The sequence below is a fragment of the Urocitellus parryii genome, chromosome 3 (genome assembly GCF_045843805.1).
Source record: "Urocitellus parryii isolate mUroPar1 chromosome 3, mUroPar1.hap1, whole genome shotgun sequence".
Taxonomy (NCBI): domain Eukaryota; kingdom Metazoa; phylum Chordata; class Mammalia; order Rodentia; family Sciuridae; genus Urocitellus; species Urocitellus parryii.
In genome coordinates this window covers 194,256,037-194,359,650 of record NC_135533.1, presented here as the reverse complement: position 1 = coordinate 194,359,650, position 103,614 = coordinate 194,256,037, and the positions used below count along the sequence as shown (strand labels likewise).

Genomic DNA, 103,614 nt, shown 5'->3' with positions numbered 1-103,614 from the left:
CTAGATGGTGTGGGGGGTAGGGTGGGCAATCTCTGTGGGATAGAGGTAGAGCAAGGGTGAGGCTGACTGTGCCTCTGTATCAACCAATCCTTCTGCCTCGACATCTGTCCGTGTACTGGGTTCCTAGCTCAAACGCAAGGTGAGAATAGGCACTTCATGCAGGGGCAGAATGTAGCGGAATGATGAGAACTTCTCCCATTTGTCCCATGACACAGAGCTTTCTCACTTGTTTTCCTTTGATATTTCCAAATCTCAGTCCTCATCCTGGAGAATGCCTTCCTAGGGGTTCCAGTCTATCTGATCTCTGAGATAAGCCCCATACCTTAGGTCATTGTCCCAACAGCCCTGGGTGAATCTTCCTTCCACAGCCAGCATGGGGCCAGTCCAGGTGGGGCCAGCACTTCTCATTCATTAGCCAGACTGGAAAGCCCTGGAGTCAGGCCCTGACACCATCTTTCCCTGGGCAAGGAAGTTCCCAAGGTCAGTACCTGAGTCATCTCCTCCACTCTTGCCCAGTTTGTTGGAAGATTATGAACTTGTAAGGAGTAGCTCTGATCTAATTCCTAAGGAGCTTCTGAGGAGGAGGAGGATAGAAAAGCCTATCTGTTCTCATGGAGCCAGGATAGTGAGACCCTGGGATCTCACACATTACTCTTACCATACAGGTGTCTTAGTGTAACATTGACAAATAAATGCCAAAATTCTATGAAATTAGATATCATTAATAAATTATCTCTCCCACAAATCTGACGTTTTTCTGATACACTAAATAGTATCAAACATGTCAGCAAGGGTCTCCCTATGTGCAAAGACAGGTAAGTAATGCTAGAACTTGTGATGGTACATGCAGATACCTGTGAACTCTGGGATTCTCATTTCTTTGGTCACTGATTACTAGCTATGTGAAATTCTCATCTCATCTTCATCTTTCAATGGCTTATATATTTCCACCACTATGAGACCAAGCCCCCCCTTATCCTATGATATTCCCCACCCCTGACATGGGAATGCTGCTCATAATTTACCAGAGCATATGAGCCTGTGGTGTGAGGGATTGTACATGGTGAGTGTGAAGGAGCTCAGGACTGGATTAGGCCCCCAGAACATGGGCAGAAAACTCAGTCTCATGAAAGCAAGCCCCAAACCCAGCAACAAGTGTAAAAACCTGGGAATCCTGCTAAAGTCTTGGTGGAAGCAAACACTAAATCAATTCACAGCAAGGTTGCCACAACAGCGCAAACCTCATGGGGTTTTCTAGGGAAGACAAACTTCAATGAAAAGAAACTTGTAAGTAAAAATTACTGAGCATGTGAAGAAACAAAAGGATATAAGTGCAGAATCAATAAATGGAGGGTTGCCATCAATGAATAAGTAGCGATTGAGCTCCCTAAAGAGTACACGGCGTGGGTTCAGAATGTTCAGAGATGAAAAAATGCAATTCCTCAGACACAAACTTAAAAACTGACAGCTATAAATAGAAATGAACAATATAGTGACTGAAGTGGAAAGCAACAAAGAAGTGAAATTAGAATAGACACAATGATTGTTTAAATATCCTTTGTGGATTGATTTTTTTTATCATGAAATATCTCTGTTTCTATTAATGCTTTTTGCCATAAACACTCTTTTACTTGATACTCTTTCACACCCATCTTTTAAACTTTTAAATTAAAGAATAATATACAAATAAATGCGTGGATCATCTTGTGTATGGTTTTGAGTTATCACAAAGTTCATGCCTATATCAGATCTATCACTTATAACAAAAGACAGAAAATTACCAGCCTCTCGAAGTCCACCCTTCCTCTTCCAGTCACAGGCCCAATTCTTTAGAGATATTTATTCACCCCTGACAACATATGTTACTTTTGCTCATATTTGAACTTTGTAAGAGAGGTCTTGTGTATGGCTTCTTCCACTCAAAGACTCATCCATGTTGTCACATGCAGTAATTTGTTTCTATGTTGTGCCATGTTCCATCACATGAATGAATCACAGTTTATTCATAAACAAGTTTGGGTTGTTCCCAAAGGGTGAAAATGAGCTATGATGAATAATCCCTTCTATGAACCTTCCTTTATCTAGATTCTTGACCTGGGAGCAAGATTCCTGGGTCAGAATACTTCAACCTTGATATGCCAAGCCATTGTCCAAAGTAGTATTTCAATTTAGACTTACAAAAAAGCAGCATAGAAGAATCTCTGTGAGTTGTATCTTGGATAACACTTTTCTTATTTTACACAATCTGTGGCTGAGTATATTTGGGGGATTTAAATTTGTTTTTCCCCAATTCCTAAGGAGGTCGAGCACAGAGTTTGGATATAATTTAGGTGTGATAACCAAAGTTTCCTGTGTTGGAAGCTTGGTGGAACCTTTAAAAGGTGGGACCTTGTGGAAGGTCCTTAAGTCATTAAAGATGTACCCTTAGAAGGGATTAAAGTTGCTGCGCCCCTCCCCTGACTCAGGCAATGGCAAGGCCCTACTGAGGTGGATGGCCCAAGGCGTCCATCCTCTGGAGGAGAGCAGTATGTTTCTGGGAATGGGCTGATTTGTTTTTGTATTCCTTTAATAAGTTTAGTTGCGATTTCTCATATGACCATTAAGTATGAAGGAAAAATCATGACTTTCCCAATGAATGCAACTACTTCTAAAGCATAGATCTGTTTGCTCTAAATGCAATGATTCAGCTGTGGAGTGTAAATTGTTAATGTCTAATGAAAAACTCCCTGTATTCCTGTCAAGGAAGTTTTTGAGAAATTAAAATCTAGAGAAGAAAAATTAATGTTAAGAAGACAGATTAGTGCTTAGTACTGGGCAACTTGTTCTTGTTCCTGTGCACAATGGTTTGTGCTCTTACCTTTGTTTGATTAAAAGTAATAACAAGTCAACCACTTGCGTAACCATGGCACCGGTTCCAGTCAGTGAGTCAAGAAAGAATAGTCAAGGTATAGGCCAATAGCTTGGGACATTTGTAACTATTATTAAAAGTTAACTAAGCAGAAACAGCTCAAAGCAAAACTCGAACTGAAAGTACAAATGCTTGCTTATGCATAAGCCAAGATACATTCTTCTATTCTAATTGTAGCTAGGTAATATTTTGTTTCTTTGAATAATGATTCCTGTTTTGTAACCACAAAATACTGTGAGCCTGCCAAAATGAAAAGTATATATGATCAACTTCACAAGTAAAGATTGGGATCAACACCTTCACTTTGGTGTCTGTGTTGTTTCTCCACCCCCTCTTTTGCCGACTCCTCACCATCCGTTCGTCTCCTGAGACCCCCTGTTGGAGCTGGTCTCCGACATCTGGCGCCCCCCCCCCCCTGAACAGGGACTATTGGTAATCCGTAAGTCTGATGCATTCATTTCATTGAGAAATTTTCGGGTGAGGATAGGATCTTACCTAGGGTACTGCAGACCCCTTAGCAAGGTGCTAAGTAAGTGAAGGGTAAGTAATCAGAGAACTTATTTTGAGAAGTCATGGGCCATAGAGAGTCTAAAGAAAGAGGACTCTTTATTGATATAGCTAAGCATATGCTCCATAAATGGGGCATTTCAGTTTCTTCTAAGCAGTTAAGACATTTTTTTTTTCATTTTATCCAAGAATGCTCTCCTTGGTTCCCTGAGGAAGGAACCTTAAATTTAGAAACATGGAAAAAACTAGGTAAAGAGATGAAGGTTTATTATGATCATCATGGGCCAGAAAAGATTCCTGTCGATGCTTTTGCATTATGGAATGTTTTTAAAGATGCTTTGGATCCGACCCATGAGGCAGTTTGTTTGGCTCGTCAAGTGACTGAGTCTGAACAAACCCCCTTAATTGGGGCTGCTGCTACATCTAGATTTTATAAAACTACATCCCCTCAAAAACAATCTCAATCTGATGATGAACAAGGGGATGAAGAGGAGGACGTACAACTTTCTCCTCAAGATCAGGAGGACTTAGAGGAGGCTGCAGCTCGATATCATATCTCTGATTGGCCACCCAATTTGTTAGTTTCTGTGTCTCCAGAGCCTCCTTAGAGCTTTAAATAAAACTAGGGAAACTATGGGAGCCTTACACCTGGGTCTCCCATCTCCTACTGCTGTACCTAAAGATCGTAACATAGTGGTGATAGACTTATAAGATTGCTTCTTTACAGTTCCTTTATCCAAACAGGATTGTAAAGGTTTTGCTTTTAGTCTGCTTTCCCCAAATTTACAAAGACCTTATCAAAGATTTCAATGGAAAGTTTTGCCTCAGGGAATGAAAAATAGCCCCCACCTTATGTCAAAAGTTTGTTGATGCAGCCTTAGTCTCCACGAGAAATAAGTTTCCATCTGGATATATAATTCATTATATGGATGATATTTTATTAGCTCATGCTGATTATTTGGTACTCCAGCAAATACTTAATTTTATGATTACAAGTTTACAAGACTAGGGATTAAAAATTGCTCCTGATAAAATTCAAACTCAGGCTCCTTTTTCTTACCTAGGAAAATTAATTAATTCCAACAATATAACTTCTCAAAAAATACAGATTAGGGTTGATTCTTTACGTACTTTAAATGATTTTCAAAAACTTCTTGGGGATATTAATTGGATTAGACCTTACTTAAAATTAACCACTGCTGACCTTAAACCTTTATTTAAAATTTTACAGGGAGATTCAAATCCAAATTCACCTAGACAATTATCTCCTGAGGAAAGAAGGCTCTATTTAAGGTGGAGAAGACTATTTCAGATCATTATTTACAACAAATAGACTATAATAAGCCCTGGATGTTAATAATCTTACAGACTTCACACTCCTACTGGATGCCTATGGCAGAATGATCCTTTAGAATGGATTCATTTGCCTTCTACTCCAAAAAAGATTAATATTTCATATCCCACCCAGGTGTCATCATTAATTTGTAAAGGTAGACTTCGAAGTAGAGAGCTCTTTGGACGGGATCCATCCTCCATTATTATTCCATATAAAAAGGAACAATTAGATTTCTTATTAAATGTTAATGATGAATGGCCTATAGCATTACAGGGATTCTATGGAGAAATAGTATTTCATTTGCCTAACCACCCATTACTACATTTTATGACTAAGGTAAATACTATTTTTCCTAAAAATTTTCTCATGTGCCCCTCGATCAGGCTTCTCTAATTTTTACACATGGATCCTCTAATGGAATAGCTGTTACTATTATAGATGACCAAGAGCCAATAGTCCAACAAACAACTGAAACCTCTGCTCAAAGGACGGAATTAATTGCTATTATAACTGCTTTTGAAAAGGTTACACAGCCTTTTAATCTTTATACTGATTCCCAATATATAGTTAATCTCTTTCCAGCCATAGAAACATCTTCTTTGTCCTCTCATTCATCAATTGTTAATATATTACAAAAGTTACAAAAGCTAATATTACAGAGATCCTATAAATTTTTTATTGGACATATTAGAGGACATTCTAACTTACCTGGACCTTTAGTGGCAGGAAATGCTAAAGCTGATTTATTAACTAGGACTGTTTATAACGTTATTGAACAAGCTACTAAAGATCATCAATTACATCATCAAAATTCTGCTGCTCTTAGAGCACAGTTTCATATAACTAAAGAACAAGCTAGACAAATTGTTAAACAATGTCAAATCTGTCCTACTCACTTTCCTTCTCCACAGATGGGTGTCAACCCTAGGGGTTTATTACCCAACAAGTTGTGGCAGATGGATGTTACTCATATTCAAGAGTTTGGAAAGTTATCTTTTGTTCATGTTTGTGTGGGTACTTTCTCACATGTTATTTTTGTTACAGCCCGTACTGGAGAAGCTTATAAGGATATTGCCCAACATCTTTTTGCCTCCTTTGCATATATGGGATTACCTCTTCATATTAAGACAGACAATGCTCCTGCTTATATTTCAAAAACCTTTAAACACCTGTGTCAGACACTTAACATAGTTCATTCCACAGGCATCCCCTATAACCCACAAGGACAAGCCATAGTGGAAAGAGCTCATCAGACCTTAAAATCTCAAATTAATAAATTAAAAGGGGGGGAACTACATTATAGCTCTCCTCATCAAATTCTTCAACATGCTGTATTTGTCATTAATCATTTAAATGTAAATGATTCTAAATTAACTCCAATGCAATGTCATTGGTCTGAGCAAACAGTAACTCAAAAACCTTTAGTTAAATGGAAAGATCTTCTTACTGGACTGTGGAAAGGACCTGATATTCTCTTAACATCAGGGAGAGGATATGCTTGTGTGTTTCCACAGGACGCCACTTCACCTTTGTGGATTCCAGATCAACTCATCAGACATTATGACTCACCCATATTGCAGGTGGAGGTTCCTCCCCAAGCCATACCCAAGGATGCCATCGACCCAGGATGAAGAACTTGCCGAGGACATGACTAATCTTCACCTTCATTCCCCTCGACAGGCACGAACAACATTGACATCAAAATTACCTTCCTGGGGTCAAATAAAACATCTGACCAGTCAGGCACAAAACTTGGTTGTTAGCCAAGGTGCCTCTGCCTCTCCTGAAAAAGTGTTTCTTGCTATGCTAGCACTCTTATCCTGTCAGGTATCACTGATTTCTGCTAATCAATCTTATTGGGCTTATTTTCCTGATCCTCCTCTTTTAAGAGTTACTGATTGGGGAAAACTTAATATTAAGGTGTTGACTGATAATCCTAATTTGTTAGGAGGGATTTCTGATTCCCTTATTCCTCATAAGATGTCCTATAATATTAATTTCAAGGGTTTAATAGAAGAGACTCCTATTTGCTTTGCTACTGATAATAAATTCATCCCTCAAGGATGTATGCCTATTAATTATAGACAATATTTTACTGATTGCCCTCCTGGCTTCCCAGACATGGATAATAAAAAGAGGAGCCTTTGGCTCCTCGAAATGGTTTCTTTAGGATATTATATAGTTAATGAAACCTATGTTAATAAGACATTACCTGAAGCCATTGATCCATGTGGATTAAAGAATAACAAAAAAGATTTTTATTGGCATAATATGATTGATCCTTGGGAAGAATTTCCTCATTGGTTTCAATGCGGATTTATGCAAAGGGCACAAGTCTTTCAGCCTAAGTCTTCAGATGTTAAGATCTATGATTGGTCTGCTTCTGCCCCTCATTTTGATTATAAAAAATATTTTAAGACTAAGTCTCAAAAATTTAATCATACTGAAGGAATGTATACAAGTTCTCCTATTCATAGATGGTTCTCACCTGGTTGGGTCACTCCCATATTTCAGAGTGAGCTCCCTAATGGAAAGGTCTCATACTTCCCAGATCTCTTTAGATTAATTGCAGCTACTAATATGGTTCTTTTAACCAGACCTGGTAAAACTCCAGAACCTTTCAATATTCGTGCTTGCATTAATGCTCCTCATGCTATTTTAGTAGGTAATAATAATACCTTGACAATTAATCATAATAATAGTGTTTATTCTATTTCCTGTGATCAATGTATGTTAACTAATTGTATACAAGCTAATCTTCCGAAAAACTACACTACTTTTATAATTATACATCAGCCTTCCTATGTAATGATTCCTGTCCTTCTTAATGATGATTGGTATGATGATGAAGGGTCACAAATTCTTAAAAAATTTAATGAATTAATTAGACCTAAGCGATTTGTTGCAGCATTAATTTTAGGAATTACAGCATTAATAGGAATTATTACTTCTTTAGCTTTATCTACTACAGCTTTAGTTAAAGAAATTCATACTGCTCATCATGTTAATGATTTATCTCATAATGTTTCATTAGCATTGGCTATTCAAGAAAAAATAGATAAGAAATTGGAGGCCTGAATTAATGCCTTAGAGGAAGCTTTATTATATGTAGGGAACCAGATTCAAAATATAAAAACTCAAATGACAACCAAATGTCATGCTAATTTCAAATGGATCTGTGTTACTCCCTTAAAATATAATCAAACTAAATATGGATGGAATCAAGTACAAACTCATTTATTAGGGATGTGGAATAAAACTGAAATAGGCCCCAATATACAAGATTTACAACAACAAGTAAAATATATAAGTAAGGCTTATTTATCTACTGACTCTACAGCTGACCTTGCAGCAGACTTATACAAAAATGTACAAAAAAACTATTTCCAATAGTACTTGGTGGTCATATATGATTAATATTGGTTTTGGCTTTTTATTCATTGTTCTTGTTTGTCTCATTCTTCCAGTCCTCTTCAGACTTGTCTGGAAATCAATCAGAAGCATCTCCGTCCAAATCGAACACCTCAAATTAAAAAATAAAAAAGGGGGAAATGCTGCGCCCCTCCCCTGACTCAGGCAATGGCAAGGCCCTACTGAGGTGGATGGCCCAAGGCGTCCATCCTCTGGAGGAGAGCAGTATGTTTCTGGGAATGGGCTGATTTGTTTTTGTATTCCTTTAATAAGTTTAGTTGCGATTTCTCATATGACCATTAAGTATGAAGGAAAAATCATGACTTTCCCAATGAATGCAACTACTTCTAAAGCATAGATCTGTTTGCTCTAAATGCAATGATTCAGCTGTGGAGTGTAAATTGTTAATGTCTAATGAAAAACTCCCTGTATTCCTGTCAAGGAAGTTTTTGAGAAATTAAAATCTAGAGAAGAAAAATTAATGTTAAGAAGACAGATTAGTGCTTAGTACTGGGCAACATGTTCTTGTTCCTGTGCACAATGGTTTGTGCTCTTACTTTTGTTTGATTAAAAGTAATAACAAGCCAACCACTTGCGTAACCATGGCACCGGTTCCAGTCAGTGAGTCAAGAAAGAATAGTCAAGGTATAGGCCAATAGCTTGGGACATTTGTAACTATTATTAAAAGTTAACTAAGCAGAAACAGCTCAAAGCAAAACTCGAACTGAAAGTACAAATGCTTGCTTATGCATAAGCCAAGATACATTCTTCTATTCTAATTGTAGCTAGGTAATATTTTGTTTCTTTGAATAATGATTCCTGTTTTGTAACCACAAAGTACTGTGAGCCTGCCAAAATGAAAAGTATATATGATCAACTTCACAAGTAAAGATTGGGAGCTGGTCTCCGACATAAAGTATTTCTTATGGGATTATGAGTTGGTTCTCCAGAGAAAATTATTATAAAAGGAGCAAACTTGGCCACACCCAGTTCTCTCTTGCTTCCTGTCTGGTAATATGATCATTTGTCCTACATCTGTTCCCACCATTGCTATTTCCATGGTGTGACACAACTGAGAGAAGAATCCTCATCAGAGCCTGTGCTCTGCCATTTGCACTTTTAGCCTCCAAGACACTGGACTAAATAAACCTCTTTTCCTCAAAAATTGTCTTTCTCAGGTATTTTGTTACATGAAGGAAAACTGACTAATACAAGAATTTTTTTCATAAATTTATTGGCCACTTGGTTTTCTTGTTTTGTAAAGTATCTGTTTACATCTTTCATCCATTTTTACATTGGGTGGTCTGTCCTTGTTGTTTTTTTTTTTTTTTTTTGTCAATGAAACTTTATTTATGCAGTACTGAGAATCGAACCCACCACCTTACACATTCTATGCAAGTGCTCTACCACTGAGTTACAACCCCAGCCCCCCCATTCTTGTTCTTCAGAGATTCTCAGGAGTACCAGATATTCCTGTCATGGGCCCATTGTCACATGTTATGTTACAAAAACATCTCCTCCTTAGATTGGCCTTAATTCTGTTTATTTTTATTTTCATTTTTTTTCTACTCATAACATTTGTGTATACACATACCTGATTTTTCAAGGATTGATTGTTGGAAAGACAGCCTTTTCCCACTGTTCTCAGTGCTATCATAAATCAAGTGACTGGACAAATAGGTTTGATTCTGAGTTTTTCATTTTGCTTCATTGATATGTTTGATATTTACTAAGCAACACCACATTTTTTAAGTACTATTTTGTGTTAAAGTCTTGATATCCAGTAGAGGAAGTATTTCCACATTGTTTTTCTTTAAGAGGGTTCTGTTCTTTCTATGTTTCCATACAAATCTCAGAGTCAGTTTGATAAGTTCCATGACAAAAATGAAGGAAAAAAAGCTTGCTGATATTTTAATCAGGATTATGGTGAGTCTATTCACCAATTTACAATATCAAGTCTTCCAGCTTAAGAACATGCTAGATTATCTCTACATTTATTTAGATCTATGAAGTTCTTCAATAAAGTTTTAGTTTATATAGTTTTCTCCTTAGAAGACTTGTTCATTTTTAAAATTTATTCCTGGCAACTGATTTTTTAAAAAATAATCAATGCCCAGGAATTATAAATGATGATTTTATGGTTTTTTTTCTTAATTTCATTTTCCACTAGTTGCTAATAGTGAAAAGTGCAATTGATTTTGTTATATGTTGATTTTCTACCCACAACCTTATCAAATACTATCTTGCTTCCTGATGTTCAAGTCTTCAGATTATTTCTCTTGCCCAATGGCACAAGCTGGTTCCTCCAGAACAGCACAGAAAAGTATCCATGCAAGCAGGCATCTTGCATGACCTCTGGTTTAAAGGGAAAGCAGTTACCATTTCAACCCTGATATGATTTTTGTGGTTTGTGTAGCTAAGGAAGTGCTTTGCTATTTCTAATTTTGCATGAGTTTTTTTTTTTTAAATTTTCTCCTTTGCATCTTAAATTGTCATATATTGTTCCTTCGGAAGGGGGCCTCTTCCATTGCAGGGGATGATCCGAGTAGCTGAAGGCCTGAGGTACTAGCTCATCCTCTTCCAGTTTTTACCAGACTGCCTTAACCTATGGCCTCATCAAAACTCCTGCCCAGCAGACCTGCTCATAAGTCAGGAGCCATGTTTATTTCCACATCTGGAGACAAGGCAGAGAGGTGGGCAGAGCCTCAGATCTGGCAAAGTAATACTTGTTCTTGCACTAAGAGCCTTGGCCTTCAAGTCACAAGGTGTGGGCCTCCTAGCCCAGCACATCTTCACCCTCAGGGTGAATGGTATACCTTATTGCTGAAATGTGCTCTGGCTCTAAAACATGAACTGCATAATAAGCATTAATGAGCCATCCTCTGCGCACACCACCATGTGCAATCTGCCTGAAGGGGAGATTATCTCCCATTGTCCAAAGCTGCCTGGGTGCTTTTCTGCTGAATGACAATGGACCATGACACAGAGGGAGGGATCCCAAGACCTTAGAGTGGAGTTCTAAACTCTGACCTCCTAATCCAGCAGGCAGAAGGTGTTACCTTTTGGTGCTAAATTGGCCTCTCATAGGTAAATGCTAATCCAATTAGCACCCCTGTCCCAAGGCCATTCTTCACCCTACATCCATATTGAATAATGGGGCCTGAGTACAAGAGAGCCCCACATAGACCCTTTACATAGAATTATATGAGTGTCCTGCAGAATGCTCTGCCCAAGAACTTAACTGCTCTAGATCTCACTGTCTTACCAAACCTGCTCTTTGTTTATCATAGAGCATACAATAAGACCAGGGATTCTGAGAGTGAGGTCATCGACACACTGCCACAAAATGTGTCTCTGGGAAGGCAGGGTTATGTGAGATGTCGTGGTAACAGAAAAGGCATTCTGCAATACCACTAACTGGTAGTGCTGGTAAAAATGGTGCAGCCAGGGGAGGCAAATGCATGCCCAAAATATGTGTCTATTCCTGCAAAGGCAAACAATTTCCCCAAGAAACTGAAAGGGGATCAAGAACCATGAGTCTGTGTCCAGTGGAAATGGTACCATTTCTAAGCTCAGCACAGCCTGTGAACCAGACAGTTGGACACATAACAGCAAGGGTTTTGGGTAAAACAAATGTCTATTACATAAAAAGGATAGTTGCAAATTAAATGACCTCGGCTTCCATTTTAAGAGAAAGAGAGTAGCTGGAGCTCAAAGTAAGTAAAAGAAAAGAATAACAACCAAAGAGGAAATAAATGAAATAGTAAACAAAAATAAAATAGAGAAAATTTAGTGAAACCCAAATATGGTTCTTCTAAAAATATAATCTATAACACTGTTAAACCTCTAGCCTGACTGATCAGGAAGAAAGAAAGAGAAGACACAAATGACCAATATCAGAAATGAGAGAGGTGGCATCACTCCAGCTGGGCTGTACACATGGTAAATAGGTAAATGGGATTATTGTGAATGACTATATGGCTATAAATGTAACAACTGAGATGAATAAATGTCTTGCAGAACACAACTGTCAAAGCCGTTTTGAGAAGAAATAGGCAACTTATAAATCTACATTTTTTTATTTTTTATTAGCTGCTCAAAACAATACAATGATCTTACATATCATACATTTGATTCAAAAATTCTCATTTTTCCACGTGTACAGATTGCAGGATCACATTGGTTATACATCCATGTGTATACATACAGCAATCCTAGTGTCAGTTGTATTCTGCTGCCCTCCCTATCTCCCCTCCCCTCCCCTCCCATAACTATTCTCTACCCATTCTACTGTGACACTTATCTCTCTCTCTCTCTTTTTCTCTTCCCTTCCCCCTCACACCATCGTATATGTACTTTGTGAACCCATGAGGTTCTCCTTCTGTCTTCTATGCAATTCCCCTTCTCCCTCCCTTTCCCTCCAGTGACTCAAAATAGAGTAGGAAGGAAGAGCATGAGAAGAAGATTACCACGAAACAAGAAGAACCTACATTTATTTTAAAAAGGGTTTGTAATTAAAAAGAAAAAGGTTACAAAGAAAAAGGTACAGTAGCCATATAAGGGTGGTGGGGATAAGCTCATGCTATGATATCAGGTGAGGCTCTTACCTGGACACCATGCATGTTTTGTAAATGGTCCTGTGGAGCTGGCACTAGAGTGCCTGAGGAATGACCAATTGATGTCCCTAGGTTGTGCTATCCACCTTATCTGCCTAATGATTAACTCTCCTTCATCACAAATATTCTTGGATGAGCACTTACACAGGACATGATTATGGTCACACTCTGCAGAGTCTATCCATAGATAGATATCTTTCCCCTTGGCGTCTTGTCACCAATCTTCCAGTCTGCTCTTTGCAAATCCCTGACCAGCTGGCCCACCTATTAGCCACTGCCCTCAATCAGGACCTCTGATCTCATGCTGGTCCCTCCCAAGGCCCAAGCCCAGGAGCAAACCAGAGGGCAAGGGAAGCCTGTGGCTATCTTCCTTGAAGGTCAGTAACTTGGGGGTACAGAGCCCACTAGAGTTCAAGGAGAGGAGATGTGGAGAAGAAAGACAATATTAGCACATGAGCCCACCATGTAGTTTAAAATAAACAGGGAATTTGCTATCTCATGTAACTGAAAATCTCAGCAGTGAGGCTAGAAGCGGCAGCTCACATTCATTTCTCCTGCTTGCTTTTACTTTTTAAATATGGCTACTGGGAAATTTAAAATCACATGTGTGGCTCAGATGCCATGTCTGTTGACTAGAGCTCCACTAGAAAGTGGTAATTCTTGGAGTCGATGAGGCTGGCACTCTGAACACACTTCATTTCCACTTACGGTGAGAACTAAAGCAGCCTATCTACACCAGAGAGCACAGGAGACTTCCCTCATGGGTCCTCGGGCTCCACCTTCCCTTGGCCCTCAGGGGCAGGTCATGGCAAGTGGTATTGATGCATGTGTCCTTGGGTTAAGGGCATCTGGGATGGACCCAGTGGGGTTTGCTCAGGGAAAGAGGAAATTCAGAAACAGCAGTCCCTCCTGCTAGTCAACATCACTTCCTTGCTCATTTTTTGTTTGCACAACTGCCTGAAGCAGAAAGTACCACCATGCTTTTCCACTTCCTTAATCCTCCTTGCATGCAGCCACCCAGCTAGCCTCTCTGTGCTGAGGTTCAACAACTCTGAGCTGCCAGCCTCAGTCCAGGGCCCTGTTGCAGCCTGAATTCCTGATCATCGCTGCCAAACTCTGAGGGTCCTATCCCACCAGTCTCTTCTCTTCTCCAGATGTGCCTCTTGTTTTCCCATTCACTTAAATTATTCCCTTTCTGCTTGAATCTCCTTCTCCCCTCCTTGTCCACCCTGCCCATTCCACCATCTTTTAGAGCCCACCTCAGGGCCATCTGCCTCCAGAGGCCCTTTCCAGGCATGTGGCCTACAGAGGCCTGTCCTCGGGACTTGTAGGACTTGCTGCCTGGGGCATGAGCAATACAACTGCCGCCAGGGCTCTGCTGTCTTCCTCCTTGAGTCACTCAGGTTCCTGCTTTGTGTCTTGATTCTCCCACTGAGTCTTAATTTCCTTGAGGACAAAGCCATGCTTGGTTTTCCTTCATTTCTGTCTTGGTTTAGACCAATACAGTAAGCAGCTCCTCCAAAAATGAGTTCATGAAATGATGTTTGGAGATTATTTCTATCTATCTATCTATCTATCTATCTATCTATCTATCTATCTACCTCTATATCTATAGATAGATACACACACATATAAATGAGTTATCAGTGATAACTTTATAATGAAATGTTCATTTTAAAAAATGATGGAAAACTAAGCTTTAATCATTACTTAGGCACCACAGAGGCTTGGTTTTTTGCTTTATATATTAACATTTTTTTTCATTTTTAGATAATTGTAGATTTGCAGAAAGTTGCCAAGATATCATAGAAGTTCCTGTATTCTTCACACAATCTCCTCCAGTGAATGGCTGAATGTACCTGCAGAACAATACCAAGACCAGGAAGGTGACATTGGTAGAATGTGTGTGTGTAGCTCTGGACCATTATATCACATGTGTAGATTCAGTTACTCTGCAAACTCCCCCCACCATCGTGTAATCCTCTTGAATATTTCCTCTACATGAATTGAAGCCACATCACAATCCACGCTTCTTAGGACAGGGGAGCTAGTGGGGTTTGATCTTCTGAGGAAGGTTCTCTAGGGACCCCACAGATCATCATTTCCCTTCTCTTTTTCATTAGTGAAGTTGCCTGAGGCAGAAATTACCACTGTCCTTTAACTTATCTTCTCTCCTGTTCCTTAATCTATCTTGTACACAACCACTAAACTAGTCTTTTGGATGGAATAGTATACAGACCCCAATCTGAACAGTAGACAGAAAATTGATTGGAAAAGTATTAACAAGTAGAACTTCCAAAACATCTAGGAAGGGAAAGGACTTTGGACTTGCTCCTATTTTTACTCTTTTCTTAGTTTGTCTTTCTTAGTGTTTTAAGATTCCTCCTCTTATCTTTACCTTTCTGCTTCAAGAATTTACTGTAGCTCTTCTCTTAGGGTAGGTCTGCTGTTGGCAAGTCTTGCAGATTTCCATCGGAGAACGTCTGGATTTCCTCTTCATTTCTAAAGACTGTTTTCGCTGGGTGAAGGATTTTGAATTGCCAATTCCTTCTTCCCAGCACTTGAGTGATGTTGAGCCCCTGTTTTCTCATCCCCACAGCTGCCAAATGTAAATATGAGGTTATTCAAATATTTCAAAGACATCATTTGTCACAAGCTGCTTTGAAAAAACTTTTTTCTTTGTCTTCAGTTTTCAATGCTGGTTTTGGTCTGGATTTCTTTGACTTCATCATGGTTGGAATTTCTGTCTCTTCAGTATTTCTGTCTCTTGTGATATTTCCAAATCCTCAACCATACTTGAGCACTTATTTTAGCTCTAATGTATTTTCCCTCTCCTTTTGAGACTCTGACGGCACACATATTACAGACTGTTAATTTTTTTCCCCAGTCTATGTTCTTTCTGTTGTTTTGATTGGGTTCTTCCTACTATTCTACCCTCAAGTTCATGGATTCTTTCCTCTGTATCCATTTGCAGTAGAACCCCATCCAGTGAGGTTTTTATTTTGCTTATTTTACTCTAAGGTCTAAAATATCAATTTAGTTCTTTGTATCTTCTATTGTTTTGCCTAGTTGATGATGATGACGATGATGAAGATTTGTGGTACTAGTGATCAACCCACAGTTTCCTCCATGCCAGGCCAAGAACTGAGCTACATCCTCAGTCTTTTCTATTTTATTTTGGGATAGGGTCTCACTAAGTTGCTGTGGCTGGCTTCAAACATGTGATCTCCTGCCTCTGCCTCAGAGTAGCTGGGATTACAGGCCTGCACTCCCACACCTGGCTTGGTGGTTTTGTTGTGTTTGTGTTTTTATGATCCTGGGGATGGAAACCAGGCCCTGTTTTATTCTGTTCTGAGACTCTGGAGCTTATTTTAAGGTTCTGTTTTTGCTAGTGGTCTCTGAGAACAATGTTTTCAGGTCAGAGAGAGAGAGTCAGTTTCCTTAGGTAACATCCCAGGACAGAGCTGTGAAGTAGGGGGAAAGGTACCTTGTTCCTGCTGGGGAAGAGTGGTGCTGCTCAGAGGACCTACTCTGTCCCTACTGACACCAGTGTGGTGGAGGGGAGGGGAATGCCTTGCCATTGCTCCCCAAGTGGGTTCCAGTGAGCCTTGGGGCAGCATGCTACTGCTGAGCAGCTGTTAAGCCTACTCTTCCCCAGCCCTCCTCTGACACTCCAGCAAGGGGAGCAGAGCAACCTGTAGGCTCCCCATTCAGCCTTGGCTGGCTGAGTGTAGGTAGTAGGGCCATTTTCTTCTACGGCTCTGTTGGAGTGGAATGGTTAATGTCTAACATTTCCTCCCTTCCTCCATTCCTTCTTTCCTTCCTCCCTCCCTCCCTCCCTCCCTCCCTCCCTCCCTCTCTCTCTCTTTCTCTCCCCCCCCCCTTGCTTCCTTCCTTCCTAGTCCTTTTCTGGTCCTTTGGCTAGAAAGAGCAGATTTTCCTTTCTCCCCTTGTACTCATTACTTTCTGGGTTTTTGCCTTCTGTAGTGCACTCTGAGGAGAAAATAAAATCTGGTAACCTTGCCTGGTCATCTCACAAGTCCCAGGATCCCTAACCATTCCATCTTCTCTCCTCCTTTCAGAGATTGTTTGTATTATAAATAATGTTGAAGGTGTTTTCATAGTATACTCCAGAGGAAATAGTGATTGCCCCCAAAACAAAAGTCCTGGGGGGGGGGGTTTACAGCATTTATTCTGCATCATCCAGCAAACAGCAGCTGGCCATTTGGAAACAACGTTCTGCTGAACTGATAGTGAGCTCCCGCTTCTCCTTCCACACACACAGCCTAGTGGCCCTGACTGTGCTGTGATCAATGACTCTAAGTGCACCTTGGGAAATTGGGAGTCACTCTTACCTGGTTTGAACAGCATTCTCTAGCTGCCACTGTTTACCAAGTCCCAGTCCCACCACTCAAATTTCTCCATCCACCACAGGCCCAAATGGACTGTTCCTGCTTTGGTGAGAGAGAAGTCCATTCCTGGATCTGGGGCCAGCTGAGGAGTAAAATTCTCCTTGGCTACATGCAAGGGTCCCAGAGTGATTGTTGAGGAGCCCAGGGTCAGGGGATCTGGTCCTTCTGGCTCCAAGTTCTCACTTCTGAGAGTGTAAGCTAAAAAGTTGGAGGAAAATATTTGACTTAAAAAATGTATTTGGGGGACACTTTTTCCAAGCTTTTAAATTTATGAATGAAAAAACAATTGCCATAGTGAGATATTCAGATGTCTCAGAAGATATTTTCAAACTTCCCCTCCATTTCCCCACCTGGTAGGAAAAGATTGTTTTCTATTTCTTTCATTCCTAATTAATGATTTTAGTCTAACTACTTTAGGGAAAGTCAGCAAGAGAGATATTTGTTTAAATGGACTCTGTGATTTTCAATTTAAAACATTTCTTTTTTCTTTCCTTTTCTTTCTTTGTATTGGGGATTAACCCAGAGGCACTTTACCACTAAGTCACATCCTCAGGCTTTTTAATTGTTTTTAATTTGAGACAAAGTCTCACTAAATTGCTTAGAGACTTGCTAACTTGCTGAGGTCAACCTCAAACTTACGATCCTCCTGCCTCAGCCTCCAGAGTTACTGAGATTTCAGGCATGTGCCACCACCCCTGGATGAAACAGTTCTTTTTATGATTAAAACCATACAAAAATAAAGACGAAATGATCTCTGATTTAGCAACTAATAATATATGGTCACATTTACTTTATATATCCTTTTAGATTTTTCTCTCCTAATTTGCTAGGTATTTCAAATCCTCAAGTCACAGGGTCATTTTAGACCAATATACTTTGACAGGCCAATTGGTCTCTGACTATGCTATCATCATGTTTAGCAAAATCTGTCATGCTTTTGCATCCCTTAATACTCAATTTTTTCCATTTAACTCAAGAATATATTTTTTATTGTTGTAGCAAAATATGCATAATTTTACCACCTTAACCATTTTTAAATGTACAGTTCATTAATGTTAAAAAATATTCACATTTTTTGACAGTCTCCAGAAGTCTTTTCATCTCAAACTATATTGATGGAACAATAACTCCTCATTCCTCCTTCCCCCAGCCCCTGCCAATCACCACTCAACTTTCTGTCTCTATGAGTTTTCCCTATGCAAGCAGAGCCAGGACTGTCTCCTGGGAAGCACTGATCAGATCCTGGGGGCAATGTCAGGGTCACACTGTGGCTCTGCTGCTCAGGGGATGCTGGAAAGCAAAGTCATACCTCAGGGCTACTCTGCATACCCAGAGCCCACCCAGGTGTCCCTGAGGGCATAGGGGCAAGGCTGGGGAGCTCCCCAGAAGCTAGGTGGCCCAGGAGCCAGTCTGAGGTAACACATGGACCACTGCAGGGAAAGCTGCAGTCACTGATAATGTCTGAGCATGCTGAAATGTCACTAGTTTGTTTCTGGATTAGGATTATAGATGTTTTTTAAAAATATACTTTTCAATTTTTCTAGAACGAACAGGGAAAAAACAATGTACTTTCCTTAAATAGATCAATAGCTTTTTAACAACAGATAATCCTAAAGAAGATGTCAGGACACAGGTGATCTCCACATATCAGAAGATGTGTGGCTGGAACCAGGTCCTCAGATCCTAGAATAGCAGCCCCTGCCTACTGGCAGGGCCAGGACCCAGTACCTGGGACCACCCAACCTGGTGATGGGCAGCAGGCTCCTGAGCAGCTGGAGTTGAGGATGGTACTCCTGGTTCTGCCCTGTTGAGGCCTGAGCCCACAAGGAGGGGCCCAGCTGTCTGGAAGACCCTGCCAAACCCTTTGGAACCCACTCAATGAACCAGCTCCTTTCACCCCCAGAGTAGGGATTCACAGGGTGCCCTGGTCCTTTGGTATCTTAGAGCAAAAGTAGTACAACTCTCCCGGGTCTCAGGTAAACACATGGATCTCTCATTGGCAGTAGGGGAGCACCTGATCTTGCTCTTTAGAGTTTAAGACATAGTCCAGACTGGAGGAGCCCTGGTTTGCTCACTAGTTCATCAGGAATTTATTGATCACCTAATTAGTGTCAAGCACACTAAGGTTCCAGGGACATAAGATCCTTGGTGTGGACCCTTCCAAAGGAGAGGATAGGCACCAATTGAATCATCCCAAACAGATGTAAAACTGACATGAGTGTGGGATGTCCTCTGACCAGAGAGCTTGTCATATGTCACCACCTTCATAAAACCCTTTTTCTGTGTTGGCCAGGAATCCCAAACTGCCTTCTTTTCTGGAAAGACTTTCCGGAAAAGCCAGAGTCCTTTGGAATAGGTCTAGTTTTCAGAAGTATTCAGGTCTTCAAGCTTGGGTCCTGGGATCCAGAGCATAGCAAAGCAGACTAACTAGGATGGGGGAACAGAAATTCACTACCAGCTCTAACCAAAGCAAGAAGCCAGACAGGGCTCCAGGTGGTCCCACCTTCTGACTGACAGCCGGCAGTCGGCAGGGATTTGGGGGAAGGGGCTCCTGTTGAAGCCCAGTTGATTTCAAGAAATGTGCAGGGTGCTGGGGACAGGCCTCCGTTTGGGTTGCAAAATATCTGCCAAAGGTGGAAATATTTCCAGAGCATTTATGGGCGGAGCTTCACAATTGTCCGCATCCTGATTGGCCCTGAGGTAGTAGGCGGGACTTTGAGAGAAAGACGTTCCCCGTGGTGCCAGTGGGCGCGGCTTTGGAGGGCCAGTGGGAGGCGAGCTTGTCCTCAGAAAACCCTCTTTCTGGTTGGCTGAAGCAGGTTGGGCAGAACCTTGGGAGGACCTATCAAATCCGTCAGGCAGGCTGTCGGCCCTATACAGGCTTTTAAAGGCTGAGGAGCGGGTCCGCGCCTGCGCGGGAGGCAGTTTTTATTTCCTACTCTCTGTGGGCGAGGCCCAAGACTAGTCGCACTGTCTCAGCGGCGTAATGTTGAGGCTGCGGGTTGTTCTGGGCCACCTCAATGGCCGACCTAAGTCGCATCCGGCGCTGCAGGCTGCACCGTGCTTCAGTAGCTTCCCGCAAGCCTCGGCTGCGGACGTGGTTGTGGTGCACGGACGGCGCACTGCCATTGGCAAAGCGGGCCGCGGCGGCTTTAAGGTGAGGTCCCTGGGGAATGGTGCCTGGGGTGAGACGGTGGGGGCTAGGGTCTGTTCATAAACTCAGTAGCCTCCGGGCTGCGGACACGCGTGCTGCAGTGCTTTCTCTGGCCACAAACCAGGTTCACCGCAGCTGTGCCTCCCGCTGCAGGACACCACCCCAGATGAGCTTCTGTCCGCCGTCTTGACTGCAGTTCTCCAGGACGTAAAGCTCAGACCTGAGCAGTTGGGGGACATCTCCGTGGGTGAGTGCACCACCCAGGCCCGGCACAGGGTGCTTCCCGGTCTTCTGCTCCCTCCAAAATCCTGCTTCCACACCTCCAGTCCCCGCTTCCAGTTCTGTGAACTGTGAAGTCCACTGACTTCAATGTGATCTCCTCCTGTGAGCCAATGCACCCCCCAATCTCAGACATTTTGCTGCTCTTTATGTATTTTGACGAATAAGTATAAGGAAAATTCCTGCTTCCACACCTCCAGTCCCGCCTCCAGTCCCCGCTTCCAGTTCCCAAGTTGTCACTGAAGGGAACTGTGAAGTCCACTGACTTCAATGTGATCTCCTCCTGTGAGCCAATGCACCCCCCAATCTCAGACATTTTGCTGCTCTTTATGTATTTTGACGAATAAGTATAAGGAAAATAGGTGTCCCAAGTGCAGAAATTCTAGCACCTAAGGGTTCCAGAGCACTCCGGAGACCTGAAGCCAAGGTTCTCTGTGCCCTGGATCGTATCTATTCTAGAGCAGAGATGAGAGAATGCCAACACTCATCAAGTTCAGTACCTTATTTGCAGATGGAGACACTGGGTATGGGGGTTGGTGGAAGATTTGCAAAACAGGATTGAACATAGGGCCTTGAGCTGTGATTCAACACTGTTTTCCACCCCTACACCTCTTCCCTTGAACTATAGCAACATAGTATATATCACCATTTCATCCAATGAGTTCTTCACTTAAGCCACTCCTCTTTACAGTGACAGCAGTTCTTGGAGCAGGATGACTTGGGGAAAGTGTACATATTCAGAATATTTCACTTGCCTGACTGCCAGTGCTGTTGGCCTTCAACCTTTGCACTGTGTTCCTCTTTCCCTCATGTCTTTCATGTTACGTGGAAAAGAAGGATAACTGCCCAGCCTTTGCTGATTTTGGAAGAGGAAGGTGCATGAGCATGTGAGCTTGGGACCCTCCAACATTGGGGCTCATATATGAACTGGACAAACTGTTGTTTGTCTGGCTCCCCTTACTCCATATGTTGAAATTCCAGAGCCTCAAGTGAGCCAGTTAATGGTTGATATTCCTGAAGAAAGATCTGGAATGTCTTCTTTCAGGTTCACAGCAGCCCCTTAATTCCCAGGACACCATCTAGCATTGAATAAAGTTTTTCTTTTTTCTCTCCCATAGGAAATGTGCTTCAGCCTGGAGCTGGGGCCATCATGGCCCGGATTGCCCAGTTTCTGAGGTAAGTTATTTTACTTCTACCTCTGGCGTGGCCATGTGATTCTTGAGTGGGATCTGGCCCCTGAAAATTCACCTCATTGTAGTGGAGATCAGGATGGACATCAGATGTCAAAAGATGTTGGTGGAGGCAACCACAGTGCTTGGGATCCTGCTCTTCGGACCCAACCTTTACCCTGCTTTAGGAGTGGGAAAGGGTGTGTTATCCAGACCAGAGCCAAGACATGCAGGTCTGTGGAGCTGGGGCAAAGGTTTTCTGTGGCCTGGTTTGTATTCAAAAACAACATCTTGCTTACTTTTGGAAGTTTGGACTCTACTACTCTGTCAGGTAAATGACCCATGAAAACCTTGAAATGTGTCTTGCTTCCTTTGCTAAGTTGAGTAAGCTGGAAATTTCAGGCCCATCCCATTAGCAGAGGCCTGAAGATGGGAGGATTCTGGGGTAGGGGAATCCTTGGCGGAGCTCTGATCATCTGGCCCTTCACTATTTGCTCTCCCAGATGGGCCCACATGTAGCCTCAGACCCAATTGTCTTTGTCCTTTGAGCTACATGGAATCAAAATAATAGGTACATTAGCCAATGAGAGAACAGCAAAGGAAACCCAACCTCTAGGAACTGACAGAAGTTCAGACTGCTGAACCTACAGTTCAGGGGTCTACCACTCCCTGTCTCCAGGACAGCCCCCAGCCTCATATCTCAGCTGCTCACTCATGTGACTTTTCTCCTTTCAATTTAACTGTGTGCCTCCTCCTGTCCTCATGGAGTGCTACCCTTACCTGCTGTCTCTGCCCTAGCTAAATCCTGCCCCAAACACAGTCTCACCACTTGCACATGGCTTCCCCAAGCTCTCAGGCTTACAGTAAGAAATCTTCCTCTCCAGTAGGTAGCCTGTGCTTCCCTGCAGTGCAGAGTGTGCAGTGTGCCTGTGGCACTGACCCTGCTATTAATCTCCACTAGGATACACTCTCTGTGTGTTGGTTGGGCCTTCTCTAAGGCACAGTACTGTAGCTCCTCAGCATGAAGCTGGTGGAGCACTGTGCTCAGGAGGAATTTTGGGAAAACTTGATGGAATTTGTGCAACTGGTATTATGGGATTAAGGTGGCTGGTCTAGATTGCACAGGCCTAGGGAGCTATCCTCCCTTTGCAGAGTCTGGCCTGGGCACTAGCTTAGGGCTTCCCAAGCCTGGCTGCACCCCAGCACTATCAAAGGCATTCACTTCATAAGGTTCTAGATATGTATGAGGAGGGCCTGGAACTGTCCGCAGTTACTGCTGGCCTAGGCAGGTTCCACTGGGAAGACCAGTACTCTTAAGTCCCAAGCTGAGCCCAGTGTGAGAGAATGAGAGCCCTAGAGCAAGGACTATTAGAACAGTGGTTCCCTGCAGAGCTCTTCATCCAGGTGAGAAGTGGCCCATGGGGACAGAATGGAATGTGAAGGACCAACCTCGTGGTTATGAGTAAGGCTAGGGAGGGTGGGGATGGGTGCTGGCATATATTTGAGACTTGACTTTTACTCTGGTGGCCTGCCCCAGCAACAAGCCCACTGCTCTGTTCTCTGAGGGAAGCAGAGAGGTCTAGTTGTCTTTGTTCAGACACCAGAAAGAGAAAAAGAAGGACCTCTATGGCCCAATCAGGCTTCCCCACCTCAGCTTGAAGAGAATTATAAGATGGAAGAACATGTGCTTGTAGGGTCCTGGGGAGTGTGCACCTCAAGAGATGAGGTCTGCTCATCCCTGTCCCATGGATCTGGTCTGGCATGGGCACTGGGCTACCAGGTTGTTCCAGATCTTTGCACCCTTTGATGGGAGCAGTCACATGGCCCAGGAGCACAGGCCTGCTATCCATGGGAGCCTAACAGGGCAAGGGGATTGACTGATTGTGCCTCTCACCTTCTGTTTAGTGGCATCCCAGAGACTGTGCCTCTGTCCACGGTCAACAGACAGTGCTCATCAGGGCTGCAGGCAGTAGCCAACATAGCTGGTAAGTTGGGACTGGGTTGTGCTCTTGGCCAGAGCCCCTGAGGGTTAGGATCAGTGATGTTGCTGTCTCTTGAGCCAGGAATAAGCATCTGAGAGGACTCTGAGCACAAAAAGAGTGCAGGAGCTCCCCTTGCCACTGCCCCACACCTCCAGGACACCCCTGGGTATTTGTCTCTGGGGCTGGGCTGTGTGACACCTAGAGGGAGAACAGATGGGACAGGGGCTCTGCTGCTCCTCGGACAGACAGACCTTGGTCAAGGATGGTTATGAAATGCTTTTGTTGCAGGTGGCATCAGAAATGGGTCTTATGACATTGGCATGGCCTGTGGGTAAGAATTTCTTTCTGCCAGAGCTCCTTAACCAATGGTGACAATCAAACTAATTTCCCTCTACTCAGTTCTTTGAGGCCATGATTTGAGAATCATTCCCTGGTTCCTTTAGGCAGCTGGCTTGGTGTGGGTCCCTCTAGATGCAGCCTAGGAGTGGCCCCCAATTCTGGCTGCTCAGAAAAAGCTCACATGTGAATACTAGCAGGGGAGGGAAGGTGGCCTCTAAGCTTTCTCTCTTGGAAATCTGTCAGGCTGGAAAATGTGGGTAGCATAATGGGAAAGTATAGCTACTGGACTTTCTTCTCCAGCTTTTACTGATTTTTGATTATACTGAGAGAGAAATGGAAGTTTTAGTTCTCTAAAACCAGGGCAGTCCTTCCTCTATGACTATTTGTTCATTTTCTCAGGTGTCCGTCCTCTGTATTACCTAGGTATCCAGGTGGAAACCACTGGCTCCCTACTGGCCTCCGAGGAACATAATCTGATATCTGATGTCTCCATTAGACATTAATCACTGTCTCCAACACCCAAACTGTGACTCCATCTTTTCTTGCAGGAAATGTAGCTCCAGATTTTTTTTTTTTCTTTTCAGTGCCTTCAGATTTGGGCCAGGGGATGGGAGTTTCTGATGCTTTTTAAGACAGGCTGAGGGAGCCCTTTGCAGGCTCAGGAGGTGATCAACCTGGGTTGTGACATGCTTCTGCTTCTTTCTGTGTTTATTGACAGGAAGCATTTCTGGCCTCTATCCAGGTTCATGATGAGCTGTACTGGGTTGTCCTAACCTATGTCCCAGTTGGAATAGAGCCAACACCACAATCAGGGACTTTAGCAGGGCAAGAGCTACAGCCCAGCCTGCCCTTTGATGTTTCTGGTGTCCCTTTCTTACTAAGGTAGAACAGGGGCTGGGGAAGGGGGTAACTTCAGGAAAAGTAGTGTGGTCTTCATGAGTTCCTAAGGGAGCTTCTATTCCCAATCAGGGTATGGACTGTGGTACTAGGAGACTGATGATTTGAGCCTCGGCATCGGGCTTGCGAGTGAACTCTGGAGCCAGAATGCCTAACATGGGATCCAGGTTGGGTGACAATGCACTCAGGACCTCAGTATTATCATCTATAAAAGGGGATACCTACCTCAGATCTGTCAAGGATTTTAAGAGGATTAAATGGAACCATGAATATCCCTAACACCATGGGGATGTGTACCTGTAGCTAATACTATAGAGCTTTCATGCCTGAAAAAGATTGGAAACTAGTGTTGTGAGCACCCCAGCACTCTGTCAAGGTCATTTACTGTGAGTCTTGAAGCCTTCTGCTTCCCTCCTCACAGTACTTTTAGAAGCCACCTAGCTTTCCTCTCATACCTCCTGTCATGCAAGTCAGGTTGGTCTTAGATGTGATCTTTGCCCTGACTAAAGATATTTATCTCTTTTTCATCTAAATTGTGGCCCCTGAGGGCAGGGCCTACATTTACTGCATAAGTTTTCTGGACTGTCATGTCTATTTCAAAGCTTTCTGTGGGAACTACCAATTGGCTGGTTCAGCAGATGTATAGGGAAGCATGCCCCTGCCCCTTGGAGAGTGGACTCTGCAGTGCTCTGTCCTGGGGTGCAGGTAGAGACAGGGCTCAGCAGCCCCCTAGCCCCAACTGTGCCTCACTTGTCTGTGCCTCCCAGACAAGGCACCGCACTTCCCGAGGACTCCCGGGCTATTTCCCAACACTTGCCACATGTCCTGTATCCTTGGGTGTGTTCCTATTAGGGCTCAGCTCCCTCCTCCTTCTCCTCAGGGTGGAGTCCATGTCCCTGGCTGACAGAGGGAACCCTGGAAATATCACTTCACGCTTGCTGGAGAATGAGAAGGCCAGAGACTGCTTGATCCCCATGGGGTGAGTGCCCATCCATAGCTCTGTGTACCTGTGCCCCTTCAGCTCTGTCTCTTCAGGAGCAGCCACTGGCCACACAAGTGGGACATATGTCAGCAGTAGACTCTGGGAATCTTATCCGGTTCCTGCAGAGTATCTTTCACCCCTGCCTGAAGTCCTATTTGAGCATGTATATATGAAGGCTGAGGGATTTTTTCATCTGTGACTGGTGATGCCAAGGCTTGGCCTGCTTCCTGAGTGTGGCATCTACTTTTTAGGGACTCTGAGCATGACACTTGATGCTGTTTTTGCTTCCTGTTTTTGAGGTCCCCAAATCTTCTCTGAACCCAAGTTTCCAAAAATAGTCCACCTTGTCATGACCCCTCTGAGGTGTTTAGTCACAAGTAGCCAGATATCAGTATCTTTCCATACCATGGGAGCCTAGTGTTGCAAGTGGGGAGCTTTTCATCCCTAACCATGCCGATGAGGGACCTTGGGGCCTGTCAGATGCAACCTATGAAGTATGCTGCATCAGGCCAGTAGCTTGGTCAGCAGCCAGTGTCACCAAGGTCTGTCCATCTCCAGGGGCTGTGGACAGGGAGGCCTGACTCCCACGCATGTTGAGGCTGGAGAGGGCTATGTCTTAGCCTAGTCCACATACCATTTCTCCAAAGATAGTGTGTAGAACAGAAGCTCAGACTGCAAAGCCTAGCCATGGATCTGGGCTCCCAGGACAAGGACAGGCCCAGCCATGGTGAGCAGAAAGCCAAGGTTTGGCCCTTCCAGAGGTGACGTGGGCATCCTCATCACCCCACATGAAAGCACTGTCTTTGAGGCATAGGGGAAGCTGGAAAAGTGTGGCAGTTAGTATCCCCAATATACCTTCCTTCCCCTTTCCACTGTGCTGAGGCAGCTCACCCAGGGAACAAACTCTCTTCTGCTCTGCTGCCAATGCAGGCTGCCCTCCCTCTTTTGTGAGGGGGTGTCTTTGATGTATGAACTCTGAGTATCTGGCCAGCATTGGTGACTCCCTGTCTGCCCCATTCCAATGCTGGGGGTGGAGTGCCACTGCCTGATTCCTCAATACTGTCTCTGTGGCATGCATGGCCCTGGTCCCCATGCTGCCAGCCTTATGCCCAGCTGGGTACTACTTTTGTCCTAGGATAACCTCAGAGAACGTGGCTGAGAAGTTTGGCATTTCACGAGAGAAGCAGGATACCTTTGCGCTGGCCTCCCAGCAGAAGTGAGTGCTGCTTGGGGTGGAACCTTGAAAAGACTGGATGGTGAGGTTGTGAGGCCATCCTGGGTGGTCTGAGGTCCGAGGTGGATGTGTCCCAAGAGTACAGCTATGTACTAGGGGTTTACAAGGCTCCTGCCTCCCAGCTGGGGATCGGAAAGGGGGCAGTGCCATTCTGAGCTGGTGGCTCTTCCCTGTTCTCCTGCTGACTGTCCATGCAGAGTACCTTCTCCCTACCTAGGCCTCAATTCCTCCTTGGTTCTTTGGGGCATAATGAGGAGGAGGATTCATCTTTACCTGCTGCTCAGGAACTGAACATGGTAGCCAGAGGCTTCTCAGGGTCCTAGAGTGTGGGGTCAACTATGCTGTGTTAGCTTCTGGAGCAGGCCTGGGTCTGGGGAAGCATCCTGAGACAGGGCTAGGGCCAATGTCACAGAAATACAGGGGATCAGGCCTCTGGGGCAACAGCCAACAGGTTTGGACAAACCTGGCCAGACTAAGGAAGGATAGCAAAGACAGGGAGTGGGCTTCTCCAAGGCAGGGACTGTTAGCCTCTTGGGTCAAGTTGCCTTGTGGGTTTTGCTAGAAGCTCTGGTTCCTACTATTGAAATGCCCCTAGGTGTTCTAGTTTACATATGCTGTAAGGGTAACCCTAAAATACCTCAGGGTTCAATTCTGTTTGAATTGGAAAAGACATCAGAGATTAGAATGGGTCATTTTAGATTTGAGGAATCTCAGGAAGGGGTGAAATTCAGATGTTGGGTGACCCCAGAAAGCTAGTAGAAGCCATCATAAATGTTCCTGGGGCTCCAGCCTCAGACTAGCAGGCTCAGTTTTGGGCAAAGGACTCTAAAAAGCAAACACCACCTGAAAGCTCCCTTCTCCCTACTGAGTTTGGAAGCAGCCATGATGTGGACAGCTGGGGTTGATAGCAAAGGAGGCTCTGGTTGTCCTCAACAAGGCTACCCCTACACAGGGCAGGTTTCCTCAGGACCTCCAGCTGATCCCTCCAATGTCTCCTAGGACCAGACATGTCCCTGAATTTAGCAGGCTGAGGTTGCATGTCTGCTACAATGGGCTAGAGTGGGGTCAGGAGGAAGGGAGCTCTAGGGGAGCCTGAGCCTGGCTGTCTGCTGCTGGCAGGGCAGCAAGAGCCCAGAGCAAGGGCTGTTTCCGTGCTGAAATTGTGCCTGTGACCACCACCATCCACGATGACAAGGGCACCAAGAAGAGCATCACTGTGTCCCAGGATGAGGGAATCCGCCCCAACACCACCATGGAGGGCCTGGCCAAACTGAAGCCTGCTTTCAAAGATGGCGGCTCCACCACGGCTGGTGAGTACAGGCCAGGATGCTGGAGTAGGGCTGCCTCCAGGGACTGTCACGAGGCTGCCTTTTCTGCTCTGGAGTCTGGGGCAGACCAGGTCCTTTGGCAACCCCTGGTGGCAGCCTGGGTTGATAGCTAAGAAGACTCTGGATTGCCTCAGGCATCCTCCTCTCCCTAGGGCAGCATTTCCTCAGGACCTCCAGCTAGTCTCTCAAATGTCCCGAAGGACCAGACATGTCCCCAGAGTTAGTAGGGTAAAGTTGCATGTCTGCCACAGTGGGCTGGTTCTCCTCTGCTCTGCCCTGATCCCTCCTCACCCCAACTCTTTGTCCCTAGGAAACTCTAGCCAGGTGAGCGATGGAGCAGCTGCCATCCTCTTGGCACGGAGGTCGAAGGCAGAAGAATTGGGCCTCCCCATCCTCGGGGTCCTGAGGTCCTATGCAGTGGTTGGAGTCCCACCTGATGTCATGGGCATTGGACCTGCATATGCCATCCCTGCAGCCTTGGAGAAAGCAGGTCAGGTGGCTCCTTCAGACCCTAGACCTGGGTCCCCTCATGCCCTGCTGCTGGGGCTGGGGATGAGTACTGGAGGTAGAACTGTGGGTGCTGCAGAGTAAAGATGGGGCAGGCTGGCCCTCCATACCCAAGGCCTTTGTGACCCATAGCTGAGACCGACTCACCTGTCTGATGTGACAGCACAGTAGGCAATTATGGGCCTGTGAATAGGTGGGGTCTGGGAAGACCTGGAAGCCTGCCCATGGGCCTCTGTCAGCTCAGGTCTGAACCTCACCTGCAGGACTAACAGTGAATGACGTGGACATCTTTGAGATCAATGAGGCCTTTGCAAGCCAGGTGAGTCTTAGTCTCCCCATTGCCTGGGCCATGGGCACCCAGTGGGAGCCAGTGGACAAGCCATGCAGGGGAGGAGGCCAGTGTGTCCAGACACTGCTCTGGCTCCTTCCAGGCTGTCTACTGTGTGGAGAAGCTAGGAATCCCCCCTGAGAAGGTGAACCCTCTGGGAGGAGCGGTGGCCCTGGGCCACCCCCTGGGCTGCACTGGAGCACGACAGGTCATCACGCTGCTGAATGAGCTGAAGCGCCGTGGGAAGAGGTGAGGCTGTTCCCCTTGGGGTGATGTGGGGTGTCATGGGGGATGCTGAGCTGGGGCATCGAAGGGTGGAAGCTTGGGGAGGTCAATATGCACAGATGTGCACTTTGAGCTGGGCATATAGGGACATGATATCTATTGTCCCTGGGGGTCAGCCTTGAAAGGGATACCTGGCCTACAGAGGGTATCTGCCACTGAGTACCTAAGTGGGCAGTCAGAGGACTAATTTCCCACAGATCTGGTCCTGTTCACGAGGACCTTGGTCAGGGGTTTGGGCCTCTGCCCAGAGTGCCTGTGCCCAGCCAACCTAGTTCCTTCTCCCAGGGCCTATGGAGTGGTGTCCATGTGCGTTGGCACTGGGATGGGAGCTGCTGCTGTCTTCGAATACCCTGGGAACTGAGTCCGTGGCTCAAGGCACTACCCAGAGAGTGACTCTAGGGAAGCAAATCCACGTGGGACATTCATCACTGGTGGTGGGGACAAATCGAGGCACTTCAACTAATTTAGAAACTGTGAACATGGATGACACAGTACAGGAGTGGGTGGGTGTTGGTCCTTACCACCAGGCCCCCTCTAGCTGGGCCAGACAAAGCCAGTGTGCGTCACCAGGCCCCCATGTAAATCCTAGGGAACTGTGGTCTCATGAATGAGGGTAGAATGGACATAATAATAATAAACATTTGTTATCTCATCTTGATGGCTGGATTTTTCCAAGGGTGGGTATTTTCCTTCTGAGTAGTGAGTCTGAACTGCCCTAGTCTCCACAGTGGTATAACTTTTTTTGTGTTAGCTCTGGGGACTTACAATGCAGGTCCTAGGCCAAGACCATTGCCCTATAGGGGGTTCCTCCATCCCAGGAGCTGTTCAGAACCCCCCAGTCCATGTCCCTACATCCCCTTCCCTCAGTTGGTTCTGTTCTGATCACTGCACTCTCCACACTCCAGGGGCAGGATGATGTTCTATATAATTCTGCTCAACCAGTGAATTGTGAGTTCTCACAGAAAGGCTTCTAATGTCGACTGCAGTGTGGGGATCACATCCTCTAAGCCCTTGCCTGCCCTCAGAGTCCACCAGATGTGGAGTGCAAATGTGTTTAAAGTCAGCACAATGATCACCTCAAAGAGTGACCTGACCTGCACCGAAAAGTACATGTGAGGGGGCCAATAGGAAAACATACAGGCCTGTGCAGAGAGAACTGTACTCTCCTCAAAATGGACTGTGAGGAGAAGAAGCATATGGCCTACAGAATAACTGGTGCCCCTGGCAGTGCTTCCATGCTTACAATGCTAATTTGAACTATTTTCATGCATTAGAGCACCACATGTGATTTAATTCTCTTAAAAACCTAGATAGCACTTAGGTAGGTGTCCCCTTTTATAGAGGAGGATACTGAGGTCCTGAATGGTGGGCAATTTGTCATAGTCATCCTAATTAAGGGATTCTAGGCCAAGAGCTTGTTCCCAGCTAGACTGGCCTGAGCAATAAATACTTCACCCTCCAACTCTTGGCAATGGTCAGCATGTGCCAGTGCCACTGGTGTTGTCCCTTCCCTTCAGACACTAAGATCCAAGATTTCTCAGAATCACAGTTCTTAACCTGCTTGGTGATCAAATGGCTCCAGAGGTACTTACGAGGGGCTCCAGTCATGCTTCTTACATCACTCGCATCTGTTGCACAGTGAGACCAGGGAAGGTGAGAGACACTAAATGGCAGGGGATGCAGTGATCTTTGCCTTGCCAGAGTCCCTGTTTGTGGGACTTTGGATCTCTTCCAACTAAGACACAGGCCAGGCAACCAAGTGGAGGTCATCTCAGCCCTGGTCAAGGGCCAGTGATGCTTCCTGTCCAGAAACATTCAGAGAGGATCCCAAGGCAGCCCAAAAGGTCAGAACCAGTGCTACTTACCTCCTGAGGAAGTCAGAGCCTCCTCAGCTTTATTTTTCCAAAGAACAGAGACGTTTTCAAGTCTGAAAAGTTTTCAAGAGAGCCAGGTGCAGTATCTGTAATTCAGTTGCCAAAGAGACTGAAGGATAAAGTTTGCAAGTTTGAGATCAGTGAGGGGAACTTAGCAAGATCTTCCCTCAAGAATGAAAAAGATCTAGAATGTAGCTCCCTAGTCACACCCTCTGGCATTCACTATCCAAAGCAGTAAAAAGGGGGGAAAAATTGTGAGAAGAACCTTAGAGGCTACCTGTCCTCACCTGCAAGTGCTCAGGCAGGGTTTTTTCCCTGAGTAGCCAGATTTGGGGGTCACTCCTAGGCTGCATCAAGAGGGACCCACACCAAGCCAGCTACCTAAGGGAACCAGGGAATGATCCTCAAATCATGGCCTCTGAGAACTGAGCAGAGGGAAATTAGTTTGATTGTCACCATTGGTTAAGAAGCTCTGGCAGAAAGAAATTCTTACCCACAGGCCATGCCAATGTCATAAGACCCATTTCTGATGCCACCTGCAACAAAAGTATTTCATAACCATCCTTGACCAAGGTCTGTCTGTCCTGGGAGCAGCAGAGCCCCTGTCCTACCTGATCTCTAGGTGCCACTCAGTCCAGCCCCAGAGACAAAAATACAGGGGTGTCTAGGAGGTGTGGGGCAGTGGCAAGGGGAGCTCCTACACTCACTATACTCAGAGTCCTCTCAGAAATGCTACTGCTGGCCCAGGAGACAGTGATATCTTCTAACCCTTAGGGCAAGACTAAGCCCAGGCCTTGGCCAAGGGCACAACCCAGTCCCAAATTATCAGCTATGTTGGCCACTGCCTACAGTCCTGATGAGCACTGTCTGTTGACATGGACAGAGGCACAGTCTCTGGGATGCTACTGAAACACAAAGTGAGAGGCACAATCAATCAATCCTCCTGCCCTGCTAGGCTCCCATGGATAGCAGCCCTGTGCTCCTGGGCCATGTGACTGTTCCCATCAAAGGGTGCAAAGATCTGGAACAACCTGGTAGTCCAGTGCCCATGCCAGACCAGATCCATGGGACAGGGATGAGCAGACCTCATCTCTTGAGGTGCACACTCCCCAGGACCCTACAAGCCACTTCTCACCTAGATGAAGAGCTCTACAGGGCACCACTGTTCTAATAGTCCTTGCTCTAGGGCTCCCATTCTCTCACACTGGGCTCAGAGTTATAAGGACTGGTCTTCCCAGTGGAATCTGCCCAGGCCAGCAGTAACTGGGGACATTTGCAAACTATCCACATACATATCTAGAACCTTCGGGACTGAATGCACCTGGGGGTTCTGGGGTGCAGCCAAGTGAGGAAACCTTGAGCTAGCACTCAGACTGCACAAGGCCTCCCAGGTGGATGGCTCCCTAGGCCCGTGCAACCCAGACCAGCCACCTTAATCCCATAACACTAGTTGTCACCAGTTCCACCAAGTTTTCCTAAAATCCCTCCTGAGCACAGGGCTCCACTGATTTCATGCTGAGGAATTACAGTACTATGCCCTAGAGGAGGTCCGACCAACACAGAGTGTATCCCACAGGAGATGAATAGCAGGGTCAAGTGTCACAGTCACATCACAGGGAAGCACAGGCTACCTACTGGAAAGGAAGATCTCTCACTGTAAGTCTGAGAGCTTAGGGAAGATACGTGCAAGTGGTGAAATTGTGTTTGGGGCAGGATTTAGCTAGGGCAGAGAAAGCAGGTAGGAACAGCACTCCATGGGGACAGAATTGGCACAGTAGGGAGGACAGAAGGAAGCAGGTAGTTTAACTGAAAGGAGAAAAAGTCACATGAGTGAGCAGCTGGGAGGTGAGGCTGAAGAGTTGTTCTAGAGACAGGGAGTGGGAGACCCTGAACTGCAGGTTCAGCAGTCTGAGCTTCTGCCAGTTCCTAGAGGTTGGGTTTCCTTTGCTGCTCTCTCACTGGCTAATGTCCCTATTATTTCAACTCAGTGAAGCTCAAAGGACAAAGACAATTGGGTCTGAGGCTACATGTAGAAACAACGGAACACTCCAGCCCCATCTGGGAGAGCAAGTGGTGAAGGGCCAGATGATCAGAGCTCCACCAAGGATCCCCCTGCCCCAGAGTCCTCCCCATCTTCAGGCCTCTGCTAATGGGATGGGCCTGGAGTTTCCAGCTTGCTCAACTAGCAAAGGAAGCTAAGTCACAGTTCAAGGTTTTCATGGGTCATTTACCTGACAGAGGAATAGAGTCCACACTTCCAAAAGTAAGCAACAGGTTATTTTTGAATAAAAATCAGGCCACAGAAAACCTTTGCCCCAGTCCCACAGACCTGTATGTCTTGGCTCTGGTCTGGCCAACTCACCATTTCCCACTGCCAAAGTAGGGGAAAGGTTGGGTCCAGAGAGCAGCATCTCAAGCACTCTGGTTTCCCTGACATCTTTTGACATCTGATGTCCATCTGGATCCTTGCTTCCAATGGGCTGAATTTTCAGGGGCCATGACTCACTCAAGATTCACAACTGCTTACCCAGAGGTAGAAGTAGAAAAGGTTATCTCCGAAACTGGGTAATCCAGGCCACAATGGCCCCAGCTCCAGGCTGGATCTCATTTCTGATTGACAAAAGTTATTATTCAGTTCCAGGTAGTATCCTGGGAACTAAGGTACAGCTGTGAGTACCAAAGAGAAGACATTCTAGATCTTTCTTCATCATATGTCCTTGGCAAGTTCACTAATATTCTGAAATTTCAAGGCCTAGAGAGGTACAGCCAGATACACAACATCCCATCCAGGTCATATACCATTCTCCATGCTGAAGGATCCCAAGCTTATCCACAGTGGTGTCCTGTAGTTCAGGAGATCAAGGGACCATGGCTTAGATACACAGCCACCTCTGGTATAGAAAGAATCCAAGCAGATGACCCTGATGAGCTTCTGTTTGCTGTCTTGACTGTGGGTCTATAGGACAGGAAGCTGAGGCTTGAGCAGCTGGGAGACCTCTCTGTGGGTGAGTGCACCCCCCAGACGACTCTGTTCTGGGAACTCCCTGTCTTCTTATCCCTCTGGTGTCCTTTTTCCATGCCTTCAGACCCCAAGTTGTCATTGAGGGGAGTAACAGTGGACTCTGCTGAGTTCACCATAATTGCCTCCTGAGAGTCAGAGAGCCCCTGTCCCCGGAGGCTTTGTGCCCCCTCCAGGTACATTCTGCATATGAAGGCAGATGGAAAGCAGAAATGCCTATTGGCAGACATTCCAAGCCTCAGAGGTCTCCAGAAACTCCAGGAGGCAGGAGACCACAGTTGTCTGTGCCCCTTGTGTTCCTGTCTATGTCTATGTCAGGCCAGAATATCAAAAAACACCTGGTCTGGCCCACCATTTACAGACTGAGAATAAGGCTCCTGAATTTGCTATGGAGCTAGGTCTCGACCCAGCACTTCACCCTTAATTCCAACCCTGCCTCTCACCCTACACTTCTACCCTTGAAATGTAACAAAATCTTACAAGACATCCAGAGTGTCTTCATCTCGCTTAGGGTGGGAATCATTGTTCCTCCTGTCTGCAGTGACAGCAGGTCCTGGAGGAGGACCTCAGGGGATGTGTGCACTTCCATTATCTCATTTCCATCATCCAAGTTCCACTGCTGTTGGCCTTCAAGCTTTTGCATTATGTTCCTCTTTCCCTCCTGTCTTCCATGTTACCTGGAAGGCAGGATAACTGCCCAGTCTGTGCTGATTTGGAAGAAGGGGATGGTGACTGGGCAAGTGAGCTTGGGACCTTCCAGTATTGGGGCTGGTATATGAACTGGGCCACCTGATGAGTGTCTGGAGGTTCCTCAAAACGTTAGGCATGGAACCAACATAATGAACCAGCTGTACCTCAAAAAGTTATCACTCTGTAGTGATACACACATACCTGTGTTCATAGCAGGACCATCCAGAATAGCTAGACTATGGAACCAACCTCAGAGTCCTTCAATGGATGAATGGATAAAGAAAATGTGGTGTATATCACAATGGAGTTTTATTCAGCCATAAAGAAAAATAAAATTATGTCATTTGCAGAAAAATGGATGGAACTAGAGATCGTCATGTTAAGAAAAATTAGTTGAACTCCAGAGGAGAAGGGTCTTACATTTCCTCTCCTATGTGGAAGCCAGAGAGGAAAGGAAAAGAAAGGTGGGGGGCGGATCTCATGAAAATCAAGGGGAGATCAGTAGAGGAAAGGGACCAAGATGTAGGTGGTGGGGAGGGCGGGGGGAAGTACAGGGCAATGATATTGGCCAAATTATATTGTATCATGTGCATGCATGAATATGTAACAACGAATCCCATCGTTGTACAACTATAACGTACCAATAAAAAAATGGGTGGGAAAAAAATGAATTCAACCCCTTCCCTAAAAAAAGAATCTACAAAAAAATAATTCTCTGCACTTTCCCTGGGAGCACAGCACAGGTGACAGTCAGAGCACAGGTGACAGTGCTTCACAGCACTACAGAAACTCTGAAGAAGCCAGGAGTTTATTGCCCAGGCAACCTTGATCCTGGGCTCTACACCCATCTCTAGTTGACACAACTCAGACTAAGTGACCTTCTCAGGAGACAAAAGATGAGGCCCCTGAGGGCCTAACCCTGGGTTAGCCTTCACCCACACACATTTCATGAGAGTCTCTGAGCAACATAATGATAAGACTTGTAGTAGCCCTATTTTGTGGTTGGGAAACCAAGGTTCAGAAAGGTCAAGGGGCTTGCCCAGGGACCCACAGCCCATCTGTCTTCAACATGCATACTCTGCACACAACACTTTCCTGTGGCTATGGCCCACATGTCTGCCTATGGCATGGGAACAGTATTTGGCCGTTATGCATGGGGTCATCAAGTGTGATAATGTCTGATAGCTCCACTGTCTATGGGACAGTGTTGTCTACTCTGGCCACTTGTAATGGCTTCCAGACTCCTGCTGGGGCTTCAAAATGTACTTCTGGCTATTCTATTCTGTGGGGAAAAGATAGGGTGTGTCAGGTTGCCCATCCCACAGTTAGGATCAAACCCTGCTCTATTTGACCCTCTTGGGCTCTGGGCCTTCTCCAGCTGCTGGTGCCATGGGCAGCTACACAGATCTGACAAGCTGGATGTTATGGTTTAGATGTGAGGTGTCTCCCCAGAGCTCATGTGTGAGACAATCCAAGAGGGTTAGAGGTGAAATGATTGGGTGATGAGAGCTTTACCCAAAAGTGAGTTAATCCCTTAATGTAGATTAATTGGGTGGCAACAGTAGGCAGGTAGGAGATGACTGGAGGAGGTGGGTCACTGAGGGGCATGCCTTTGGGGTATATGTTTTTCTCTGGGTGAGTAGAACTCTCTCCCTGCTTCCTGGTGGCCAAGTGCTGAGCCACATTCCTTCACCACACTCTTCCTCCATGATGTCCTGCCTTACCTTGGGACCTGAAGAATGGAGTCAGCTGTTTATGTACTGAGACCTTTGAAATTGTGAGCATAAAATAAACTTTTCCTCCTCTAAAATTGTTCTTGTGAGATCTTTGGGTCACAGCAGTAAAAAGCTGACTAAAACATTGAGCATGCTCACACACACACACACACACACACACGTTCTGACCAGCCCCAAAGGATGTCAGTAGGGGTCTGGCCATCTGGTTAAGGCAGAAGATAAGGCTTGTGTCCTTCTGTTCCTTGTCCTGGACTCCCATTCTAAGGCTCCTGGGAATGGAATGAAGATCCAGTGATGGTGCAGTGATGGCAGTGACTCTAACCCAGCAATGTGTGCCTGTCTGTGGGCAGCTGGACCTCCTGTGCTAGTACATTACATGAGTGCCAGAAGTTTCCTAGACCATCAGCTTCCACTCCCTCACTTATCCTGTTGATCTACCTGACAGCTCAGAAGCTCAAGAGCAGCCTGTGTCTGACACCTGGCCCACCTGAGACTTTTGCTAAGCTTGTCTATCACTTTTACACCTACACTTTTACACCTGGCCCTTCCCAGCCAGGCATCCTGCTTGTCCTGTTGCCTTTGCCTGGACTTACCTGCTTTCTCTTTCTGAGAAGCATGGCTCCACCTTAGAATCTAGAGTCCTGTCTGGATTCTGTCTAAATCCTGTACAGATGTAATGAGGTAGGGCACACTCTCTTGACTTGGGGGTCTCAGAACAGCAGATATGAGAACTCAGAAGCCTCCTTTTAGATATGGATAGGTCAGTCCTTGAGGGTCTGGTTATGGTGGTCGTTTGGGTAGGAGGTAAGGGAGAACAACTTTTTTTTTCAGGGTTTATAGGAAACTGGTTTTGCTCTTTGGGATGTGACAGTGTCCTGTCCCATTTGTTGAAGATCTAGATTGTCCAAAGGTCCTGCCCTGGAGGATGTTGGGAAGAGGACACGAGGGGAGACATCTGGTGTACCCTTCCAAGTGTCTGGGGAGCACACAATCCTGCCAGTAGCAGCATCAGCAGGGACTGGCAGTATGGGCAGGTAACAATGGGAAAGGCATACTGCCTTCAGGAATCTAAGGCATGTGATGGATCTGCAGTTGAAATAGGGAGGGTCACAAACCTACACTCCAGAGTGGGGATGAACAGGGTACCCTGTCCCTTGGTGTCTAGGGCAAATGCAGTACAACATTCGAAGGTCTGGGTAAATATATGACCCTGCCATTGGCAGTCAGACAGCACCTGGCCTTGTTCTTTAGAGTTGAAGACACAGTCCAGGCAGAGGAGCCCTGGTTAATTCTCTCATTCCTCAGATATATATTGATGACGTACTAAACGTCAAACACATTTCAGGCTCCCAGGACACAGCTTCTTCTCTGCTTCCTAACGGGGAAGGTGACAACCAATTGAATCATCACAAACAGGTGTGACATTGTTCTAAGAAGTGTGGCATGTTCTCCGTTCAGTTAAAGAGCTTGCTACACTTCCACAGCTTTGTAAATTCACTCTCCGTGATAACTGGGAATCAAATTGCTTGATTCTTCTAAAAAGACTTGCCGGAAGAAATTGACTTCTTCGGAGGTGAGCTGGAACTATGAAGAGTATGTATAGAGTCTCCAGATTGGGTGCCGGGACACGCGACAGAGCAGAACAGACTAGGATGGGGAACAGGAATTAAGAGTCCCGAACTCCTCCTTCCAAAGAAAGGCCAAGGAAGGGACCCCAGGTGGTCCAGCCTTCTGTCTGGCAGCAGGCAGGGTGTAGGATTTTGGAGGAAGGGGCTTCTGGTTGAGGCCCAGTTTATGTGCAAGACTTTGGGAACCAGCCTGGATTTTGTCTCCAAAACTTGGAAAGGTAGGATGATTTCCCCTCTGCCTTTGTGGGCGGGACTCCAGAAAGAACCGCTTCTTGATTGGTCTGGGTAGCCCACGGAGGCCTGGACTTTGAGAGAGGAAAGAACGGCCCGGCGCGGTGCGTTTGGGGCCTGAGGTAGGAGTGGCTGGGGTGGGCGTGTCTCAAGTTACGCTCCTTCTGGTTGGCTGAGATTGGGTGGGCGGAACCTTTGGAGGGCGGGCTGTGGGCGGTGTTCGGGCGTCGAAGACTGAGTGGAACTTCCGCTCCGAGGTGCAGAGGGTGTGTTTCCAATTGCGCGCCGGTTTCAAACTGCTCTGCGGGTCTCAGCGGCGTGAATTTGAGGCTGCAGGTAGTTCAGGGCCACCTCACCGACCGGCCCGAGTCGGGTGTCGCGCTACAGGCCGCTCCTTGCTTTGGTAACTTCAGGCAAGCCTCGGCCGCGGACGTGGTGGTGGTGCACGGACTGCGCACGGCCCTTGGCAAAGCGAGCCGCGGCGTCTTCAAGGTGAGGCCCCCGGAGGTTGGCTCCTGGGGTGAGACGCAGGGGTCTCGGGTTCCGTCGTATTTACCTGGGGCGGGGGCCGGAAGCAGTCGGCAGGTGAGCTGCAGTCGCTTTTTCTGCATGAGGTATCACTAGCCAAGCTCACCGCAGCTTTACCTGCCTCTTCAGGACACCACCCAAGATGAGCTTCTGTGTGCCCTCTTGACCGCAGTTCTCCAGGACGTAAAGCTGAGGCCTGAGCAGTTGGGGGACATCTCGTTAGGGGAGTGCACCACCCAGGCCCTGCGCAGGGGCCTCCGGATCTTCTCATCCCTCCAAAGTCCTGCTTCCATGCCTCTAGTCGTCACTGAAGGGAACTATGGAGTCCACTGACTTCCTATGATATCCTGAGAGCCAGTCTACATCTATTTCAACCCTAAACACTTTAAACCTCCTCCATGTGCATTCATTCTACTTAATGAGTACTCTACTTAATGAGGAAAGTGGTTATCCCAAGTGCAGAAATTCTAGCACCTGAGGGTACCAGGAGGCTTGAGACCAGGGTTCTCTATGCACCCTAGATCCTGTCTATTCCGGGACAGAGATGAGGGAACGTCAAAAACATCAAGTTCAGCACTGATTTACAAATGGAGAGAGTGGGGGCTGTGCATTTGCAACAAAGTTAGAAATTGAACATGAGGCCTCAACCTGTGTTCCCACCCAGTTTCCCACTCCTACACCTCTTCCCTTGAAATGTAATAAAAGACAATACAGGACACTATGTGCCTCACTTAGGTTGGAACTCACTATTTTTCTTCTGTAGTGACAGCAGGGCCTGGAGAGAGGACACTCAGGGAAGTGTACATTTTCAGAATCTCATTTCCTTTGCCTAAGGGCCAATGCTATTGGACTTCAAGGTTTGCATTGCTCTTTCCCTCATGTCTTCCATGTTATGTGGAAGGGAGGTCACCTGCCCAGCCTGTGCTGATTTTGAAGAGTAGGGTGCATGGGCAAGTGAGCTTGGGACCTTCCAGCACAGGGGTCCATATATGATCTGAACAGGCTGTTGTGTGTCTGGCTCCCCCTGCTGCAGACCCTGAAATTCCAGAGCCTCAGAGGAGCCTGCCAAGGGCTAACAATTCTGAAGAACGATCTGAAATGTCCTCTCTTTAATACTTACAACTGTTGACTCTAGATAAAGGCATTTTCCCCTGAATAGGAAATGTGCTTCAGCCTGGAGGTGGAGCCATCATGGCCCGGATTGCCCAGTTTCTGAGCTAATCTTTTCTACTTCTAGCTCTGTGTTGGTCATTGTAATTCTTGAGTGGGTCCTGGCTCCAGGGGACTTGGCCTGTGGCAAGTGGAGATGAGGTTGGACACCAGATGTCAAAAGATGTCAGGGCAACCAGAGTGCTTGGGATCCTAGTCTTTGGACCCAACCTTTCCCCTACATTGGGGAGAGGGGTGTTTCTTTGCTGAGAGCCAAGACACTCCACTTCTGGGAGTGGAGCAAAGGTTCTCTGTGGACTAATTATAGCCAAAATTGACTTTTGCTTTCAACTAGACTCTATCTTCCTTTGACAGGTAAATGACCACATGAACACCCTGAATGGTGACATTGCTTCTTTTGCTAGTTGAGCAAGCTGGGAACTCCAGATCCATCTCATTAGCAGAGTCTGGGAGATGAGGAGGACTCTGGGTCAGGGGGAACCCAAGAGGAGCCCTGATCGTCTCTTTCTGGAGAGTGAATAGAATATGAAAAACTATGTGGTTACTAGGAAGGGTAGGGATGGATGCTGGCCTCATATTTGAGATATGGCTTTTGCTCTGGTGGCCTGTCCCAAGAACAAGCCCACTGCTCTGTTCTCTGGGGGAAACAGAGATAGGTAGTTGTCACTGTTGAATCTTCAGAGGGAGAAAAAGATCCTCACGGCCCAAATGGACTTCTCTGCCTTGGATTGGATTGAGGAGAAACATAGGATGGAAGATCATATGCTTGTGTTGGTCCTGAGGAGCATGCACCTGTAGAGACAGCATATGGATCTGAACTGATATGGGTGCAGGGCTACTAGATTGTTCCCCAGATTTTTGTGACCTTTGATGGGAGCAGTCACATGGCCCAGGAGCACAGACTTGCTTTCCATGAGAGCCTGGCACTGCAGGGGTTTGACTGTGCCTTTCATTTTGTGTTTCAGTGGCATCCCAGAGACTGTGCCTCTGTCCACCATCAACAGATAGTGCTCATCAGGGCTGTAGGCAGTGGCCAACATAGCTGATAAGTTGGGACTGGGTGGTGCCCTTGACCAGGCCTGGGCTTTCTGCCCCTGACCACTAGGGACAGTGATATTGCTATCTCCTGGACCAGCAGTAAGCATTTCTGAGAGGACTCTGAGCACAGAAAAAATTCAGGAGCTTCCCTCGCCACTGCTCCAAGCTCTTCAGGACACTCCTGTGTCCTGTTTCTGGGGCTGGGCTGAGTGGCACCTAGAGAGCAGGTGGGACAGGGGCTCTGCTGCTCCTAAGACAGACAGACCTTGGTCAAGGATGGCTATGAAATGCTTTTGTTGCAGGTAGTATCAGAAATGGGTTTTATGACATTGGCAAGGCCTGTGGGTAAGAATTTCTTTCTGCCAGAGCTCCTTAACCAATGGTGACAATCAAACTAATTTCCCTCTGCTCAGTTCTTTGAGGCCATGATTTGAGGACCATTCCCTGGTTCCTTTAGGCAGCTAAAGGTGTGGATCCCTCTAGATGCAGCCTAGGAATGGCCCCTAATTCTGTCTGCTCAGCAAAAGCTCCCATCTAGCACTTGCAGATAAAGTGGCCTGTAAGCATTCTGTCTTGGAAATCTGTCAGGCTGGAAAGTGGACAGCAGGTTGGAAAAATATAGCACTTGGACTCTGAGATAATTTGCAGTTTCGGTTCCCTTATGCCAGGGATAGTTTCCCATATATTACTTTTTGCTTTCCTAGGGTGTTTGTCCCCTTATTCCTACCTTGGTACACAGGTAGAAATATCTGCCAGCTTCTGAGGGACATGTTCAGATCTTGGTGATTTCCCACTGTCACCTTTACCCATATCATGGCTCTGTCTTTGCTTGCAACAAATGGCAGTGTCTGCAGATTTGGGCAGAGATGCTGGGGCTATTCAGGCAGGGTGAGGGAGGCTGTGGCAGCCTTGGAGGGGACAAGCCTTAGTTATTACATGCTTCTGTTTGCCTTTTAGATCCTCTATAGAATGTTTATTGATAGGAAGCATCACTGGTCTCAGGCCAGATCCTAGATGACCTTCACTTGTTTAGCCTGACCTATGTCTTAGTTGTTAGATAGCCAAAGACCACCGAGATCCGGGCAAGGGCCAAACCCAGACTGCCCCTGATGTCTCTGGTTTCCTGTCTTACTGGGGAAGTGTAGGTGTGGGTAATTTGAAGCATTAGTCTTCATGAGTTTCTTATGGGCATCTGATTCCCCAGCAGCTTAAGCACTGTGTTGCTGGGGTACCAAGGTTTGGGGCTGGGAGGATTCCCACATCACAACTCAACCATCTACTAGACTCTATGGACTGTTGCCTAGCACTTTCTAATAGGGAATGAGCTCTGGTGCAAGACTGCCTAAATCGGGATTCAGGCTGGGTTCCATCCACTCAGGACCTCAGTGTCCTCCTCTATAAAAGGGGATCTGTAGCTCAGCTGTGTATTGATTCATAGCAGGATTAAATGGAGTCTTTAACAAACTAAAACCAGCAGGTGTTTATCATGTGACTGATGCTTTTTGAAGTGCCCTCTTGAGTTCAGCCTAGTGCTTTGACACTGGATCGAGATCACCTGTTATCTTTTTTGAGGCCTTTGCCGCCCTTCTCCTCTCAGAGACCTCTCTACCCTGGCCATCTCCCCATCTTCTCAGCCTGTTACACCTCCCTGCCTGTACAGCTCAGGTTGGCTTTCAATGTGAGCTTTGTACAGACTTGTCTTTTCTCCTCTACATTTGTGGGCCCTGAGGACAGGGCCTGGGCTTACTGGATGTGTTTCCTGTACTGTGGGGGATACTAGAATGCTTTTCTCAGGAGCTGCCAATTGACTGGTTCAAAAGTACAGAGGCGCCTGTCCCTGGGAGTACTTTGCTCTGTCCTGGGGTAAAGGTAGAAATAGGGCTCAGCAACACCCCAGCTCTGTTTTGCTGGCAAGTGGCTCCCAGACAGTGCACTTCACTTCCTGAGGGTTCCCTGGCTCTTCCCACATCTTGCCAAGTGTCCAGCCATTGCTACTGGAACCCTAGCTGGTTTGACTCACCTCAGTTTCCTCCTTCTAGGGTGGAGTTTATATCAATGGTTGGAATTTGAACCCTGGAAACATTGCTTCCTATGTGAAGGAGAACAAGAAGGCCAGAGACTGCCTGATCCCCTGGGGTGAGTGCCCATCCTTAGCTCCTCATCTCTAGCAATGCCAACCCTCTTTCTCTCTCCTTTGGATGATATTGAGCATGGAACTCCATGCTGCTATGATTTCCTGTCCCTGAGGCCCTTGAGTCTTCTGTTTCCACATATAGCCCATTTTGTCATACCCCCTCTGAGTGCTTAATCACGAGTAGGACAATGACAGCCCATCTCCTGAAACCATGGGATCCTAGAATGTTGACTGTGGGGAGCTTCTGATCCCTGAACATGCTGGTGAGGGACCTTGGGGCCTGTCACATGCAACCTGTGATGTGTGCTGCATCAGTCCAGCACCTTGGTCAGCAGCCAGTGCCACTGAGCTGGGGCCATCTGCAGGGCCTGTGGGCAGGGAGGCCTGGTTCCCATGGATGTACGAGGAGGTTGATTGTATCTTGGAATTGACCACATATAGTACCTCCATGGGCAACCTGGAGACCTTAGTAGAAGCTGGCCATAGGGAGCCCCAAAAATCCCCTTGAATCTCTTCTTCAGCTGAAGCAACTCACCAGGGAACATGCTGTCTTCTGCTCTGCTCTTCATGCAGCCTACCCTCCCTCTTGGAAGAGTCTGGCCAGCAGGGTGACTCCCTATCTATTCCATGCCCATGCTGGGGAAAAGAGTGCCACCTCTAGAATACTTACTATTGTCTCTGTGGCATGGACCAGCCCTCCCCACCTTTAGTCCCATGGGCCTCGTGTAAAACCACAGTGTTACAGCCTGGCCTTGGCCCCCAAACCATCTCCAATTAGTGTGCTGTTTGTGTCCTAGGATAACCTCGGAGAAAGTGGCTGAGTGGTTTGGCGTTTCAAGGGAGAAACAAGACACCTTTGCCGTGGCCTTCCAGCAGAAGTGAGTGTTGCTGGGGTGGGACCTTGAAAGAGCTAGAGGGTGAGACTGTGAGGCCATGGTGAGTGTTCTGAGATGGACTTGTCCCAAGGGTACAGCTGTGAATGAGGGTTTTGCAAGCCTCATACCTCCCAGGTGGGAACAGAAAGGGCGCAGTACCATTCTGAACTGGTGGCCGTTCACTGTCTCAGACTGACTGTTGAGTCTGAGTGCCTTCTCCCTACCTAAGCCTCAGTTCCACCTCTGTTCTTTGAAACGTAAGGAGGGCCATGACTCCAACCTGACTCTGGCTTAGGGACTGGACTTGGTATCTAGAGGCTTGGAGTGTGAGGACAGTGATTCTGTGGACTAGACACACGAGCTTCTGGAGTAGGCCTGGGTTTGAACTGATGTCACAAAAACGTCAGGCTTAGCCTCTGGGCAACAGCAAGCTAGATCAGCCAGTATTGACCATAGAGGGAAGGGACAGAAAAGATGGAGTTGTGCCTGGTCCAGGTGGGTTTCTCCGAGAGAGGGACTGTTAGCCTCTTGGGTCAGGTTGCCTTGTGGGCTTTGCTGGAAGCTCTGGGTTCCTACTATTGAAATGCCCCTAGGTGGTGTAGTTTGCATAGGGCTGCAAGGGTAACCCCTAAAATACCTCAGGGTTCAACTGTTTGAATTGGAAAAGACATCACAGAAATTAGGATGTGTCACTTTAGATTTGTGGAATCAGGAAATGGTGAAATTCAGATGTTGGGGGTCACCCTGGAAAGCTAGCAGAAGCCATCAAAAATGTTCCTGGGGCTCCAGCCTCAGACTAGCAGAGGCAACTGAGTCTTGGGCAAAGGGCTCTAAGAAGCAAAACCACCTGCAAGCTCCCTTCTCCTGAGTTTGGAATCAGCCAGGATGTGGACACCCTGGGTTGATAGCAAAGGAGGCTCTGGATGGCCACAGCAAGGCTCCCTCTCCACAGGGCAGGGTTGTCCTCAGGACCTCTAGACAGTCTCTCAGATGTCCCCTAGGACCAGACATGTCCCTGAATTTAGCAGGCTGAGGTTGCATGTCTGCCACAATGGGCTAGAGTGAGGACAGGAGGAAGGGAGCTCCAGGAGAGCCTGGCTGCCTGCGCTGGCAGGGCAGCAAGAGCCCAGAGCAAGGGCTATTTCCACGCTGAGATTGTGCCTGTGACCACCACCATCCATGATGACAAGGGCATCAAGAGGAGCATCACTGTGTCCCAGGATGAGGGAATCTGCCCCAACATCACCATGGAGGGCCTGGCCAAAATGAAGCCTGCTTTCAAGGATGGCGGGTCCACCAGGGACTGCTACCAGGCTGGCTGTTCTGCTCTGGAGTCTGGGGCAGACCAGGTCCTTTGGCAACCCCTGGTGGCAGCCTGGGTTGATAGCAAAGACGACTCTGGATGGCCCCAGACATCCTCCCCAGGGCAACATTTCCTGAGGACCTCTAGCCAGTCCCTCAGATGTCCCGTAGGACCAGACATGTCCCCAGAGTTAGTAGGCTAAAGTTGCATGTCTGCCACAGTGGGCTGGTTCTCCTCTGCCCTGATCCCTCCTCACCCCAATTATTTCTCCCTAGGAAACTCTAGCCAGGTGAGCGATGGGGCAGCTGCCATCCTCTTGGCCCGGAGGTCCAAGGCAGAAGAGTTGGGCCTCCCCATCCTCGGGGTCCTGAGGCTCTATGCAGGTTGGAGTCCCCCCCTGATGTCATGGACATCGGACCTACATATGCCATTCCTACAGCCTTGGAGAATGCAGGTCAGTGGCTCCTTCAGACCCTAGACCTGGGTCCCCTCATGCCCTGCTGCTGGGGCTGGGGATGAGTACTGGGGGGAGAACTGCAGGTGCTGCAGAGTGAAGTTGGGGTGGGCTGGCATTCCATACCCAAGGCCTTTGTGACCTGTAGCTGAGACCCACTCACCTGTCTGATGTGACAGCACACTAGGCAATTATGGGCCTGTGCATGTGTGGAGGTCTGAGAAGACCTGGATGCCTGCCCATGGGCATCATTTAGTAGGCTAAAGTTGCATGTCTGCCACAGTGGGCTGGTTCTCCTCTGCTCTGATCCTCCTCACCCCAACTCTTTCTCCCTAGGAAACTCTAGCCAGGTGAGTGATGGGGGAGCTGCTGCCCTGCTGGCCTGGAGGATGCCTGCCCAGGTCTGAACCTCACCTCCAGGGCTGACAATGAATGATGAGGACATCTTTGAGATCAGTGAGGCCAGGTGAATCTTAGTCTCCCCATTGCCTGGTCCCTGGGCACCTAGTGGGAGCCAGTGGACAAGCCATGCAGGGGAGGGGGTCAGCATGTCCAGGTGGTTTACTGTGTGGAAAATCTAGGAATTCCCCCCTGAGAAGGTGAACCCTCTGGGAGGAGCGGTGGCCCTGGGCCACCTCCTGGGCTGCACTGGGGCATGACAGGACATCAGCTGCTGAATGAGCTAAAGTGCTGTGGGAAGAGGTAAGGCTGTTTCCCTTGGGGTGTCATGGGGGATGCTGAGCTGGGGCTTCAAAGGGTGGTAGCTTAGGGAGGTCAATATGCACTTTGAACTGGGCATATAAGGAATGATCTCTATTGTCCCTGAGGGTCAGCCTTGAAAGGGCTTCTGGCCTACAGAGTACAGCTGCCACTGTGATGCCAAGGTACGTAGTCGGGGGACTGAATATCCAAGATCTGCTCTTCTGGTTTTTTGTACCCTCTGGTCAGAGGGTTGGGCCTCTGCCCAGAGTGCCTGTGCCCAGCCAACATAGTTCCCTTTCCCAGGGCGTATGGAGTGGTATCCATGTGCATTGGCACTGGGATGGGAGCCGCTGCTGTCTTTGAATACCCTGTGAACTGAGTCCCTGGCTCAAGGTACTACCCAGACGGCCCTGTTCTGGCAGCCAGAGAGTGGCTCTTGGGAAGTGAATCCACGTGGGACATTCAGCCACTGGTGGTGGGAACAAATCAAGGCACTTTAAATAATTTGGAAACTGTGAACATGGATAATACAGTACAGGAGTGGGCAGGGTGTTGGGCCTTACCACAAGGCCCTCTCTAACTGGGCCAAAGTCATTGTGGGTCACCCAGCCCACAAGGCCCCCATGTAAATCCTAGGAAACTGTGGCCTCATGAATGAGGAGGGGACAATGGTATAATCAATCATGTGTTATCTTGGTGGGTGTGTGTTTTCCCTGGGGGACTTCTGTGCTCTTCATCTGAGTCTGAACTGCTATGATCTCCACATTGGTGTGGCCTCTTTTGTGTTAGGCACTACATTGTAAGTCCCCAAAGCTAAGGCAAGACCTTTGCCTCAGAGGGGGCGGGGCTCCTCCATCCCAAGAGCTGTTTAGAAATCCTCAGTCCATGTCCCTGCCCTGCACACCTGTTCATCAACCTGTGCCATCTCGTTCCTTAAGCTAAGTCTGGGGCTAAGGGGTGGGGTGAGCCTCAGAGCTGGTGAGTTTCCATGAATGTCTCATCGTAAGAGCCTTGGCCCCGGAGCCGCAGGGCACAGGACTTCTCTCCCAGCATGCCTTCGACCACCATCATGGATTCATACAGCTCATTGCTCCTGTGGAAGAGGAGGGGCTGAGATCTGCAGGGCCTCCCAGCCCTGTGGATAGTGCCAGAAGGTGGGGAGGAGCTGTACCTGGGAGTGAAGAACACCTCAAGTGTGATGGAGGTTGGGGGCGCATTGGTGGGTCGTGCCTCCAGCAACCCACTGCTTGGGGAGACAACAAAGTCTTTAGCCTCCTTGGTGGCACTCTGATGACCTGCATCAAGGGGAAGGGAAGACACACATGGGCACAGGCAGCTCCGTGTTTTGTCCTGGAAGCCTTTACTTGTCTCAGGTCAGCCCATCCTCTCAAGATTCACCTCTGGTCTTGCCAATGCCACAGGACAGGGAAACCTGGGGTCACAGGTTTCGAGGACTGCCTGTCTCTAGAAATTCCAAGTGATATGAGCCCAGAGATGCCAGTCTAAAGGGACAGGACACACAGATACTGGGAGGGATAGGTTTTACCCAGCCCCACCTGGGAACAGTGAGCAGGTGTGAGGCCCAACATACCCATCAGCACAGCCCAGTAGCTCCGGCAGCTGCTGAGGTTCATCAGGTAGATCTCCCGGGATGTCTGCTGGTTCACAAAGCAGGTTCCAAAGTCCACCCAGCTGCTGGACAGCTGCAGCTCAGGCACAGTCACAATGGCTCGCAGGGGCACAACCTGGGGAACAGATTTTGACTTGATGGGAATGGAGTGACCTTGCCCATTATAGTGGGGTCTGAGCCAGGGTCACTGGATCACATGGAACCCTGATGCCCCATGAGCACCAACGCTTCTGAGCAGAAGCGGTAGCACAGTGGGCAGCAGGGGGCTGGCACTGTCATAACCCAGGAGTTGCTGGTGAGATTCTGCACAGCCACAGGCCAGAACAGCGCCCTCTGCTGTCCTTTCCATTGGTGCCAGCCTTACTCCCATGGAGGTCAGCCTCTTTCCTTCACTCTTCCTCCCTCCCCAGTCTTCAGTCTCAGATCCTGGGCCATCCTGCCTCAGCCCTGACCTTCAGATTCTCCACCCATGCCCTGCCTGCCATAGCACCTTAGCAGCCCCAGCAGCTACTCCGCTCTGGGCAGCAGTGCTCCAGCTCCCCTGCTTTGCCTCTGTTCCTTCTTATACCTGACCCACAGCCCCAGTTCAGTTCCCCTCTGTTCCACATCATGGCCCATGACCTTCTGGCCAGTGGAGCCCCATGGAGCCTGAGCATCATCCTTCACAACTGCCTCAGGTGCTCATGTCCCACCCACTCGTCCATTTTCTTGACCTGACTGTGTAGTTTCCCTTCACAGGCTTCACCTGTCACCTCTTCCAGGGAGCCTTCCCTCATTTCCCATCCTCCAGCCCCTCAGCTCCTGAAACATGTGAGGATGAGGACTCTCCTTGCACAGGGCCTCTTCCAGGCAGACTGTCGCCAGGACTCCTATGAAGGCCCTGCCTGGTGCTATCTTCCTCACTCTAGGGAATAGCTCTCAGCTAGTCCTACTCTCTCCCCCGTCTCAAGGAGCCCTCCTGGGACTAGCCTGTGTGGTCTGATTGGTGAACTCCAGGAGCAGATCCTGAGTAAACACCATCTCTTTCTCTCCACTTGTGCTCTGCTGGATATCCACTCCAGGTAGCATCTGGTCGGTCGGGAGCTTCTGGTAGGAGAGCAGCTCCAGGGAGAGTGAGAAGGACACATCCACCTGTATGGACATGGACAGGCGCTGGCTCCCCCATCTGGAGCTGTATCCTGCTCCCCCAAGCCTCTGAAGGCCCAGCAATGTCCCTGCAGCCTACAGGGCCCAGACTGACCCAGGCTTCCCAACAAACAGCTCCACAGCACCTCTCCCTGGCACATCTATTCCCTGTACCAGTGCTGTGCCCAGCACCCTGTTGGTGCCCTCCATAGTCAGAGGCTAGAGTAGAAGGACAGTAAGCAAACTGCCCTTGATCAGAGCTGGGTTCTGGCCATCCGTGGGCCAAGGAAGGACTTTGCCTTTATCCTGAGGATAGTGAGGGGCATGTAATGGGTTTGAAGCAGGGGTGTGTCCAAGTCAGCTTTGCCTTCCACAAGGTCACTCTGGCTGCTAGTGGGAGGTGGGCTGCAGGAACATAAGTGGCTGAGGACAGCAGTCAGGTGGCTGAGACCGAACTTGGACCAACAGGATGGGGCTTGGACTCCTGGCTCCCAGATAGTTCCATGTGCTAGCTCATAAGCATCGACTGAGGCATTTGTTACAAATATAGATTCTTGGGTCTTAGCTGAGATCATGACATCTCTGAAAGTAGAGCCTGAGAGCTTGTATGTTTAACAAGATTTCTAAAGGCCACTGATGTACTGCTAGGCTTGGAAATAATTGTTATAGAACAAGACATACATGTAGAGGTGTGGACAAGTGAGAAGCACCGAGAGTTAGGGGCATCCATGGGGCTTGGCAGTTGGTTCGAGGAGGAGGAGGAGACAGAGCTCTGATCTAGGCACTAGGGGGCAGGTAGTATTTGCTGAGATGAGAAGGCACATGTTTGGAGCAGGACAGGGTCTGAAGGGTTATGGAGAATTCAGTTTTACAGTTTGAGTTTGGGTCTAAAACTGAGGGGGAGAGTTCTGGTCCGGAGCCAGATGCCCGAGCATTATCTACACACAGAGGGTGAAGGGCAGTGCCACCATGTGATGTCTTTTCCCTGGGAGCCATGGGGCCCCCTCTCCAAGCTGCCCGAGGGTTTTAAATACCTATACCCAGAGTCTCTTGGGGGAAACCCTGGAGCCCCGGCAAAAGGGACCTCTAGCTGTGCTCTGGTCTCCCCTTCTCCCCTCCATGTAGCCCCAGAAGGAGGAACCAAGGCAGAATGACATAGGAGCTCACCTACCATTCTGCAGATCTGTGTCTGGCTCCTCTACCTCTGGGAGAAGGTTCTTGGGGGGCACAAACCCTTGAGTGAGGGCATATGAGAAGGAAGGGAGGCTGAGTGTGAAGAGGAGGAGGAACGCATGGGCCACCACCAGGCAGTGGGGGAGGCCTGGGTGAGTCTGTAGAACTTGTGTGGCCGGTGCACTCTGACCAGTCCCTCCACACATGTGAAAGCCCCCTGTGCAGAGTGTGTGTGTCTGGGATGGTGTGCAGGTGCTGTCTGGGCAGTGTGAGCCAGAGAGACCAGAGCCACGCACCCCTCTACTGACCAGCATGTTCTCCTGTGGCCGGAGCTCCATCTGCTTGCCCCCTGGGGCCGTCTCCTCAGACTCGTGCTCCTGGCCAGAGCCAGCTCTGTGGTCCCAAGGAGCCTGGCCTTGAGAAACAAAGAAGGGCCTGGAGACCAGAAGCCAGAAGTACTGTGGTATTTCTGTAGTGTTGATCAGCTTCAGGTGGCGGGTGGTCAGCAGCTCACTCAGCACCTGGGTAGCCACAGAAGAGGGGAGCTGGGGTTCATCTCACCCTCTCAGTCCTGTGGCTCTGGGGAGGGGATTCAGGACAGAAGGCCTGTGCCCCAGCAGGGCCCCTAGGTACCTTGGAGGTTCAGGTCAATTGGCAGGGCCAGGGGCGGGGAAGCAGCACTTACTGCAGAGCAGGGCTGCTCGGGGATGAGGTCGCTGGCCTGGCACCAGAACTCCAAGCTGCCGCTGCTGTCCAGCTCCACGCTTAGTCTGCCCAGCGATAGACACTGCTGGGGCAGCCAGGCATCTGGGGCCTCCTGGCTGTCCCCTCTGCTCACTTGGTCTCTAGCCAGCCTTTCTCTGGGCTTCCCTGCTGGGTTCTCCTCCCCTCAGCCCCCAGCAGGAGGTGGGTCAGCCTGGGTGGGAACTTTCTCATGGAGTGTTCTACTCTAGGAGCCCAAGAATTAGTTTTGTCCTTTGACTCCAATAACCCTGACTGGCCTCACCAGGGACGGTGAGGTGTCCCCATAGCGGGATTGAGAGGGGACCACCCAGCACTCACTGCGCACGCCTCACATGCCCATGCAGGTCCAGTCTCAGGGGTTCCACAGCAAAGTGCTGCAGGCGACGCCTCCTCTCGGGAATCTCTCTTTCTACCTACAGAGCCCAATCAACCGTTGATCACCCTGGTGGTCCCTGGACTAAACAGCACTGTGCCACCCAGGAGAGAGGCAGTGGCTATGGTCCCCACCCCAGGACGTTCACCTCATTGTCCAAGCTCATGAAACCCAGGGCGTAGCCAGTACACTCCACCTTCTGCTGGATGTCGGAGCTGAGCACCGGAGGTGTGAAGGAAATGTAGATGGTGCTACTTCCCCCAGCAGGGACCACCTGGCATGGACACAGCAGCCTCAGCACTGCCCTGTGCCTGCTGGGAGGCCAGGGCAGACCCCCAGAGACAGGTCCACCTGGACTCACTCACCACCTGCTGGGGTCTGATATAGTAGGGGAGGTCGGAGGGCACCCCCTCATGCTCCTGCAGGACAACTGAGATGATCTGCGCTGCAGCCCTGTTGCTGGCATTAGAGTAGGCCTCTACCTGTCACCAAGAGTAGCTGAAGCTTATACAGGCTCAGCAGGCCCCTGGGCTGTATCTCAGCAACCCTGAGTGGCCAGCTCCCCTGCCCCCACAGCCCTGCTCACTGGAAAAGAAGCTGCATGGCTGGACTCGGACACGCTGGAGGGGCTTGGGGACCAGGGTAAGCTGCTGCTCTCAGGGGTCTCGGGGTACACGATCTCATTTCCGGCTTGATCCCGCAGTGGGAATGGTGGTCCATAAAACACTAGCAGGTCCACCAGCTTATCCTCCTTATCTTCTGGAACATAGGTGACCCAGTCTAGGCGAATGTCTAGGGCACACATAGGGAGAGGGCAAGGAATAAGGGAGGCGCCGATGGTCTCCTTGGGGCCTCCACCTTTCTGTTCTCCCATGCCCATGGTGGAGGGGGCCTCACTGTCTTTCTAATGCCACTTTTAGGCAATTCTTGTTTTAAAAAAATAGCCTTTACAGACTTATGCCATCCAGTCCAATCATCTGAAGCCTTCACGACCACACTTCCAGCTCCACTTGTATGATACTCCGCTCTCACCAAGGCTTCCTCTCTCTCTGGCCTGTTTGCTGTCAGGATGGGCCCTCCAACCCCCGTGTCCTCTACCTTCTCTCCCTCCGTCTCTCAGCCTGTTTGCTGTTACTTCCTTCCCCGGCCAGGTTAGTCTTTGGGGGTCTCCATTCAGCCTCTGCCTTGCTGGCAACCTCATGTCTTCCTTTGCTCCCCCATCCTCCCACTCACCTAGCCCAGCCCTCAGTGAACTGCACTGCACCGCACCATTCTCTTGGGCACCATGGAGAAAGTCTCTAAGCTAAAGAGATTGCCACTTCTGTAGATTTGTCCCCAACCTAAACTGGGTCCCCACATTGCCTTCCTTCCCAACCATGACAATATCAAGTTGTCCCTAACACCTCCATCTGCATCCCTGATGCCCTACCTCATCTCCCAGAAGTTCCCTGAAGACCTGTTCCCACATTACGTGTCTATCTGCCTCTGTCCCATCCTCCCCTCCTCCTGCCTTCAGCCCTACTCCTGACCCCCTTTCTTAGGGGCCTGCCATGTCCAGTACCCCCTCTCCTGTATAACCAGACTCATCGGCACTGAGCCACATCCCCAGCCCTATTTTGTATTTTATTTAGATACAGGGTCTCACTGAGTTGCTTAGCACCTTGCTCTTGCTGAGGCTGGCTTTGCACTCACGATCCTCCTGCCTCAGCCTCTTGAGTTGCTGGGATTACAGGCGTGCGCCACTGTGCCCAGCTCTACATCTTGCTATTTTTTGACAGCAATGAAACAAGTTCAGGTCCACCATCATGAACAAGCTTCCCTCTGGTAGCCCCCCTCCTCAGTTCCCCCTTTTCCCCTTCACAGAAAGCTGATAAGACCAATTACCCACACTGCCACCTCCTCCCTCTCATCTCTCACCCATTCCCCATTAGCAATTGATTTATTAGAACTTATAATGCTAGACACTGGGCTGGGCCCTGGTGAATACCCAGTGGACACACACCCAAGGCTCCTGATCTTGTTTCTATGTTTACTGTCAACTTAGCACCTGCCTCTTACCAAGAACAGCACAACTCTGAAGGCCAGTGGACAATCTTCCAGGTAGAAATAGAGAAATGTGCACGTAATTATGAGCCCAAGGAAAGGGAGGAACCACCAGAGGGAAGGGAAGCTGAAAAGAAAGCCCAAAGTAAAGAGGGAAGATAGTCAAAGGCCAAAAAAAAAAAAAAACAAAAACCTCACCTGTCTACTGTTCACCAGAAACAGTCATAAAGGGTGACAATGGAAGAGTGGGCAAGGAAACCCCAGGTAAATGCCAATGAGAAGACACCAAGGAGAGCAAAAGAAAGTAACATGGAATTTAGCCAGCAGCGTTCCATAAAGGAGTCAGAGGAACAATATAAATGACAAGACTCAATTTGAGAAGAATATCCAGTGTCTAAATGCACCAACCAATATAGCAGCTAAAAGCATAAAGAAAAACAACTGCGAATACAAGGAGACATTGACTTAGAATGTGGGGAGAGGAGAGACTGCCAATACTTCCAGAACTGCAGAGATCTGTCCTAGAGCAGGGCCCTCTCCTGCGGCCATGCCTTCCTGAGATTGCCTGGGCAGCTTAGCTATGATAGTGCCAAGTCCTGCCACCTGACACGGGCTCATTCTGCCCAGGGGGGTCAGCCTGGGGATGCCTCACACACTCCCCAGGGGACTCACTGAGGCCAGGCTGATCCTGCTGTCTCCCTCAAGTCTCTGAGCTGCCCATAGCTCTTCTGGTGGCACAGAATACTCTTTGTCATCACTCACTGCCCCAAGCAATGCTGGCTTATTTTCCCTCCAGACTCAGCCTAAGTGCCCCTCCTTGGGGACATGCAGGCCCCTTGATCCTCAGGCACTAGCCTCCATGCTCAGTCACACCCACAGGACAGGGCCCTAGGCAGAGACCCTGCTGTCTTGCTCAGATCCTGGATAGAGTGCAGGTCCTGCCGGCTGAAGGAATGAGCAACAGGGTCCCCTGGAAGTAGCCCTAGGCCCAGCAACCCTGATGACAGCAAGGCTCTGTGGCTCCTTTGATACTGGGAGACCCAAGGCTAGGTAAGAGCAGATCCCGTCCTCGATGATGGGAGAGGCACTCTCGGGCAACCCTGGACTGCCATGGTCAACTCTCCCTCTTGATCCCTGTGGACCTCCCCCGGTAACCACGGGCCCCCACATCCTGTTCGGGGCCATCAGCTTCCAAGAGCACCTCCCCAGTTTATCTCACAATCATCTCACCACAGGGGCTGGAGTTATTCAGGCGAAGTTTCCGTGTGATTGTGTCTCCTCCAGAGACCTGGGTCCCAAACCTGGAGGCAAGAGATGGGATTGAACAAGCCACAGCCGGCATACACCTGGCAGGCAGGGATACTTCAGAGAGAAGTGTGAGATAAGGACCAGGAGGTCCACAGTGGTCTGTCCTCACCTTGGTGACACTGAGACCCAGGGCTGGAGGCCTTCCCTGTGCACTGGTTGAGGGCCTGTAACCTGGGGCAGCTCACTGCTCTGAAAATCCATTCCCTGTCCCCTGAATTATGCTGATCAAAAAAAAAAAAATATGCTGATCCCAGCTCATCTGTGTGAGCAGCCCCAGGTCTGGTACTGACCTTGAGTTACACGGACTACTCACTACTTCTGCCCCTCACCCCAAAGTCCCTCAGAGACCCAAAAGTGGTGGCCACGTCTCCTAAGGCCTCTTTTCCCCCAGGAATAACCTAACCTGGGACCCCTTGTAGGTGGCACCAGGTAGCTTTAGGCCATATGGAGAACTTTGAGGTAGATGGGAAGCCCAAGCTGGAGGTTGGAGAGTTTGGGGAGCCACCAGGGAGCAGAGGATGAGGGCAAGGGTGGGACACCTGATGATGGGCTCCTTCTGTGACTTGTCAGCCATGTAAGAGGTGGTCCGCTGGGAGCTGATGGGGCAGCCCACCACTGCCATGTGCACTGGGATGACTGCTGGTGGCAGGTCTCCCACCTGCAAATACACCCTTTGTCACCCCTGTTACCAGCTGCCCCTGCATTCCCTCCAACCACCTCAAGCACCCCACAGCTTGGTCCTGGCTTGGCCCAGCCTCATTTCCCACTGACTCCTTCTCCAGACAGCCCCAGCCTGGGCTCTGCCAGCCTCCATCTGCACAAATCTCTGTTAACTTTTAAAGGGGAAAAAAACCTTATTATTCTTCTCTGTTACTTAAAAGTAATAAATGCTTATTTCTGGGGAAAAAACTTAGTGTACTCATCACCCATACTTCTCCCCCTGCTGGACTCACTGCCGCCATCTTAGCATGTATCCGTCCACCCTTCCTTTGTGTCCATTAAGACAGATACAGGTGGGCAGCATGCCAGACAGGTTGTTCTTTAATAACCTTCTTTTCTCTTAATGATATAATTTTACTAAAACAGATTTGTGATATCATAGGCTAGGCTTTGCAGAATTGCACTGTAGGGAAGCAGCCCAATGGCTTATCCAGTCTTTTATAGATGGACACAAATCCATATTTGTTTCCTCCCTGCCATTACAAATAATGCTGAAAAGAAAAGCAGCCTATTGTGAAGTCATTTGTACATAATCTACAGATGTGTTCTTGGAGACCCTTTAAATTTGGACATGGCACAGCCCCAAGTGTTCCCAAAGGCCGGAGGCATTCCCTACCTCTGGACCCACCAGGCTAAGACGTTCCCTTTCCCCATACCTCACCAATAGCTTTCAAACCTTGCTAATCTGACACAAACCAGTATTTTGTGGTTATTGTACTTTACATTTATTTAACTACTAGTGATGACTTTTTTATATATAAGTATTAGCTATTTGGACTTGTCTTTCTTTGAATCAACTATTCAAACCCTTTGCTACTTGCAATACTTTATTTTCCCCTTACTGTTATTTAGTAACTATGTATTAACATGAGCGACCATTTGTCATACATGATACAAGCAACTTAAAGCAAATATCTACTATAATTAGCCTGTTTAACTTACTAAAGAGTTCACAAAAATCTATGCAACAACAGAATGGTGTATAGGATAATGTACGTGTGTTTTACCCTGCCATGGTAAACCAGGGGGCTTCTTGCAGGCCTTATCTCCTGGCTGGTCATTGATTTCATCATTGTATCTCCCCTAGTATTAAGGACTGCACAGGAACCTGTACACAGTAGGAGCTCCATGTATGCTGAGTGAAGGAGCAAATGAATGACCCATGGGGTAATAATGGAATGCACAGAAGGCTAGGCAAGGGAGGCTGTTATTCCCTCTATTTCTTATTCCCTTCTCTAGGTCTCGGGTCATGGCATAGCCTGCTAATTTCTGTCCTTACTGTGGTCCCAGCCCTGCACCTCAAGGGGAAAAGTGCAGAAGGTTCTACTGCTCATGAGGACCCCTCCTGCCTAGAACATCCCAGCCTCCATCCCAGAGGTTGTGGCAGGTATCCCAGGATCAGTAGGATCACCTTGTAACTTGGTGAGCTTTGAGAGGCTGAGGACTGGGTGTTGGAGAAAGGGAAGTCAGAGGGGTGTGCCCGCCTGTGTGTCCTTACCTTGCAAATAAGGCTGTCCCAGTACTCGCCCCACATGTTGGCACAGCCTGTGATGTCAATGCTCAGCTGCTGGAAAGCCCCCAGCACACCCTTGGAAGTGTGGGGGAAGAATGCAACTCCTCTCCCATAAGATAACATGCTTTCCATAAAATCTGGGGGAGAATCAGGAATGAGGGCTCAGGAGCCTGGGGTTGAGAGTGAGGTCCAAACCCTCAGGAGTTACCAATGCACTCCCCCTGACCAGCCACCCCACAGCCTCTCTGTGGTCAGGAGGCTAGCTCAGGTACCAGTAGCTTGGGGTCCTGCCTGGCTAACTCTCTTCTCTCTTGAGAGTCCAGAGCTCATCAACAGCCCTCCTTTATAAGCCACTATGTAGCCCAAATCAAGTTCAGGCCCTGTGCATGAGGTTATGCCCTACCAAGGAAATGACCTCATTCAAGAGTAGGAGATTGTCATGTGAAAAGCCATGGCCATCTTGAGGCCCTAGCTAGGAAAGACACTGAGAAGGAGGTCTCCAGTCCTGGTTTTCTTCTCTGGCAGCTGCTGGCCCACATCCTCAGAAGGCCAGGTGAAACTCCACTCTGGCCAGGCATCAGCCCGCAGCCCTCACCCCCCACCCTGGTAGCTCTTACCCAGCTGCTCTTTTTTGGCCAAGTGCTCTCGGATCCGCGCCGACTTTAGCAGGGCAGGAGGCAAGTCGGGGCTTTATAAATGGAGGCAACAAAAACCCAAAAAACAAAAAACTTGGCATCAAAACAGCTAAGCCTTTCCCAGGACCTGAGCCATGCCCCCATGGAAAACAGTATTGCATCCAGCAGAGGAAGGTGGCACTGCCTGCTTCTCCCAGGGAAAAGCTGGTCAGGTCTCTTCTTCACCTTTTTCTCTGGTCTTTGCCCCCACTACACCTCTATCATCCAAAGTATCCCCAGCTGCAGGCCACTCCCCAAGTCATACAGATCATCCCCTAAGAAATCCAGGGCGGCTCTAGGGCAGGGATCCCTTGTCCCAGGCTGTGCCCTAGTTACCTAGGATGCAAACCCATCCCAATGTTCCCTCTCTGGCCCAAACTTCTGCAACAGACCCATTTCCAGTGCACCCTGCCGACCTCTGTCCAGTGCTGGATGCACACTAACCCTTTGGAGCAGAGAGCTGATGGATTATCCACTGCTTATGACTCTCCCTCCTGCACATGGCAGTGGTTTTAAGAGATGAGGCAGTGAGGTCTCACACAGGTGTGTGCTGGCAAACTGCCTCCAAAAAAGATGTCCTAAAATGTAGTTTTGGCCAATATCTGTGGTGCAGTGCTCCATGTCTTGCTTCTACCCTTGACCAGTGTCTCCGCTGACCTTTTGTCTTCCCTCCTGGACATCCTCCCCAGCTCACTTCTCCACGTCAGCCCAGCCACACCATCCAATGTCCCCAGAAACTCCCCATTCTTGAGTCATCACTCCCACATCTTTGCCTGGTTCTTTCTATCCATAGAAACCTCTCCCTCATTCACGGGCCTCTCCTGCCTCATCTCAAAAGCCTGCCATGTCAGCAGGCCAGGCTGAGGAGGAGGGGGCACATCCCAGCCTTTCCCACAGGCCCAGTCAATACTGAAGAAGTGAGTAGCAAAAAACCATCTCCTGTTTCCCTATATCTCCCTGCAAAGTCACAGATGCCCCCTTCTACACCAGTCAGCCTCTTGCCACCTAAGCCACAAAGGGGGTAAACTCCACCCATGCACACCCACCCTGGGGACAGCCTCCAAAGGAAACAAGACTTACAGGCTGATGCTTTTGCTCAGGCTGTTTGGGGGGCTCCCAAAGTAGTCAAAATTGAGAGTGAAAGAGGTCTGCATTGGGGAGCAATTGGTCAGAATGATCTGGCCATTCACACGGGTCCTCAGTGGCACCATTGATCCAAAGTCTAGGTGGAGCTCCTCCAGGTGGCCCGGCCACTGCTTTGTCCTGAAAACATTGCCCCATGTCCATGGGCGCTATGTTATCTGCAGTCTTTGGAGCTACTCAGGGAACCACCCTAGGTAGGGACACAGGAGCTGCCCAGAAACCTGGCTTCATCTTCGACTCTCTCCTCATGGAGCTGGAACCCCCAGACCCCGCTTTCCTGTCTGCCCACCATGCTAACAGAGGCCTGGAACTCTGTTAGGCAGTCCCTGGCTAGGGGCAGACTGGCATGTCTCTAGGTTGCTGGGCCTCATATGGGAAAGCCCAAGGAGCCTGTAGCCACGGACACACAGAGGACAGGGGTGGGGTAAAGGGTCTGCTCCTGCAGAAGCAAGTGGTCAGGGCCCATCACAACTCTATGGCCTCTTCCCAGTGGTAGGAATCAGCTGGGAGTGGACTCTCAGTACATTGCCAGTTCTTTGTAAAGCTGCTCCCACCCTGGGCTCACCTGATATCAGAGCCCTCCACGGAGACAGTGATGGTCACTTCCAGTCCCTGGGGCTTCCCAGAGATACCTAGGACCAGTGGCTTTTTCATTCCTGACACATAACAAGGAAGAGCCAGATCCGTCAATTCTTCCTACAAGAAAACCCATCCAGGGCTCAGTCAGACCCAGGGCTTCAGAGGTGGGTCCAGATGGTCTTCCACAGCAGAGGTGGTTTCTATGAGTGGCCCAACATGAAGGCCTTGACCTTTGTCTGGACTTATCTCTGAGAAAGGGCTCTTGAGTGCTTTTAGTAAGCCCAGCCGGTAGGCCCACATCCTGTCCCCAGAGGCCTGGCCCCATCCTCAAGGTTCATGCTGAATCTTCCTGAAACATCTGTGCATGTCCATATAAAGGAAAACCTTTCAGAGTGACTTTTGGAGAGCTGCACATTCTTTATGATGCTGCTACTATAATAGACATCATGCCCTTCCTGAGTGGGATCTGCACCATGCTAAGCCTGGGTCTGTCTCATCCTGAAGCTCAGGATCAGCTGTGTAGGAAAGCTCACTGTCCCATGTTTGCCAGCAAAAAACTGAGACCTGATTCTACAAGTCTTTGCAAGGAAGAAATTATTTCCCCAACAAGAACCGTGCAGCAATATCCAACAATGCTCAAGCACTAATCATGTTCACCCAGATGGTCTCCCTCTGGGCCACTCCAGAGAAAAGCTGTGCCTCCCCTGGGCTGACCCTGGCTACCAGTCACCTCCTCCAGCAGCATCTGGCACAGTGTCTGCCTTGAACAGCACCTCTGCCTTAGGTCTCTGGGCCAACTGGAAAGCTGGACCCCCCGCCCCCAGCCACAAAGAATGGTCTGGAGAAGGCTAAAGCTGGTGCCAAAAGGGCCAGAGGGTCTCAGAGAACATCCAGGCTGCTCCAGGCTCTCTGACCTTGTGTTCTTCGAAAGTTGGCCCAGCTTGAATGGGGATCCTACACCCAAATGCAAAAAATCCCTTCCCTACCCACAAGGACCAGGAGCCAGTGGCAGGACCTCCCTGAGGCACAAGCACAACCTGTTGACAGGTGTCTTAGTCACTCAGGTTCTCATATCACTGTACTCACTGTGGTATGCACGGTCAACTCCAAGTTGAGCAGGCGCTCCTCACTGGGGCCCAGCAGGCCACGTTTGGGAGAGACTGTTGCTGTGCAGAAGGCTGCTTGGTGCCCTAAGAGCTGGTGGACACACGGGTGGGCCTGTTGTGTAAGGCTCCCAGAGGAACCCGAGTCCAGACAGCATGATCACTGCTGGCTGAGACTCAGACCCAGTAGGTCCCAAGGTTCCTTCTGTCCTCCCCAACCCTGGAGGGACTTCACCACCTGTCAGTGGGTTGCACGGACTAAATGAGCTACCCTGAGAGGCCCAGAGAGTTGGGGAGCAGAAGGCAATCGCCTTTGATATACAAGGATGTGGCTCCATCTTCCACAGATCTCAGAGCCATGGGGCAGAACCACAGTTGGGCTCCTGACAGCTGTGTGGACCAGCCACACACTCTGCTAACTGGAAGGCTCTGTGTTCACCAGAAACTCCTTCTCGGGCAGGAAATGGAATCCCCTAAAGGCAGGACCAAAGCCAGACCAGATGGACCGCTCCTCTGAGGAGCCAAGCTTTTCTGGGCTCTATGGAGTTATGGACAGGCTGTGGTAGGGAGAGAGGCTGAACGGATGCTATGGGAGGGATTTGGGGGGCCACATAGGTCTCTGTTGCTGAGGGCTGCAGACTGCTCCTGGATGGTACAGGCTCACTCACCTTGCCCCAGTGAAACCGCGTGAACAGGAGCGTGCCGTTGACGAGCATGATGGTTGACTTTGTGGACACCCCCATGTAGAGGTTGCTGACCTCCACCTGGCTGCTCTTCAGGTATACGTGGGGCTCCTGTACCTCAGCATACACAGGAAGGTAGCTGGAACACCAGGAGACAGAAGAAATAAAACTTCCCCTATATACAGTTGACATGATGATCTATGCAGAAAATTCTGAGGAGTCTATATTTTAATAACTTCTAGAACTAAGTTCAGCAAAGTTATAGGGGATAAGATCAAAGCACAAAAATCAAATCATGCTTTTACATACATAATGAACACATGGAATTGAGTGAAAATACAATACTGTTTATAATTACTCCAAATTGAAATGCTGAGGTGTAAGAAAAATTATATGGAGAATAATTTAGGTTTATTTTAATGTGGTTATTTTTCCAGAATGGTCACTTTGTCTCCCCACCCTACTCTGGCAAAACAAGAGAATTTTTCCAGTCTCCACCATGATAACCTAGTGCACCTCCAAGTTTCTACCTATAGCTAGTCTACACTCAGCTCCAGAATTTGCTGAAGCTACTTTTTTAAAGCATTCCTTCCATTGATGGCCCCAGTAGCTTCTGCTTCAGGTTAACTGATGTGTATTCTGTATTAGTCTCTCTCCCCAGATTTGGGGATTGCAGTGTATCCTATGACCTCAATTCTCTGATGGATCTAAGAAGTCAATGATTTTCAGTTTGTTCAATTTTTTCTTGTGGTGACAGCAGGAGCTCAACAAACAGGTGTTCTGCCTGGATGGACATCTGAAGGTATTTTGCCAGCATGATTAACATTCAGAGTCAGTCCAGGGTAAGCAAAGAAGATTATCCTAGATAATGTGGCTGGGCCTGAGTTAATCAGTTGAAATGAAATTACCCAGAGAAAGACATTCCTTGTGTGCTAAGCAGCCTCAGCTCCTGCTTCCTGCAGGCCAGCCCTATGGATTCTGGAATTTCCTGGCCAATCAGTCACATAAGCCAAACCCTTGCAATAAATTTCTAGTGGAACCCTGACTGATACAACTGCATTATATAAAATGTAGGTAAATATAAAGGGCAAAATAAATGTTATTTTATTGAAATTCTTTCCTTCTGACTTAAAAGACAATTATATAAGCCAGAAACTGTAAAACTGTGTTGGTGGAACTTTAGTATATGAAAATGAAGTTTGTATGAAAATAATTTTACAAAGGAAGGAAAGAGTTAAACAGTACAATTAACCAAACAACCCAACAGACAGCAGCAGAATACATATAATTCTTTTTTTGGCAGGGGAGGTAACTAGGGATTTCAGAGGCACTTGATCACTAAGCCACATACTGAGCCCTATTTTGTATTTTATTTCAAGACAGGGTCTCACTGAGTTGCTTGGCACCTAACTTTTTGCTGAAGCTGGCTTTGAACTCGAGATCCTCTGGCCTCAGCCTCCCAAGTCACTAGGATTACAGGTGTGTGCTATCACGCCTGGCCAGAATACATATGTTCTTTAGGGCATATAAAACATTTCCAGAATGGAAGACAAGATAGCTCATAAAACGAGCTTCAGTGAGCTTTAAAGGACTGTAATTATATAAAGTATATTCTCCAATAACAACAGAATTCAGTTAGACATCAACAACAAAAGGAAATTAGAGAAACAAATATAACTGTAAATTAAACAACACACTTATAAATAAAGTAAAAAATTTAGGGTCAAATAGAAAAAAATCACAAGAGAAATTAGAAAATATTTTTATGTCAATGAAATCGAAAACACAACATCTCAAAGCTTACAGGATGCAGCTAAAGCAATGCTCAAAGGTAAATTTATATTTATGAATGCCAATATTAAAAAAAACCCAAAAGCCTCAGCTCCCACCTAAGAAACTAGAGAAATAGCAAATAAAATCCAAAGAAGAAATAATAGAATAAATTATCTCTATGCAAATAACATGTCCTTCTCTTTAGAACAATATTAGAACGAATAAATGAGATCAGCATGGTTGCAGGATACACGACCAACATGCAAGAACATTTGTGTTTCTATGCAGGAGTGATGAACAACCAGAAATCAAAGTTAAGAAAATGGTTCTACTTCCAAAAGCATCAAAAAGCATAAAATATTTAGAAATAATTTCATAAAAGAAATATAATAATTGAAAACAATGAAATATCATAGAACTAAATGAAAAAGAACATAAGTGGAAAGACATTTAATACTCATGGAGAACACTGCCAAGATGATGACACTCCCCAAATCGACCTACAGATGCTACTCACTCCCTTACGGAAACCACAGCTGGCTTTTCACAGAAATTAGTCAACTGATTTATATGGAGATGTCATAAAATCATATGAAAATTCAAAGAATCCAGAATGGCTAAAACAATCCTGAAAAAGAAAAAAGTTGGAGAATTCGTATTTCCCAGTTTTCAGATTTACTACAAGGCCACAGTGATCCACACTGTGGCACCTGGCACAAGGTCAGACATGTGGTTCAGTGAAATAGAATGGAGAATCCAGAAATAAACCCTCACACATCCATCAGTTGATTTTTTTGGGTGTGTCAAAACAATTCAGTAGGTAAAGAATAGTGTTTTTAAGAAATGATACTGGGATAACGGTTAACTTCATTGAAAGGAATAAAATTGGGCCCATTTTTTGCACTGTATGCAAAAATATAGTGCAAAATTGACACAGATGACCTATGAGTGTATGAACAGATGCTCAGCACAGTTCACTGGCCAAAGGGAAATGCAAATTAAATCCTCAGGGAAATACACCTCTCATGCTAGGATGACTGCCACCAGAAAGAGAATCACAAGTGATTAAGGATGTGGAGGACCAGAGAGCAGCAGGGAGAATGGAGAGCGGTCAGGACGGGCAGCTATGATATCCAGCACAGAGGCCATCTGCGAAAGCTCACAAAGACGGGTAAAGAGATTGGGCGTGTGGGCACGTGCTTAGCAGAAGGGAAGCCCCGAGTTCAATACCCAGCACCAGCACCGAAAGAAAGAAAAGAAAGGGGTAAATGTAACGCCATTCCATGGAAAAAAGGAGGATAAGGAGCAGAAAAAGGAGAACAGGATGTGATCAGATTAACTGATACAACAGAAGAGAACAATACTGCTTCCTAAAACCCCTGGAATGAAGGTCCTGTGCAGGTGAAGAGAAGTGCTGACACTGTCAATGACAAAAGTCAAAGGGCAGGAGTGGGCCATGGGGAAAGAACTGGGAACACGCAAGGAGGGTTGGGAGCTTGATCAGCTTGGTCTCCTCGGGCCTGGAGCTCAGGCCACATATGGAAGACTGGGCTGTAGTACTTGCCACTCCTGGAGAACATGGGTGTGGGCTGGAGACAGTCCCCAGTACCCCTGGATCTCTCAGCTGTTGTTTGGTTGTTTGGAAAAACAACCAAATTGTTCCCAGCCCTTCATTGCTATTTATGAAGGAAGCGATGGACAGGTTTGTGTAGCTGCCCAACATGGGCTTCCTCTGCAGTCTTGGCTGCTTTCTCCAAAGGCCTCTTCCTCTCAGGGGATTGGGGTTATGGTGTGCTCTGGGGCAACACGCTCACCTACTCTCCACTCCTTGGAAGAGGGGCGCTTACCATTCCTACACCCACTTACTGAGAGGAAACTGACGCCACCAGTTCTGTGTGCAAATCAACTAGATCCTCCATTCAGAAAAAGTAGTGCACAGCCAACGATTGCCAGATGTAGAAGAAAACTAAAACACGAAGGGAGAAGGTCTCCAGACAAACACCCAAGAAAAGGGAAATCAGATTCCTTGCGGGGGATGCGAGAGGCTTTGTATGTGCAAGACACTAACACATTTCTATCAAAAAGAACAACCCCAGAGCCAGGCTCCATGGCCCATGCTGGTAATCAATCCCAGCAGGTCTGGATGCTGAGGCAGGAAGATTGTGAGTTCAAAGCTAGCCTCAGCAAATCAGCCAGGCCCTAAGCAACTTGGTGAGACCCTGTCTCTAAATAAAATACAAAAAAGGACTGGGGATGTGGCTCAGTGGTTAAGTGCCCCCGAGTTCAATCCCTAGTACCAAAAAAAAAAAACACCCCAAAACAAAAAAAAACCAACCCCCAAAACCTAAAATTTAAAAGTATGATTTCCAAAGATTAACATTAAATAGAGTCATGAGGTGGGAGGGAAAGGGAGAGAAAAGGGAAATTGCATGGAAATGGAAGGAGACCCTCATTGTTATACAAAATTACATATAAGAGGTTGTGAGGGGAATGGGGAAAAAATAAGGAGAGAAATGAATTACAGTAGATGGGGTAGAGAGAGAAGATGGGAGGGGAGGGGAGGGGGGATAGTAGAGGATAAGAAAGGTAGCAGAATACAACAGTTACTATTATGGCATTATGTAAAAATGTGGATGTGTAACTGATGTAATTCTGCAATCTTTGTAATGTTTTGAATAACCAATTAAAAAATTAAAAAAATAAAGGTATAAATACAAAAAAAAAGTATGATTTCCAAAGAAAGGCATATCACCAAAGGCAGAAAGAGTGAGCCACAAGGCCAAGGGCACCTTCCCTGAGTGAGGAGCAAAACCATTGAAAAAATGGAAATATAAGATATCCAGTTAAAATCATGCTGCAAGTTTCCAGCAGGTGTTGAGTGGGTTGTGGGAGCTCAGCAAGCTTTCCCACTCTCTCTCTTCTTCTGGAGACAGATGCCCACCTCTCACCCCTATTCCTAACCACCCCCCCCCCACCTGGGGAAGGGGAGGAACACGACCTAGAGAGGACCCATCAGGACCCATCTCTGGAGAAAGCAGGTTCACTTTTCACAGAGGGAGCCCAGGCTCTAAGGACCGCCTCCCCAAGCAGAGTGGCTAAGGGCCCTCACCAACAGAGGAGGGAAAGGCCCAGAGAGAGAAGCAGAGTTGAGGGTTGGGACTGGGATGGAGGTTGCAAGAGGGAAGAAGGGTAGAGGATGGGAGAAAGCAGAAGAGCCAACAAAGGGAAGAGTTTTGGCCCTTGGGATGGCAAGGCAGGGATGCTTTTTCTTCCTTGCCTGCGGCTCTATCACCTGCAATCTGTAAACATTTTGGTTAATACAAGGTCCTTTCAGAAGAAAGAACAGAGACAGGAAAGGAAAGAAAATAAGACTTCATGGAAGCCATGTTCCCAGAGGTGAACGCAAACTTAGCCTTCATGTTGAAGGCCCACAGAGTGCCCTGCAGGACCAGTGGGAAAGACTCACACTCAGACCAGCACTGGTCATCACAGTAAAGGACTTGCAACAAAACACTGGTGGCATCACCCCCGTCAGATGGTCAAATTATTAAAGCCAGATAATATCTGTCATCGTGAGAATATGGGGCCAGGCAGGAGGAAGTATAAAATGGTGCAGTGTTTTTGGAGGATAATTACAGAATATCCATACAGGTTTTAAATGAACATTTCAATTGTTTTATAATGAATACACATGCAAAAATGAATATAAAATATATGCACATCTTAAATATATAAAAAAATAATAGTAAAAAGAAGACAGGTATACCCCCATCCAGCTTCAGACACAAAATATTACCACTAGCCTTAAGGAAATATTTTACTTCAAAGTAATTTTGGAAGGGGTTGGGAGGAGTGGATGGGGTATGTAGATGGAATGTGATTTGCAGTGAGCTGAAAACTTTTGAAGGTAGGTGATAGTTCATGGGCACTTATTATACTATTCTATTTTTATATAGGTGAGAAACTTTCCACTGGAAAGCAAGAGAGAGAGATGGGAGGGAAAAGGGAAGAGGAGCCAGGAGCATGGTGCATGCCTGTAATCCTCGCTGCTCGGGAGGCTGAAGTAGGAGGATTGTAAGTTCAAAGCCAGAATGAGCAATTTAGCAAGACTCTAAGCAACTTAGTGAGACCCTGTCTCTAAATAAAATATAAAAAGGGTTGGGATGTGGCTCAGTGGTTAAGTGCCCCCAGGTTCAATCCCCAGTACAAAAAAAAAAAAAAAAAAAAGAAAGAAAGAAAGAAAGAAAGAAAAAACAAGGGAAGAGGAAGAAGAGGACTACTACTACCTTTGAAATCTCCAGGGTGTCCCTCCCAGAATACAAAAATATTTGCTCATTGAAATATGTCACTCTTTTTGTGTTCATTCTCCTGTTGATGAACATTGGGGTTTCTAGTTTTTCACTATTATGTCACATCTCACCAGGAAACAGTAAAATGGTTTTGAAGGTGGTTGTACTAATGTACATTCCTTTAGCACACACATCCTAAAAAGACATACCCCAAAATATTATCAGTGAACTATTTCTAGGTAATGGATTATGGATCATCTTAATATTCTTCTGGGTAATTTTCAAATGTTATAGGATAACATGTATAAGTCAATTTAAATTCAGAAATGTCTCTAGATAAATATATCATTGCACATAGTATAAATATACTGTAAATGTGCACATACTGTTGTCATCTTCCCATCCCCCACAGCCCCGTACCTCCAGGTCCCTTTTTCCACTTCCAGCTCTAGTACAGTCTGCAGACGCTGACAGTGCAAGGCCTCCAAGGTGACAGTCACCTGGCACTCCCCCAGAGGGTAAAGGTAACCACTTGAAGGCTCAATGTCCAAGGGAGATGCCTGGTGCCAATCCAGAAGGATGAGGAGTGAGGACATGGAGAATTGCAGAGGCCCTGGGGGCTGGCCATGCCCAACCAGGTGCACCTCCAAAGGCCCCTGGCTCTCTCAGAGCCATCTGGGACCCAGAAAGAGGCAAGCATGTGGGGGACTATGGCTGGGCAAGGGTCTCAGGATTGAGAATAAAAAGTGAGTCTCCAAGCACAGGAATGCACAAGCCAGGTGCCCACACCCTGGCCCAGATTTGAGAGGGAGAAGGCAGAGGGAGGCCCCAGGATGTGGGGAGACCAGAGCAGGCAGATGGAGACTCCAGCTGGGGAGCAGGAGGAGAGCCTGTGAGCCCTATGGGGAACCCTAGGTCAGGACTCTGACGGCTTCAGTTGAGGAGAGCCTTCAGGCCACCAGATTGCAGAAGGGGCCACAATTTCTCCTTTACACCCAGGTGGTCTTTTCTCCACCCTCTCATCCCTTGGAGGATGGGACTCCTTCACCTGGAAGGTGTGTCCCTCCCCTTATATCAGGTATGTTGACCTCGGCTAACGGGGAGAGGGAAAGGGAAGGGGCTCTTTCCATTTTGTTCTTCCCATCTGATGAGAAATGGAACATTCTTCTGAGTAACCCTAGGACCCAGGGTGGGTCACATGGAATAGTGGGGTGTCACTAGACATGGAAAGGTTATATCAGAAGGGACCTTATCTTTCTCTTGGGTCTCTCCCATGAGAACCTCACAGTGAGTGCAAGGGTCATGCCTGCCTGGAGGTGCTAAGTGGCCTGATTTGCCCTCTCCCTCCCCCACCCCACCCAGGCCACCATGCCCAACCATAGGGTCGGCCTGGTGCTGTGGCTTCCTGCTTCTGAGCCTCAACCTCTCTGGCCTTTAGCAGGGGCTGCACAGGACTTGCTCTCATAGGAAAAGAAGGCTTTGTGCTTGTCAGCATTCAGGCATTGAAGTTTGGGGTCCAAGCTCTGCTACAGAAAGGGCTTAAAAAATGCAAATAAAAACAAACAAAAAAACCCCCAAAACTAGATTTAAGTCTTCATATTTGGGCCACATGCCTGTGCCCAGGCGCCACCTGCTGGCAGTACCCACTGCAGGCACAGGCCCCAGAAGGATCCTAGCCCTGGAGGAGCCCAGCAGAACATGACCTCTGCCCAAAGCAGCTGCCCATGTGCTTCCAAACTTGGACTGCTCAGCCAAGGGAGAAGCCCAGGTCCTATTTTGCATCTGATGTTAGAAAAGGGAACCAGAACCACCTGTTGAATTGGGTGGGGGAACACATTCTGGGGAGAGGAGCTGCCTCATGGTGGGGAGAGTTAGAGACACGGCCAGGCGACAATTGCCAAGGGTGCCTTCTCTCGCAGCCCTGGGCTCTGAGTGGAAAACACAGTTCAAGTTTCCCAGTTCAGACCTGAGCCAAGGTGAACTGGCTCCTGGGAGAGGGGGCATCCTAGGAGCCAGCAGCCCCTGACTTACATCTTCATGCCTTTCTTCTAGGCAGACAGGACTCTCTCTCATGTGCCACATGGCTGAGAGCTGGCTGATGTTCCGGATCTGGATGGACTTCGAGACTTTCTGCCCCAGGCGGAGCAGTCCAAACCGAAGGGCCGAGACGCTGATGACGAGTGCAGGCCCCTGAGACATCCGGAGGGATCCGTTACTGAGCAGCCAGGGAGTGGGCTCTGTGTCCTACCCCTGCCACCTCTCTGGGCCCACCCTGCTACCCAACCCCCGTCTGCAGCACCTTAAAGGCGGCCTCGATGTGTAACACCACTGGCGAGGGTGAGTCTCTGATCTCGCACAGCAGGTCCTGGCTTGCTGGGCCAGGGACACCCCCGGTAAAGTTCAACTCAAAATCCCCAACCTCGTTGGGCTCTGGGAAAGAGGGGAAAGTGAGGTGGAGAAGTTTCCTTCTGTGGCTGGGCCCAGACATCTGGCCTGTACTCATTTCTTGCCATGCTGGAGCTGATCACAAGACACCAAGGGCCTTGTGCAGGCCCCTTGAACCCTAAAACCTCCTCCTACAGCCACCCCAGGGAGGTCACACCCCCTGCAGCCCCCAAGGTACCTATGACCCCTGTGCAGGGTTCTACTTCAATGATGTGGCAATGGCTGATCTTCCCCCACGTGTACCTGATGGGTGACTTGCTGTTGTTCCACATCTGAAAGACACACCCCAATCTAGGCTGCCCCAGGACTGCCCTTTCATGTCACGTCTGTACCTGCTGAAGGACTGTGGGATTGAGGGTTCACAAAGGGTCCACTTGACCCCCACTCCCAAATAACTCCTGGCCACCCGAAGCCACAGCCTTCCCAACACAGCACCCTCACTCCACACTGCAGGGATGAGGGTGCCTGCCATATCCTGCCAGTGACCTGGGAACCTGGGAGTGAGTTCAGCAGCCCTGACTTCAGAGGACTCTGGAACACTGATAAAATAAAACAGACTTACCTGGCTCTAGGAGTCTATGTGAATCCCCATTGGATTCAGGGGCCCTCAGGCTCTGTGCAGTGGCTGCTCCAGCTCTGTCCTTCCTGTACCCTCACCCAAGTGCCACACTGCTTCAGTCAGCCCACACAGGGGACAGATGATGACCTACCTTAAAATCCTTCTTCACATTTATGCCAATGTAGTTCTCCCCTGGGATGATGAGGGCGTAGGGTTCTAAGAGAACTTGGAAGGGTTCTGCTGAGCCTTTCACCTCAATTTCCATGACAATCACGTCATCCACAGAGTATGTGTAGTCCTCCAGATTATTCACCTCTGAACTGAACATAAACCCACCATGAGCTAGGAGCTGACACAGCCCGGGAGCACATCACTGCACGTCCCTGCCTCTGTCCCACATGGTTGGCCTTATGAAAAGAAGATTCTACCCCACCCACAGCTCCCAACCTGAGACAAGCAGGAGCATCAGTCAGTGCCCTGGAAGACTATGAATGCCTGCGCTGTGAAAGCAGGCCTCAAACAGGGACACTGCCCTGCTGCCTCCAGAGACCAGACTGCAGTCCTAGCCTGGGATCTCTGCACTAGGCTGACTGGAAACCCACCCCTAGCAGTGCATCCTTAGCACCACCTAGATGCCCACTGTAAGCTGATTGCCAGAGCAATGCTAAAATGCTCATAACCCTCAAAGCCTGTTGGGGTCAAGTTCCTCACCCACCCTGTCTGGAACCTTCCTCAGAAGCATCCCCAGGGGGAGGCCAGGCCCAGCTGCCCACCCTCATCCATAGGCCCTACTCACTTCAAGGGCTCAGGAACTTCTTCCAGCACCATCTGCAGCACACTGTGGTAGTTCCTCAGCTACAAGGAAACACAGCACCCTGAAAATCCTGCAGGCTGCCTAGAGAAGACAGGTGCGGGCAGGCTTCTCCTCCCCTTAGTTGTGCCAGAAACGCTTCCCTGCCACCTCTTGCCCACACTTGAGAAAGTGGGGTTGCTGCCAGGATAGGAGCTACCCCTGACTCAGGGAACAACAAAATCATCCCCCGACCCCCACCAGGCTGACATGGGCCCTGGGCAGGCTCTTGGAGTGTCTGAAGCACAAACTCCCAGACAGTGAAGCGGCTGCATGCTGGCTCCAGAGGCAGCCCTGCTCACTCAGGTCCCAGAACCACCAGCAAGGGCTCTGGACTGGCCCTGTGCTAACCAGGCCTTGGGAACCTGCACCTCCCTCTCTAGGCACTGCCATAGGATGGGTAGGGATGGTAATGTACTTTGACACAACCAGGGATGTGGAAATGAGCCCAGGACTTGTTGCAAGTGGGGTGTCTTGGATCAGAACTAGGCAGTATGATCTGCTTTGTCCTGCTCACCAGGCATATGGTCTAGTGACACACTAAGCCATCTAGGTGCCAGTCTTGGCAGGATGCCCAGGTACCTGGTTCAGGCTCAGCTGTGGCTTTGATGTCATTAAAGAACATGGATTCAGGGGCTATAATACGATCTTGTGTGCCTAATGAGATCATGCTAACCTTATAAGGAGAAAAGCTCAGGATGAATTCCTGGTTGTTGTGGGGGCTCAGAACCCCCTTCTCGGGTATGATGGAGAAGGCAGTCTCCCTGTCAGGGTGGTACTTGATGCTGTCCATGCTGTAGGTTTCTCCAGGCATTAGGGGCTGCAGGTTGGGCTTCATGATCTGCCAGTGGAAAGCCAGCTCCACGTGTCTGTGGGGGCAATCATGACATTGGGCAGCAGATCTAATGCTGTGCTCTAATTCTTCCAGGACCAGGTCCTCCCACCCCATGCTTGGCCAGCTCTGCTCCAAGAGAAAGCAAGAAAACACCCAGAAACAGGAAGTGACTAGGTCAGTCTTCAAGCAGTTGCCATGGAGGAGCCTAGGGAGAACTGCATAAGGACGGTAGGCGAGTCAGGGTGCCCAAATTAGAGGCCATGAAAGAGAGCCACCTCTTCCCATCCACAGCTCTAGAGACTGGAACCGCAGCACATCAGGGGAAACGGACAAATCAGGAAATCATTTAATTTAATCATTTAAATCAATTCAATTTAATTTACTTTTAATTGATTTAGATTTAAAAATCTAAAAACTAAGAATTAAACTAAAGGTATCTAGCCCCCTCAGCCCCAACCCCTGGAAAATGTTAGGAAAATCCTCTGCACCATCTTCTACTAAGTGAGAGTTTCCACAGTTTGCCACATCCACCCATCCGTCCCTGCCCTCCGCCTCCAGCTGTCGCCTCCCAGGACAGCTATGTCATGAAAGACGTGTGCCCCCCGACTGCCAAGAGAAACAATGAAAACCCCATGGCAGTAGGAGGGACAGGACTCTGGCCATGTTGTAGACAGTGGCTGTCAGCATCTCAGGTCACCAAGTAGCCTGGGCTGGAAGTTCCCAGAGGTTGGTCCCGATAGAAGGGTAATGCTCAGAGGCTGGTCAGAAAATAAATGGCAATGACAGCTGAACTGACAGATGTAGGGCTGGGGACCAGGATTACTTCCCCAGCACAGGAAGTAAGGTGGAAAACTATTCCTGCTCGGGGTGGTCTGAAATAGTTTAGAGCAGCACTGTGACAGTGAGATTCCCGAAGCAATGGAAGTCTTAGAGAGCTGCACTAATAGGGTAGCCACTGCTTACCTGTGGATACTGAGCTCTTGTGTGACTAGACTGTGACTAGCACCCTAGAAGGAAATTGTAATTTTATTTGATTTAGATTTAAAAATCCATATGTGTCTGGTGACCACCATGATGGACAGTGTAAATCTGGGTCCTTCCGTTCAGTCTGGATCTAATCTGAGATCAGAATCCCCAAGGCAAGGAAGCTCAGGCCTGAGTGGAAATTCAGGGTCAGGTGAGGAAGGGGAAGGGGCAGGGGTACGCATCAGGGGCATGCCCAGGGGCAGCTCACGTAGCATTTCGGATAATCAGCTGTTTCCTTGCTGTGGACCGAATGTTTTCAGGCTTGAAGCGTATGAAGTGCTGGGCCGTTAAGTCTGTGAGCTCTCCAGGGTCCGGTTGACTTTTTTCACCAGAAACATAGATCAGATCCAAAGCGATCAGCTGCCCCCTTCCTGACCAAGTAGGTAGTGTTCAGAGAAGCTCCCATAAGCTGAAGGCAGGACTCTGATCAATAGCTGCCATAGGACCCATGCCACCACCCTCATTCAGTGGCCCTTGACCATGCATGATTCCCAGAAGCACATGCAAGAGGGAAAAGAGGGCCATTAGCACACGTACTCATGTCCCCATCTCTTCACAGACCAAAAGGAGGGGATTTTGAGAATTTTGAATATAGTGAGCACTCAATTAATACCTGCCAAGTGAAACTGGGTGGAAGGAAGGGAGGGGGCGGGGAGAAGGCAGAAATGTTGGGAAGGCAGCTCAGAGGAAGGCCCTTCTAACCTTCCGGAAACCTAGAGGTGCCTCTGGTGGTTTCTGTGTGTTGCTGATAATTCCCCAAATGTGATCACAGCGAGATCCAAAGGGAAATTACAAAATGGCACCCCAGGTTTCCACCTGTTCCTCACCAAAAGGCCCCTTGAATTGTCCTGGAGGCCACACTAGCTTGGGTATTCAAGATCCAAGAGTGAAGGGCCAAAAGCTAGTGCCTGGCACCTGGTGACCCCAGCATCCCCCACGGCTGCCTGACACAGGGTGCATGAAGCCGGGCCGCTGTGCAGCGAAAGCAGCTCCCGGAGCAGCGTCTGTGCCCACCAGGCCCCAGAAGCACACACCAGCCCACCTGTGATCATCAGCTCCCTGACTTGGCAGTTGTCACACACGATGATGAAGGTCTGCTCCACCTTTTCCAGGCTCATTGGGAGGAACAAGACCTGGGGGAGAAGAGGTGCCCTGTCACCCCCCATCAGGGGCTCCCACCCCTACCTCTTTCCTTCCTCTTCTCAGACATGCACTCTCCCCTTGCTCTCTGCTCCCCAGCCTCCCTGCCTGACCCCCCCAAGCCTAGAGGTTTCAGTCCAGGCCCCATCCCAGAGTAACGCAGGGAGTAGACTGAAAGGGTGTGAAAACAAATTCAAAAAACAGATGACAACATGCAACCTCATTTCTAACAAAAGAAACAAATGAAAACTACCCAGAAAAATAGTTTTCTTTCCCCTGATGATATTGGCACAGAGCAGAAAGCTCACTCTGATACATTTTGTATTATATTTCCCCCCAATTTCTCTCCACCCCCAGGCCCTGGTAACCACCATTCTACTTTGTTACTCCAAGCTCTATTTTTTAAGATTCAACAGTTAAGTGAGATCATGCAGTATTTGTCTTTCTATGCTTGATTTATGTCACTAAACATGTCTTCCAGTTTCATCTATGTTATCCCAAATGACTGAATTTGTACATTTTTAAAGGCTGAATAATATTCCATTGCATATGGATACCACATTTTCTTTATCCATTCATCCATTGATGGACACTTAGGATGATTCCCTATCTTGGCTTTTGTGATTAGTGCTGTCAAAGACATGGGATTGCAGATGCCTCTTCGACATACTGATTTCATTTCTTTGGGTATATACCCAGCAGAGGGACAGCTGGATCATGTGGTAGTTCTATTTTTAATTCTGGAGAAACCTCCATAGTGTTTTCTATAATGGCTGGAGATGAATCCCAGCTACAGACAAGAGGTGTTCAGGGACTACACTGGAAATGACAGCTCCATCTGCTTTGCAAGAGAGGTCATTCATAAGGCCAGGCACGGTGGGGCACACCTGTAGTCTCAGCAGCTCGGGAGGCTGAGACGGGAGGTGTGAGTTCAAAGCCAGCCTCAGCAATAGCGAGGCACTAAGCAACTCAGACCCCACGTTCCTACAAAATAGGGGTAGGGATGTGGCTCAGTGGTTGAATGCCCCCGAGTTCAATCCCCAGTACCAAAAAAAAAAAAAGAGAGAGAGAGAGAGAGAGGTCATTAGACAGCCAAATGACAATGTCCTACAAGATGCAGGAACATGTACTTGGGTCATGAAATCACAGGCAAATGCAATCATGCAGCAGCGGAGAAAACAGCCATGAGCAATCATGAAGAGGAAGGACCATGAGCCAGTGTCTCCTTACCTACCTCTATTAACACAGCAAAGCCTGGGGCCAGCTCAAACACGGATGGCATGACTCCAAAGGGAGGCTGCTCAACAAAGCCGGAAGTTGCAACCGCCTTAAAGACATGCAGAATACACAAAGGTGTGGGGAAGAGTGTAAAGCCCAGTGCTCACGTTGCAGACTTCTATCATTCATGTTGCTATTTGAGGGATCCTGAAAGAGTCTGTGACGCCCTCATTGAGCATGCACCGTCTTGCCTTTCACCAGGCGCCAGGCACAAGATTCTGAAGGTTAAAGACGAGGAAGTCACAGAGCTTTAAAGAGCTGACCACTGGCAGCAGGTGCAAGGAATGTCATGGACAAGTGCATGGGACACAAGCAGGAGGGGGTGAGAAGGTCCTCCTGAGGCACATCGTCCTTTCCCTGCCACAACATCCTGCCGGTGGTGCTGGTGTGTGTCTGCCTCCATTCCCATCCCACACTTGGTCCTGTGCTCCTGTTTCATGGGGGCACCTGCCATCCTGTTAGCAGAGCTGCAGCCCCAGTGTCTACATGAGAAGCCACTGAGCATGCCCGGGATACAAAACCATGCCTGCAAGACCCTGGCAGGTACCTGAAGGGAGAAAAATATGCTCCTTGGGATGTGAGGTCCTCTGGATCTAGCACATGTTTTCTGGACATAAGGGTACAGAGGAATCTCCCTACTGAACATAAAGAACAGCATACTCATGCTGATCAGGGGTGTCAGGCTGGAGCTGCCCGGGCAATGGAGAAGCCAGGCCAATGGGGCAAGTGCACAGACCCTGCCTTCCAGCCCTGGCTAACAGGGTGTTAGTGCCATGACCAGAACTACCACCCTGGTCTCCACCCATCCTCACTCAGCCATGCCAGGGACACCCTTCTGCTTTTGTGTGTTTCCAATCATGGGGTGCAGTCTAGCAACTCCCTCCAGGGGATTATTTCCTTTGATGGATTTACTCTTTTTCCAATCTATTATCACTCACCCTGAAACTTGGTGGTGGCCAACTCTTTTTGGGCATAATGCAGAATTTGCCAGCGCTGAAGCCCACATTTTTGCAGATGAATCTGGTTACTTTTATTCCCCCAATGAGGCAATAACCACAGTCCAACACTGGCGACACTGCAGCCACAGGAGAAGATGCATGAGAGGGGCAATAGGTCACACTGAATGGGCCCTGTTGTCATTGTGATCCTGAGGTTCAGCCAGAGCTCACAGCAGCTGCATAAGGATGTGGGGGTCCTAGGCCAGCAACCCAATCAGAGGGAATAAAGGGGACACCTGACCCTGTATCAATTGGGTCCTACTCAAGCTGCTCTGAGCCACATGGCAGTTGAGCACCATAGGACTCGTCTACTTCCGGCCAAGCTGTGGGAGCCAGCACACACTGTGGGCTCCTGCCTTGGCTAGGGCCACCCAGCATGACCCTAGGGATTGTGGCCGAAGTGAGGGGGATCAGAGTCCCAAATTTCACCTACATCCAGCTGAAAAGACATAACTGAGGGTGCCCAATGGAAATTCTTCCACGGGAGCTCACCCCATGGCCACAGAGACAACATCCACTGCAAGCTCCTCAGGGTGCCCCGGCACTTGCTTCTTGCCTCACTCAGTATGGCGTCAGGGGTGTTCACCAGCCAGCCCCATCTGTGACGGGGTTAGCTGGGCTGCAGGCCTCCCTCCCTCCCATGTGGGTCAACCTCCAGGGGACACCCTAAGTGAACAGTAAGATCAGGTCCCGACATTCTGGAAGATGGTGTGGAAGCTGCTTGGCAGTCCCCCACCCAGAAGCCCAAGAGGACCAAGCTCTATGCTGCTACCCAAGGGGCAGGTGGTCCTCATGGGGACTCCCGGCCCTAACTGAATCCCTGGGAAGGGTAGCACACACTCACAGGTCAGCACTGGGGGCGGCCTCCGGGCCTGCAGGGGGATCAGGAGCGTGTGAGTTGACTGGGTCTCGACTAAAATGAAATCATCAAAATCCCCGAGACAGTCCGGGATAAACTGTATAGTGTACTGGCAAGTCATGCCGGGAGCCACCATTCCACCTTTTCCTGGGAACATCCCTGCGCAGGACAAAAGCCACCAGAGGATCAGGACCAACCACCCTGGCTGAGCCTAGCTGCCTCAGACCAACCACGGCTGGGTCTGGCTCTGTGAGTGAATCCCTTTCTGGGTCAAGGTCAAGCAGAACCACCAGGGTGCGCTAGGGGACAGGCTTCAAGGGCAGGGACTCCAGGCCAAAAAAACAATGCTAGGGTCCCAAGCTGGGGGTGCCATGATCTATCTGGAATGGTTAGCGTGACTTAAAATTTATTTTGTGGGCAGTAGGGAGTCCTTTGAGATTTCTGAGAAAGAGTGACATGATTGGGGTTGTTATTGAGACCAACACTCCCACCCAAACTGGGAGGTGGTTGTGGGGACATGAGCCAGGAGGAGGGCCTGACCAAGGGCAGTAACAGCATGAAGCACGGGAGATGGCAGAACCAGTGCCTTAGGGAGGTGATCAGGAGAGAGGCGCCGGGGCGTCACTGGGAGGCTCTGAGCTGAGCACGAGGGCCTCCAGTGACTGCTGAGGGAGAAGCCCTGAGCCCAGGACAGGGAGTCAGCAGGACCCGGTGGCTCAGTCCCGGCAGCCAGCCCAGCAGGTAATTTTGTAGCCATCTAGAAAGTGACTACGCTAAACTCACCCAATCCCAGAGCAAAGTGTGGGGTAGAAGGTGGGAGGACTCGCAGGTAGCGGCTGGCAGAGGTGGTGTTCTGCAGTGAGATGACCATCTGTTTAAAGGCAAGGGTGATCTCTTTTACACAGCAGCATTTAAGGACATGGCCATGTGGTGTTTGGAACTTCAAGTAATATGGAAAGGGAGGAGGCATAAATGAATAAACCTGGCCACATGTTAGTAAGTATTGGAGCTCAGTGATGAGCATACGGGATTCATCATGTTATTCTGTCTACTTTTGTTTGTTTCAGGAAGTTTCCACAGTAAAAAAAAAAAAATTAAACCTTAAAGATGAAGAGGGAAGTAGAGCTGATCTATTTTGTCCCATTGCTTAAAACAATAGTCTCTCTCTATGCATGGGGGTTGGTTCCAGGACCTGAGCAGATAACTAAAACCTGCAGATCCCTTACCAAATCCCTTCTATAAAATGGCTCAGTATTGACATACACTCTACACACATCCTCTAACACTTCTCAGCCTTTTGGTGCCCATCATCTCTAGATTACTTACAGTAACTAATACAACATAAGCTCTATGTAAATAGTTCTTATACTGTATTGTTTAGGGAACAATGACAAGAATGTCTGTATGTGTTCAGTACAGATGCAAGCCTTGTAGGCCTAAATAAATAGTATGTGAACGAGACTCAAGGTGAACAATGCTCAAAGTGAAATGATGGGATACTTTGGCAGGGTCCGCCTATATATTGTTACACCTTCAGGAATTTAGCACAGTGCTCAGCACTCAGCAAATTCAAATTTGGCTTTATGGAACTTTCGGAAATCTGGGGAAGAGTGATATTTCCATCTACTCTTGATTGAATCCATGGCTATGGAACTTGCAGATTGTCGCGATGAGCAAAAGTGTGATATCTGCAGTGGAGGAGAGAGATAAAGAATGTCCATGTGCTTCTGCTCTTTTCAATGTTTTGTTTACTCACTTAATACAATTTCACTCTGTAGGTTCGTAATCAAGGAATGACAATCCTTAATGCTGGGCATTGCGATAGACAGAATCAATTCAAAGTAAACAATTCTATGTTAATTCTAAGCACTGTAAACACACTTAATCATGACAGACCTGTTACAGACATTCCCTCTGCATGCTAAGCTTAAGTGCTAGATTCAAAGTCTTAAGTCTTAGATCTTAAGTCCAGCAGATGCACACTCACTCAGATTGCAGCAACCAGTCAGGAATAGACAGAGATGGTCATAAGGAGAAATCTTGTTCTCACCAGAGTCAAAAGGCTAATGTAGAGTTTGAGAGCGGTGAGAACACAGAGGATCAGGCAGATGAGAAGAGTTGGGAGGTCAGCCCAGGTCCTCATCAGGCTCTCAGGCTTGTGAGCATCAGTGTCAACTGGCTGAATGTCTGTTCATTTGCTCCATCATTTATGTTAAATTTTGGGGCTTCTGACTGCCCTTTCAATCCCTATCAGCTGTTACTGTGTTTCTCAGTGACGTCTTTCATTCTGAGGTCAAGCCATCTGATCTGTGGTTTCCTGATCTCTCGCCTTTTGCCTTTATCAGGGCGAAGGCAAATGACAGACACTTCACTCTGAGTTTTATCAGGGTTGTGGAAAGTGACTTATTTTATCAGGCTATGCCTGGGGACCATATTGGAGGGCTCTGTAGGTGTGCCTGGTGGGGACTGCAGTTTTATTTCAGAATGGATTCACTTAGGTTAAGGCCCTTCTTAGGTGAAAGCTATCCTTACACAGATACAGACGGCAGATCACACTATTTACTGAGCATCTACTGTGTGCCTCCTCAACTTCCCAACAACCAGGAGAGGCGAGCACTCTTTCTATTTAACAGGTGAAGAACCTGAGTTGCAAAGAGGCTCCTCAGAGATTCAAATTCAAGACATTTGGATCCAAAGTGTTGATCACCTCATCTCATGTATTGTCTTCTTCCCCACATTTTCCTTTGAGCCGCCACTTCTCACAGGCCCAGTCAAGGTATATTGTGAGCACATGTGTGTCAGGGCTGTAACTGGGCCTCTCCACCGGGCAACCCATCCGGCCCCTTTGAAATCCCACCTCTCTCCCTGCCTTAGAGTGGGAGATCCCTAAGGGTAAGCCCTGGAACTCAACCACAACAGCACCCAGCACCAAGGAGGGAGCCTAAAACATGGACATATCTTTTTATTCTGTTTTGTGAAATATAATACTAGGAAAAATGTATAAATTATAATACAACAAAAGCCATGTTTCTTAAGTTAGGTAATAGAATTCAGTTGAAACCCTCTACCAGCTCCCCATCAGACATCATCTACATAGATTTGAAATACGCCTTTGTATTTTTATTCAGAGATATATATTCCTAAACCAACAGCTAAGTTCCCCCTCCCCCCAGTGCTTGAGGTTGAATCCAGGTCTTGTGCATGGTAGGCAGGTGCTATACCACTGAGCTACATCTCCAGCCCCTTTTAAGTCCATTTTTCACCAGTACAACATTTTGATCAATTCACCTGTGAACCAGGCCACAATTTAGAAAGACCCATTTTATAGTTTTAATTTTCATTCCTCTGTTATTGATAGTGAGCATCTTTTCATGTTTATTTGCTATTTGGGTTTACTCTTCTGTGGGTTGTTTACTCATGTCCTCTTACCTCTTGCCATTACAGAGTTTGCTTTTATCTTGATTTGTAGGAGTTCTTTATGTTGAAACTAATTCTTTATAATGTAGAAACTATAAACATTTTCCAGTTTACAAACTTGCATTATCTTTTGATGTGTGGTTCCTAAAATTTGTGTGCGTGTACATTCTAGGAGTTGAATCCATGGTCTTATGCATGCTAAGCACACACTCTACCTCTGAGCTACACCCTCAGCTTCAGTTTCTAAAATTTTAATATAAAATTTATCAGCCGTTTATGGTTTGTGCTTCAGTTTCAGGAAATCTTTCCATATTCGCTATATTTTTTACTAAAACAATAGCTCTTTTACCTTGAGCTGTTTCCTGGAAACTATTTGGTTTGGGGTATGGGTACTGGCAGGTCTGCACACATCCACGGTAGCAAGAGCATGCACTGATCCCTTAGTCACAGAGCTAGTTGCAGCCACTGCTGTCATTAAAAATTGAGGTGCTCCTGGCAGTAGCTGTTCACGTCAACTGAGTCATGTCTTGCTTCCAGCTACACAAGGCAAACCTCCCACTGGGGAAAGGCAGGAGCCAGGGGGTCGTAGGCTTCTCAGGGCATGTCCCACTAGACAAGGCAATCGATTGCACTTAATGGGGGTCAGCTCTAAAATACAGCCTCATATTAGCTCTCCTTTATTCCCTTTCCCTCTTCCCTCACTGGAACTGTAAATGATAGTAAATAATCTCACCATCTCAGGCTCTGCTATGCGGGAAATCTGAGCCCACACAGTCAGTACAAGAAGGGTACTAAAACGGTAGACCCCGAGGATGCCATTCTGGTGTTGGCTTACCAGTCTGGTGGCAGTAAGAACCCTAGCTGGCAGGAAGCAGGGTGTGAGGCTCCTAGCATGGTGGCATCACAATTAATGCTTCCACCAGTGGTCAGCTGGGATGAGGAACCAGTAGATGGTCAGGCAGTGACAAGTGATAGCTGGGGAGGCTGGAAGGTCTGAGGCAGTGATAATTATATGGAACGTGGAGTGGGTTGGCTTTCCTTACCAGCACTAGAAGCCTTGGAGGGAAAAATGACAGGCTGAGGCAGCCAGCTGCCAACTCAGCCCCCACTGAAACATTCTTTGCATTCCTGAGTTACACTTACTCCTGTGTTTGTTTAATTCCTGCTCGCTTTGGTTTGCTGCTTTTTACCTAGTATTTCTGTACCTATGTTCTTCAGCAAGATTGATTTGCGTTTTTTCATTTAGTGTCAAGGTAATCTTTGGCTCATTATCTAATAATGAGGGCAGGTTCCCTCTTTTTCTAGCATCTAAAACAATTCATATAAAACTTACATAAGTTAATTTTAAAGCTTATAATTAAAATTTATACACAATAGGCATTAGCTTGAATGTTTGGTACAACGTAGTTTTTGTTTTATTTTATATAGAAAGTGCTTTTTAAAGTTATTTTCACCAGAGTGGGACAGCCTCCTAGTTTGAAGAGGCAGAAAGTTCTACGAGGTTTTGAAAATAGAAATCCTTCCCCTGGTCTCCACCCTGCCATTTCCCACCCTCTAAGGGCAAATGCTTTTTCCTCCTTCAGCTGATTGTTATTTATTTCCATGTCTCTGAATTGCACATTACGGTTTTCCCTTCAGTTTTAGGGATTAATGGCAGATGGATCATGTGGCTATGCCCTCTTTCCTCTCCCATATCCAATTCAGTGTGTGACTTTCCCTTCCTATCCCCCATCTTCCCAGCAGAGTTACATCATATTACTGGTTAGGTCAGTAATGAGTATATTAAAGGCACTCTGTAAATGCTATTCCCAGCTGAGCAGGAGGCAAACTCGGCTTTCTTTCCCTCCCTCACACAAATGTGTATTTTTCTGAAGTTAATAACCAACTCGCTTTCAGAGGAAGTAGTGCTGGGTAGCTGCCAAGGCTAGGTCATAAAAGCCATCTGGCTTGCAAGGATGCTCACTTCTTGTTGTCATGTAAAAGCCTCATTACCTGAGACCACCACACTGTGAGGTACCCCAGATCAGGTAGAGAAGCTCTAGGTCAGTGTTCTAGTCGACTAACTCAGCATCAGCACCCATGTGAATGAAATGTCTTGGAGAATTCCAATCCCAAACTTTTGAGTCACCTCTAAACACCAACTTACCAGTCCTGGTCTTAAAACATTGCAGAATAAGCCATTCCCATTGTGCCTTGCTCAAATTTCCAATCCAAAGAATCAATAAGTGGGCTAGGATTGTGGCTCAGGGGCAGAACACTTGCATGGCATGTGTGAGGCACTGGGTTCGATCCTCAGCACCACGTAAAAATAAAGAAATTTTAAAAAAGGTATTGTGTCTATCTACAACTAAAAAAGTATTTTTTAAAAAAAGAATCAATAAGCACAATAAAAATGGTTGTCACTAAGTTTAGAGAAATTTGCTCTGCAGCAACAGTAACCCCCAAAATTCCCTGACAAGTTTTAAACTGAGGGTTCCCTTCACCCCCTCCTATGTTGGATCTCTTTCCATGTTCCATGTCTTCCTCTACCTTGGTTCACTTATGTCTATGGAGCACGTTCCCTGGAAATTTCAGGGTGCATGGAACATACATTTTTAAAGACTCTGGAAATTTGAAACATCCTTAAACTTCATAGTGTAGCTGGTTAATACTGTTATGTGCACAGTCACAGGCCCAACAGACACATGATGATTCCCAAGAGAACTCACTAGATATAATCCACCATTCTGGATTTGATTTTCCAAAAATGGCTATAGTGATACTTCTGGTCCCTCATGCTATTCTAGAACATTGCTACACCCAGTCATTAAGGGTGTGCGTGTGTTTGTGTGTGTGTGTGTGTGTGCGCGCGCCTTTTGCCATGAGTGGTTGAGAAGTTCCTAAAGATATGGATATGCACAAGCTCTTTAAACTCTACAGTGCAATCCACTGCATGTGAAGGGGCTGTCGTCAAGAGGCATTTGCACCTGGTGGGTGGAGCCAAGTGTGGTTGTGACCCGATTCCCCAGAGTGGTGGGAGGCCAGCGTTAAGGCAGAAGTTGGGAAAAGAGATAAGAAAATCTCTCAGAGGAATTGCTGGGTATGCTGTTAAGGGGCAGAGGAGAGTGAGGAGGAGAGGGACTCAAAAATATATACATGTTTGCTTATGGTTCCAAAAAGAAACAATGGAAGAAACCAATCCAATAAAAATCATAACCTGATGAGGTAAGGAGAGTACAAGGAAGAGGAGATGAGAATAGAAGTTAGAGGGAAAGTTGGTTTTTTTTTTCCCCCCAATGGGAAAATCATAGCTGATGAATGCAAAAGGAAAAGCAAAACTATAAATCACCATTTTGTAACTCCAATTTAAAAAAAAAAAGCAGGCAACAATCATCCAATGCTGCTAACCAGGAAGTCAGTCGTCAGTTGATAACAACGTTAGAGAGGCTTACAACACCTGACCCCAGAGAGAGTGCTTCCTCCTGGGCAATAATACACAGTACCACCAAAGAAGTACTCTTGCCCAAAAGAAAACAAAATTGAACCTGAATCTAACCATCTAATCAAAAACCTTTACATGTAATTACCAGTTTATGTAAAAGGTGGAGAATAAAGGGACATAGTTAATGTCACCAACAAGAAGACAACTGGCCAAATCCAGAATGCAAAAAATGAAGTTTCTTCTACAAATAAATAGCATTTTAAAAAACTTAGATTTGGGGGAGGAATTATTCTCAACTAAGGGAAAACAAAGAATTATTTTTACTCAGATGCAATGTTTAGATTCTGATGCCAATAAATCCACTGACTTTTTTTTAATCAAATGGAGCAAGATCAAATATTGATAGGTTATTAGTCTATATTAAGGAATCCTGGCTAGTATGGCTGAGTGTGATAATAGAATTATGGTTGCTTTTTAAAAGTTCTTGTCTGTTAGAGATACTTAACTATTAACTGAAGAAGAATGTGCTGGCGTTCCCTCACAATATGCCAGCTGGTGAATGTGCATGTGGACACACACAAAGAAGTTACGGGGTGACAGACGAAACCACATTTGCAAAATGTAGATAACTACATTGGATGATGGGCCCATGAGGGTACGTTACCATCTTTTGCCTAGTTTTGTGTATGGTTCATATTTTGAAAATTCCATAATAAAGATGTTTTTAATAAGGAAGGAAATGAGGTGGGATCGATAAAGAATCAAGATTTCTACCTCATAAACTGGTCCAATTTCATAATCTGTGAAAAACCCAATTGATGGTTTAGCAAGAAACACTGGAGCATCCATGCAGCTGTGGGAGGGAAACAGGGGAGAGAAAGGCTGTGAGTGTCCTCTACATGACAAAATACCAAGCAGTGACATTAACACAAAAACAAACACAGGCAGCCAAAGATATTCACAGTATGTCACTTGTTGGGGTTTTTGATTGCTGTTGTTTAAACAGGTTATAAAATAATTTAACACGTGATCCAGTCCTTATGGAGACATGTGCGGCCATGTATATGGTTTTTAATATGCACAGGGGAAACTCTGGAAGCTTAAATGCCAATATGTCAACTAGATTTTTAATAGTTTTTATTTTCAAATGTTAGTCCTTTCCAATATTTCTTTACACAAAGATATCAGTTGTCTAATAAAAAAATGCTAATAGTCTTAAGTCCATTAAAATGACACACCTATGAAGCAACTTGTTCCCTTCATTAGAACAATTACTGAAAATAGAGACAAAGGTACTCTTGAAGAATCACAATTTGCACTAACTGCATTAAACTAATCAAACAAAGCACTGGTATTATCCAAGGCACATACATCCCATGGAAGGAGTACAAGGCTATGAAGACTCCTCTCACGTGACCCAGACTGCTCCACTGTCATCAGAGGGCCTACACCAACCCCCATTTTCTCTATTCCCCTACTTATGAACCTGACAGATCAGAAAAGTATAAGACCAAGACTCTGGGGAATGCCCAAAGGCATGTCTGTGGGTAACCCTGAAGCCCTGCTCTGTATGGATACTGCTACCCTGCCCCCCAAACCCTAGGGGGACCAGACCCCAGGACCTTCTGGGTTTACCATAAAGGGTCAGGTTGTCCAAGAGTGTAAGTCAGGGAAAGACGTACCTCTGTTCCAGCTCTGCACTTGAGTGTTCTCCCATCAGTTCTGGCTTAATTGGAGGAAAAATAAGAGATTTGCCTCCATGTGGAGTGTTAGGAGGGAAAAACCGAGGGTTCCTCAGGAAGTGGTTTCGATTCTCCATTCTGGCAAGAAGTAGTCGCTCCAGTTCTCTCTGGGGCATTCGTAAGTGTTTCATCCAGTTTTTATTCTTCGGTAGACTTGGTTTCTTTGAAACACACAGAAGTATAGTCAATGACAGGCAAAGGGACTGTGCTGTATGTGCTGACATCTTGGCATGACCTGCAGATGCCAACACCAACTCTAATTTGCTGTGAATTCATCACGACTTTTTGTGTCATCTGAACTCTTTTCCCTGCACCAACTCCCTGTCTCCACCACCCACACACATGGCTGTGCACAGGCCTCAAAACGAACCTTGATGGTTTCTTTGGTCGTTTGTTTGGCCTTAGGAATTGAGTCCCATTCCTGGCTGTCCACAGTGTAGTCGAACTCATCTCCAAGCTTCTCCTTGTAGGGCACTGCAAGCTTCTTGACCAATGCTCCTTTGGGGCTGAAACGCTTCTGACTACTGAACGTCAGTTTTGAGTATCCAGGGATAGAACTCCCTAGGGCACCAAAGGAACACACTGAACTACCTACCAAAACTGAGATGAGGAAGCGGGTGCTTCTAAGAGGACCACATAAAGCCACAGTCAGCACGAATGTTACATTTTCTGCATCAGATGTAATCCCTCTTCAACATGCGAATTACTCTCAGAACTTATTCCTTGTATTTCCAATTTAGAACTACAGGGTTAAAATATCTTTCAATTTTCCAGTCCAAAGAACATGAGTGGACCATTGTCATACTCACATATATACATACCCCAGAATGTGCCTTTTGAAAAGCTTACACGAGGAATCAAAATTTGCATTAGCTTTTTTTTTTTTTTTTTGTATTGGGGACTGAACTCGGAGGCACTCAACCACTGAGCCACATTCTCAGCCCTATTTTGTATATTATTTAGAGACAGGGTCTCACTGAGTTGCTTAGTGCATCATCATTGCTGAGGCTTAGAACTTAGGATCTTCCCGCCTCAGCCTCCCGAGCCCTTGGGATTACGGGCATGTGCTGCTGCGCCCAGCTTGCATTAACTTTTTAACATTGATAAGATCATCCTCCAAAAGCGAAATGCATTCTTACTGCAATGAATGTTCTCAATGAAAATTGGTCCCCCCGCCCCCAAATCCCATTTCTGAGCACAGGTTATTTACCTGCATAAGATAGTGAGTATCCAACTAACTGTAAAATACTGAGTGGCTTCTTAGTATCTATGACACTTGATTCTGCTACCCCCTTCCTGGCTTTTCTTCCCTATGTGGATCAGGAACTCATCACTGAAACTCTTTTCTCATCACCACCCTCAACTCTCTGGATCCCAGTCTTCCCCCCCCCCCCCAGATGCCTTCTAAGCTGTAAAACCCCAGGCATCATCACACACTCCCACTGACCAGGTCTGCTGGAGAGCTTGGCACCACTTGGCAATCCTAATGCTTGGCCACAGGGTTCACAGAGACTCTGTTCATCCACACAGTGACTCTTTCAAAATCTGCTTCCTTGCACAAGCCCACGACCTACTCATTCTCAGAAGATCTTGCCTCCCTGATCACAGAAAACTGGCCCGATATCTCACACACATGCAAACACACCCTTCTCTGCCTCCCAAATCATACTTCTGCCCATTCTCAGTGGGTGAGAAGCTGCTTTTTCCCCAATGGGGAAGACTTTGTCCACATTGTGCCTCATCAGAACTTGCTCCCCTGCTTATAGATGCCTTCAATCCCTTCCTTTGTAGGTCTATTCAATTACATCCAAAAATCTGGGGGTCTCTTATGATGTCTTCAGAGAGTCTGAAAAGTCTGAAACTTCTGTCTTACAGGCAATGAGAGAGTGAGGAAGTGGCACACTCAGATTTGACTCTCCCAATTGTCACTATAAAAATTAAAGAGGAAAAACCCTCCGAGTGATGAAATGGCCACAAAGGTGGCTGATGTGGCCCTGCTACTATGGAATGTCCCTGGAATGATACCCAAAGCTCTGAAAAAAAACCAGAAGCATTACCTTTAGGTGCCGAGCAAAATGGCACGGTGTCACTGTAGTAATCTTCTGGGCTGATCAAATGGTGTTTCCGCAACAACTCACTGTCTACACACCACCTGAAGACAGTCTTAACTGCACAGAGGGGGGAGAGGACAAAGGCGAGTCATGCTCGATCTATGTGAAAAAGCTGCACCCAACTTTCTTCATCCTCTCAACCTAAACTGTCCAAGGAAACTCCTTCTCAGAACCCTGCAGTAGTGTTGAGATTTAAAAAACGAATCAGCATATTTATCAGCCACTTAAAAGAGGCCAACCATTAGGCTATGCTGCATTGTGGTATTATCTGAGCTTAACACTGTTATGCAGAGAAAGTTCTAGAACAAAATAGAATTAAGTATGACATGCGGTAATAAATGGCCCCAATTCTTCACCCTTCCCCACACCTTTTGCAACATGACTTTGTAGTCCCTCCTACTAAAGAGAGTACACATCTTCACCCTTGACCTTGGCCACCCCATCTCATTGGCCAATGAGATGATGGTGGGGGTTTGCTTATGCAGCAAGATTTCTCTTTTGTGCTTTGGCCATCATCAGGGAAGAGTTTCCCTGCCCCTACATCTTGAACACTGGTGTAAATGCATGTGGACCAAAGCTGAGCCCAACCTACAGCAAGAAGCCAAGCTTTCGGGATCCACAGTTGAAGCCAGTCCAGACAGCCAGGCTCAGGTAGGTCAACCAACCCCCACTGACCCAAAGATACATGAGAGAGAAAATTTCATTTAATGGAATGGGGAGTTGATCACATCTATAACGATGAATCAAAAACAGCAGTAAAGACACATTGTTTAACAACATACAAATAACGTTATTTAGAGGTATCCAGTAACTACCTTGGGAAAGTGAACTGAGACTAGGAAAGATGAGTCAGGGACTTCTGTTAAAATAAACTTTATATTTTAGAGTAGTTATAGGTTGGCAGAAAAACTAAGAAGAAGATATAGAGAGTTTTCCCATGCCCATCCCCTGCATCCATACATGCACCTCCTCCCCCATTACTGACATCCCTAACCAAAGTGGTACATATGCTACATCGATGAATCTACATCGACACAGCAATCCCACCCAAAGCCCATGTTTCTCTCTTAGTACTGGACATTCTAAGTTTGCACAGATTTATAATGCATGTATAGTATAGGTGGAGGCTTTTTATACAGTACTAGGCATTCTAATTTTTTTAAAACCATATATATTGATTACCTTGATAAAAATAAGGAAAAATAGGATGAATGGAAGATGTGGAAGTTTTTAAACTTTCTTGCTTGCTCCATTAGCCCACATTTTCTTAAGATGGGATACCATTAAACCAAGTTTCCCTCTGGTGGTCTCCTCTAACCAAAGTTGAGGATGAGACAAGTGAAGAATGCCCATTTCCCCATGAGGCAGGCAAACTGAGGATTCTGAGGTTTGGCCTAATTACTGTAATAATCAGGAACAGAGAAACCACACTGTGCATATTAAACAGAAAGGCTTTTGGGTCCGGGTTGTGGCTCAGTGGTAGAGCGCTGGCCTGGCATGCGTGAGGCACTGGGTTCGATCCCTGGGACCATATAAAAAATAAAATAAAGGTATTGTGTCCATCTACAACTAAAAAAAAATTTAAAAAAAAGAAAGGCTTTTAATACAGGGGATTATGAACTGAGGGAGAATAGGTCGGGGAAGCCATCGTTGATAATGTTAGCTGGGGGCACTGAGGCAGGCAGCTTCTCTGGGACTTATCTGGAATCTACTTCAAAACTGACTTTACTGAATCATCTGCTGGGTGCTCTGCTTGAGAGTAACAGCCTCCCAGGGCCTCCCTCACCAGTGATCTATCCTGAAACGGCAGGAGAGGTGCATTCCGGGCTACATTGGAGGAAGATTGGCAGAGAGTGGCAGCAGTGTTAAGGTGACACAATCCAGCCCCGTTCCCAAGGACTTTGGTGATGGCCTATTTGAAATCTCAAAAGATAAGGGCAAATGTCATGTGATAAGGGATGTGCCTCTCTCTTCTGAGACTGTTCTCTCCACAGTCCTCCCCCACTGGACCTGTAGACAATGCTGTACTGGCTTTGTGACCATCTTCCTCCTTCTGAGAAGGGTGGACTTCCTACACTGACGCCATGGCTCCTGAGCCTGGCTCTGCCAAGGATTGGTTGTTGCATTCTCCAAAAGATAACATAGACAAGTCCCCAGCAAGGACAGGAGAGAAAGCACAAGATGTTCTTCAGGGTTCTGATCCTTGTCCCTCTGTCTGGACAATGTATGCATGTCTTCCACCCTGTGATATTTGTATTAGTGGACAGAGAAAAGCTGCCTTGTTCTTCAGATAAGAAAATTTTGGAGGTGGGGGATATCCTCAAGTTAGAAGTTTTTGGGTCACCATGCCCCACCCTGAGAAGCAGGGAGGGACCTGATGACGTCCATGAAGCTGAATTATATGGTCTCTTTTTCCTACCACTTTTATAAAAGAAAGAAGGCTGAGAAACCAGAACAGATCATCTCTTGGTCTAACTGCCTTCTAAAAAAAAAAAAAAGAACAGACCATCTCTGATTATAATTTATGATCTTGGGTGAAAAATAAAATGAATGAGCTGGGCACGGTGGTGCAGGCCTATAATTCTAGCAATTCAGGAGGCTGAGGCAGGAGGATCCCAAGTTCAAAGCCAGCCTCAGCAATTTAGTGAGGCCCTAAGCACCTTAGTGAGACCCTGTCTCAAAATAAACAATAAAAGGGGCTGGGGATGTAGCTCAGTGATTAAGCACCTCCATGTGTTCAATACCCCGGCACCAAAATAAAATAATAATTAAAAAATAAAATGAATGAAATTCTCCTGATATTTGTCTTCTGCTCTCAATCTTTCATTTCACTTTCATTTAAAACAACAACAAAACACAAATAGCTAACTATTTGATCTCCCCTGACCTTTAGCAAAAGAAAAGAAAAATCCTACTCCAAACAGGACAATATCTGACTCCCAGGGATTAGGGGACGTGGAGCAACCAATTAAGCCTCCTAGGAATCTGCTACCAATAATCTCTGCTGAAATCCACATTATTTGATGCTGGAAGTGACACCAGTGAGGGTAGGGTCCTGGGAGCTACCCTCTATTGCGGTGGAGTGAGAAACAGGGAGAGAGATGGAATAGGAGCCTGAGAGTTCACAGTCCAATTGGACCTGAACCTCAGAGGCAGCAACCCTGACCAAGGATCCAGCTCCAAGCTCACATCCTAAGGGAAGTCATAAAAGCCCCTGGGATACTATGCCAGGTCAACAATCTACCCTCCTCCTGATAGAAAGAGGAGATGGACTAACACAGAAGACACACTCAAGTTCAAATCCGGGGTTTCCCCTTTTCTGATCTATGGGACTTTATTGGAGTTATTTGATCTTCCAAGTTTAATTCCTGCACCTGAAAAATGGAGAGAAAACCTACCCCACAGCTTGCTGGAAGGATTCAGTGGATAACCTAGGCCAGCATTTGGAGGGTGTGCCCTGTTGATAAAGGACAGTGTCCCAGTTCTGGTGATGCTGTGAATGCTGGAGTGTTTCGAGGTAATGAAACACAAAAACTGCAGCTGGCTCTCCAAATGTTCAGAAAACGAGCGTGGGCAATGGCACATCTGATCTGGGGAAACAAGGGCAGGCATAAGAGAACTCAATACACACCTGGGGGCAACTGGACGGCCTCGAGGACATGCACTTTGGCCTGGTTCATGGCCCGCTCTGTTTCAGCCAGGGCCCGTGCTTGGGCCTGAATGATATGTCTCTCCAACATTTTGACCTCATCCAGTCGCTGCTTATAGAGCTCCCGAATCTGCCAAGGGGATGATTAAATGCACAGAAATATGGTGAGGTCACAGCTTTACTCTGCCCCACCCCCACATCAGGGTTTCCACGGAAGCACAAAAAAGCCAGAGAGCTATTGCAATCATCTGGTCCCACTGACCAGCTGTAAAAACTGAGACCCATAGAGGAAATGACTTAAAGTTTTCATAGTAAGTCAGTAGAGTCAACCTTGGAAGCCCTTGTCTCCTGGTTTCATGGTAAAGAGCGCTGCCTCTCATACTGTGAAATCCAAACCCAAGTGATTTAGTCAGCTTTTTCACTACTGTGACTAAAAGACCCGACCAGCACAATGGTAGAGGAGGAAAAGTTTGTTGGGGGGGGGGGGGGCTCACGGTTTCAGAGGTCTCAATCCATGCACAGCAGACTCCATTCCTCAGGTCTCAGGGTGAGGCAGAACCTTACAGTGGAAGAGTGTGGCAGAGGGAAGCAGCTCACTTGATGATCAGGAAGCAGAGAGAGAGTCTCCACTCTCCAGGTACAAAATATATACCCCATAGCCACGCCCCCAATGGGCCGCTTCCTGTAGCCACACTCTACCTGCCTCCAGTTACCACTCAGTGAATCCCACGAGGTGTTAATTCACTGATTAGATTAAGGCTATACCCGCCCCAACCATTTATCTTCCAAATTTTCTTACATTGTCTCACATATGAACTTTTGGGGGACAACTCACTCAAACCATAACAAGAAGTTAGCACACTCCCCTTTGGGCCACCCAGAGCTCTGTTCAGGGAAGGTCTTGCTCCCTACCTCTAAGGAACAGCCTCCAGCTGTCAGCCCTGTCAGAGCCTACCTAAACTGCTGGAAGGGGCTGGCCTGAGAGTATGTCCTTTTTGTGGAATTCACATCCAGTGACTGAGAGGCAGGAGTATAGATACAGGCTTGGTCATTTTGACCCAAAATGAAAAACTGAGACAGGCTATATTCTCTTCAATGCAATCTTCTCCATTTGCCATAGCTTACTGGGCCCCCATCAAAATTCAGCTGCTTCCCTGGCTCAATGCTGCTTTCTCTCTCTTCCCTTTGCAGGTGTTGATTGCTAATAAACACCTTGTACCCAAACGCTGTCACAGTATCTACCCAGAAATCCAACCTGGATACCCAGCACACATCTCAAGACTTCAGATTGACTGATCAGCCAGCCAAGCTTCTGATCTATATTTTCAAGTTCAGGATCAAAGCAAGAAGTAAAGAGCTCACTGGTGCACGTAATGTTAAAGACAGTTTATGCCAGGGTGACGCTGATCCTTATTATATTCCTAGAACTGACAGGGCCTCAAACATGTTTTTTTTTTCTTTTTTTTTTTTTTTTAAGAGAGAGTGAGAGAGGAGAGAGAGAGAGAGAGAGAGAGAGAGAGAGAGAGAGAGAGAGAGAGAGAGAGAGAGAATTTTTAACATTTTATTTCTTAGTGTTCGGCGGACACAACATCTTTGTTGGTATGTGGTGCTGAGGATCGAACCCGGGCCGCACGCATGCCAGGCGAGCGCGCTACCGCTGAGCCACATCCCCAGCCCCCTCAAACATGTTTACTTAGGTATTTTTAGTGAAGATTTATTGTGAATTTACAATGTATACTTGAGGAGAGAAATACATCAGATATGGTTTCTGCTCTTAAGGAGTTTAAGATTTAGCAGGAGGAGCCAGGGAAAGTTATTATAAATGAGTGGAACAGACTCTTAAAAGTGTAAAAATAGCATAGATGTGAGGATAAAATAAAGCTAGGAGGGGGTAGCTAAATGTTATTGAGATCAGGTGGGGGCTGGGGTTGTGGCTCAGCGGTAGAGCGTTCGCCTAGCACGTGAGCGAGGCCCTGGGCTCGATCCTCAGCACCACATAAAAATACATAAATAAAATAAAGATATTGTGTCCAACTAAAAAAAATTTATATAAAAAAAAGAGAGAGAGAGATCAGGTGATCTCCTTGAAAAAGACGGTGGCCACGGCAGTTCCATACACATGCATTATGTTTTATTATTGTGTCGTGTGTTTTATTATTTGGTTCTGCTGATAACAACTAACCCCTAGTTCTTACATGTAGGAATACCCAAATAATAACAACTATCACTTATTGAGCATCTACCATGTTGTAAACAATGTTATAAAGCCTTTACTAAATTGATTCAATCCTATTGAGGTATTATTACCCCCATTTGATAGATAAGGGAAAAAACTTATAGAAGGATTGTCCAAGGTAATACAGGTGGTATGTGGTGGAACAAGGATTTGAACCTAGGGTGCAAAGTTCCAGGGCATTTGCTCTCAATCATTAGACCTCACAAATCTTCTTGTAGGCAGACTGGGAAAAGACCAGAAGCCAGTAAGACTGTCTGGGGAGACCTCAGTTCAAGAGAGATACTCCATATTAGATGGTGACTATTGATTCCTTCAGAGAGAATGAATTCAAGTGCTGCACAGCCAGCATGTTTACTGTTATTTTTAGTGGAGATTTATTGTGAATTTACAATGTACACTTGAGGAGAGAAATACATCAGATATGGTTTCTGCTCTTAAGGAGTTTAAGATTTAGCAGGAGGGGCCAGGGAAAGTTATAAATGAGTGGAACAGACTCTGTCAAAATAGCACAGACATGAGAATAAAATAAAGCTAGGAGGGGGTAGCTAAATGTTATTGAGATCAGGGGTTGTGGCTCAGCAGTACAGTGCTTGCCTAGCACATGCTAATTACAGATACTAATTACAAAGTTTCTTTTGTACCTACAAAATGAATTCTTGGGCATTGCAAATGTTCTGAAAATGTAGACTTCTGCAAAGAAAAATCTAAATGCTCCCCCAGGAGTTCTGTTTACATTTTTATGTAAAAGTTTTCATCTTCTTTTCCATGCAAATGTGTAGGATTCTAAATTAATCCTAACCTTTTCCAATGACTTTTGTGCTAATAAATGGCAGGTAGCTGTCTATGAATATAACATAGGTTTAACTCATGGTTTTTAACAACTTCATAATATTGCATAGTGCAGTAAGTATACCATAATTTATAAAGTCAAACTAACTTTGCATGCATTGATTTTCTATAGGACCACTCTTTAAACTTTTTTGCATTTGGCAATGTTTGAAATATGTATCACTTTTGTATTTAAAAAAATGTAAAGCCTTTTTTTTCTTTAAATTGGGATTGCTCTGCCAGTTCAGATGCTGGCTAATCACAGAAGGGATGTTAAAATGTACAATCTAATGAACTGGGTGACTGGTTGTGGGGTTTATGGGTTAACAATGCTCCACATCTTCTGGCTCATGTGAATGACAGGGATGTGAGTCAGATGTTCAAGATCAAGGTTTGGCCTAGGATGGCTAAAATCAGGAATGTGAGTATGATGGTCCAGGAAGAACAAGGCAGTGGGTTCTCATCCAGGGAGTCCTACCTGGATTTCAGGAAGCCTGTGTAACTCATGGAGGGTTGAGGCTAATATCTCACATACTATACAGATACTCTTGTTGTTAATGTCTATCTGTCCCAGTTAGATGGAAGGCTATAGAGGACAGGGTGTGTGTGTGTGTAGGTGTCCATGCACCCATGTTTTCCTTATTGCTGAATCCTCACTGCCTAGAACAGAGCATGGCACATAGTAGACACTCAATAAATATGTTAATTAAATGAATGAATAAAGCCAGGAGCAGGGGTGCATATCACTTAAAGGGGGTAAAGGACAGAATGGAGTAGAGGAAAATCTGAGAAGCAGTAGGTACACCTGGTAAGGAGGTAGGCTTGGGAGGGGGCAGTTTGCCCACAGTTGAAGGGAGTTGTCATTAGAGGACATGTAAGCACAAAGTACCCAACTTGGCTGGTTTCCCTCTTGTACAGATGAACAAATAAGAGTTGCTGTTCCAGAGACTGAGTATGCTTCTGAAAGTGTGGGCATGAATGTCTCAGTCAAGATAGTGGTTGGTGATATAAAGGCACCCCAAAGGATAGTGACTTGACTTTATCACCTCTAGGGAACAACTATTTGGCTGACTGCCAGAGTCATTTAATTTATATATGCAATATATAATGTAAGGATGTGTGCAGAGAAATATAAATAGGCGCTACAGATCTGTGCCATTTATGTGTAGTGTGTGTGCATTTGTATATGTGTGTGTTTATGCAGCGTCCTTCTTCCAGAATGTCCGCTGCAGCATGGACTTGGTCTGCTTTTCCCCAGCTGCATCTCCAGGGCCTGGCACAGTGCCTGGCACGTGGCCAGGTGCTGGTACAGGTCCAGCGCTGAGTCCTGCGGTCCCGTCCCGGGTCCCCAGCACGGTCCGCAGATGCGATGCCACCGCGTGGGGCGCCAGGGCCACGTTACCTGCTGCAACTGGTCCACGAACTGCTCGTGGCGCGCATTATCGCTGCCGCGGGCCTTGATCAAGCTGGCGCTCGCTTCCTCGCCGATCACCTCGGCAGAGTACAAGTTGCGGAAGACGCCGGTGAGCAAGTGCGAGATGTCCTGGGTGCGCAGCGAGGAGGGGCGCAGACGCAGCAGCTGCGGCTCGGGTGGCGGCGGGAGCTCCCGCGACCACCCGCGACTGGGCCGGGTCGCGAAGCCGAACTGGAAGCTCTCCACGTAGGCACGGGAGGACGACAAGGGGGACTTTGGGGGGCTTCTGGACATGGCCAGTCGTGAGTCTGGCGTCCATGTTTGCCTCTCGTACTCGTGGGTCCCAGACTCTAAGGAGCTCAGCTCCGCCGTCGGCCCCTTGGTCTCCATGGCAACTGAGACGCTAACTCCTTGCCCCACTTCTACTTCCGGCCCCGCCTCTTCCGCCTTGCTTCCGCCTTGGCGAGAGTCTTCGGCTTCGTCCTCGCAAGTCCTTGCCTCTTCAGCACCGTCCCTCCTAACGCTGGATTTCCTGTGAGGAAAGGGTTAATTGACAGGACCTGCCTAATCTGGTTGCAAAATCTTACTCCTGACCACCTGCTTTCATCCATCCATTCTTTAATTTGCTCAGCAATTGTTCTCTATCTACTTATGGTTGATTGTGTCAAACTTCCGTTTCAGGTCCAGGCTGAGAACTGAACATACCAAAGGAAGTTAGAGCACACCAAAGGAACATACCAAAGGAAGTTGCATCTGCTCCTGGGGATCGCACCGTCGTGTGTTTGTGTGTGTGTGTGTGTGTGTGTGTGTGAGTGTGTGAGATATATATATGAAGGTGGTGAGTGGAGAGAGAACAGTATAACAACTGCAGGTTAGTGACTTCAGGGCACCTTGGAGGTGTGTGATGTTTGTCTAGAACCATAGTCTGTAGGGTGAGCCGTGGCTTCTTGGAAGAAGTGAAGACCAGGCAGAGATTTAAAAGGGAGAGTAGACTCATCATCATTAGTCAACAGGGGAGTGGAGATTAAAACCACAATGTGTTATCACTGCGAACTTAGTAGAATGGCAAAAAAGAAAGAAAGAAAGAAAGACATTCTTGAATAAAGAGACTAAACAAGTGCTAGTGAATATGTGGAGCAACCAGAATTCTCATATACTGTGAATGAGGATACAAACTGGTTCAGCAACTCTGGAGAACAGTTTGGTAGTTTCCTACACAGTTACACATACAGCAGTCACACTGGAGGTATTTTCTCCAAGTGAAATGAAAACTATGTGCACACAAAAGCTTGAACATAAAAGTTCATGGCAGTTTTATTCATCACCACTCAAACAGGAAAAAAAAAAAACCTCCAATGCTTTGTAGACTGATAAATGGATAAATGGATGAACTGTAATATTATATACTAAGGAATAGGGCTCAACAATAGAAAGGAAGCAGACTATTAATATACCCAACAGCATAGATGAATCTATGTTGGGTATATCTAGGCTACCTATGGAATGGTTCCAGAAAATACATAGCAAAAAATAGACCATTGGTTATCAGGAGCTGCAGAATGGGGACTAGGGTTGACTTCAGAGGGAATTTCTTGGAGTGGTGGAATTGTCCTGTAACTTGATTGTGGTTATGCAACTGTATGGATTATCAAACCTCACAGGATTGTACACTGTAAAGGATGGATTTTACTGTATGTAAATTATACCTCAGTTTTTTAATTTAAAAAAGAATGCGTAGGAAAAGCCAATGGAGAAGGAAAAAAAGGGGTGGTTATGCCATGTCCAATGGTCTAGGTGTGCAAAAGCTAGGAGAGAGCACAGGCTGGGAGAGAAAACTACTACAAGTGGGAGGAAATGCAAGAAATGTAGATGTGGAATCAAGAGTTTGAGAGTGAAGGATGAGACTGATAGGAAAGGGCTAGGTCATAAATGGGTTTGAACACCACAATAGGAAATTGGAACTTTATACTGAGGACAGTGGGAAAGCCATCAAGGGTTTTAAGCCAGAGCATGTCATAGTCAGCTCTTGTTTTATGAAGGTCACTCTGATTGCTGTGAGAATAGATAGCAGGAGGCAACAGGGAGATCAATTAGGAAACTATTGCAGAAGTTAGAAAAGAGATAAAGGAGCTTAGATGAGGGTGAGGGGAAGGGATTGGAGATAGATCTAAACAGTAGAATTGACAGGACTTGCAGGTGGATGATGGGATGTGAGAAAAAGGACCAAAGAATCACTCCCGAATGTCTTCTGTGTGTAGTTGGATGGGTGATTCTGCCATCCACTGACATGGAGAAGAGGACTGTCCTTGTTTAGAGCGACAGCTTGAGACCATATTGTCCATTGTCATTGGCACAGCTTGGCTCTGCTCACAAGTGGTATAATAAACACTTTTTACTCGGGTGAGAGTACTTGCCTTACAACCCAAAACCCACTTCCTGAGATGAGTCCCAAGATGTTGCCATCAGACCTGGGCCACTTCCGCCTCTCTTGGTTGAGCCTGGCTACCTCATCTGTACTTTTCTGTCCCGAGAGCTGGGAAGCCAGGGCCCCTGCTCTGGATCTCCTCCAACTGTACCCTTCCCCACAAAGTAAGGATGTGCCCTGCACCTGTCCTCCAGGGAGGACAAAATTATCCTGAGTCCATTTCCAGAGCCAGAGCAAGCTTCTTCTTTAACTCCCTCCTCCCGGGACTGACTGATATGTGCAATAAGGGATAGCTTAATGGGGGACAGAACTAGGGCAACATGCCATTGGTCCAGCTTTCCACATGCATGTGAGGTCCTGGATGGTTCAGGAAGGAGCCATGTGTGGGGAGGGAAGTGGGAGAGTCTGGGGAGCCTGCCTTGCCTCTAATTTGCCTCCCACAAATGGGCCTATCCATTAGGAATAGTTCCACATGTGAAGGCTCCCTGGCCCCCTCTCTGTCCAGAGCAGTTCCATGGATTCTTACCATTACTTTTGACTTCTCCATCGTGCCTCCAGATGGCCTCTGGGAAAGTCCCAGGGAGTCTGGCCCAGCCTGGAAGAGGTGCCTCCCAGCAACTCTCGCCTCTGCATGACCCCAGCACAGGCACACCCCCTGGCCTCAGCTCCTCTGATCAGCTGACACTGTCTAACCGGGTCACCCTCTGTACAGCCACTCCATCAGTCCTCACCTGGTGCCACCACCATTCCTTCTGACTGACATATTCAACTCTCTTGCTTTCCCCTGTCTATGCATCACTGTCTCCATCCTCCTGTCCCTCTTCTGCCAGTATCTCTCTGCTTGATAAGCTCAGTGCATCCCTGATTCTGCTGCACCCAGCACTTATTCAGCTAACCGAATAAATGAGTGGCTCTTACCCTGGTGCAGGTCACCTTTGGGACCACTCACTAGCTCCCATCCCATGGGGACTTCCTCAGTGCAAAGGAAATTCCTTGTGAGTGGCCCTCTTCATTTTATCATTTTATAAACTGCTCTGTGGACTGCAGCTTCTGCTTGTTTATCTCTGGGTTTCACACATACTTTTGATCTTTCAACTGTTTTTTTTTTTTTACTTTTAAATTTCAAAAGTTCTACATTATTCTGGTAAAAACAAAAGTAAAGAAAACCTCCAATAGTACACAAAAAAATAAAAAAAAAGTGTCCTCAGTCCTTTCCTCCAGTTTATCAGATTATTTCCATATCTTTTCAGCTATTTTTTTTCTGTACAAACATTGATATCTATATAGTCATTTTTAATATTTAAAAACAAATGATACTGTCATATATATTCTTCTGCCGTTTGCTTTTTCACTTATTTTCTGTAACAACTCACAAAAGACATCTTTTTTTACTACTATAAATAATGCTGTAATGAGGCACCTTTTCATATGTGTGCATACTTTGCATGGCTTTATAGTGTTTCTGTGGGACAATATCATAAAATTTCTTGGCCAAAGGGTATGCACATTTTAGTATTTGGGATATTGCCATATTGCCCTCCAGAAAGATTATACCAAAGTAGACTCCACCAGCACTATGTGAGAGCTTCATATCCTAAATTTTATCCCTAGCCCACATTTCCCTTCTAAATTTGTACATCCATCTTATACCTGATATTTCCCCTTGGTTGTCTGAAGACATCTAAGTATGTCCAAAATAAAGTGCCTATTCCTCTTCAACTTTCCCCATTTCCGGGTATGGCAGGTCTGTCCTTCTAGTTGCCCTGGTCAAAACCTTGGAGCCATCCTTGATTCCCCTCTTTCCCTCACAACCCCACCAATAAATCCTACCTTCAAAAATGTTTCCAGAATCCTATCATTTTATATAACCTCTACTCCTACTGCCAGGCCTGAGCCACCATGTCCCTCCTCCACTTGAAACCTTCCAAGTGCCCTCCATTTCTCCCAGAGTAAAAGCCCCAACAGGACCAGGTCACTGTTAACCTGTCTTCTCCAAGTGTGTGGCACCCGCCCCCTCCCCCCAGTCTCTTAGCTCCTAGCACACAGCCCCCTTGAAATCCTCCAATTTATCAGAACTACTCCTGCCTCAGGGCCTTGGTACTGCCCATTCCCTGTGCCTAGAATCCTCTCCCCCAGATATCCCTAAACAACTTACTCTCTCACTTCCTTTGAGTCTGCTCAAATGTCACCTTCAGCAGCCAACTGATTTAAAATCTAACCCCACCCAGGAACTCCTTTACCCTACTTTTTTTTTTCCATTACTAGAGATCAAACTCAAAACCTCATGCTTGTTAGGCAAACACTGTACCACAGAGCTACATCCTCATCCCCTACCCTACTTATTTACTTATTTTCATTTCCTTTCATCTTCTAATACAATACACAATTCTCCTCGTATGTTCTTGATTATTGCAGCATCTCTTCTCTTTCCATTAGAATTTAAGCTCCATGATCACAGGGGATTTTGGTGAGTTTTGTATATGGGTGATTCTCAGGACTCTTGAACAGTGCCTTGTGTACAGTATGTGCTCAATAAATATTTGTTGAATAAGCAAAATAGCAGAATAAAGGTTTTGGTGTCTTCAGTTCACACAGGCCTAAGTGTGCCTCCTCCCTCAGATAAGGGTCAGAGGGCAAGTCTCCTGACAGCTGTCCTCACCAAGCACTGCACTTGCCTGTGGGGTGCCATGGGATAAGATGACCCTTGGGACTTAGTCCACAGTGAAATGAATACACAGTAAAATCCCATAAATACAATTGTGGAAAAATAACTCCAAATAATGCCATACTATCCAGGGTTACAAAGAGGCCCAGCAACCTTGTAGTCTATGGTGTAGTCTGTGTGGTCTGGACGTCTTCCCCACATGGTCCCAGGGCCTTGGCTTTGCCAAAGCTGCTCTCTTGGGAGAGGCAGCCTTCACTTTTCCTCCGGATGTGTCTGGACTTGGGTCCAGGACCCTCTGAAGTGAGCTCAGCTGGGGTTCCACATACCTTGAAAGCACCAGGGGCATGCCCTTAGACAAAGAGCCTCTGTGGCCACCAGGATCTGTAGAGGCCAGGTTGGGGGCAGTTTGGGGGAGAGGGGACTCTAGCTCAGGCCCCTCAGGCAGTGTTTATTTGTATCAGGTAGTTGACATCTGTTGTTTCAGCCTATTCCAGAGATGATGGTAGCTCCTGATTAAGTCACAGATAAAGTGACTTGTTCAAATTCTCACTGCAGGACACTGCAGGGCCCAGATTTAAACAGCACTCACAACCCCCTGTGCCCTGGGATGGAGGCAGTAAAGACACAGAGGGGCAGAGTAAACCTCTGTTTCACCTACTCAGATTTGCTGTTTCATGGGGGAGGGTTAAGGCAGGGCCAGCCCTGAAGCCACTTAGAGCCTGACCATCCTGAAAGATGGCATTCTTGGGTTGATCATCCCCTCCCCCCCACCAGGGCTTCCAGAGACAGTTGGGGGTGGTGAGATGCCTGGAACTCCGTCATTGGGCAAGTGTGGGCCCTCCATCACCCCAAACTAAGCCTGCCACAGAGCGGATGAGTCACCAGGATCTCAGGGCATCTTACAGAGGTAACTGAGAACTGGGTTTTAAGGAGAGTCATTTAGGCACCTGGCCAGGGCTAAGCCCACACAGGGGAGTTGAGGGCAGAGGGAGCCAAATCCAGCAACTTTGTGGTTCAGTACAAAGCCTCTTGCTGTGTTTTCCCCACCCCGAGCCCTTCCACACACAGATGTACAGTCATAGCACTCAGACTGACATCCAGCAGAAGGAAGCTGTGTCTCCTAGCCTGGGAGAGAGAAGAAGTGCAGAGAGAAGGGAGGGGGAGAGGGCTGGAGTGAGTTCAGGGCTGATCTGCAGGTCAGCACAGAGCAGCGGCCTACTTGCTCTGAGCAAGGTGTGGCCTAGCCCTTTTTTTCTGGCAAAACTTGATTGCATGGGCCAGCTCTGAGTCAGCCCTGCCCATCCTGCCCAACAACTCCAGGCCAGTGGAGGAGGCTTCTAAAGGGGTTTGAGGTGCGTTTAGGGTAAGCAAGGGCAGAGGTAGTGCCACCACAGGCATCTTTGGCAGAGGGAAAGTCCAAGGTCACAGATAATGTTCTCAGAGACAAAAAATAGGAATGATGATTGAGATGAAGCCATGCCAACTACTGGTGTCAGCATTTCACTGTGTCTGCCTGGGAAGAGGGTTTGGGCTTGAGGAGTTCTGGCTTGCTGAGGAGAGGGGCTAGCAGGCCCCGGGGGTGTCAGAGATCCAGGTGGGAGGCTCCAAGGCTCAAAGAGTTTCTGGGAAGAGAGCAGGGCCTTGGAGAGGGGAGGTAAGGGCAGAGAAGGGAACCCACCCCCCATCCTCTCTGCCCCCAGGCTGGAGGTCCAAAGTGAGGCCTGCCAGTGTGAAACTTGCTCATCCCTCAAAAAACATCAAATATGTCCCTGAGTTTGTAGAAGGGA

General features: G+C 47.3%; 3 protein-coding genes across 3 annotated transcripts; 2 read left to right on the top strand and 1 right to left on the bottom strand.

Annotated features, from left to right (window-relative positions):
- The first annotated feature begins 20,095 nt into the window (after nt 1-20,095).
- On the top strand, nt 20,096-30,326 carry LOC113195066 (3-ketoacyl-CoA thiolase B, peroxisomal). Its single transcript, XM_026406447.2, has 12 exons — nt 20,096-20,347; nt 20,498-20,591; nt 21,742-21,799; nt 23,698-23,777; nt 24,063-24,105; nt 25,891-25,989; nt 27,128-27,208; nt 28,346-28,536; nt 28,865-29,044; nt 29,325-29,380; nt 29,493-29,638; nt 29,960-30,326. The coding sequence occupies exons 1-12, from the start codon at nt 20,177-20,179 to the stop codon at nt 30,033-30,035; spliced, it is 1,275 nt and encodes a 424-aa protein (XP_026262232.2). The 5' UTR covers nt 20,096-20,176; the 3' UTR covers nt 30,036-30,326.
- Nucleotides 30,327-38,019: 7,693 nt separating this feature from the next.
- On the top strand, nt 38,020-47,475 carry LOC113194485 (3-ketoacyl-CoA thiolase B, peroxisomal). The gene is given in 12 exon segments (XM_026405577.1): nt 38,020-38,027; nt 39,167-39,344; nt 43,628-43,728; nt 44,520-44,600; nt 45,712-45,896; nt 46,170-46,280; nt 46,283-46,354; nt 46,775-46,830; nt 46,911-46,940; nt 46,942-47,020; nt 47,023-47,056; nt 47,360-47,475. Coding segments are annotated over 12 exon segments (1,011 nt in total). The 3' UTR covers nt 47,436-47,475.
- Nucleotides 47,476-48,025: 550 nt separating this feature from the next.
- On the bottom strand, nt 48,026-102,173 carry Dlec1 (DLEC1 cilia and flagella associated protein). The gene is made up of 38 exons (XM_026405574.2): nt 102,154-102,173; nt 96,726-97,269; nt 92,242-92,389; nt 88,557-88,667; nt 86,870-87,060; nt 86,440-86,660; nt 85,532-85,610; nt 78,703-78,790; nt 77,905-78,078; nt 77,001-77,137; nt 76,019-76,111; nt 74,687-74,777; nt 73,853-74,015; nt 72,460-72,652; nt 71,730-71,788; nt 71,085-71,253; nt 70,553-70,646; nt 70,229-70,359; nt 69,961-70,119; nt 68,350-68,489; nt 61,853-62,006; nt 61,168-61,278; nt 60,068-60,198; nt 59,440-59,622; nt 58,303-58,373; nt 57,671-57,822; nt 55,992-56,110; nt 55,375-55,445; nt 52,688-52,893; nt 52,467-52,583; nt 52,250-52,375; nt 52,047-52,141; nt 51,670-51,754; nt 51,293-51,505; nt 49,656-49,817; nt 48,648-48,801; nt 48,228-48,351; nt 48,026-48,149 (listed from the first exon to the last, which is right to left on the bottom strand). The coding sequence occupies exons 1-38, from the start codon at nt 102,171-102,173 to the stop codon at nt 48,026-48,028; spliced, it is 5,403 nt and encodes a 1,800-aa protein (XP_026261359.2).
- Between the last annotated feature and the right edge of the window lie 1,441 nt (nt 102,174-103,614).

Bases quoted from the DNA above. Each gene is read 5' to 3' on its own strand.
- LOC113195066 (XM_026406447.2), top strand. From the start codon at position 20,177: ATGTTGAGGCTGCGGGTTGTTCTGGGCCACCTCAATGGCCGACCTAAG. The intron at 23,778-24,062 runs GTAAGTTGGGAC...CTTTTGTTGCAG, and splicing joins GGCAGTAGCCAACATAGCTG to GTGGCATCAGAAATGGGTCT. The intron at 29,045-29,324 runs GTCAGGTGGCTC...CCTCACCTGCAG, and splicing joins TGCAGCCTTGGAGAAAGCAG to GACTAACAGTGAATGACGTG.
- Dlec1 (XM_026405574.2), bottom strand. From the start codon at position 102,173: ATGCCCCTGGTGCTTTCAAG. The intron at 68,490-69,960 runs GTAAGTCAGGGG...GATTGGCACCAG, and splicing joins TAGAAGAAAGGCATGAAGAT to GCATCTCCCTTGGACATTGA. The intron at 51,506-51,669 runs GTAAGTGCTGCT...GTGGCTACCCAG, and splicing joins CCGAGCAGCCCTGCTCTGCA to GTGCTGAGTGAGCTGCTGAC.